The sequence below is a fragment of the Clytia hemisphaerica genome, unplaced genomic scaffold (genome assembly GCF_902728285.1).
Source record: "Clytia hemisphaerica strain Z4C2 unplaced genomic scaffold, Clytia hemisphaerica genome assembly, whole genome shotgun sequence".
In the NCBI taxonomy this organism is placed as follows: Eukaryota; Metazoa; Cnidaria; class Hydrozoa; order Leptothecata; family Clytiidae; genus Clytia; species Clytia hemisphaerica.
In genome coordinates, this window is record NW_027104390.1 from 1,174,261 (window position 1) to 1,305,131 (window position 130,871).

The following is a 130,871-nucleotide window of genomic DNA, read 5'->3' on the forward strand; positions in this document are numbered from 1 at the left end:
GCTCGCGGCACGATCGTTAAAATGTTTTTCGTTCGTATGCTACCACGATGGGTGGAGAAATTACTTGATTTCTTAACCATCCCTTATTACACTTACGGTAAATTGACCACTCAATATGTTTTGAGTGCTATGTTGGAGCATGGGTTTACTGAAGAAGAAGTATTGGCTCAAAAGGAATTACCGAAAGAACCGAAAATTGATTTACCGAATACCTGGAACCGAATGAAAGGTATAGATTTCTGGGTTGAATTTTTTTTTTGGTACACTGTGTTAACGTAGAAACCGTTTAGAAACGTTGTTTGTTATCAGGTGCCCAATAAACGGGTTTCAAATCAGGTTTGATTCTTGGTTTGCCGTCACCCGACCCTAGATTTTTAAGGTGGGTCGGTCGGTCGGAAAATCTTTTTATTTTGGTCATTCATGGAATTTTTGTCTACATTTTGTAATTTTTGTAGGAAAAAAATTCTCTTCGTTGAAATAGCAATAAACGTTTTTAGGTCGGTAAGTTAAGAGAAGAGTCGGTCGGCTGACGGCAAACCAATATTTTTTTTAAAGTCCAGCCTAAACGGGTAGGGGGAAACTGTATCTCTGTATGTACGCCACAAATAATGTAATTGAATTGAAGTCCGAGGGTTTGAAAAATTAACAAACAGGGGATGGAGCATTTAATATACACATAGGGTTAATTGAATTTAGAGTCAATTATTGCTCCGGCCTAGGAGCCTTAAATTCTCTCTCGTCCGACGGTCAAGACATTTTTTGTTTGTTTATCTAATCCGATGATCTATTCCGATTTAATAAAAACGGATTATCTGGATTCCGATAATATTGTGATTTGATTCGCCGAAAGTATTTAGAAAAAGATGGCTGCCGAAAAGCAAATCTTAGTGATCATTTTCATCATTATTCATGATGTTTTGGACATGATTTATGAGAAGTTTGATGCATACTGGCTCTCCAACAATGTGGAAAGACTTTGGAGAAATTTTGGCCATGAATCGTCAGCTGATCGAGTGCTTAAATCTTGCATATGGCTAAAACTTCTTCTAGACGTAAAAAACTCTGTAACTTGGAAATGAAACTTTCAAACACACAGCCATTGGAATTCAAACGAAAATACTAAAATCATAACATTACAGTGCAAATTTGAAAACGATCTGAGTAATTTTTATGGTGTTATGTGTATGGCTGAAAATGATCCTGTTTTATTGTATTCATCATTGTTGACTGACGACCGTTCCTTCTTTTGATTTTTCAAACCCGACACAGATTTTTTAAAAACATATTACTATGATAATTCAATAAAGGGTACTAAAACACAATTCCTGTGTAAATTTGAACAAGATTGGAGAAATCTTCACAGTGTTATGGCTGAAAATTATCGTTTTTGGACTTTGTCGTAATTTCATCGCGACTGGCGACCGTTCCTTTTGATTTTCCGAACCCGACACAGATTTTTTACAAACATATCACTATGAGAATTCAATAAAGGATACTAAAACACAATTCCTGTGTAAATTTGAACAAGATTGGAGAAATCTTCACAGTGTTATGGCTGAAAATTATCGTTTTTGGACTTTATCGTAATTTCATCGCGGCTGGGCCGTTCCTTTTGATTTTTCAAACCCGACACAGATTTTTTACAAACATATCACTATTAGAATTCAGTAAAGGATACTAAAACACAATTCCAGTGTAAATTTGAACAAGATTGGAGAAATTTTCACAGTGTTATGGCTGAAAATGAACGTTTTTGACTTTGTCGTAATTTTATCGCGGCTGGCGACCGTTACTTTTGATTTTTCAAACCCGACACAGATTTTTTGCAAACATATCACTATGGGAATTCAGTAAAGGATACTAAAACACAATTCCTGTGTAAATTTGAACAAGATCGGAGAAATTTTCACAGTGTTATAACTGAAAATAATATTTTTTGGACTTTGTCGTAATTTCATTGGCTGTGACGACCGTTCCTTTTGAAGAATTTTCAAATCCGAAACAGGTTTTTTCCAAATATACCACTATTTATTACATACACACTATTGTACCATTTTATTTGGTTTATCCTACTCTCCTCCAAGAATTATCCCAACAGAAAAAATAATGCTTAGCTAAAAGCCGTGGCCTCTAATTAGGCTATTTTTCTCCCCAAAATTTTATCCGGACAATCAAATTAACGGCACATCATGGCAAGTTTAGAAAAAAATAAATTTATAAGAACTTGAAGATATTAACTCCTAAATGTTTAGCTCCAATTTTGAACTTTTTAGTCGAGGATGAGTGGGGGTAGGGTGGGGTTGGTTCTTTAGGCAAGAAAGTGCATGTGTAATCACTTAGAAGAGCTAAACTTTCAGCTGTTTTTTTTATATTCGTTAAGATTATTTCTCATACTCGCTCTGCAATAGAATTATTACTTTGCTTTCTGATCTGTTCTGATGAGTAGTTTGTGGGCAACGTTCTAACTCAACAAACTCATCTTTCACATCTTTTAATCTCTTAAGCCGGAGCTTCCAGCGCAGCTGGTTTATTTTTTGTTTCATTTAGGTGTAATGGTGCATCCATTGGGAGATTACGCATGTCAACCGAGTGATTCGACTGTTGTTGCGCATGCGTTAACTGCTTGTTATTACATGAATGGTGCTGCCTACACTAGTGGCCAAACGCAAAGTATCTCAAACTCCTGTGCTAAGGTTCGGAATTCTCTATTGTCCTCTCCGCCAATGAAAGTCATACTCTGATATTAGACAATGTTAAAAGTTCCATCTCAGCAAAGTATATGAAAGAGAGGCTTTTCTGTCTTAAAGTTCTCCATAATTCAAAAGAAAATATCAAGAATATTTGTTAATTTGCTGTTATTTGCTGTTATTTGATGTTAAACTTATCTGAGAGCCATGTCAACTTAGTATCAAAAACCTTGAAAAGTACCAAACTTTTGCTAAAAAATCTTAAAAAACCACTTAAAAATAGCCTAAAAAGCTTGAAAATCCTGAAAAAAGACACCCTGTTTACCGTATCCAATTTAAAGCGGCTTGACATTTACTTGTATTCCCGCATATGCTATATATTCTCGTAAGAGAACTTTAAAGCGTGTAAATTACATTTTTCTCGTATCCACTTTAAATTGTAGGTCGTTTACGAACACGGTGGTGAATGTTTCGTGAACGCGCACGTCGAAGAAATCATCCTCAAAGAAGGAAAAGCCGTCGGTGTACGCGTGTGCAAAGCTACTTCAATGGAAGGACTCAAATCGGCCGATGAGCGTCCGGAAATGACAGAATTGTACGCGCCTATCATCATCAATGCTACTGGAATGCACACTTTGTATAATAAGTTGTTGTCACCGGAATTACCGCTTGTTAAGGAATACAAAACTACAAACAAGTGTATACCCTCCTTTGGACATAATTATCTTTTCGTAGCTATCAAAGGTAAGTTCTTTATAAACAAAAATATTCTAAAGGCTTATACGTCAACAGCTATGTCTCGAGAATTTCCAATTTGATGTTTCTACTTAGGGTGTTTAGCAGCGAAGATGTAAATCGCTCCAGTTCAGTTTCTAGTTTGTTTTTTTTGTCCCAATAATAACCCTTGAAATTGGAACTTCGTAAAACTAAGTCTATTATCGGATATTCCATCTGGATTAACTAGGAGAGTTAGTTGCAACATTAATTTTCGTTAATTTACTACCTTTAAAAAGAAAGTTTTCAATAGACAATATCGGATTTAGATAAATGCAATGCATTCTGGTTTCTAGGGACTCTCAAAGGAATTATAATAGATCAATTATAATAGATTATAATTCCTTTGAGAGTCCCTAGAAATCAGAATGCATTGCATTTATCTAAATCCGATATCGTCTATTACCCGAATGAATTTCATTCATTCATGATAATTAGTAACATTCATTCATTCGCCCATCTAATAATTAGCTATCATTCATTCATTCATTCACCCATTCTTTCCACAGGCGATGCAGATGAAGTAGGCATCCCAGTCACCAACACCTGGTATTTCAACGGATACGATACTGATAATTGTTTTGATAAATATTTCGAAAATCCCACCGAACACCGACCGCCAACTGTTTATCTCGGATTCCCTTGTACAAAGGTAAGGACATAGTTATATACCCGGGGTACTACCCTTGCTCACCGACGGGGGGTACACGCTGAGGTTCGAAAAATGTACCCTACGTGGGAATCGTTTCTTTTGAAGATTTTCCCAAAATTTCCGAAAAAAAGTGACACTGAATGGAACTGAAATTCCAAAATGTTCTCAAAATTTTGCACTTTTTTCCAATACCGCCAAAAAGGTACCCTGCGAGGGACTGATTTTTTTATTTTGTTGTTTTGCAACAAGGGGAGGGGTACTTGGGCAAAAAGGGGTCCCGCTGGTCAGGGTACCTTTTTAAGATCGCAATTGAATTGAATTGAATTGCGATCCTAAACCAGCGGGACCTCTTTTTGCCCAAGTACCCCTCTCCGCCAGGATTATATATTTTCAAATGGTTTTAATAAAACATCAAGTTTTACAGCCTAAAAGAGGAGTTTTCAACCTTTTTTTCCAAACAAAAATTAATTTAAATTTTAAGATGTGCGCCTTTGGTGGCAGTTTGAATCTAGGTGTTATTTTTTTTCGCGTGGTACACTATTTTCTTGCGATACATTTTTCTTTCAATCCGGTTTATGACTGAAAGACGATTTTGATGCAGTTCCAATCCAAAAGATTCATCTCTAGCCTTTAGGACTTTAAACTCAATGAAATTAAACCTTGTAGCCTGTACTACCCCCATCTGTCCCCCCTTGTTAGCCTATGGGCGTCACTTCTTTCCAAGGATTACTTCACTTACCGTTGACCAGAGGTTTTATCGGCGAGGCGCCAGGTATCATTTTTCTCGCAATCTTAAGCACATTAGTAGTTAAACCCTTGTTAAGGTGCATGCGCTATTATTCATTGAGTTAGAGGTTTTGTTTTTAAATAAGAGTGATAACGTTTGCTTACTCATCAATTTTAATTTACAAGCTTTTTCACATTGAATTGACACGGATGTGGAGCAAGATTAGTCAGAAAGAGGGAAAGAAAAACATTTTTTTTGCTTATATAATCATAATATAACAATAGCAAGACACTGTCCTGTTATGAAATATGTGTCTGATATGAAACGGAAACACTTATGTAAAAACAAAACCTTTAAAAGCCCATTTTTGAACTTATCTATCCTACAGGACCCAACATGGAAGAAACGTTTCCCAGGTATCTCCAACTGTATCTTGATTTCTGATGCAAAATACGAATGGTTCGAGAAATGGCAAGACATGAGAACTCACAAACGTGGCGATGAATATGACCAATACAAACAGAAATTCGCTGATAAATTATTAGAAGTTCTCTATGAAAAGGTTTGAGATGCTTCTATTCATGATATGCACCATTGCAATGACTTCTGACATTTAATCACAGACCCAATATCTGATTGGTTGTAAGTGACGTAAAATCAGTCAATACGTCACTTACAACCAATCAACTGTTGGTTCCATGATGTAATGTCAGATAAAAACTATGGCGCATATCATGAATTGTTTCCTTCAAAAACAGAATTTTGCTGATCAGTTATTAGATGTCCTCTATGAAAAGGTTTGGCTGGTTTTATTGTTTTGACACCTTTGTTTCTTATTTGGACTTCATTCATCAGTCACTGCCATTTTTAAAAGTCAAAAGTACATAAGACCTTTTTAGAACGGTCGATTTCTGTTCCTTTTTTATTCGATCTGAGAAACGGTAAAAATTCTTTAAGAAACTGCAGTTTCAAGTTTTTGCTATAATAATTGCTACAATATCTTCATTATCTTCCCTCATTTTTTACAAAAGCTATCGGAAATCTAAAACCGGGCTCTGTGCTAATGTAGTGATTTTTTTCACCGTCATTTTCCAGCAAATGTTTGAACAATGTATCGGCTATCATTCTGACATCGAGATAGAAATGCAGAGAAAAAGGCAACAGTCGGCCGTTCAAATCTGACCTCGTAGCCTAAATATTTCATACCCTTTCTGTTAACGCGACAATAGGTTCCTCAAGTCAAAGGCAAAGTATTATGGTACGAATGTGGTACACCTGTCTCCGATTCCAACTTTTTACAATCGTTCCGTGGTGGTTCTTACGGTACAAGGTGTAATTTGGAATTCGCTAACAAAGACAACTCACGTTGGGTCATGAGGTAAGCTTTAAAAAGTTTTTTTTTGTTATTCCTAGGACGTCAATTCTACATTGTAACACATTTATCAATCATAGTCGTAGTGATATGCTGGTTATCAAAGCCTGCAGCGTCTGGGAGGTCCAGATTTGACTTCCAGAAAACAAAAGTAAAACAAAAAAATACAGTATGTTTTTTTCTCGGCTGTTAAAAGTACAGCTCATTTTTATCTCAATAGTAATATATAATCACAAAAAAGGTTCTTTTACCGACCTTTCTCCAGGTGAGTTATTGTCTCAGACGGTCAGATCTTTGGCTAAAATTTTCAGATCTCTAAGCGCGTCTCTAAGTGGGCTAACAGCAACTCATCTATGATTTATCTCAGAAGAATGGAACGCCGGTGCCGGTGACCCAAAGGAAATTCCAAAGGATTTTTGGGTTGTGGTTTTGCTTTGATCTCCTTTCTGCTCAAGCAATTCTATTTCTTTTTCTACTTGCTCGAATCTCTTTTTCATTATCAATCCTTTCAATTTGTTTTTTGATTTCGGGCTGATGTTTTTCTCGAAAGTCACATTTCTTATGTTTCCTCCATCATCGGTACAAGTGCCATAGCTGCTTAATCGAGATGTCAAATTTTGTATACAGAGGTCAGCCGATTCTTGATGTTGCAGATGGTCAGCCAATTCTAATAGTTCCATTGTGTACTCGATTGTACACCCAGCCAAGGACTTGCTCATAGAGAGAACTTCGGCATCGACGATTCTTTCCAACGAGGAAATAATGTATTCATCACGTAATTTGGATAGATTCCTCAAACATTCGAAATGTTGTGATCGACCCTCTTCTAAAGAAATTAGAGGTGTTTAAATGATAGTTTTTTTTTACTTATCATTTTGAACGCAAAATACATTTGGATGGCTCTCCAGGTACTCTTGGGTACCTAATAAGCGGGGGAGGGGGGTTTGGAATAAGCGGGTTGGGTCGAAAAATACTCAAAATTTAATAAGCAGGGGGTGGAATAAAAATGTCTTGGGTGGAAATTTTTTGAAAAAGAGGCTACTTCAGCAGAATAAAAGCGAAAGGGAACTTTCAAAAAACTATTTCTCAAAAATTAATAAGCGGGGGGAGGGGTTGGTATAAGAATGTCCTAGGTGGGAAATTTTTGAAAAATAAATTAGCGGGGAAGACGCTTATTAGGTACTCGAGAGTATTACTTGGACTGAATCGACGAGAGAATTCGATACTACTTATTCGATTAAATTTTCACCTGAGCCGGCACATAACGTCATTACAGCGTCCATCTAAGGTCCCTAACGTTCATTTAACGTTAGATGAATATTATAACAACGTTGTGTGCCACTTGGGAAATGTATCTCGGTTAAAATGTAAACTGGTAAAATGAATTTAAATTCTGATACCTGATTTGAAAAAGTAATTCTTGCATTTTGGACATAATTCAGTTCCGGGGTTGACACATTTTGCACACAACGAGTTCAATCCTATTAATAACAAGAGCCGCAAAGATGCGGATAAATATTTCCTTTACAAATGTTAAAATAATAATTGATGTCCCCAAAAGATTTCAAAGTGCTTTAAATCTCAGATAACATCAAGCAACACAAGTCCCTAAGAATTTCAAAATTCCATTTATGTTATTGCAAGTATTTACAGGATTATTCATAAGATGACTGTAGGTTCAAAGCTACGGATCACGGAATATATCCAAGCTGAACCCGACTGAGAACAACAATGCAGTAATGAAATTGGCTGGAACTTTAATTTTCGTTTAGGTGGACTTTAAATGGATTTTAGTATTATACTAGTGGTCACCCGGCGTCGCACCGCCAAGTAGAGTGTTGTTGAACACATCAAAAGACATAATTATATAATCATTATTTTAAGCGCTGATTTCCAGAAATATTATATAGCCAAAAAGGGCAAATATTTAAAATGAAAGATAGACAAAAAGAAGAATATTTCACAGTAAGAAAACCAAAGAAAATTTTATATATTTTCAAAATGAGATGAAATATTTTGCATTATACTTTCATATATAAAATATTGTAAAAAATGTAAAAATTTAAAGTATATAACTTTTGGAGTTTTTTGAAATAATGAACGTGCTAAAAAGTAAAAATCTTTCAAAACAGGGAAACAATTTCATATTTTCCGACAGAATGCAAAAAAAAAAAAATCTCATTTTTATATACTGGGAAACATTTCATAATCTGAAATAGCTGGGGGACCCGTCTACTCTGTTCGTGTGGTTTCGAAGTAAAGCATTTAGTTAAAACGAATAATAAAGTAGAAATCTTGATAGAAATAACAGAGTGGCCGGGTATTTTTGCCAAATCTGTCCGCAGAATTCTATTGGCTGTTAAACAATTGTTGAAACCACGTGATATTATTGTTTTGATTGGAAGTGCACGAATCTAATTGGCTAACCTTATCAACGGCTTTTTTGGCACGAAATTCAAACCAAATGTAAACAAATTCAAACTGGGTCAAAAATACCATACTCTCAATGAGTAGCTTTTGATGGGATTTTTGCTTGTTTGAATAGAGTGTATGGATCTCCAGACTAAATCTGAAAGAATGTCGATAGGAAAAAATTCCCCTAACAGAAGCCATTTTAAGATTTCCAAGAGCATGCTGCAAGAGCAAAAAATGTCACATACTTGGAAACAATCAAAATTTCCAAAAAAATCTCAGAAAATAAAATAAATTGTCATGCCAGGAAATCACTTGAGTTTTCTTCATTTTTTAAATGCATGTGGAAGAAAATGTCAAGTTCACGACAAAAGTTTTCCACGTTTTGAATGCACGTGTAAGAAAATCTCCAAATTTATCACAAAATTTTCCACGTTTTAAATGTACATACCGTCAACTGCTTTAACTTGGGACGATTGGTCGAAACATGGGACTGGTTGATCTGGTCTGTATTTTCACTAACTTGTTAAATCTCTTTGACAACAAATTTGTTTTGATAACTCCACCAAGTTTATCAATCATACTTCCTTTCATAACATGTCACGATAACTTTCACTGATAGCGCCGATTGGAGAATTAGAGAACACCCGCTGCCTAACCACCTATCGCCCGATGGGATTAACAAAAAACGCGTGTGTAACTTGCCGCGCGAGTGACGTCAAACCCACCATCGTTTTCCCATTTTTTAATACGCCGTTCATTAAATCAAATCAAATGACTTTTGTGGTTCGGTGAAATGGTGGCCAAATTGCTGTCCCATGTTTTTTCAGATAGTCCCAAGTTGGAGCAGTTGACGGTAAAAAAATCTCCAAATCCACGACAAAAGTTTCCACGTTTAAAACACAAGTTACAAAAGATCTCTAAATTTACGACTAAAGTTTTCCACGTTTTAAAATGCACGCGGGAAGAAAATCTCCAAGTTCAAGAAAAATTTTAACTGTACATGTGAGGTGATTTCAAATCATTTACATCCATATTCAATGCAGTAAACCTTTTAACAAGTATAACATAACATTCTTCATATTGAGGCCGTGGTGTTCCGGATCCGGTTATCAGCTTTAAAATTTGAAATTTATAACTGCAACGAGTTTTCACTGTCACTAGCCCCAGCAGTTAATTCATTGTTGTAGATAAAAAAACCAAAGGAAATTCAATCATTAACCAGTCAATTTTGCTCCATGTTTAAATTTTTAGCTAAAATCAGTTCATCAACCATTCCCATTGTTGCATTGTCGGCATTGCATTCGTTGGGTGCAAACTTTTTTTTTTCATATTGATTGCAAGTATGTAATTTTTCAGGTATAACAGAAGTTAGTTTGTTGTGAAAGTTGATAAAATGTCCTGTTTTTCCAAGACAAAACAAAACTTATTACTAAAAAGTTGGAGATTTGATATTTCACAGAAAAGTGCTACCAAGGGGTATTTCGGGTCCCATATCTTCCGAAGGACTTTTCTGTTTGCCTTGAAATTTAACAAACTTCTTAACCTAAGGTTGAACTACCACTGATGTAAAAATGAACGTTATAGCATAAGTAGAAAAAAAGCTCAATTTTTGCAATCGCAAATTTAACCACTAAAAATTGCGAATTTTTTAACCAAAAATACATTCAAATATAGCGCTTTTGATTCTCTAAAACAAGCAAAAAATGTTTCCATAATTATATTTGACTATCAAAAGTTACAGGCATTCTTGTTTCCACTGCCAATTATATCTGGACAGACTTTAGTCACTTTCACCCAACTAAATTGTCCAAATGTAATGGTTTTCTTCACTAGCTCGAAAAAAGATCTTGTAATACGACGTTTAAAGCACTAATTTCGGTTAATAAAGGTGTAAAAAATTAAGATTTTAATTTTGGTTGGGTAAAAGTTTTGGTCGGGGATAAAAAAATTGGGTAAAAGTTTTGGTCGGGTGATTAAATATCGGGGAAAAAATTCGTCGGGGGAAAATTTTGTCACCCCCTCAAAATTTTCGTCACTTTCCCCCGACATTTTTTTCCCCGATAAGGTGTTTGCACTTTTGAGGACGGTAAAGTGACTGAAGCGATTTGGAAAAACCCGCAGTTCTGACCCACAAAATCGAGGACGGTAAAAGTGCTGATTTATCGTTGTCCTGAGCCTTACCGTTTCCGTCGCAGAAAAACACATACATAAACTCGGCGGAGTGACTGAAGCGATTTGGAATAACCTGCACTTCTGACCCACAAAATCGAGGACGGTAAAAGTGCTGATTTACTATCGTCCTTAGTTGATCAAGATTTAGTCAAATCAGAAACTAACCGTCTCCGTCGCAGAAAAACACGCATACATAAACTCGGTAATGCTTAAAAAAATCTTTTTGGAACAGGTCTCAAGGCTTAGTATGATAGTCGCGACCTTAATTTCACTTACCAATAGACGATATCGGATTTAGATAAATGCAATGCATTCTGGTTTCTAGGGACTCTCAAAGGAATTATAATCTATTATAATTGATCTGTTATAATTCCTTTGAGAGTCCCTAGAAACCAGAATGCATTGCATTTATCTAAATCCGATATCGTCTATTAAATACCACTATTCTCGTTAACTACAAATTTTTTAACGTTTTATCTTTTCAAGAATTGTTTCAAACATTTAGCTTAAAAGAAAAAAAGAATACTATCATACCTTCGGCTAATGTGCAATCTTCACATGATTGTATCTTTTTGTTGTTCGCCTCTGGGTAGCAACTATCACACAACTTCGTGTTAAATTCTGACATTGAAAATAATAAAGAAGTTAACCATGATGATTTTATTTTCATATACTAGTATAATCTATAGTTCTATTTTATCTGCGCGGGCGCGAGGCGGGGGGGGGCGTTAGACCTTGGGCCTTCTTTGTTTGCCAAAGCAACACAGCAATGTATCAATGAAGTAAATTTTTATTACAACCTTGAAGAATTGGCGTAGGAAGTGTCGAAGGTCAAAAGAATTTTTTCCGTCGGCGTGGACAATTTCTGGCTCCTTCTTAGTCTTAAAGCTGCTCTCTAAGTGGCGCTATGGCGCGTGCATTTTGATGCCTTAAGCGTTCTAGCTAAGTTACTTTTCGAGTGTTAAGCTTAAAGACATACTTAAAAATGTTCTTGTTTTCAGAATTTTCTGTAAACTCCTAAGATGTTGATTAAAATGTTCTCAACTTGTTCTTAACATTTTGACCATAAAAGCCTTTTTTACTTATATATTTTGCAAAAAAAGTCCACTGTTTTCTTCTTTTTAATAACACTAAATGAAAGTAAATTCATTACCAAATTCTGCATCCACATTTGGATAAATAATCTTCAACATTTGCTCAATCAAATCAAAAGATTTGCCTTTCAAAGTGACTCGTTTGCTTTGCGATTCTTTGAAATTTCCGTTGAACATTTTTTCGAAGTAAGGTGAAGCGATGGATAAAATTTTCGAATGAACGTGAAGTTCTTTTTCTTCCACAATCAAAACTGCGTCACTGTCCTGCCATGGTTTTGAAAATAATCCTTCGTAAGACAACATATCTTGTTCTTGACTTACTTCTTTCATAGACATTTTTACACTAAAAACGAAAATACAAATAAACGTTCAATTTCTTATTTTAAGCCCCTTTTAAAGTTTTTGTTTTTACATAGGAGTGATATCGTTTGCTTATTCATCAACTTTAATTCACAAGCTTTTCCACATTGGATTGACACGGATGTGGAGCAAGAAAGATAAAATATTCTGATATGAAACGGGAACACTTATGTAAAAATAAAACCTTTAATGCATGTATCAAATTAGGAGACTGAGTTTTGAGACGTCAAAATGTCATGTCTGAGGTCATTGCATCTAGACGTTCTCATAGACGAGCAAGTGCTGACACTTTTTTCTTGTAAATTCATTACCAGATCCCTCAAAGCCAACCGACGAGTTAAAGGGAACAACGCATGGTATATTTATGAAATGCTGATCTAGCATTGGCACAAACATCCATACGGAGGAGTATTTAGGAGTGCTGGATCATAACAAAAACCAAAAGTGACTTTATTCCAAAAAATATGTTCAAAAAAGTGAATATAATTTACCATAATGTTCAACAACAACACAAAAAGACTTCATAAAACTGAAAGAAAAAAAGAATGTCTTTTTCTTCTGAATGAAATCGAGTGTTTCTATTTTTAAATGAAGACATTCTATTGTGAATTTATTCGAAAACTTCTGCAATCTTTTTGTTTACATTTTGTCTTCATTCACTTTCGTTTACTGTTTAAAACATAACAAAGTTTTAGCTATACTCTTAAACTGCGTATAACTGTCGGTTAAGCCAATCAGCTTTCGGGCTGACATCAGCATGTATTTCAGAGTATACCATGGAAGTGCTACCAAATCCGACCCCTACTATAAGTATAGCGCTATAGCCTTTAAGAACATTTTAAAGCTTTGTGGACGCCAAAACACCCGATTTTTAATGAAAATAGACAAAAATACTCACAAAATAGTGAACATAAGAACATTTTAAGATAATTTTTAAGATAATCCTTAGAGAACATTGTTGTTTACTCTGATGAACATTTTATCCCCACTTAATAATTTTTGGGAAAATATTCCTGAAAATGTCCCAAACCTTTCTGAATAGTAAAATCTCCATAACTGTGGAACCTCAATAACTCGAACGTTTCGTAGACTCACACAAGATTCCCCTGGCTTGGTCTCTTCAAGAAGCAATCTTTATAAAAAAAGTCTCTCTTTACCTCCAACTAACCATAAATCGGATAGTTTGAATCGCAGACCTCTATACAAAACCTCAGGTTGCCTTGTTGTATAGGAATCCGTTAGCGGATGCCAGCACTCTGACAACTCCAATGTGTTTGCCTGACTTTTTCCACCTTTTCTACCTTTTTCTACCGAAAACTTTATTACATCAACCCCTACATCTTACAGTATTGATTTTTGAGATTACTACACCCACCCCGTTTATTTATTCCAATCCCCCGTCTATTATTATATACCTGGAAATATCCAATCCAAATTTTTTTTTCAATTTTTGAATTTTCTCAAACATATTCCTCGTACAACTTTCTCTCTTTCTTTCGTCGACTTTTTCTTACTTACACACCAATCGACACAATGATAAACAATAAACAATAAACAAATTGAAATTCTTGGAAATATGATTTATTCATATTTGTCTGTCATGAATTGAATTTGTGAAGTGATTGATGTTTTAAAAATAACCTTTTTTTTTTGTAAGAAAGGTATACCTCCTGAATATTATTCTTTAATTCTTGCGATTAGACTCAATTTATAACTACTATTAAGGCTCTAATAGGCAGAACATAAAAACGACTAGACATCCATTCATCCAATCCATTTAGCTAAGTAATTCAAGAAATAAAATTGTGACGGAATATGTCGGATTTTTTATACCAATTTTGATATACAGGCGGCAACGAAGCTCGCTTCAAAGACACAATAGAAGATAGACGTCCAGTTGTTTATATGTTCATGCTGATAGGCAGGGATTTGAATTTTTTTCAAAAACTAATTGCCGGGGGGTGGTTGGAATAAGAATGGAGAATTCTTGGAAATTGAATATTATTGTCTGGTTATAGAGACCAGAGAGTATAAATTTTGAATCTGAAAAGGATATCACTTTGGAATACGCCGGTAGAAAGCATAAGTACTTTTCGGTATTTGATTCCTGTTGTCTATTGAGAATATCTCAAAACTTAGAAGTTCTTTGTTTCCACTCAAGTATCGGTTTTATCTGTAGTCAAAAAATGTTATTTTTTCTTCTTTCGCAGAGCCGACACTGAGATCCCTAACTTATTCATGGCTGGACAAGATGCGTGGACGCCAGCGGTGGCAGGTGCTATGTATGGTGGCATGTTGGGCGCTATCAAGGTCAGCTATAGTTCTTTAGGGTTCCTTCTAGATTGGAGTTTTTATCGGCGATCCAAAAAATATCTGCAATCTGATTGGTTAAAAAGAGTACAATATATCTTGTATTTTACATGTACAAAATTGACGAAAAGATGTTGTTGCATTGTAGCGGTAGAAACAATCTAACGTCACTTTGCTACAAAAGTGTCCTCCGACACAAAAAGTGCATAAATCACCGATAAACCAGTTATCAGACATTTGCTCGTACAATATGGAAATATTTCACTCGTTCCAGATTTTCCGTATATTTTCCTAAATATTGTACGGAAAAATCTCGGAACTCGTAAAATATTTCTCATATTGTACTCGCAACTGTCCGATAACTATTACTTATAACGGGTGTTATGCAATAATATAGGTGTTATATGATAATGCGATAAATGTAACGTGATATTGTTAGTTTGTATTATTTATCAACCCTTTTTCTTGAATTTAGCATGCTAGACATAACTCCTTTTTTAATATCCTCGAAGGCTCTCTTGAGCGAACTTCTTGAGTTTTTACCTCGAAAGTACTTTGAAAAAGGTTAGAATAAGTTTGAAACTATCAGAATCTGATTTAATTTCGTTTTGTTCAATGGATATATTTCTTTTTTTTATTCACAGGTTCTTGGCTTCTTCAAAGGTGTCGGTCTTTTGATCACCATCATGCGACAACAGGCTAACGACATTCGAAAAGAGACAGGCTGGTCATCTGCATCATCATTCGCCAAAGCTGTCCAGTTGTTCTTTAGTGACACTCCTATGAACAGATGATGTTATCAATGATGCATAGCAACTTATGTCGCAAAAATAGTTTTTCTTTAAATTAGTTAGAATGTGCATCACAATGTACCCTCTCCCTGTCATCGCTACATAGTTAATTCAGCAAGTTAAGTATCGATAAATGTTTGCGACGACGAACGTGTTTCCACTAGCCTTCGTTTGCGCAATGGGAACTTCGTACAGGCTAGTCCAGGTTCGGCGGAAGCAGGGAGACTGGGGAGACTCCCGGGGTGGGGGTACTTAGGCAAAAATGGATGATGGGTATGTGCGGACGGTAAGGGTCGGTTTTTTCACCTTTCAAAGTCTCTGTAATGGTCGGAAAACTAAGAAAGTTTCAAATTAGTCTCTCTAAGGGTCGGAAAATTCAGGATTTTTAGGAAATTTTTTGATTTCCAGAGAAAAAATTGTAACAAAGTCTCTTTAAGGGTCACCTTTTCAGCAAAAATCCGTCTCTCTAAAGGTCGGTTTTTTGAGGTTTCGTCCGCACATATCCCTCATTCGCCAACCCTAGTACCCCCCCCCCACTTCAGCCTCACCACAAAATGAGATTTTTTTTTTCAAATTCCTATTGAATTTTATCCCATTTGAGCCTTCAGCCTCCCCACGGTTGTTCCGACGGGTATGTAGTCCGAAAGAAAGACAGACTTACTCCGTAAAATAATCAACGTTGCTTCTAGAACAAATATCCGCTTGATTTTTTGTATTAGAGAAAAAACGTTCGTCGTTCCAAAATATCTACCGATACTTAACTTCGCTAATGCCTTTTGTGTCAGGATAGCACATTGTCACTGTCCCGTTGATCTCGCCTTATAACCCAATTTGGGAATAACTCTACAAATGACAAAATGTGTGTGTGCAGAAATGTAGTGGTGTTCATGGATATTGAAGCCTTTGAGGGTCAGTGTGTGATAAATTTACATTTTATAAAAAATAGTAACGTGAAATTCGTAAAGAAAATTAACCAATTTTGTCCTTTTTATAGATATAGCGATATTGTCAATCTATTACATATGTGTTTTTTGTTATGTTTTACTACAATCCTGGACAGAACTGTTTGTCCACCCCCTCCCCCCAATATCAGTGTTGATGTTGAGTCTTGTAAAGGTGCAAAAATTCAACTTCAACATTGATTTTGGGGGGAGAGGGGGGACTTGTCGGTGGAAAAGTTTTGACCACGATTGTATTTATGATACTTCACTATTTTTCTATTTTCTACTCAATTTTACGTTAGGGGAATGATTCTTTCTTACTGTCCTTAATTAGTTACACATTTCTCGAAAATCTTTATAAAATGTTGTGAAAAGTATGTTGCAGCCAAACACATTATTATTATTGAAGTCAGAATGGCCCATAAGTCTGAAAGGGATGTGTACCTTGAGGGAACTGATTTTTATTACCATTGTATTAGAAAAACTCTGTTGAGGTCAAAACTCTGGGAGTTTCTAAACATCGACTAGAAATGGCGACCACGACCAGCGACCAGATAAATTTGGTTTATCGAGTTTTTTCCCTTTCTCCAACGTAGAGTGTCTTTTCTAATCATTTGACCATATTGAAGAGTAAGCTCACCTCTGTCTCATCTTTTTTGAGCCACGTGCCCAATGCGTAAAACAACCATTTCGACGCTCTTGGATCTTGATTATGGTGTCAATTTTTATCCTTTCTATCCTTTAACCATCTGCCGATGTTTACAAACTCCTCAAAATTCTTTCAAAATGTAGAGTGCTATTGTCATTCTTCAGTTTCCTGAGAGTTTCCCAGAGATGTAGCAACTACTTGATTCTTTAAATACACGCTTTTTTTATAAGATTGGTGTAAATCCATTTCATCATGGATATTCTTAACTTTTTTGGGAAATTCATCCTAAAATATTTTTAGGGTATTTTCTTTGGTTAGGTTCGAAATTCACCCAAAATTTAACATTTAGTACATACGTCTCAAGCATAAAATGGCATTTTTGTGAAAGGAGTGAGCCTTACTTGACAATTTATGATTGAAAATGCTTTAAAAATGGCCATTCTTAGCTTTAGTAGCAAAATTCCATGATGGTGATATTCTTAACTTATTCTTAATTTTTTGGCCATTTTCATCATGGACATTCATATAAAGTGTATTCTTATAAAAAAGTGTGTATGAAGAAGTGTGTAACAAACAACCCATTATTTTTTGTAATACATTATATATATTTATTGATACAATAATAATAATAGGGAAATAGTATTTTTTGATAAAATCTTTTTGTTGTTGTGTTGCCCTCCGCTTATATCGGGATTACTGAATTCTATTTGATGTTCCGGTCTTGAATCTTTAATTTTTACCCATGATCACATTCCTTGTTTTTTACTAAGATGTAATGATTTTTACTATATTAGGACGTATGCAGCATCATCAGTAAATTTCGAAAAGCAGATAATACGATTGGGTCCAGGCTGCTTTTTATATAAATCGTGTGGTAAATTTACAGACCCATTCCATCCATTCCATCCACCTGTCGACATTTTTTCAGAGTTTAGGGTTATCTATAAACTTATATTTTGTACTTCTTTCTACACCTTATTTTTTGTCCAAAGCACCTTTATTTACAAATATTTTATTCAGTTTTTTTTATTTACACATTTACAGTTTTGCATCTTTTTCTTTAATTACTAATTTGTATTTCTTTTGTTATGCCAATTAGACATGGAGTAATCTTTGAATTATGATACCGCAAAAAATATTTATCAGAAATCACAGAATAAGAATTTTTATTTGACCACGAAGTATTCCCGGTGATTTGTAATCTAGTAAAATCTACGGCTCAAAAGTAAGTGACACCATTCTAAATTATACCGCGAGAGTGGGTAACTTGCATCAGTGGAGGCTAACATGCATAGCCCTCCGGCCCTCAAATAAATGACCTGGCTGGTCATTAAAATATAAACTCTATTCAGCTCCGCTCGCAGCTCTACTCTACCATTTTTGTTTTGATTTAACTTTGCATTTTAATGACCAGCCAGGTCATTCATTTGAGGGCTATGCATGTTCCTCCACTGATGCAAGTTACCCACTCTCACGGTAGGTACCAATGAAGTATAAGCCCGAAGGGCTAGAAGTCAATCTCCTTGGTAGGATTTGAAGCCAACAAATCCTACCATAGTTGCATTTTACACAAATGACAGATTGAAACTAAAATTTACCGCTAAGAAAGGTTAAAGATTGAACTCTAGCCCTTCGGCCTTTAAACTCAATGGTAGGTACTCCAAATGGGATAAAATTTCGCAGGGATCAAATTTTGAGCATTTTTGCGGAATTTGGCATAAGTGCGCCGCTGCGATATCAAGTCCTAGTCGCCCTAGTCCCAATGCCAATGGATATCTGGAAAGACCTTATCCGCGAAATTATTTTTAAGGAAAAGCTCAGAAAAATGTTAAATAAACTACACTTTTCAAATGTTACATGATACGAAGATAATCAAGTACTACTTTATCGGTAGAAAACTCGTCGGCCCGAACTTCGGATTCTAGGGTATTGTATATGTTAAAAATTCGAGTAAGCTTGGGTACTTCAAGTGAAAGGTACGGGTGTGTGCCGCCCTTAAGGGTGCCTTTTTGGGACCTTAAAGTCTCTGTAATTGAATTTCAGTCCCACTGACTAAGGGCCGGAAACGTCGTAAAAATCGCAAAATGTTCTTATTTTTTCTCCTTGTTAATTCCGCTAAGGGTCCGAGGGTCGAAAGTCGGGCGGCACATACCCGTCAGCTTGCAACCTCCCCCTCTAGTTCGATTCTCGAACTATTCGAGTAATGGGGTCTGGATAAACTCGGTAATCACTTTTCGGACGAAAAGAAATTGAGCTCTCCACCGTAAAAACCTATCCTGTATGGTGGAGAGAAAATAAAATGGCAGCTTTTCACATTTGGTGGGAGTTAAAATCCAAAGTAAAAGCCCTAGAAAACTTAAATCGTGACGTTTTGTGTCTGATTTTGGTATTCAGGTTTTCTCCCAGGATAAAAAACCGTATTTCGGTGCGGGACCAAGCGAAAGTGCACTGTTTTCAGTCAGATTTTACTCGGGGAAGTCAGGCATTTGTTGGAACCATCATGGCACTTTCATTCTCACGAAGACTTTTAAAAGTTAACAATCTCCGTGCCATCCAAACTGTTGTACAATCTAGAAACTATGCTGAAGCATCTGGATCTGCTTTAAACCTTACTTTTGGCACTCCAACACAGGTATCAATTTTTTATAAACCAGCTTCAGATAACCAGACGATCTCAATCGAACAGAATCGATGATGGAACCAGTCTAACCAAATCGAACGCAATCGACCGATTGAAATTCGATTGTCGAACGCAATCAAATTTAGGACCCTGCCGACGCACCGGACTGTCCGGTGTATTTGTCCGGTGGCAAAAAGTATCCTTTCACTACACCGGACGCAATAAGTCCGGTGTCAGTCCGGTGTTGCATACAGGGAATTTTGGACGCCGGACATTTATGAAACAAAAAATTAAGAAACACCGGACGCACCGGACTGGTCATGTCCGGTGTTTTGATTGTCCGGTGGAAATAAATATCCTTCTCCGGCACCGGACATACGACTTCCTTAAGTCCGGTGTAGAGATTGTCCGGTGGTAAAAAGAATTCTCATTTTACACCGGACTTTCGCGTGTCCGGTGTTCGTTAAGTCCGGTGCGTCGGCAGGGTCCTTCAAATTTCAATCGAATATTACTGCAATTTTCAGATTCGATTGATATTCGATTGCGTTCGATTGATGTTCGATTGCATTCGATTGCGTTCGATCGTCGATACATTGACCCCCCCGGATTGTTCATTGCATAATTTCTACGGGAAATCGAAAGTAATTTCATTCAGCTTGTGATGTTTGAGAGCTTGGATGTTGGGGAGCTGCAAGAATAAAGCCAGACGATCTCAATCGAACGGAATCTACGAACGCACCAGTCAAACAACAATCGAACCAATCGAATATTACCCAGAATTTTGACGTTCGATTGAGATTCGATTGCGTTCGACAATCGAATTTCAATCGGTCGATTGTGTTCGATTTGGTTCGACTGGTTCGATCGCCGATCCCGTTCGATTGAGATCGTCTGGAGATAAGAAAAAATTATTTAAAAAGATTACCTAGGCGATGTTAATTGAATAATCGAACTAATCCAATGATAACTGTTTGATTAGCAAACCAAATCAAAATTGGGAAATTCGTTTGACTAGTTTGATTCATGTTCAACATGTTGGTTTTATGATATTTGCTTGTATCTTCCCATTATCGCAGCGCTTTTCTGTGGGCTTCTGCTAGTCCAATGGTAGCAGTTTGGTCATTTTTTCAAGCTACTTTAAAACTTTGTATAATGTTGACATGCCGTGAAATTGGGTACCAACTTGCATCACTGCACTGGGTCTGGGCAGGGTCTGGGAGGGAAACAAAGCGATGGGTGTTTAAAATTAATTTACTTGTCTGGTCATCAAATGGAAAATTAAAAAGAATAGACAGTCAATTTTGTCATCTAAGATTGAAGAAACTTTTAACAAAAAAATAAAGTTCCCAGTTTTCTTCCATTTTTCCCTTTTTCAGTTTGAAGTTCATTTTTATTCATTTTCACGTTTTTAGCCTGAGACGTCCTATCTCATTTACACTGGGTGACGAATACCCCATGCAAATGCTCACCCCGTTCATTTGCCAGGATGTGCCTGACTGAAAGTGAATCAGTGAAAATTCGAGGGACAAATATTGAGTACTTATTTAGAAATCTTTATAGTTTAGAGAGTCAGAAAAATTTACTCGGCGTGTTTAAAATTCTTTACCGGGCGTGTCCGAGAATAATTTATTAATTGATGACGTCACAAGCAAAAGTGAAAAATTGATGTTGCAAAATTTCAAAGTTTTACATACCATTCGAAGCGTTTTTTGATGTAGATTTCAAATCACATTAATATTAACAAGTAAAAATTTGAATATGAAAAGTTATTGAGGTCCCTAGCTCTTCTATGACGTCATTTTTGAAAAAATGCCTCATTTTGTAAGGAATTACGATCTCAATTTTCTCGAGTTAGGCTGAGAAATTGAATATACCCGTTTAATTGTCTTCTATATAGTTTTTGACAAGCTTTCGAATGGTGTAAATTGTTTTTCGATTTGATGACGTTAAAATTTGACATTTTTAGGGGGTGAGAGGGTCTTGATTGACCAAAATCACATGTCAAATTTAAGTCATAACTTTTGAAATCTAAATTTTTACCTATTGAGACTGATGTGATTTAGAATCTAGATCGAAAAATGCGTAGTATAAAAATGGTATATATATCATTATTATATGCTGAAATCAAATTTTCACTTTTGGTGGTGACGTCATCATTTGACAAATTACTACCGGACATGTCCGTTAAATAAATTTTCAGCCGCTAAGTAAAATTTTTACGATCAGTAGATATATGGGAACAAGAAAAATCAACTCGACGTTTGTCCCAAAGTTGTCCAGATTTTAGATGTCGTCAGCTGCCTGTCTAGAACATGTAATGAAGCGAGGAAAGATTATCATAATCCAGACAGGTCGTAATCAATAAAATTGATTAATGGGCCATCCCAGGAAATGTTTGTTACCCCACACAAGTGTTACGCGTAAGCCAAATCGCGTAAGCCAAATCGCGTAGTACGAACAACCTCTAAATTGCCAAGTACAGGAGAAAAAAAATCGAAATTCAAAATGGCGGCCAAGCCCATGCTGATAACTATCAAAAATCTTTGTTTTTCAATCAGCTGTTGCAGCTCAATAAATCAATGAAATAATTTGAAATAAAATATAAACAAACCTTGAACCTTTCAGGAATGGTCGTGGCTTCTTCACAAAGACAGATCTGGACTTATTTCGTACTTTCCAGTCTCTTGTTCGTAGTTTTTCTGACTTTCTGGTTCTTTGTGAGTTATTTTCTATGTTTTCTAACTTACTGAATGACTTACCGACAGATCTCCACCGGTGGGATTCGAACCCACTAAATGCAAATTTCCGATGATTTGAAACCCATTGCCTTATCCACTGCGCCACGGATTCATGCCAGGATAACGCTTCTGACGGCTATTTATATTGTACAAACTGCAGACCAGACTGTATTAAGAGAAAATCACAAAAGAGTGCTTGTTTTGAGCTCCAACCCTAACCCTAACTGATGATAACCCAATTCCTAGCCATTCTGATACGTAATCACACCCAAACCACACCCATACCCAATCCTACCAGGTTGCCTGCAGGTCCTGCCACTATTCCCGCATACCGGATCCGAAAAATATATACATGTCTTTCGTCTTTATGAAGAAGCCTTCACCTTCAGGAATCCAAATAAATAAAAGTATTCATCCAAAGTGAAGATTACATTTCAAAATAAAACGATTTCCAAACCAACCTAAAGTCAGTGTCTGCCAACTAAAAATTTCTCTGCGGGTCACTGGCAAGGAGTTATGACTTCCGACAAACTTCAAATTAAATTGTAATGATCTTGTTACTTAAAATATCACTTACTTACATAATAATTAATATATTTATGATATAACACCAATATGCCTTCTTACAGGTCATTAAAAATATAAATAAAAGTAATCACGGAAAAGGACGCGAAAAAAAAGACATAAGTGTGAGAACAGAGTAATCAAACTCGTTAGAAAAAGTACCATTAGAAGTCATAAAAAATCAACCTGAATAAATGCAATCGAAATTCCAGAGAACTTCATAATTCCCCAAACAACATTACATTACAACGAATGTAAATACACAGAGAGTACAAGCATATGTCAAACTTCCATCACATAAATTCATCACATAAATTTTACAATTACGTCAGAGTAGACTACGCTCGCCACCGAAGAGGTTTATTTGGAAAGGGTAATTATATTTTATTGTTCGCTTGTTTTTTAAAGATTTGCCGGGTTGGAAAAGTATGAATTTCTTTGTACATATTTTACCTACCCCAAATATTTAGGAGGCTGAGTTTTAAACGAATCGTCGAGTTGAAACGAACGATAAATGTATCAAGTTCTGTTTTATTTACCCCCTGGTGACTTAACAAAGAGACTTAACTCGATGTTACAATCCAATTATTGAAAGTTTGTCTCGGCCTCTTTATAATGAGCGAGACATACGTTCTCTGATTACGCAATTTTCATATTGACATTTTCAAGGCATTTACATGTAACTGGTTAAAGTCTTTTATGTTTGCCGCAAGAAGGGAGAAAAATTTAATTTAACCCCAGGTTTTTTCTCTCTTTTTCTAGCAATTTCCCACGTGTTAGTGTAGACACAACTTTAATCCGGGGAAATGAAGCGTTTTCATTGGTCTAAAATCACGGATGGTCACGTGACCAGAATTTTTATCCAGGGAAATGCCGTGGTTGCAATGTTTTGCTTTAGTGAGATTGACCATTTTGTTGTTTTGATTTGAGCAGGCAAAATTTCTGTACAAACCAAAATATAGCTTCGTTGGAATACCAGTTGAAACACTTGTGCCTAGGGTGGTGGGGTACAGAGGCAGGGTACTAACCCATAGGGTACTACAGGCATCGAAATAAGGGATAGAAAGTGCATCGCAATTTTTTGATAAGCATGATTTTGCATCCTAAAATGGATCAATTTTCAATTTTTAGCTTATAAGTAATCCAAAAACGCATCGCGTATCGCGAAATGCGATATGCTAATTCGATCCCTGTACTAACTTGATTTTTTACTAAAATTTTGTTTAGTACCACCCACCCATATTTAGTACCACCCACCCATATTTAGTACCACCCACCCATATTTAGTACCGGGTACTACTTCATTTTTGATGTAAAAAATAGGGACACCACCCCTAAAATCTTAAATTTTACAGTTTAGACCAAGAGAGGGGTACTATGTTAGTTTTTCAGACTGAGAATTGACAGGTAATTCAAGCAAACTATCAATGATGGAGTCAGAAGCTTTTGTCCTTTGATTTTCATCACACACTTCTTGACCATTTTGGAAATTTTGTCTTTAAAAAAATCAAAAAATTTCTCAAAAGAGTAAAAAAAATTTGTCGATTAAAAAGACTTCAAATCAAAAAAATTAATATTTGAAAAAAGTCAAAATATTACAACTAACTACTTTTTTTATTGAAAAACAGCAAAATTATGTGAATAAGTACCCAAATAGTATTAGTAGAGGGCATTTTGTAAAATCGCTCGAATGTTTTGATCAAAGCACTTGTTATACATTTTTGGAAAGCTAAGGGGTAGGGGAATCGAAATTATAATGTTTCCAATTTTTTTTCGGACACTTTGGTGTGATTTTCGGACAAATATGACGTTCTCAGGCAAAAATCATAGGGTTAAAATTAATGAAAATTTTAGCTCGAGAAAACGGAGACCTGTTGTATATTTTTGGAAAGCTCTCAAAAAATTAAGATTAGAGATATATTGCAAGTATAGGTGATTTCAGTACCTAACTCGAGATATTGAGCTTCAAAAAGCGCAAAAACTGGACAAAATAGCTGTTTCTGGCTGAAAACACGGTTTTCACCCTTTATTTGAACCCCTCCCCCCCCTCCTCCCCCCCGTTTATTTGGCACCTAAGAGTTTTAATCGATTGGTGTTTTGTATTGATATTACAGTATCAATATTAATCAATGGTTAATAAGAGCCAGTTTTTTAAGGGGCAGTTCCAATAGTTTGAAACATAGATTTTTTTCATTTTTGGATATTTTTTTTAAGTACAACGAACTGAGTAAAATCCCAAAATATTTTGGTCTGAAAACAGCTGAAAATTCATAATGCCGGATTTGTGCTAATTTGAAGTTTTTGACATTTTTGGGCATTGCACTTAAAAAGTTTTTTGATATAGAACCATGCTTTCTCAAATCAAAATGAGGATATGGTCTCGAAAAAGTACCAACTTTAGCCCAATTTTCTTAGAAATAACAACATTGTCTGGCCTCCAACTCTTCTGTTCCTGAAAGACAACTGCCTGGTCTCCTAGGATCAAAAGAAAAACCTATGTAACCTCCTACCTTTAATTTTAATCTTGATTTAAAAAAAATTTTAAATCGTTCAAAAAATGACTAAAATTTGGGATATTTTGGCCCATTGGCTAACTTCAAAGGGGTCTAGGTCACTGAATTTGTTATTATGTAAGGGCTATGATGAATCTTTTATATAAAAACAATAAAACTGAGTGAAAAAAGTTGTCAAATGTGCCAAATTTTTTGGGCCAAAAAGTCTTTTTCTTCAATTTTTTGACTAGAGCCCAAAATAAGTACCCATTGATACTTGATTCTTGATTTTATGAAATCATCCTATAGATAGTGTAAAAATTTATCAGAAGTTGTAACTTTTTTCGTTCGTTTAAAGATTAGGGCTAGCTCAAAGTCCGTCTTAACTTTATAATCCTAAAAATCTCAACAAATCTGCTCAAAATAACAATTTCTGGTCAAGATTGGACAGAAAATGAGCCCTCAAAAAGACAATGAATCTTAGTTTTTAGAAAGTTTCATGGGGATAGTACAAACTTTCATCAAGATCTTTACCTCCTGAACTACCATCATTTAAGGATCAAGTGTGTCAACTAAACTCTCAAATTTTAAAAGTGAACTTTACGAACTCCAAAAAACAATTTTGCCATTAACCTGCTTGCTCTTAAATGCAGTTAGATGAGCCCAAAGCTCAAATTATCCAAAAAGAAGGAAAGGTTTAGGAATGTCTTGTACTTTTGGATTTATCTCTAAGTATTTTTAAGGGTAGAAAGTTCAAGAAGATTCAATGTGTCGATTACGAAAATCAAGTCAATACTGTAAGTTGGTCTAATGTCCAAATCCCTCATCAAATTTCAACACCCTTCTTTTCAGAGATGGTAATAATAGTTCTAGTTCTATTGGCAGTCTACTTTAATGGGATAAACTTTCGCGGGGATTAAATTTCGCGAATTTCGCGAATTTCGTGGATTTGGGTGTCATCCGCGAAAATCCGCGAAATTAAGTTTCAATGGAATTTTGGAAGGGCCTGATCTGCAAAAATTTCTAAACAAAACTCAAAATATGTCAAATAAATACTTTTTGAATGGTTACTTGTATCAAAGAGGCGCAAATAATGTGTATTTCAACAACCAACATGTATGATTTGACAGTGAAAGTCAAAAATTGTGAAAATATAGACACCCAATAGTGCCACCCGCGAAATTAAGTCCCCGCGAAACTTTTAAATTTCGCGGATAGGCCCAACCGCAAAATTTAATCCCGCGGAAGTTTGTCCCATTAAAGTAGACCGAGCAATTTTTAACTCACTATTTTGTAAAAAAATGCCGTATGAACAAAAGAACATAGTCATAGATCAAAGAAATTTACTGTTACCCTCAATTGCAATTGATAGCAAGTTGTGGGGAGGCTTTGAAAGTTTGTAAATATGAGTGGTGGGTGTCCTATTTAAAAATGAAAAAGAAGGAATCGGTGGCTCCCAGGCTGGGGTCCCTCTAGATTAGAATCAAGATAATTCCAGATTTGCTTGCAATTGGTAGAAGTTTGAAATTTTGACAGAATGTAGTTTTTTATGCTCTTCAAAGCCAAAGGATAAAAGACAACAAAGCCATTTTAAAAAATTTGGTCACAAATCCCCATGCTTAAGTTTTGACCTTATCCTTTTTTTCAGAGCCACATTTTTTTCCCGACGTATCATGTTTTTTTGACAATCATTTATTTCCATTAAATCTCATGAAATTAACCTTCAGAACGTAAAAAATGTAGCTTTTCTGGTGATGCGAAAGATGGAGAAAAAAGTTTAGCCTGATGGTGTGATAAGTTTTTTGTGATAAAAAGAAATAATCAATGATGAATTTAACATCATACTTTTCTTTGAAATTAAATTATACATTATTCTGAATTTTCTTAATAATCATCCAGTAAACACTAAAAATTAAAAAAATTAAATAAAATCATGAAAAAAATAAAAATACAATTAAAACTACATTGTAGTTGCTAATATTTCTATTGATTGGGCAAAGTTTTATTTCCAATTTCTTATATTAAGAAACTTTTTGAGTTGGTTGAAAACCTGACATAAGGGGTTGGTTATATTTTATCGTTATAGAATTTCCTATTTTCATCTTCATGGGTTTGAATTATGCCCAACAAATATTTACTCTTGTTTCCTATGACAATATTTAAAACATTTTAAAATTAAAATATAAATTGCAAAAATAAATGGGAAGCACATGATAACCATTTCAAAAGCCAGTAGAAATTTCCCAAGCACAAATGATGCATCTTTTCCAATCAGATTTGAATCATTGCAGTATGCCCAGAACAAGTTGACCATTGCTAAGAGAATCAAAACTAACATTGATGTGATTTGCGTAAAGTTCAATTTCTTTTGGTTAAATGGCTTTGCAATATAATCATGGATTGTAAACAATACTAAAAGTAAACTGGTAACATAAAGTTTGGTCATTTGTGATATTATGAAGGTAGTGACAGCCGCTAAAACCAGTCTCCGTGCAATTAGAATAGGCTCCCACATAAGCTGAAAACCATCTTTATTCTCGTGGAAGGGTTCATTCAGGATGGATAACATATGTGCTGCATCATCCAGATTTTCTGGTTTTAAATCAATGTAATTTGACTGACATAAACAAGGCCGCATAACTAGATAGTAGACTGAAGATACTGGTATAGTTAACATAAACAGGAACTCATTGGGTGTAATTTTGTGTACACGAAGTTTGCGACATCCAAAATATAAAACAAGGGGAAACGGTATGATCCATAAGCAGATGATGCCAAGAATAGCTTTTTGCATGGGTTGAAAACATTTCACAGATGCTCGTGTGTATAGATAATTCTCTCCATCAATTTCAATGCAGTTGACAGTATGAAAACAAAATACTGCTATACTCATATATCCAAGTAGCAAAAGGTTAACATAGGCTCCTTTTAGACGTCTGTGAAAACTAGTACGGAATGGAGCGAAGAGGAGAAGTAACAATGCTACTTGTGAAATTAGGGGTAAACTAGATTTAATCAACTCGATTATAATTGGATTCGATGTATTGAGTGGGCATATGTTGAATTCACTAGCGTCACTTTTTATGTCAATTCTGATATTGAAGAATGATATGATTATGCTTATAAAATGTGGCATGTGGTAAGCTTCTTTTGCAGACGAAACAATTCTTAAAATGGATGCTGTCTGGTAGAAGAAAAACGTTATTTTGATAATGCCGGAAAAGGAACTAGATGTCTGCTGTTGTTGTAAAATTGCAGTGTTTTCATCTTGTAATAACAAGTATGGATGTTCGTTCTCAGTTGATGTTGTCTCTTCATTTTGGCTATTTTCTCTCCTTGTTTTTTTACGCGTTGCTAGATTTTTCAAAAACTTCCACAAATCAGTGTTGTAGAGCAGGAAAAGACATATGAGCAAAACACTAATACAATATCCCAGTATAAATAATCCTTGTGAATCGCATTGCCTAAATCTTACACATCTGTTTTGGCTGAATATTGAAATAGCGTGATTTTCCAAGCAATCTCCGCATAATCTGCCCTTACGTCCCTCCTGGCATGTATCAAAGGAGTGACATTTATTGAGATTAGGGCAGCAATAGTTTGGTGGGCAAAGGTAAAAATCTACATAACCTTCCAAGTTGGATTTTCCCCAATAGTTTCCATTGCTGCGGATACTACCATTACCAACACAATAAGCCTGATATGGGCATTTAAAGCATTCTACTTTGTGTGTTTTCGAAATATTCTTTGTGTCATCCCATAAGATTGAGGATTTATCAAGAGCATTGTATCTAGTTTCTCTACAGCTTTTGCAACTGATTTTTAGATAAGTGTCAAATGACCTTCTAGGTGACTCTAGAATTTCTAGATTTTGTCCTTTCTGACAAGTTATATTCATTTTCTGTAATGTTATGTTTGATGGAAATTGAAGAGGTACTACAATAACAGGGATATCTTCAATTGAATTCTGCCAATGTTCGCTGTATATCTCTGTTTTAATCATCTCAAAACCAAACTGCTCCATAGGACGAGCGTATATTGAACTCACTTGGTTACTGGATACTGAATTCCCACGAAAACTACAGTCTACAATATTAAGCTTACCAGCAAAAGATGTTACTCCAGCTGATATCTCCCTGATCATTGAATATATACCAGCCATCATCGTGTTGTTGTTGAATGTGGAGTTCGTTAAAAGAGCCTTGACTGAATTCAAATAAACACAGCCGGAATCTCCGTTCTTAAAAATACAATTTACTATCTCAACTTCGGAATCACGATTGTAGTTAGATACTATTTCAAGCATAAACTGATGAGTTGAGGACAATCCATAGGAACCTATAAATGAACTGTCCCAAATAAAAACAGTCATTTTATTATTGTTGAGATTGTTATTATTAATGTGTAATGCAGACTTAATTGAGAATGCTGCGTAGATCTCTACATTGAATCCATTAATTTCAAACTGTGTTCTGTTAAAAATTGTATATTTTATTGAAACAAGTGTTTTTCCCATAAACTCGCCACTGTTGATATTGATGTGAAGGTTATTGAAGGAACACGCGATAAAATGAATACCTGTTGATAATTCTTCACGGGCAATCAAGGGTGCTGAAATATGATAGCTGGTCTGTTGGGCTTGATTTCTGATGAAATATGTGTTGTCAAAGATAATAACAGGGTTATGTGGCGTACTTATTTTAAATAAAGTGTAATTTGTAGAGATTTCATCCAAATCATTTGTCGAATTAACGGTTATCTGACAAAACAAAGTCTGTAGAACCATTGTTCTATTGTGGATGTCAAAAATTGTTTTAAGTTTTGAATTGTAATTTTGGTGACTGAACGATATGTCTGTGAAAGATACATTATCATAAATTTCAACAAGGCTATCTAAGTCTCCGTCAAACTGGATCGTTGTAAAATGGTTGACGCGCTTCTTGTCTGGTCGATAGATATTCATTTGAAGAGCTTTTTGAATACACATTGCTTCATTCAAGACGTACTTGAATCTCGAATCCAATAGAATGTTATCTCCGTCCAAACAAAGTTGAAGAGCATATGGGATTGATTGACAAGGCTTTGATATATTACCGCAACCAGTAACATCCTGACTCGTTGAATCACGTGATATGTGGATATCTTTTTGAAGGGAACCTAAAAAAAAAAAAATTAACTCTATTAGTTTTTATTCAGATGCCACACCTTGTTTATTCAGATGCCACACCTAGTTTATTCAGATGCCACACCTAGTTTAAAGTGAGGTGTATGGTATGGTTCACCTCTCAGTACTTCAATTCAGTACAACGACATTTGGAATTCAGATCCAATATCGGATTTATCGAGAGTTTGTTTAAGGCTAAAAACAAGAAATTAGATTTTCTCTTACCCATTACACTGCAAATGATGTAGAAAATTACAAAAGCATTCTTCTCGTTCTTCATTCTCATCATCTAAAAGTAAGTTCAGAAAATATAAAATAAAACCAACAAGTATTTTTTGAAGCTTTGTCTTGTTATTTATTCAGTGATTCTGGAAAGCTTATCAGAGCAAATGCTAGATACCAAATCATCTAGTTCTACACTCCTCTATAATACTTATTTTTACCAAAATAACAAAATTTTGTTTTGATTTTCGTATTTGTTGTGTAAACATCTAACACAATGTTGTGTACAATTTTGCATCGATTCTTTTATTCATGCTGGAGCTGTAGATTTTTGGATTCTCGAATTACATTTAGTTTCGGGATTGTTTATACTTATTTAGATTGCCTGTTCATTCCTGTTCAAGCAAGTTTCGAAAGCGAATGATGTGTTTGTTTCCCTTATAGTCAAATATAGACTGGTATAGAAAGCTCTTAAATTATGAATATCAATGCGGATATGCTTCAAAGATATCTTTTTTTATTCAAATCTTGAAAAAACTAAAAAGCCTTTTAAAGCAATATTTACTGCATACTACAGGAGGTTCGTTACTAAAATCTCAGACATATATGAATACTAAAAGGGTTTTCAAGATTTTTTTGCATACCACCACCCCATTTTAGAGAAGTGGTATTTTAATAACCATGTACTACAATTTTTAGGGATATTTAGACACAGAGACCACCCAATTTTGGTCTTTTCAGGAGAAACATTGTCTTCTCGGGGCCATTTTTTTCAAGAGAGCTGATTTTTGCAACGTAATATTCATGTTTTGCAAAAATTGAATACTCTAAAAATTGAGTTTATGAATTGAGCAAACATTAAAGGCATTTGACTGAATGCAAAAGTAACTTCGGAAATTTTCTTTAAACGAGAACATTTTAAAATTTAGTTTGAAACATTGCAAAAATTCTGAAAATAATTCAAAAAGTGATGAAAATCACTGATTTTAGTCACTGCAGTTGTTTTCAATGCCCTGGTATTTGTGCTTTGTCTTGAGAGAGCTTTGACAAGTTTTCAGTGAATAAATTACAGGAGGTTAATTGTCGAGAAAGAATTGGTTCCATCCAAATACCCATTGAAAATCTGAAAGAAGGGGGGGGGGGTTCCTTCCTTTTCTAGTATCTTTTGTTGTATTTACTTTCAAAGGCGAAAATTTGTCTTTAGAAAAACAAGAAATCTCGGTTTGCTGATAAATTATTCTTTCTTTCTTTGTCAGGCTTACTTCAATGAAGAACCAGTCACGCAAGTCGATGTTCCATCAGGTTCCGGCAACTTCAGTATCTTAGCCCAACACGTGCCAATCATTGCTGCCCTTCGACCTGGTCTTATGACTGTTTTCAGTGAAGGTTAGTTTTCCTTTGTTTCAATCTTAGAATAGCATTCTTTCAAACGGGGTTAATACCCCACCCTCTAAAATTGGACCACACCCTTTGGCACCTACCCCGTCCTTAATCAAGAAATTCCTCTGAACCACGCCTTTTCAGAAAAACCCCAATTTAAAATCAACTAAAACCAAACTAAGGACAACTTTAATTGAATTAAATAAAATCTTCACTCTTTTTAAAACATACCCCACCTTTTCCCTCCTTAACTGTCCTTGCCCGAGAAATCCCTGTAAACCCCACCCTTTTCGACTTTTTTGAAAAATTGTTTACCCCGCCATCTACCTTAAGGGTGGGCGAAAAGTATGGTAACTTACTTACTGATTTGTCAGTAGTCATCTTTGTTTGGCCAAGCAAATAACAGCTACTACTTAAAGAAGATTGTGCCATTTAGACCCTTCTCTATGACCGATGCAATGGATACATGAACCATATTTAAAGCTTTTCATTTGCTATGTTCATTCGCTTTAAGTGTGCTCTCTTCTTTCTTACTATGTAGAAACCACTCTCAAGGGAATAAGCCTAATAACCCTGATATGGTTTCCGCATTACAGTAAATAAAGCGAATTTACGTTAGTTTCATCTTCCTAAAAGTTCCTATTTTGTGCCGACTTAATTGAATTAAAAACTCCTTTTTTAGGAAACGCACAAAAGTTTTTCGTCAGTAGCGGCACCATCACCGTCAACAGCGACTCCAGTGCACAAATCTTGGCTGAAGAAGCCCAACCCATCGAAAACTTTGACGCTGATGCCGCCCGACGAACCGCCGATGCCGCGCGGACTGCTTTGGCCAGTGCAGCGGACGAAGCTGGTAAAGCCGAAGCACAAATTCAACTAGATACTTGTGAAGCTTTACTAAACGCTTTAGAAGGAAAATAAATAAGGTATGTGCTGCCTTTCTATCTTTTTTTGTAATTTTCTCTCTGTTCAAATTGTGTTTTTAGACCTTCCGTTGCCATCCACATAGTACGTACGGGGTCTTCTCAAAAGCGTATGCTTGCGTACAGGGTGCGGGGAGGGCTCAAAGGAAAATGTACGTACGCAGAGAAAATTTTCATAGCCCTTTTTCGCTTGTTTTTTTTTGTCGACTTTTACGCTTCTTATACGCATCAAGGAAAAGAAAAAAGTTTCTTTATAAACATTGAGTTTCATGTATGAAATAAAGGTCCGAACCAAACGATTTGAATTCGAAATTTTCTTTAACCGAGGGGAGGGGGGTGAATGAAAAAGTATGTACTTACTAGGGGGGTATGGCCATTTGCGTACGCTTACGTACAAGGGGGACGGGGTACGTACTATGTGAACGGCCCCTATTATCAAAGCAGTCGTCAAAGAACAAAATTACTAAGGAGAAGATGGGACTGACAAGACTGAAACCTCTCTCCAGAAAAAGGGTATAACATATTTCATCTCTGCTCTGTCTATTTTTTTCAGCAGCAATGAATGATCCTTGGTGGAATGTTCTAGTTTAAAATATAAATTTTAATTTGTTTTTTGAAAAAAAAAATACAAAAGCATAATATCAAAATCAAACTGTCATCAAGCTTGAAGATTAATTTTCCCTTTTGAATTTTTGCATTTCCTTATTATCGACCCCTCTCACAGTGGGAGTAACATGATGTCCGAAGAACTATTATAATCCTGGTCGAAAGAAGAAAGTCTTTGGTGTATTTTAACGTTATTCAGAATTTAGAGTACGGGCGAGAACTGCGATTCTAGTACTTCTACTTTTTTCATTGGATATTTGATTTTGAACAGCTTCAGTGGCTATATTCCCAGCCTTACAGTATTGGAACAATTTTCAGTTTTTGAATCCTGAGATCCTAAGTTCCTAAGGCTCATATTAAAACTTAGACGATCCTATCGTCTACACAAGATCACTAAAAAAAGGAATAGTTTAGGAGATGCGTGATAAATTCGGGTGGAGTAAGCAGTGGCGGAGATGTTTACAGTGTTCCAAAACTCTACCGCCACTTTTTTCCCGTAAACCGCCCTAACTCTTTCTCGCGTTTACTGACCTTTAAACGGACGATAGCATCGTCTAATTAAAACTCAGTTATGAATATCAGTTCGTCCGTCTGTTATTAGCTTTTATCGAGATTGGCTCGTTATTTTTTTCTGATCTTTTGCGCAAAGGTGCGTATTAGCAATGCCCAAAACATGGCCGAGTCCGATTTTTGAGGAAAGTTTTTTTCCGGCCGAAAGTGCCGGAAATCACCGTTTTTGCAAATTTTCATTGGCATTTTTCCATATATTTCATTGTTTTTTCACACAAAAACATTATATTGATAACAATGCCCACCATCAAGCCTGCTTCAATTGTCAATAAAACTGATTATGAAGCCGGAACTTTCCAAAAATCGCCGGAAAAACAGGTTTTCTTGAATTTCTCGAGCTGTAATTTATATTTTTTATGAAATTTTGGACACTGATGCAAAATGGCAATACCTAAAATGTGACAGAGCCTGATTTTCAATAAACATACTTGGTATTTTCTCGAGATTTCACCATTAGTTTTCACCATATTTTTTGCACAAAGATGCGTATTTGCACGATTCATAAGCATATATCGTCGCTGTAAAATAAGAGTGCCTTATGTCCATTTTTGACATTTTGAGGAAATAGCATTTTAAGTACCTAAGGGAAATTATTTTAGCGAGCGGCGAAAATCTTAAAAAATTTTAATTTTGGCGGGAACTAATTTTGGCGAGTCAACGAAATTTTTAATTTTGGCGAATGACAGCGTAAATCTGTTCTGTTTTGCCTTATTTTGAGCAATTTTGATGAATTTCAGGGGTTATTTAGGCAAGGAAACAAAAAATTTAATTTTGGCGGGAACTTATTTTGGCGAGCAAAGAAATATTTAATTTTGGCGGGAACTAATTTTGGCGAATTTTGCCTAAATTCGCCAAATTCGCCAAAATTAGTTCCCGCCAAAATAAGTTCCCTTTAGGTATTCTCATGTTTGTAGTATTGGACATAAGGCACTCTTATATCGACTTCAGCGACGTCGCTGTAAAATAAGAGTGCCTTATTGTCCAATGTCCAATACTACAAACATGAGAATACTTAAAATGCTATTTCCTCGAAATATCAAAAATGTCAGCTTGAAATATTGTCAAGTTGTCATTTTTTATCTGTTTAAAAAGGTTTCGTAGAGGTTACGAAAGGCTTAAGCGTTTGCGTCTTAGAATTCATGATATTCATGACGTAATGTATCCTACGGAAAGACCCCGGTTTTCCGGGGTCTTCCCGTAGAAAACATTACATCATGAATATCATGAATTGTCAAAAAATGAACCATTTTTGTCCTCAATGCTCAGTACGAACTTCTTTCGGCAACTTTTCAATAAATTTTTTTACAAAAGACTTGATATGACTTGACTTTCTGGAAAAAGTAGCTATAATAGTCGTCTGACAGAAATCGTCAGAATTGGAAGTTTAAATAGATTAATATACTTCAGAGCAGCACAATCAATCCCAACCTATCAAAAGATCACTAAAAAACCTACCTTGAGAAGAAACTTTGGCAAATTAAGGGCTCTGACCATAGTGAATTTTTAATATTTTCCACGTACAAAATACAAATTTCTACTTGATGTAGCACACAAAACTATCTCAGGCAAATTAAGGCCTGTCCAGATTTTTCAAACTTACATAAATTTTTTATCACCGTTTCCACTTGTCATAGCATATTACTTCATACATCGAAAGAAGCGTATTGGAGTGTAGATCACTGGAATTGCTGTGCCATGATTAATTTTTTCACCCAAAAAAAGATATTAGGCAAAAACCAAAAAATGCTGACGTCAGCAAAACTTGTTTTTTGAATAACTCCAGTTTGGCTTATGGTAAAAAGATGAAATTTGGACCTAAGTTGCACACCACTAAAAGGATCATTTTGAAAAAAAAAATTTTTTTAATTTTGCTGACGTCAGCACTTTATTGCATAATTTCGTATTTTGCTGATTTCTGCTGACGTCAGCAAAATTTGCAAAAAAAATTATGCAAAAATGTTCCTATTATTGATATGCAACTTTTGTCCAAATTTCATGTTTATACCATAAGCCAAACTGGAGTTATTCAAAAAACAAGTTTTGCTGACGTCAGCATTTTTTGGTTTTTGTCTAATATCTTTTTTTGGGTGAAAAAATTGATTATGGCACAGCTATTCCAGTGATCTACACTCCAATAGGCTTCTTTCGATGTATGAAGTGATATGCTATGACAAGTGGAAACGGTGATAAAAATTTTTTTTTAAAGTTCATAACGTCATTTTTGCAATTAAATTCTTAGTTACTCTTCAGGAATTTGATTAAAAAGCATTTATAAAGGCAATTCTTTGTTAAAAGTGTTAAAGAACCTAAAACATAACTTTTATGTTCAAATACTAAAATCAATTTTTCGACTATGGTCAGAGCCCTGAAGAAATTTTTTAAATTCGGCGAAAATTAATTTTGGCAAATGACCCGTATTATTGTGTATGTAGAGGGTTTTAATTAAATTAGTACAGTATATGGCCCCCAAAACGGAGACGGCCCCTAAAACGGAGGTCGTCATTAAAATGAAGATTCTGACTTGTAGATTTATCAGAATTAAACGATTTTTGTTTATTTTGAAAGAAAGATGGTTATAAACTTAAAAATGAGCATGTTTTTGCTGGTTTGAGACAGATTCAAAATAACATATTTGCGTCTAAAGGAAATATTTTAACACCAAAATTAGATAAAAATTGCATATAACTCACTCTAGCTCCTTGTATATTGAAAATAAGTTATGAAAACGGGGTATAGGAAACTTTCTACACCTCTCAGGTAAGTTATGGCATGTCTCAAAAACTGAAAATTACCATAATTTTTAGATCGCATTAGTCGACAGAAAATGACCAAACAAATGACTGAACATGAAGGGTACTATAATGAAGTTTCTAACCTGATGTGTAACCTAATTGTTTTTTCGCTGATTTTCGTGAAAAACAGCAAAAACTGATTATGACGTCATAATCGATGACGTCATCAAAATTAAAAATTGAATTTCTCAAAAACGGTTTATCCAATTGTCTTCAAACTTTCACCAAAGATATATCTCACTAAAGTCGACCATTTAAAAAAGAAATTTTTTCGAAATTTTGATGACGTCAGCAGAAATTAGCAAAAAACAAAAAAATCATATTTTTTGCTGACATAATCAAAATTTCGAAAAAAATTTTTTTCAAATGATCGAATTTAGTGGGATACATCTTTGGTGAAAGTTTGAAGACATTTGGATAAACAATAATTGAGAAATTCAATTTTTAGTTTTGATGACGTCATCGACTATGACGTCATAATCAGTTTTTACGGTTTTTCGCGAAAATTAGCGAAAAAACAATTAGGTTACACATCGGGCTAGAAGCTACATCATAGTACCCTTCATATTCAGTCATTTGTTTGGTCGTTTTCTGTCGGCTAATGCGATCTAAAAATTATGGTAATATTAAGACATGCCATAACTTACCCGAGCTAATGCCGTTCAGAAAATGCAAATACATCTGTGACTTTAGAGGCTGGGTAAAAGATATAGCATCTTGAAGGTCAACCAGTATTTTGGAGCCCTAGAATCAGCATTGACAAAACCGAAAGTTTTAAATATGAGAAAAAGCAAAAAATCTTGGAATTCTATTCCTATCACCTTGAGTTAATAGTTTATAGCAAAAAATTGACATTATATGTAAAAATTTTCCCTGAATCAGCAAAAACGGCAAATTTGGTCATTTTTTTGCAAAATATAGGAGAAAAATATCTTTAAAGCTCAATATTTTCAGTTTCAATTAAGCTTTTTTTCTAAAATTTTCACAGCTTATTCCATACATGAATGTAACCATTTTCAAAAGAGATTTGTTTTCAAAAACTTGATTAAGACGTTGTTAAATCAAAATTGTCATTTTGAAAATTTCTAAATTTTCAGTTTGGACTTTGCAATATCGAAAATCTTGAAATATTTCATAAAAATCATAAATTTTACTTCCATCGGGTCGTAAATTTAAGGGAAAACACAAATATGCTCATAGTTTTTCCCCCTATTACCACTGGGCTTAATAATTTGATTTTAACTACACCTCCGTTTTGGGGGCCCCAAACCTGCATTTTGACAACCAGGGGTATACTGTAAAAATTTTATCAAATAAATTTATGCCCACAACCCTCTAAATCATATTTCAAAACTATGGTCAAAATTTTGTATTCATATTTTAAAGATATCTCGAGAAATCGCTAAAATTTCAAACCTCCGTTTTGGGGGCCATTAGAAAAAAGCTACCTATCTTTAAGCGATTGAAAAATATTGTTGAAATTGAAAATTTTGAAAAAGAACTTCCAGGAAATAAAGTAGAGATGTTAAAGGTTTTCATGCAGCAAAAATTTTTGTAAAATCTCTTTTCCTCTAGATTTGAGAGAAATTTCAAATTTGATCGCCGTTTTGGGGGCCACATACTGTATTCACTTTTAAAGTTTTCTCCTTTTGGAGTAAATTCCAAGCCATAAACTCAAGTGTAAATTCATTAGATTCGTTTTCGAACTGTTTCAAAGATTTTAAAACCTTGAATTTATCCAATAAAAATGTAAGCGTACAATCAGGGTCGAAATATATTGGGACTTTTGGTTAATTCCTCGTTTTCAGCAATTTAAAGTTCGGACGAAAAAATGCATTTTTTGCAAATTGATAAATTTATTCGAATATTTCAATTCGGGAGGGGTTTATACACTTCCAGGGGATATTTTGAGCCTTGGACCATTCTTGAACTTTTAGTTCATCCAGATCCTAAAAGTCTCAAGTCTAGCGTTAAAACTCAGAGTTAAATTTTACCCGTCCAATCTAATTCATGATATTCATGACGTAATGTTTTTTACGGAAAGACCCCGGTTTTTGCCAGTAGTGGTGCTTTTTATACAACTTTTGTCTAGTTTAAAGTTGCCACTACTGGCTAAAACCGGGGTCTTTCCGTAGAAAACATTACGTCATGAATATTATGAATTTAGAGCGCTTCCAAAATGTTTGTGGTTGTAAGATTTCGTGGGAATTTCCCTTTTTTCTCAATTATTATTACTTTGATTGTAGCTTAGCTTTTTCAAGAGAAATGTCAGGAACAAAACAACTTTAAGTATTAAAGAAAAGTGTATACTGTCTTTCTTTTTCAAAATATCTAAACTTGAGTATAAATTTCGTACAACAGTGAAGAAAGGAAACATTGGTTTTTGGTATACAAATAAAGTAGAAATATAATAATATTGTATAAAAAGTACCATCAACTCTCTCTAATTCAAACCTCTATTATTCGAAACTTTCTGTAATTCGAACTAAAATGTCTGTCCCTTCAGCTGAAAAGTGGTATATAATTTGAATTTTTCTCTAATTCGAAGGAAATTTCTGATCCAATGAAAATCGAATTAGAGAGAGTCGACAGTATAACATCGAATAATAGGATAAATGCATGGTTCGTATATAAATACATACATATACAAAAGAAGAAAGTCTGTTTCTCTAGAATATTCATCTATCAAACCTAAAGCCTTCAGGAGAACTGGGATCCAATGAACCTCTATCAAAAGCAGTTGAATATTATACCGAGGTAAACCTTGAGTTTTCCCAAAACAATAGGATTGATAGGTGACTTTTTATACAAAATCTTGGGCTAGATTTTATAAATAGTGAACTCGGGCAGGAATCAATGAAGGATATTCCGCCCTTCGAAGACTATAGAGACTACTAAAGACCACAAGTTGGTCTAAAGTCGACACCCCTCTTCTAAATTCGACATCCTTCTTTAGAGATAGGAATAACGGGAAGGTCAGAATCACTGATTGAAACTATTTTTCTTTGCTTAGCGCTTAGAGAGGAATATCAGTGATTCTGACCTTCCTATTATTCCTATCTCTAAAACTGGGTGTCGGATTTAGAAGAGGGATGTCGACATTAGACCAACTCTTGAAATCAGTGTCAAGTTTGAAAAGTTACGTACATGATATGGGTATGAGAGTGAAAAATATATATTACTATCTAGTTGTTCTAACCCATTATTAAAAAACTTGATACAAAATAAACGGAATAGTTATGAAAAAATGTCAATTTAGTTCTCCTTTTTTCATTCTTGGTTCATAGTGAGCATGTTTCATTTGGGTTGGTTTTGCATTTGTAATCGCATTGCTTCCAACATTTGTTGCATGCGTTGGAGCTAGAAAGCGAATAAAAGATAAAACAAATCGTAATAAAATACAGACGCCTCCACATAGAACAGTCCGTTCTTGGCAACAACACCCCTGTCTCACGGACCCGGTGAAACTTTTCCCCACAGCGGGGATAAACATTGAAATCCGAATGGGGATAACTATTATATTGTTCCGAGATTAAAAAATCCAGTGGGATGGTTTTGCAGTGCAATTTTTAATCATTGAATTTCGAATAGGGTGAAATTAAAGTCAATTTCCCACCGGGGAAGAACATTTTGCTAAAATTTCCAGTGGGGCTGGGGTCCCAGCGGGACTGTGACACAGGGGTGTGTAATAGCTTTACAGTGTGTGTTTTTAAAAACGGTGGACAAATTTTTATATAATGCAAAATCTTCAACACTCATTATCTAAACTGGGCTTAGAATAATTGAAAATCCTCTGTTCGGTGGATAGATATTCAATTCCCAAGATGACTGAATAGGTTTTTTAGATCGAAATATTATGTATACAAGTCATTAAATTTCGCATAAATCATGAGAATTTTACTTTATTATATAAAAATGTCTGCTTTTTAGGACACACACCCTATACCTTACTATACCGTAAATATCGGTCGGCATAACAAAGCACGCCCACGCTTGCGATGTAATCAAATTTTCTTAGATAGCTTCGAGTAAGACTTAGAGTGTGAATAACAGCAGCAGAGAGACGCAAAGGTAGAAAGGAAAGAGTAGTAACCTCGGCTTCTTTTTCTCTTAACATCTTCGATTTTTCGTCTTCACCCGAAGCACCATCCGTCTGAGAAAGGCTTTGGTTCGATCTAAAGAAAGAAATGAAAAGTAGACAGTCTTCTAATGTTAGTGATGAATTAAATTAATTAATTTTGGCAATATTTGACGAAATAATGTCAAATCTTCGTCAATATTTTGCTTTAAGCATCAATTATTTTAGTTTCCCGATAGCACGATCACGTTTCGGCCTTATTTCAATGTTTAAGTATCTCTTAGGAAGGAGAGTATAAAAATCATTATCGTATTCGAAAAACTCTCAAAATTCGTTTGCTATAATTTTATACCTTTTTCGGTCACTTTTAGGTGAACCTCCTGGCGGTGTCTTCAAACGTTGAGCTCGGTAATTTTCGTAATGAAAGTCTTGTGTCACTTCTTTCAAATCTTGCATGTACGTTCTAAGGATGTACAATGATTTAGGTACAATTCATTAGGTGTCAGTCGGGGGTCAATTAAACTCTTTTGTATAAGAGCATCCAAAATTTTTGAAGCCTTTGAATGTTCTTAAATTTTTAGGTTTCGAGCCTGAGAAAGTTCTTAAAAATGTTCTAATTTCAATCATTTTGTGAGTATTTTTGTGCAATTTATAAAAAAACGTGTAAACTATTTTATCAAAAATATTACATACAGCATCAACGATTAGAACCTCTAGAGCTCGAACAGGTAATCTAGTTCCCTCAGTGATCGATATAATTCCTGGTAAACTTGTCGCCATAACTCGAAACCCCCATATCTGCAACTAATATGCGGCCCTCTGTACCCGTTCGAGATAAAGAGACTCCATTGCATCAGAGCGAACTCGATAATGGTGTTCTGGGAAATTTACTGGTAGCTTATCCAATGGACTCGCTAATTTGAGCTTCTATTATTCGAATTTTTCTATAATTCGAATTTTTCTCAGTCCCCCGTGGAAGGAAAATCTTCGTAAAACGTTTCTAAAATTCTACTCTTTGTAATTATCGAACAAATTAGATTCACTTTCAAGTGCGAATCGGCTTTTCAACTGTATTTCAACTTGCACTTCCTGCATAAAAATTAAAAGGATGAACACACAAAACATCAAATACAGTCAACTCTCGCTAATTCGAACTCAAACGGGGAGTCTGATTTGTTCGAATTACAGAAATATTCAAATTACAGAAAGCATTTTGCCTTTGACGGGAAGTGAGAATTAGGTCAAATTATAGCAAGATTCAAATAACAGAAGTTCGAATTAGCGAGAGTTCACTGTATAATAAAATTTCTTTAAAAAACTTTTTTTTTTTTGGTTCATTTCTGAACTATAAAATTCCACCTACATCAACATCGTTCGTAGCTTGATAAAGTCACAATGATTTGGATTTTCGACTAGAAAATGAAACAGAAAAAGAAATTTGAAGACATGAAACACGAGATAGTTTGAAAAGGGACGGTTCGCCTACAATCAATTAAAAATCAGTGAAAATTGGCCTTTTCATAAATTATTTCGAATGCAACGATTGCCTCGTTTTGAAACCGATACCAAGGTGATTAAATCCCTCGAGTCTTCGAGTGTTACTTTAATAAATAAATAGAGTAAGGGTATCTTCACACTGTTGCTTGAAAGTTGCTTGAAATATTGGAACAAAGAATAGCACGATCTTCTCCTTTGTCTCTTATTATCTAACTTTGCATGATCGCGTGATCGTATCTCAAGCAAAATTCAAACCAAAACCATTAAGGACCTTGTTTTAATGCAATGGTAAAATCTACGCCAAAGAAATAAAGGCAATGATTACTATCGTTTGAACGTTTCACGTACATCAGCAAGAAGTAGTATAAATTATTTTCTTTTTTAGACTTTCTTCGTTTTTCAACAAAACATTTTTATGATCTAAACATGTTAAGGCCATTAGCTTGAAACTTTCAGTGTGAATACACCCTAACTTCTTATGAACTCCTCTGGTAATCAATTACCATACAGTAGCAATATTTTGAAAACGAGGTAAGTGTTGCTCGCAACGTAATTTATGAAAAAAGTCTAATGGGTCAACAAGATCGGGACGCGTGTGAACAAAGTGATGGTACGTACAGCACTTGTAGGATTTTTAATATTCTTGCCACTTACTTTCAACGATTCCCCATGGATACTGTCGACCGCGTACTTTTTTACCACGAATATCGATGGTCGTATTACTTCCGATGACTGCATACGGTACAGCCGCCTGAAAAAAGAAAAAGAAAAGATGTGTTTATGGATAGATGCAAATGCAACATTAAAAACTGTACCAAAAGAATTTCATCTTTTTCACATTTTATGGATTTAGGCTGAAACTCCGAATTTCACGCAAAAAATAAATTAGTTGCTGCCTTGCCAGAATCAGTTCTCAAAGTTATAATCTTTATCCGCTTAAATAAGGTCATACCAAAATTTTTTGTACAATACACAAAAAGACTAAAAGAAATTGATTTAATCTGCCATTCGCCAAAATAAGTTCTCGCCAAGTATAAAAAAATTGCGTTACTCGCCTAAATAAGTTCTCGAATACTTGTGATAATGAAATGCCGTTTGACGTTAATTCATAACAGTTTTGCGGGTTTCACTTTAAAAAACACCGATCAAAATGACAAATATAACTTAGTCCAGGGTTTAATAAAGGTCAGTGAAAGGTTTTATTTTTAAATAAGAGTGATATCGTTTGCTTACTCATCAATTTTAATTTACAAGCTTTTTGATAATGAATTGACACGGTTGTGGCGCAAGATTGGTCAGAAAGAGGAAAAGAAAAACATTTTTTGCTTATATCAGCATAATATAACAATAGGCAGACACTGCCCCAATATGAAATAAGCGTCTGATATAAAACGAGAACAAATAAATGTAAAAAAATAAAACCTTGAATAGATCTTACTTTGAGTTCTTTGGTGAGTAGTTTAAATTCTTCATCTTCATCTTCATCGCAGTCTGGGAAATCATAAATCTTGATGTTGTTTTTGTGAACTTCCTCTAACACCTTGTTGAAAGAAAGAAGGAGGAAGCGTTTTACTAATTGAAGTTTTTCATGTACCGTATTAATTCGAATACCGTATTACTTTGCAATCCTAATCAAAACTTGTATCAAAGTATTTAAGTCACAAGTTTCTAATTAACGCCCCTCCCCTAAAAGAATACTTCGAAGAAGGGGGCGTTTATTTGAGGGGGATTTGTTAAATAATTTTCCTTTTAGGAGGGGCGTTTATTCCAGAGGGCGTTTGTTCGAAGTAATACGATATGTAAGATTTGACGTAGGAACCATGTGAGAATCCATTTTCAGAAATTTCAGCTTTGGAGGTTTACGCATGTTATGTTGAACAGTTAAACTCTTTGGCTTCTACAAAATCAAAACAGAATTGAAAAATCTTCATTTGTTCAACTTCAATTGCAATTTTTGTGGAGGATACTTTTTCCACTAGTTGAAAGCCTCCGACGGGTCTGAACACATTGAAACTGAAAACATGAATTCCTTCCCGCGAAAAATTTATCGTAATTGTAGGGTTACAAAAAGAGAGATCTTATATACAATAAGTTGTGGCCTTACTTTTCGTTTGATTTTTTGTAGTTCTTTCTTGGTTAGGGTGTCTGCCTTGCCAATAACAGGAACAATGTTTACTCTTTCGTGTAAAAGCTGCATGAATTTGACGTCAATCGGTTTCAACCTAAGAAGAACGGAAGAGCGAATAGGAACTAAAACTAAAGGTTCTCAATAAAGTAATCATAAATTATTATTAATAATCGTCCTATTTTAAGCATTGGCGTAGTGGTATAGTGGTTATCATTATTGACTCCCGCCTGGGAGGCCAGAGTTCGATACCCACCGTGTCTCTACGATTCATTTGGCAAGTGAATATACCTTCTTCCGGGTCAACCCATGCCATGTGAGGAAAATTGGGTACCATGATTCTGGTACAAGAGTGTGGGAAGATTAGAAAGACATTGTGACGTGCCGTGGCACTCATAAAGTTCGGCCTCGCGTGAGCATCGCTTTCCCAGTGTCGTTCGAGTGTCATGGTATGCGCTATGGTATACGCTATGGTTTGGAAGCTCACGTCCGTCAAGTCGCAGTATCTGTCAGCGCCGTGATTCCTACTCCTTCGTGCATTTAGAGGGCTCATATCTATCTATCTTTTTAGCATTTTATAAGACTTTCCTAATTTATAGCTTGTTCTGGAATTTGCATAGCTTAAATTCTTGGCCTTTCAGCCTATGTTATAATCTTGGTAATAAGAAAAAGTGTATTCGTGTAGTCAAGCTTTGCGTTGGTGGTAAAAAATTGTTAACCTAAACAAATTTTTAAACTAAGCCAAAGAAACCGTTGCTTACCCATGGCCAACAGGGTTGATGAAATAAAAACAGCAATGAACACGGTTATCAGTGATATTTCTTCGGTTCAATCCTGATTCATCTCGTAAGTAATTCTCAAATTGTTGTTCAATGTATTTCACTATTGGTTCAAAGCTGGAAAAGAGAAAGGAAAAAGAATTATCAAGCATTTAAATAACTTTGGGTCTATCGACCCAGTGATGTAGCAATTGGGAGTTTGTTGTGGCTCGAATTAAAAAATTCACGTTTCGAAAGATGATTCTCTCATCATTGAGTACACGCACATTAGAAAATTTGACTGAAAATCAATATGAAAATTGACGCAACTGCCCCAACGCAATACATAATTATAAACATCAATGTTAAGAATAAAAAGATATGTATTCGCTTGAGTAGCCTCAGAAAAATCTAGACAGCAGGTGAATGTCATTCTGAAGTCAATAGGCCTAAAATTAAATCCTCATTCACTAAAGTGAGTTCTTTTTGTTAAAACAGTTACCCATTGGAGCAGTCTAGGCTGTCACCGTATCCAGGAGTATCAACAACAGTCAATTTCAACCTGACACCTCTCTCTTCAATTTCCACTGATGAGGTATCGATATTCAAAGTGCTCTTGATGCGTTCTAAAAATTAAAACAAGCTAATGAAGCAATTTAACACAAAGTCCAAAAAAACAAATTCTTAGGGAGTTTTTGGCCCAAATTTGTCCAAAAGATTTTTTTTTTGAAAGTCAGGGTTCCGTCACATATTGTAGTATTGCTATTTTGGTTTTGCACCATTATGCAAACAATCAGAAACAATCAAAATAAACTAATCAACCAATCCCATAAAGAGATGGTAACAGACGAACGGTTGGACGGACGAACGAACGAACGAACATGGGTTAATTTAGAGAACCTCCGAGGCAGGTCCAAAAAATCTCTGAATTGTAAGAATTAAGCCTCGATAAAATAGATCTTTAAGGAGTACTTAGAAAAGCTTTGATACCAACTACTGAAAAAAGATTATAAGAAACTACGACTAATAGGAACTTGATCTCAGGCACCCAATACCACTTTGCACCAAAATTCTATAATCTGAAATTTATAACGGCCCTGAAGATTACCAAAACGAAAACCAGGAAGTTTGTGTTGTGCTCTCTTTTTTTTTGTCAGAATTTTAGATTCTCATATGGTGAAGAAGGTTAAATGGTTTAAAAATTTTACGAACAAAAATTAGGCTAAAATAGTTGAATTCGAAGCAGGTGAAGGGTCAAGGTAATAAAAATAAAGGCTCAAAATGTCATAGAATAAGAACAAGCTAAGGACAATGCTGAGCCTGAAATGATTAATTTTAAGCAAGTGAACCAACTTAAATGTATGCATCTTCTGCTAGACTGAATCTGAAAACTGCCCAACAGCAGCTAATGTTTTGGGGCCGAAAGACAAGGGCTTAAAAATGGAAATGGAAAAGACCTTTTTTTAGTTTAAAAGAGGGGTGTTTTCAATTGAGTGGTAAAATTTCAAATGACTACACTATGCTTGTAGAAGACTAAATAGCAGCCCAAACAAGCATGAATTTTAAAACAACGATAAAATAAAAGTAAAGGATGAGTACATGATATATAAGAAAAACTCTAAAAGGCTGACAAAAATATAAATAAAAATAGAAAAAACTCAGTCAAAAATTACTGATTCTTAAAAAAGGGGCATAGGAAAATTTATGGATGCTTATGAAAAAAATAAAAGTGGGTTGTCACTGGGAAACAGTGGGTTGTTTATCTTGTATAAAAAGATAGAAACAAATTTCAAAGGTTTTGAAAGAAGAGGGTTCCTCACGTCATTTTATCATGTAATTAATTCACCACTAAATCATAATGAATTCAAAAAAGGTCATGACAATGTGGTTTAGTTTTGTTATAGTTCAAATACATATGTTTTTAAGTAAAATCTTTCATTATTTGTTGTGTAATTTGAGACTTTCTTTTTGTGATTCAGAAAACTTTTTATTAAACATGACAAAATAAATAGATCATTGTGAAAGTAGTTAATAAATTATAAAATAATTTTCACCAATATGAAGTAACTCTTTCTTGAATTTCATACTCCTCCTTTTTTATAAAAAACCAGTACATTTTGTATGAGACTCAACTGTTCTTCTTTTTTGGAAAAGTTCTAATCCTATTCTAATTTCTGGAGAAAACCCGAGGTAGGCTTGATACCGCACTTTTACTAATTGACCCTTAATTAAGTTGTTGCTTGAGCTTCATAGCTCTTATAAAACCCTTCTCAAAGTGCGCACTTACAAAAGGATTGAAAAATAAAGAATTAGTCAAACCTTTGGCAGTAGAGAAATTTCTTCCAGCATATAAATCTGTCAGGAAAAGACTGTTGATAAGTGTAGACTTTCCAAGACCTGATTCACCTGAAACATAAAAAAAAATGATACGATTTTATATACTTAACAATTTTTATCTAATCAACTTTATCTATTATCTTGTTATCAAGTGTTGCAGCTACCTAAATTTGATGTATGAATTCTTCAAAATAAGACTACCAGTGACCACTAGAACAGAGATCCTAAGAAGAAGTATAAAAGGATAGATTTATTTCTACTTGTATATAGATTTGTCATAATTAATGGCCTTTAAATTAACACACTCGTTTTAATTAAAGGGGTTTTAATTAAGAAGAAATTGCTTAATTCATGTTAATTACATGTCTACTTATTTTATAAAACTATATTTTCATAAATAAAGCACAAATATAATTGACAGCAATTTTTAATCTTAATTCTCTCGTCGAAATACTTTTTTTTACCAAAGATTTCACCAAATGTTTCTTTTGACTCAATAAACTGCAATAAATGCTATGGTTGAAGGATAAAACAATCATCTCTTACCTACAACCATAAGTGTAAACTCGAAACCTCTCTTCACAGTCTTTCTATGGACCTGGTTAGGAAGATTTGCGAAACCAACATATGATGACATTTTATCTAAAACAAAGACAAAAAACATTTAAAAAATTAAAAAAAAGGAATCTTATTAATGGCCTTGCCATTGGCTGTTCTTAGTAATTTCAAAACAAATCATTTCAAAAAAGCATCCTTTATTTTCCATTTGCGTAAAGTAAAAAGTTAAATATCAAATAAGAAAAATGATCTGGTAAAAATAAGTTATAGATTTTCCAATCTTTCTAAGTTTCAAGTCTTTCAATTAATGTTCCACAAAACCCAAAGTTATCTTAAAACCAGCAAATCTTTCATGCCTCATAAAATAAATTATATCATGAATGGATCAGAGGGTTTTTATAAAAATTTTAAAGCTTGAAATTTAACTTTACACAGCTTTACAATCTCTTTTTTTTTTTAATTTTTCCTCATATTGACCACAGATGAAGTATATACTGCAACTTTGTGTAATGCTGACATACCTTGTCTGATTCAGTCATGTCTTTATCACCCTTTTAGTATACTGTAATTACTTATTTCGACAACAAGAGTTTTGATACACATTTTTGCACCTTTTTGGTACACTTTTACTAACTTACTACCTTTATCAGTATTTATTACATTATACACTGTACTGATTTTCCTCACCCTGCAGAGTTTTTACACCACCCTTTTAAAACACAGTACTGACTGTTTCTTGACCAAATAAGTTTGGACTTCACCCTGTTAGTTCAGTGCTCTAACTTTTTCTTTAGCTGTCACATGACATGACTATCAATATAGTCTGTAGAATTAGTTTTTTACCTTGAAAAGCAGCTAAAATTTGGCACACAGGCCCTTGTGGGTCTTTTAACAGCACGTACCCAAAGATAAGGAAATCATTCTTTTTGATTTTCATAATCTGAAAAGTACTCTTTAAAACTACACCAAAGACTCAAAATAACTTTTGGTTGAATGCATGAATGGAAATCAGTCTGTGAAACAGTTATGCTCTTTTCAAAATGGATGCAAAAAGCCGTTTATTGTGGCAGAACAATAGTTGTTTGGGAGAGTATAGTATGACTACATATTGACTCAGTCAGTTCCACATATCTAATTACTCAATCCATCTGGGTCAGAAATTATCTGCTCTGCATTACGGAAAAAAAATCCCTAATACTCGAGCTAATACTTTATAAGAGTCGCATGGGAAGATTTGTAGCGTTATCGCTTGCTTATTCCAGAGAATGTTAGAGTGCCAATTTGAACAAAATTTATCAACCAATCAATACACTGTTAAAAGTGTCGACTGCGCACGCGTATGAACAATTTTCCATTGTTTTGATTTTGGCAACCACGGGAAACTTCACTCTCCCCTGTAAAAAATGGTAGGTAAACATCCAGTTTTCATAAGAAAACCCAGCAGAGAAATGGTAGGTAAAGAACTCCTTTTATTCATAACTTCTTTTCCTCTAGATGAATTTTTGAGAAATTTTCAGGAGAGATACATAAAATTGTCATTAATATCATGTTCAAATATCTAAAACATTCTCTTTAAAGGAAAGATTTCTCTAACCTTCCACAGTACTAAAGTGAGCATTTTTACCTACCGCCTCTACGGTGGAGATGGCGAGACTGTTAAACGGTGTATTAGTAATATCTAATATCCTGTTGCCTTACTTGCATCTACTGAAGTGTGGAGTAATTTAGTTATGCAATAGATAGACCGTCGCATATTTTTTGAGTGCCATTTTAGCTTCCCAATCAAAAAATCCAAAAGAGTTTGATTTTCATTTTTCTTTGGACTAAAGTACTTTTAGAGGATATATATATATACTTTATTTATCTTTTGCTTATCTGGATATCACAGGGACGACCGCGGTACCGGGGCATTGGCCCGACCACGCACCACATTTTTTCAAAGTAAAAAGAAAATTTTCCAATCAAGCCAAATTTTGTTTAATATATATAATAACGTTGAAACAAACCCTGTTTTACTTTAGGCGATCTACAGTACAAGGGCTAAAATTCAAAAATTTTGCGTCAGTATTCTTGATATGCGTAAGTCATTTTTCTAGCAGAAACATCCTAAATATGCCGGGATTTGACCTCTCTTTGTTACGAAAATTAGAAACACAGAGGTCAAAAACCGGCTTTTTTGGGTGCTTCCGTTAAAAAATATGACGTCATCTTGACTTACACATATCAAGAGTATCATGGCCCTATCACTTTCTAAGTGGAGCGACGGCCCCTGTATCATATTTAAAAATACTGGTATTGGGGTATATTTGGGAGTTTGCTGGATAGTATATTGCAGTTTTTGTACTATAGGGGTGGGGTGGTGTCTAAAATCGAAATATTCTACAAGGTACTGATACATGTCGTTGTTTTGTACATAGACCCCCCCCCCCTTGCTCAACCCACCCCAATTATACACAAAAAGATTGGAAGTTTCTTTCAATATCAATAATAGCTAAATGGTGATTTTTTATGGTCTCAAAACCAACCAAAATTGGCCGGTTGTTTGCACTTCATTTTTTGGGCTTTTCACTTCAGGAAAAGCAAACACTTTCAATTCATGACTTCAATGCTTTAAAAAATATATTATTGGGCAGCACTCGAATCTGATTGGCTAGCTAAAACCTTATCAACTGCTTTTTGGCACGAAATCCAAACCAAATGTAAACATATTCAAACTGGATCATAAAAACCATACTCTCACTGAGTAGCTTCTGATAGGATTTTTGCTTATGTGGTGTAAGTTTGAATCTCCAGACTAAAGTTGACTTTCTGATGATGGAAAAAAACTTGAAACTATAAACACTGATCTGATAGCTGCTCTTTTCTTCTTTCATTCAGAACAAATTTCGATCCAATTACAGAACCATATTTTATATTGACAATTAGAACAAACAAAGTCAAAACTTACATATGTAAAAACTGGGAACAGAACGTGGTAAAAGGTGAGGTTTGTATGTGTTTGTGATGAATAGTGCGTATGTTTTCGTTTAAATTTCCGTCTTGTCAAATCAAACTTTCCCCTCCTTTTTGTCAATGTTTACCAAAAGTAAGTAAAGTATAGTAAGGAACCCGGAACACGGGATCCTTGCTCACACGATAAAACTATTTTTTAGAGTAAGCTGTTCTATAGAAATGAACTGGAATCTGACCACAGTACGTAAACAAAGAGACAAAAAAGTCTAGAAAAAATCGAAAAACATGGCAGGTTTTGGTGCGATGTTCAGTTCCAGTGTTCCAGTTCAGATGCCTTTTGACAAAGACTATCAGAACATTGAGCGTCTAGGACGAGTTTGACTACAGACTAGGTATATCAGGAAATTTACTTTTTAATCTATTTGTTACAATCAACTCCCATATTTATTTTAAACTCAGTCTCTGATTCTTGGCAATTTGGTGTGAGACATTTGTTTTCATCCTGTTTTATCCTATCTATCCTTGTCTTTGATTTGTTTTTCTGTGTTTCTTTTTCCTTTTTTTTAATTTTTCAATTTTTACTTTGCATTTTCTTAGACATACTGGTACCTGGTACCCCCATCCCAGCCGGGGCTAGCCTGCACAAGTCTGAGTTTTTCACTCCTTGACAAACACAATGAACCAGACGTAATTAATCGAATGAACCAATCGAACGGTATTTTTAATCAAACTTTGTCGAACTTAATCAAACTTTGTTGGCCGATTAATGTTCGACTAAGTTCGGTTGTCGAACTTTAATCGAATACTCACAAATTTCTAAAATCGACCTTAATCAAACTTTTTTTAAAGAGACCTCGACAGTTCGATTAGTTCGATTACATTAATCGAACTAAACTAACCAGTCGGGTGTTTAAGATAAAAACTGCAATTATTGCTCTTTTCGGAAATTATTGCCGAAAACGGCAATTTCTTTAACGATGAAATGCTGAATCAGCAAAATGTGTTGTCCTTTTAAGGGCAAAGATGTCAGAGGTGTTTGAAAATAGTAAAATTGCATCGAGAAAAAGGTTTCTCGGATTTTTAAAAGTGATTTTTTCAATTTTTCGTTGCTCAATAACATGAAAAGTTCTAAAATAATAAGTTAAAAGATCCTGCATCGATGCCGAAACACAGCCAGAAAGAGATAACAAAACCCCCGTTGTAAATTTGTTTACATATGACTCGATTTTGCTTCCTGCATTTCCAACAAAAACCAGTTGAAAACAAAACTAAACAAGGCACAGTGGGCCTATTTATCACGAGGGTGTCAAATACCACGTGTTCAATAATAAAATCAACTTTTATTTGCAAAAACGGCAATAATTGCCGAAAACGGCAATTTTCATTTATTTACTTTTTTATTTTTCTGCTGATTCAGCATTTCATCGTTAAAAAAATTACCGTTTTCGGCAATAATTTCCGAAAAGAGCAATAATTGCAGTATTTATCTTAAACACCCGACTGCTAACTTAATCGAACTTTGTCAAGTTTAACCAAACAAAAATTTGAGAAAACCCAAGCAAATGAAGGCCGCTCCACTTGCGCGTCCTAATTCGATCGCACTTTTTGCCGGCCTTTGACGACACTTTGAGGAACTTTGAAGCACCCCCGCTAGTGCAGGCATGTACCCTCACATCCCCCCTGACCAGTGGGCACCAATCAAACTCCCTGGAAGCCCGACCAGGACCCCCAGGGGCCGTCCACGGTGGTACCCAAATGAGGTCATTTTTCCCAATTTTGACCAATTTTCCAATTATTGCTGGCTTTTGACGACGCTTTGAGGAACTTTGAAGGACCCCCAATGGTGCAGACGTGTACCCTCACATCCCCCTGACTAGTGGGCACCAATCGGACCCCCCGGGACCTCGGCCGGGACCTCAAGCAGCCGTGCACGGTAGTACCCAAAGGAGGTCATTTTTTGTTGTCGAACTTTTTCGAACGGAGTCTTTTGTCGAATTTGTCGAACCTTTCTTGTTGTCGAACTTTATCGAACAGAGTTTTTTGTCGAATTTGTCGAACATTTCTCGTTGTCAAACTTTGTCGAACTTACTATATTTTGTCGAACTTAATCGAATACTCACAATTTTAGCGACTTTTGAAAAGTTTGATTAAAGAATTTAATCAAACTTTTGTCGTTTGATTAAGTTTGACAAAGTTCGATTAGTTCGGTAATCGAACTGTTCGATTAATTATGTCTGGAATGAATGAGAGAACAACAACCATTTTTGGCAGTTACATCAATATGCCAAAACATTTTGTTCAACCACCTTCACTTCAAGATAGGCCACCATACAATGAACTTCCTTTCATAGGATGAACCATATTCATGTGGCTTTCAACCTTGCACTCCATCACAGAGCCTATTTGAGATTACTAACTAGCCCAGAGAAAAATTTTAAACCTTTATAATTTGAATGCATGCCTTTTTAAAAAATACTCAAATATAAAAAAATTAAAAATTTTTAACTTGGTCATTAGTCAAAAAAGTCATTAAAATTGATTAGCCTCTGTGATGGAGTGCAAGGCTGAAAACCACATAAATATGGTTCATCCTATAAAAGGAAGTTCATTGTATGGTGGCCTATCTTGAAATGAAGGTGGTTGAACAAAATGTTTTTGGCATATTGATGTAACTGTTTGGTGGAAATTTTGGCTAGCCCCGGGTTTTGGCTAGCCCCAAATAATAATGTTTTGTTACCGTAGGACAGAAAGTATAGTATATATATTGATTTTCGCAGGTCAAACACTAGGGTACTTGATACTTGATGTAGAGCCAAAATTTTTATTGAAATTGTATTGTATCTTATATTTCATGTCAATAACATGGCCTTGGAATCGACCTTGTTGAATAATTATGTACTCCAGTATAAAAACAATGATACAGCCATGCATAATTTTTAAAATATGCATGATATAGTAATTATGCATCAAGCTGTATTATTGTTTTTATGCTGGAGTACATAATTATACAACATGGCTGCCTCTTTAAAAAAAGGTCTATTAAAAAATTGATTAAAGTTAAATATCTAATACCTTACTGCAAAAACGCCTAATAACCCAATACCTAACTAACTTATTTTTTTATAGGTGACAGGGTCCAAGAGCTTGTTACAGCTTGTCAAGTTTCTTTTAGAGAGCCTTTAATATTAAATTTTGAAAAATAAGATCCAACAACAGTATCATTATTTAGGAGTCTGCTAAATTACGTGGGTTACGTGCGTGTCGTGGGTTCGTGGGTTCGTGCCATCGTGGGTGTTCGTGGGTTAAAATGTCTCGTGGGTTCGTGGGTCAAAATATCTCGTGGGTCCGTGGGTCCAAAAAAAAATCACGTGGGTTGAGATTACTCGTGCGTTCGTGGGTTCGTGGGTCCAAAAAAATCACGTGGGTCAAAAAATTCCAATAATTTTCCAAAAATAAAAAATAAAAATTCATATGGGTCATCGGGTATTTTTTAGAGTAGTCGAAAACACTATCTACGACCTATAGTAAAGCAAAAATTGTAAAAGTTTAAAATTGAAAAACTTCCTCATTGTTTTTCGTTCTTCTCACCCTTCTCAATAGTTTTTATGAGAAGAAAGAGCGAAATGGAAAATGTCAAAAAAACATTTCCAGCTGATCTGATTTTAATATTAATATTTCTACCGCTGACCTTAAAAACGACTTCCATCGAAAGCTTTATAATATATATAGCCCAATTAACGTCACTATGAGGAATCTTATTTTTATCTCCCTTTACGGTTTACCATGTTCCTCCTACCACACAATTAATACAAGAGGTCACAGTCTTTTAAAAGAATCGTTTAATTTATAATTATTAAAATAAAAACATTTCCTGGGTATTTATAAAAAGTCATGTCTATTGGTTATAACATTAACAATTTTATTAACTTAGCTGAAATACGGTCCTTCGGACGGTAAAATTGCGCAAGGGTTTCAAATATTGAAACACGCGAATCGCAATCAAATTTGCAAAAGAAATAATTGAATCATTATTAAGTGTTTTAGGGTTTTAGAAGAAGATGATTTACAGTTCTCGCTGCTTAAAATATCATATCTTATACGATCTTACAGTATTGGGATTTTTGGAACATTTCGGACCAACGGAAAATTTTGGACCCACGGGAAAATTTGGACCGACGAGCGATTTTGACCCACGAACCCACGAACCCACGAGCAATTTCAACCCACGGGATTTTTTTTTGGACCCACGAACCCACGAACCCACGAGATATTTTGACCCACGAACCCACGAACCCACGAGACATTTTAACCCACGAGGGCACGGACCCACGAACCCACGAACCCACGACACGCACGTAACCCACGTAATTTAGCACACTCATTATCTAGTTGACAATATATATATTCCGATCAATTTGATCATCATCAGGTCTAAAATCAAAAATAAAAAGTAAGAATTAAAATCCGTTACAGGTTAAAAAAAATTTTCACATATCTACAATACATACAACTTTTCTTTAATATTAAAGGTTTTGTTTTTAAATAAGAGTGATATCGTTTGCTTACTCATAAATTTAATTCGCAATCTTTTTCATATTGAATTGACACGGATTTAGAGCAAGATTGGTCAGAAAAAGGAAAAGAAAAACAATTTTTAGTTTATACAGCACAATATAACAATAGGGAGACATTGTCCTGATTCCTGATATGAAACAGGAACACGTATATGTAAAAATAAAATATTTTTATATTTTTATCCAAGTTTTTTATTTTAACATTCACCGGTTTTGAATTGCATTTCTAACTAAGTCTCTGATTTGTGTAATAATGTATGCATGCCTCCTTCCTCATAACTGTATTTTTAAAAAAATTGGAAAATATTTTCTACAAATAAAAGATATGGGTACAATGCCTGTCTTTCATCTTTTGAGCCTGTACACTTTATAGTTTCTGTTCCATCTGAAGTTTCAATCTCAAAGAATCTCAAGTATTTAAGCTGTTGAATGGAGCATCACTTTGAGGAAGTCAATACTTTTAATGAGCAGTAGCAAGAGATATCCAGAGTGTTGATATAACCAGTTAGTATGTCTTATATGTACATTTCATCTATGAGCTGTTAGATTTGACTTAACTTTAGATTTAGATGTGTTAACTGTACCTCATACAGTTAAATTCACCCTAATTCGAACCTCTGCAATTCGAATCTTTCTGTAATCTGAACCCTCTTGTAATCTGACTTAAAGATATTGGTCTCTTCAGCTGGAAAGTATTGTAAAATACTCTCTATAATTCGAATCCTTCTCTAAATTGAAGAAAAGTTCAAAAAGGAGAGATGTGTAATCTACATTGAGTGACATTATAATGGTCTTTGACTTGATTTATAGTTTAATTTGATTATGATATGATAATCAGGAAAGTGAATATATAGAGTTTGCTGTCAGTTATTCAGTTTTCCTATACCACAGCAATACTGAGTGAAAGTCCTGAATCATCATCAGAAACAGGACCAAACTTCTTGGAGAAACAGCCTTGGAGAACCCTGGAGCTAACATTTTCATTATTGGATAGCAGGTTATTGATGTTCTGTTTTGGATCCCCCTGATAAGAATGGTTTTATCCCATATCCATAGTTTTAGAACAATGCACCAGAACTGCAACACGACCATAATTTTAGGGAACCCATGAAGTCTCACCATAATTCTCCAAATTTGCCGAAATTTGCTCCTTCTTACAATGTTTACAAAATAAGAGAGAAAAGGCAAGGAAAATTGGATGTGATTTTTATTACCATGACTGTCTTTAAAAAAACGAATTCCATGTAAACAAAATGATATTTCTATTTCCTGTTTTCCTTTATTTAGTTACTGTCATAATGTAATAAAAAGTAAAGAAGGAAAATAATCTTGTAGTTTTTACAAGAAGCTTGGGAGACAATGTCAAATCCCTTGGTTGGCTCCACCACAATTGATCCTGATGAATATTTCAAAACTGATCCTGGAATCCCATTCCATCTTCTTCGACGAAAGAAAGGTTATTGGTTGTTTTTCTTAGTTGTTTTTTGAACTGATAGTATCTTTTTCTTTCATGTACTTTCACCCACACACGCTCCGATGTTCATAACCTTTTGAAATTCAAGCTTTAAAATGTTCTTAACCTTTTTAGTTTCAAGCCTTAAAATGTTCTTAACATGTTCTCATAAGTAAATCAAAGTTATAACTTTTGTTGTTGTTAAAGAAAATAAAGAAAATTTTTAATTATATGTAACAAGGTACTTATTCATTTCATATTTTTATATCATCATGTCTACAAAATTGGATTGTGAGGTTTTAAATATTCTTGTAGGATCTTTTTTATAAGACTATTTTGAGAAATAAACGTAACTAAAACGCGACTATATTCATTTTGATTTTACTTGATAAAAGTAAAATAATAATCCCTTTTAACGAAACTAGCACTAGTTGAATTTTACATAAAATCTCTTGCTTGAGGGTAGAAATGTCAGGGTTAGGTCTGTTCTGGAGATAACTGACATTCTTTAACTCTTCTAGTACCCTCTTAGACTTTTTCCAAAATGGGTATCTGGATGATGTCTAAAGGGGATTACATTTTTAGAATCGTGTTTTTAAAGTTTGATAATAATGTATGTAAGGTTTTTGGGTTGAATCGAAGCTTTTTCTATATCCTTTCAGCGGCTCAGCCACCTAGCCTTCTTTCGATGAGTACCAATTTACAAGGCTTGGATGAAGCATTTGCCAAATTCTCCAAACAAAACATCAAAGATGGATTAAGCAGTTTTCTACCAGACCTACCAGGTAATTTAATTGTTTATGCTGCAACGATGTAAATCAATATCTTACAAGTCTAAAGGCTTTAACTAGCCTGACTAATATCAAGAAAAATTTTTATCGAGTAGAATATTTTTTTTTACATCTCGGTCCCTTTCCGTTTTGGCTCATTTTAGCTTTAATAAGTAGACGCGGATGTGGTTCTGCGCGCTTTCTTCCTTGCCGCATACACTTTTTTATAAGAACCAGTAAAATGTTCCTGAGGCTCGGCTGTTCTTATTTTATTTGGCACTTCGAGTCTCAAATTGTTCTTATCCGGTTCTTATTTACAGGATGTAATTTAAGGTATTTTAGGTGTTTATACCTAATCTTTTGCAATTTGAACCTCATTGTTCTTATAAAAAAGTGTATTTGACTGATGATAGGCATTTTATTCATATAAATGAAATGGTTGAATAATTTGAAGTTGACGGAGATGGTAATACAGAATTGTTTCGGCAACATGGTACACTACACTATGTTTTTTTAGGTGTCTGGTTTTTTAAGTTTAAAAATGAGAAGAAAAAAAATCCAAGGGGGTCCTGAAAAATTGAAGAAAAATCTAGGGGATCACATTTTCAAAAAAGACCTTCTAAACATAGGGGGTACAAATTTTTTTCTGGAATAGCAGTACAAATGTAAGAGCCCAGCTGGCACACAACGTTGTTTCAACGTTTATCTAACGTTCACAACATTCATATAACGTTATATTAACGTTGAAACAACGGCACACACAGCTGGGAGGTTGACTTACGTCCAAATGTGAAGTCTTGACTTATCGTCCGTTGTTTTCTGTCCGCTTTTCGATCCATTATGTTCAATCCAAAAAAAACAAGATCTTCTCGACTAATTTAAAATTTCAACCAATCTAAAAATTACAAAAACCAGTCGACTCTTTTAAATGTTGAAATTTTAAGTTAGAAACATTGAAATTCTAGAAAACTTTAACTTTTGAATCTTTAACTCAAAGCTCAAATTCTATGATAAAAAATATTGGTCATGCCCTAAATGAAATCAATAATGTTCGTTGATAGCTAACTTTTAATTATCATATACCAAAATACTTTGTTCAACCTTGGAAATTTGAAAATCATTTGTCATCAGGAAATTTTTTTAATTTTGTGATCAGGAAGGAGAAAAGGGGTTATCCAAAGGTCTCGTTTTTGATATTTATCTAATAAACAAGTTAAAAGTTTTTAACGATGTTATGATGTTATATATTTGGCCCAATAATATTTTGATAATGGGAGAGCTTTTTTTAAAAACAACTAAAAACTCCAGTGTGAAAGCTTTTGTTGATTTTATACGTTTAAACGTCTAAGCTAAGTGTCGATGTTAATGTCCAATTTAAGAAAAATTTCCCATTTTTTTATAAGAACATCCAAAATTGTTGAAGACTTTGGATGTTCTTAACTTTTGATTTTTAAGCCTGAAAATGTTCTTAACATGTTCTTATTTTTACCACTTTTTGAGTATTTTTACCATTCTCCTAAGAAATCAGGTGTTTTAAGAGTCTGCAAAGCCTTGAAATGTTATTGTTCTTAATATTTTGGCCATCGAAGCCTTTATGTATGTTCTTATATAGTTTGTTCTTATGAAAAAACGTGTAGTTAACTTAGCCTTCATCTTCAAAAAGTATTATGTATTCGAACTGAAAAATGAACAAAATATTATCTTACCGAATCCAATCTCAAAAATTTTACATCTCAATTATATAACTCAAAATTATGTAAATTCCATTTGATGAAAATTTTTCAAAAAAAGTTTATTCCGCAAAATTTCCGGAAATACAAATAGGTCTATAGTAACTCTCGGAAAGATTCTTGACAGTTTTACTGATACGCAAATGAATGAGATTTGAATGATTTTCGCTTAACATGAAAAAGAACTTTTTTTCTATTTTGCAGGTTATGTCGATGCTCCCGGCACCCCTCAGGACAGGTATAAAGAATTGTTGTTTATAATTTTTTAGTTTTCTGAATCATTGGTTGTGTTCTAAAGATTTTGTCGGGAATTGTGAGGGTAAAGATACAAAACTTTCAGTGATCGACCCTAAAACAAATTTAACCTCTCATTTTAATCTCCTCAGACAAGAAAGTCCTGGACTACACTAGGAAAATTTATACTGTTATCTGCTACCTCTTGATAATATTACCCCCGATGTAAAACCTTTTTCTACAAAGGCCAAAGTTCTAGCAAGGTCCTACCATCGTTTTGCTTGAATTTCCCATTCCCGCAAGAAGATTCCGCTGTCACTTTTTTACCGGAAAATGACCAGGGCTCCGGGTACGTAAAAAATGAGCTTCGGAAAGTTAGGCTATGTCGTAAGTAAACACAAAAATTTTCTGTAGAAGTAAACTTTTTCTAATCTCATACTGGGTATCCCGGGGAAAATAGCGGAAAATTCTTCGAAAAGTCAGGAAGTCTTAGTGCATGAAAAGGAATCTTATGCAAAACGACGGTAAAAGTTAAAAGAAAATTTATGTTATAGAAGCTAGTTTTTTGTTAGCCTTCTTCATATGGATATCATTCTCTCTCAGCTCTAAGACAATGTTCAGACGTTACGGCTCCGTTTCAAAATGAAACGGTTCCGACACAAGTGTGAACGTCAAAAAAAGAAGACGTTACAAAGCAAAACAGATCGAAACGGTTTCGCTCCCCTTCTGTCATCGGAACGGAACTGCTCCGTTTACTTGCTCCGAAACGTTCGGAAACCAATATGAACCCACTCGTTCCATAAAGAAAGTCATACCGGAGTAAAACGGAACAGTAACGTGTGAACATGGTCTAAAAGCTTTTTCACGACTTTCATATTTTTTCTAGTTTACAATCACTTATTGATAAGCCGCCCATTGGTGGGCGTGAAATATTACCACTCAATGACTCCGCCTTACAAGGATTCCGTCTTATGCCTGGTTCTGTAAGTGCTTTATACGTTGACCAACAACTACTGATAATTCTAAAAATAGAGGCTATTTAGCTCGAACAAGTATTATGATCCTTCAGTTAAAAGTTATATTTTTACATAAGTGTTCCCGTGTCATATTAGACACATATTTCATATCAGGACAGTGTCTGCCTATTGTTATATTATGCTGATATAAACAAAAAAAAAATGCTTTTTGGACCTACCCCGGTGTGGTGGAGGTCCTATAAATTCACCTCTGTCCGTCCGTCCGTCCGTTCGTTACCAGCTTTTCTCGAGATTGAATCATAGAAATCATTTGATTTTTGGTACAAAGGTGCAAAACGGTGTCGGCCAAAATGTGACGGAGCCCGATTTTCGAAAACAAATTTTTTTGGGCAAATTTGGGCCAAAAAACGGCTAAAAAACGGGTTTTTTGGACTTTGTGAAAAATTGGATCATTAATTTTTTCTGATTTTTTGCATGAAAGTAGGGTACCATCATAGGTAAAAGATGGCTCAAGCAGACTTTTGCAAAAAAATTTATTTGGCTTAAAAAACGCATGTTTATCTATAAGAATCACTATTAATAAGCATTCATCAATGTTCTTAGCCAAATTACTCAATTTCTTTATGAGATAGATGTTTTTTTGCTCATGAGGGCTTACTTTTGAAGAATATGTGTGTTTAGACATGAAATTTTGGTTGCTTGGCGTGTTTTTATAGAAAAACTGGCCAAGTTCAATATTTTTTTATAAGCACATTATCAATTACTTAGGTATTAGCTTTTCTCGAGATTGGCTCTTTCATTCTTTAAGACTTTTTGCACAAAGATACATAACTATAAACCCTCGAATGTGACGGAGCCCAATTTTCGAAAAAAAAAAAATGTTTTTGGGCAAATTTGGGCTAAAAAGCGGGTTTTTTGGACTTTGTGAAAAATTGGATCATTGGTTTTTTCTGATTTTTTGCATGGAAGTAGGGTACAATCATAGGTAAAAGATGGCTCAGGGAGATTTTTGCAAAAAAAAATTGTTGGCTCAAGAAACGCATGTTTATCTATAAGAATCACTATTAATAAGCATACATTAATGTTCTTAGTCAAATTACTCAATTTTTTTATGAGATAGATGTTTTTTTTGCTCACGAGGGCTTACTTTTGAAGCATATGTATGTTTAGACCTGAAATTTTGGTTGCTTGGCGTGTTTTTATAGAAAAACTGGCCAAATTCTATATTCTATAAGCACATTATCAATTACTTAGGTATTAGCTTTTCTCGAGATTGGCTCTTTCATTCTTTATGATTTTTTGCACAAAGATGCATAACTATAAACCCTCGAATGTGACTGAGCCCGATTTTCGAAAAAAAAATGATTTTTTGCATGAAAGTAGGTAAAAGATGGGTCAAGCAGATTTTTGTAAAAAAACTTTTCAGCTCAAAAAACGCATCTTTATCTATAAGAATCACTATTAATAAGCATACATCAATGTTCTTAGCCAAATTACTCAATTTTTTGATGAGATAGATGTCTTTTTATGCTCACGAAGTCTTGAATATGAAAGAATATTTCAAGAGCATGAAATTTTGGTTTCTAAACGTTTTTTTAATTAGAAACAAACGACTAATTTTAATAAATCGTCACTATTTGTGTTCTGAATGATTGTTTAACGTTCATGCTCACGTAGATATCAATTATATATGGGTTAAAGGCATAACCAGGTAGGTCCATAAAAGTATCACTTGTTATTTCTTTTTTCTGACCAATCTTGCTTCACATCAGTGTCAATCCAATGTGAAAAAGCTTGTGAATTAAAATTGATGAGTGAGCAAACGATATCACTCATTTAAAAACAAAACCTTTAACAATGCCTCATAAACGTTACTCCATAAATCGAAATTGTCTTAAATTGAACAAACTGTGGTTCCGGTGGGTTTTTCGAGTTATGGAGACTTCACTGTGTTACATTCAATTGGATAGGACTAACATCGATCAATGTGTTATTATTACGTTGAAAACTTTACGTTACCGAAAGTTACTCAAACTATATTACAACCCCTTCTCACAAACCCGGTGGGGAAAAAAATAACGGACTGAAACTCGATGGGGATTGATGTTCCCACATTTTTTATGGCTGGGGATTTCAATTCTTTTGTTTTCAAGTTAGAAAATTCAGTGGGGATGGGAAAAAAGCATCATATTTTGCAGTTAGGATAGGTTTATTTGATTATTTTCCGTGGGGACAAAAATTGGAGGATAATTTTCTACCGCATTGGGGACAATATTTTGGAAAATTTCTCCAATGGGAAGGGTTCCCAGTGGTTCTGTGAGAAGGGGTTTTATATTCAGAGTAATAGTACATTATTAGCACTCACTTCACTATTTACTCTATTTCTTTGCGAAATTATCGATTGGGTCATCTTACTGTGCGTCATTATACGTGTATGTGTATTGTAGCCTTAGGATTAGTTCGATTGTTCGATTGGTTCGACAAGCTCGATTGATCGGGTTTGTCTGAAAGTTATAGTTTTCTGGCTGAGAATTTGAACATCTCTTGGGCCTCGAAAATCGATATCTTTAGTACATTTTCTTAGCATCAGCTGATCTAACCCACCCACCCTATAGTGTCGGAATGACGCTAAGTGTCGGAAAAATCGATATGTGAGTGGCCCCTTATAAGATATCAAAATAAAATAAAGATGATAGATACGTCTGATTAAGCATGGAGCTATGATTCTTAAAAATTTGTCTTCCTTTATCTAACCCTAAACCATCGATTTTGGGATGGAGTTTTTAGAAGCTCTCATCTGATTTGGTTGGTTGTTAACCAGTAATAAAACAATTTTGTTACTTTTTTCTAAAGCAGAAGACGTCATTTTTATTACTTCAAATGGCCAATTATTAAAGTATCTTATAAAATCCCCTGAACGTCATTTTCTGATTACTTTAGGTTCCAGACCACTTGAAGTTCATGAACAAACCCCCTGAACGTCGTTTTTTGACTACTTTAGGTTCCAGACCACTTGAAGTTCATGAACAAACCCCCTGAACGTAAAAAGAAGAAGAAACATAAACACCATGACCATGACCACGATGAACCATTCAATAATGACCCCAATAACCCTAATAATGGTAATTACCATTCTTATCTATCTGCTATAATTCTGTTGTATTTTGGTTAAGACTTTTCAATGATTATTCAAAGCTCTAATAAACCGCTTTAAAGATCGAAGGGGCTAGAGAGGAATCTTCAACCTTTTTCAAGCAAGAAAAAGTGAAACCATAAGATTTGTGTCACTTTTAGAATGACAGATTTGTGTGAGACCCACGCAGGTTACTAAGTAATTTCATTCCCCATCTGGCTTTGAACTGAATCGAGTTAACACACTTAAAACTGATTTGCTAGAGATTATTTTTCATTAAACAAGAATAGCTCCATAAGAATATAATCGCTCTAATAAAGATTCCTTCGATCAGAAATCCAGAGTATTTTTTTCTCTTTTAACCCGTCCGATAAAGAAATTTACTAGAATTCACTTTCTGAGGTTCCCGTTCAGACATACATAATTATTCACTTCTATCTTTTTAGATTCGACCCAAGATAGAAAACATAAAAAGGTGATTATAAAGCTTCTTTCATCAAATTCTCTGTTTCTCTGTTTATGTGATGCCTCAGTCTACTTTCGGCGTAAAAACGTCCACGAACTTTCGAAAATCATTGGTGAAAGATGCAAATTACGGGTATTCGTAATAAATACCTCTAGAGTCCGATTTAAATGGTTTAGCTTTTGGCTATTACGGCTTAAATCATACTGGAACTTTATTTATTATGGTTTTTTGCAGTACAGTAGACTCTCGCTAATTCGAACTCTAATTTAAAGAAAATATTTCAACTGGGTTTCTTCTTGACTGGGGATGGGGAAACGCTGAATTTTATAAAGATTCGAAATATAGAAGTTCGAATAAGCTAAAGTCTACTGTATTAAACACCTTGAGCTTTTTTCAAGTGCATGAAATGGCACGAATTATTATTTCTGTTCACAAAAGTTTCTACGCCTAAAGTTTTTTGTATTTTTATGGGCTTAGAATTCTTAAATTATTCTTACTGTTACACCAGAAAATGGGCAAAACTCAGAATTTGTGAAATTTGCACTTCATGTTCTCTTTCAAATTTTATAATTCAAAGATCCCGGTCTTGAGCAAATTCCGAAAATCGAAAATGTGTATTTGATAATACTGCCTCTAGGAGCGTATAAACGACAGGGATAGGTAGTAGGTTATGCGACTGCAATCGGAGGTGACCCAAAGGTGCCTCTTTCGATACCTATCTACCCGAAGGTAGGGGAGGGTGCCACTCCTTCTCATTGAATTATTCCACTTACCCCCGATCCTTCTCTTTAATTGGTAAGTATCAAGCAGAGAGGCATCAAGAACCATTGAGGTAACTCTTGGTATGACCCGGTCAGGGATTGAACACACTACCTTGGGCACCGTAGCCGAATGTTCTACCTTCACAGTTTGCCAAGAATCAAATTCCTAACACTTACTTTCTTACTGTTCCATAGAAAAAGAAAGACGAGAATGGTGAAAAGAAGAAGAAAGAAAAAAAGAAAAAGAAAAAGAAAGATCGGGTAAAAACTTGTTCGTTCGTTCGTTCGTTCGTTAGGCTATTATCAACGCTATTTCTTTCGCTTTAGTATATTATGATAACGCCCTAGTTACACAAGAAGTAGGTGGGTGACAAAGTCTGCAAAAGTTTGTAAAAGATTGTTTGATTGACAGGTTTTTATGACAGGTTTTTATTGGCCGATTTATATGAACTGTCAAAAACAAGTCTCTCAAAGTCACAATACTATTTTTTAACCCATGTGAGTTTGGAGCTTTGTGAACATTTAACAAGAGCTCTCAGACTTTTTATACCGATACAGTGGTCTGATAAAGCCACATATTTTTTTATAAGCATTGCATTTATAAGCATATCAAGGCTCATATGGCAACAATTTTTAAGCATTACTTTAAAGCCTACGAAAAATGTATTTTCCTGATTTTGCCTGTTCTTGGCCTGGATTTATTGGGTTTTAGGAATTTCCCTAAAAGTTTGTTTGGGATTTAAGCATCCTTATAGGCATTTTTCAGCCTTGTCAAGCCCTCGACCCAAGTATCTCTGAGCCTGTTTTCAAATCTTTGTATGCTTATTAAAAAACATGTAACCAATACACCTTTTCGACCGTAGCTGCCAATTGCCTCGCGGGCATTTTTTTGTCCGTCTTACCACCCTAAAACCGTACCAGTCTTTTTCGCACCTAGAGACAATAGGAAAAAAGTGTACAAAAGGATTGGATCGAGTTTAGGGTGGTAGATTGAATAATAAAGTGGCACGCGCCTGACCTCTACAGTCGACTACGGTCCAAAAGGTGTATTATTTTTCTCAAGAATATTTACTATCTATTTCTCGTTATCTCTCGTATAACTGAACGTAGTACACGCAATGAATTATGGGTTTGTTTGCAGACAACACATTTATGAAAACTTACCTGAACTTTTTGATTTTAGAAAGGAGAACAAGACGATTGAAGATAAGCCCTGACATCAGGTATCCTACAAATTATTGGGTTTTTTAAAAACAACAACTTTTTTTTATTTTAATGTCTTTTTCATTGTACATATTTGCTATATATTATTGAAATTACTTTTTTTTAATATACAATACAACAACATGATGTTGTTCATATAAAATGATCAGTCTATATATCATGGAGTCGTTGAGGTCTCTGTTTGTAGCCTGTAACCCTTGAAAACAACGCTGATAAGATGAACTAATTGATGAACTGTCAAAATTCTTTAAGAACAAATTAGAAAAACTAGAGAAATAATAATAACAATAGTGATATGCTCCGAAAAATTCAAAAGCTTTTAGGCAGCTGGAGAATTGTTTCCATGAAGGGCCACTAAAACCACTAAATTACCTCGAATTTTTCCCTAAAAAAAGAACGAGATGAGAACAATTTGACTCTCAAAGTCCCAAAAACAAAGAATTGCCGAGCCTCATTGTAAAGTTCCTGGTTCTTATAAAAAAGAGAGAATATATCTGTATTTGGTTTCTTATAATCTGCGAAGAGGAGGGGCATTTTGAACAAACAAAGTAGTCTGTTTTTAAGCTTAACACATGTTATTTTAATAAGAACAAACTATATAAAGTCTTATGTTCTTATAATATGAAATAAGAACATAAAACATTGTGGACTCTAAAACACCCGACTTCTTAGGAAAATGAACTATAAAATGATGTATGAAAATAAAATAATTAAGATTATTAAGATAATTAAAAATGGCGAAAATAAAAACATGTCAAGATCATATTTAGGCTTAAAGCTCATAAAATTAAGAACATCCAAATGCTTCAAAAAATTTGAATGTTCTTATAAAAGAAAAACGTGTATCACTTCTTTAAAAGAAGCTAAAAATTTGTCAGCTAATATCACATGGTTTATGTCAATGACATCTTTTGATGTGCAATTTTAAAATATATTTTTTTGGTTGCAAAGATTTTGAAAGACGTTGAAATTTCATATTTTACCGACTTTTATGTCTGGCGGTTTCTGGATTATTGCTCAAAATATGTCGAACTTGACTGAGAAAAGATAAAGTATCATGCTACTATTTTTAAAGTGGAGTCTTCATAACTCGAAGCTTTATAACTCGAAGCTTTATAACTCGAACAAGTATTCTGGGCCCTTCAGTTAACAATGTCTTGTAAACCAATCGCCATAACAACTCGAAATTTCCATAATTCGAACGAATTTGTGTTCTCCTTGCTTGTTCGAGTTATGGAGACTCCACTTTATTTTCATTTTAGATTTTTTTTATTATTACATAATGTTAAGGGTGGAGATTTTAGCGATTCTTGTCTTGTTTGTATTTGTGGTGAATGGGAAGAACAATGGCTCATTAACAAGATGGATACCTATTGTGCGGAAAGGACAAGGTGTAAGTTTTGATTTGTTACTTAAAGGTATGGGCAGCTTTTATTGATTTTCGTTATGAGTGTGCCTAATTCTTATACGCTATAATTTCGTGAAATGTCATGATCAAAAATTGTTGTCGAAATGATGAATAACGAGGAGAATTCACTTATATTCACCCTGAAAAATATATCCATTTAAATTTCGACTTTTAGCTCCAACTTTGGACATAAAATATTTAGACTTGATGATAACTCAGTGTACTATCTATCTAGCTTAGCTTGACTTACAAACTTGTTTTTGCATGGCATTTGCTTTCTTATGATAAGTATTTACAACATTTTCTCAACGGACTTTTAATGTAAAACTTTTTAGCTCAAATCTTAGCCATAGAATTAATACCAAGGTACACCCATATAAAACTTAAGTGGAATTCGATCATTTGACCTCAGAAACCACAGCAAATTCCCCTACTGTCATTTTTTACCATATAGAAACCAAATTGGGGTTCGCTTAGTGTAATAAAGTGATCTATTGATTATACGCCAGGCCCAGGTAGCTTTAGCGTAGTGGGCCTTTCATTATCATTCTGCAAAAAAAAAGTTGTTTTTACATTTCTCTATCATGTGAACAGTTCAGTGAACAGTTCAGTTGTTCACGTGCTAGGAACAAAACAAAATTGAAAAATTGATTTATTTCTCATTGTTGCTAATAAGAGATAGGCGAGTTTAGGTTCAAATCCTCTCTGTTACTTAAGTCTTGTTCAGTTCATATTTTTATTCGCTGGGCCTTCATGCCCTCTGGGCTTCTTGTCTTCTTGGTTAAAGTCAAATTGGCCCATTCTCTATTTCGTTCCTTTGGAGCAAGTTAGAAAAAGCTTTGCACCTCATTTTTACGTTAATATTTTTCACATACATAGCTCAGTTCCGAGAGAAAATGCTTTTCTTTTAGGATAAAAAGTCCTGGAAAAGTTTAAAAACATCCTGGAAAAGTCCTTGAAAAGTCCTGGAATTTGACTTGTTTTTTTGAGTGGCCACCCTGTGTAATGACTCATTCTTGATATTCATGACGTAATCTTTTATACGGAAACACCCGAAAAAGACCGGGTGTTTGCCACCAGTTTTGAATTTAAACAATGAAACGGATGGCAAAGGGGTGTTTTCGTATAAAAGATTGCGTCATGAATATCAAGAATTGTTTATCGCCCTACCTTATCGGCCCTTATTGGCGTTATTTTTAGGCTCTTGGCGTAATAAGGGCCGGCGTTAAAAGGACCGGTGTTAAAAGGGCCAAAATTTTTACTTAAAAGTGGCGTTAACTTTTGACCATTTTCTCTATTTAAAGGATTTTAGGTACAATTCGAAGATAAAAAATCATCCATTGTTTTACTCCATATTCTAAAACTTCGCAAAAATAAGTGATTTCCAATGGAATTTTCAACAATTTACTACTGAAAAATGATATTTTAATGTAAATTGAAGCATAAATAGCCATTCTAACAAATTTTGGCGTTATTTACGGCCCTAATTGGCGTAAGCCCAAAATCAGGCTGCGGCGTAATAAGGGCCGGCGTTAAATTAGGGCCGGCGTAAAAAGGGCCGATAAGGTATATGAATAATAATCTATACTTTCGTTTTCAGAATGTAACTAGATATCGAGTTACTTGGGCAATCAAAAGAAATCCTAAGAGGCTAAAATGTCCAAACAAAACGTCTTTTGTCAAACTTGGAACCACCCTCATTCGAGATAAAACTCGAAATATCTCAAAACCACTCATTTTCAAAGTCTCGCAAAGTTGTTATGGAGAATCTTCAAAAGCTTTAAATCAAAAATCCCTGGTTGATTTCACTAAGAATAATCTACCATGGTCTGAGGTCAAACTTACAAAGATTCAGAAAGGAAGATACAATCGACCACCTGTTGTTGCTAATGGTTACGAAGTAGTTGTTATGGAAGGTTGTAGGGAAACTGTAAAAATACCAGGTACACTATATTTAATAATTTTGGGCAGCCATAGCTGTAGCTGTGTTAGTATGTTTAGATCAAAATTACTAAAGAATAGTAAGGTATCTCTAATTTTCAAGTTTTCTCCTGAGATAGAACTTTTTACCAGAACATGGAAGTATAAAGAAAAACAGGAGTTGAATTTGTTGGTAATTGGTCGTTAAAGTCTTTTGATTTCTTTTATATCATATAATAATAATAATAATAAAAATATACAAGTTCAAGGCACACGAGGGCCTCTGAGAACCGGATCTTGATTACATTTGTCTTGTCTCGAATCTTTTCGGATGTTTTTTCCAAGCTTCGTTGAGTCTTTCTTTAAAGATTTTGACAGTCTTTGCCTCTACAACGTATCTTGGTAATCTATTCCAGTTTGGTATACTCCTGTAAAAGAACGAGTTGGTTTGTGCGCCTCGGAATCCATCTTTACCAAAATTTGGTATCAGCTCATCTTTGTGTCTCCTGTTCGGACGTGTTCGAGTCGATAATTTACTTGGAAGAGTATTTTTATCGTAGTAGTGGAGATGTTTGTATACTTGGACCATATCACAAAAGAGTCTCCTGAATTCAAGCGTGGGGAGGTCAAGTATGCGCAAGCGTTCTTCATAGGACATATCTTTGCAGATAGGCACGAGTTTTGTGGCGCGTCTTTGTACACCCTCGATCAAATTAACATATTTTTGAAGTTTAGGTGACCATACCGACTGAGCATACTCCAAGTGCGGACGGACAAACGAAGTATATAGTACTAGGAAGATGGATGGATTCAGATGTTCAAAGCTCCTGTTAATCACTCCTAGTATTGAATTTGCCTTCTTTTACCTGCTTTGCAATATGCTCCTCGAATGTAAGTTCTGAGTCGATCACAATCCCAAGATCTTTCTCTTCAAAAACATGTTCAAGCTGATTTCCATCCAAACAATATGGATAGGCATGTTTGATGTCAGAGAATTTGCCAATAGTTAGTACGTGACATTTGTCGAGATGGAACTTTAATAACCATTCTTTCGACCACTTAACTAGCGCGTCTATATCCTGTTGGATGGAAATAGAGTCTTCGATAGTGTTGGCCTCTTGGAAGATTTTGGTGTCATCAGCAAAAAGGAGTATAAATGATGATATCACTCTTTCAGGAAGATCGTTGATGTAAAGAACGAACAATAACGGTCCAAGGACACTACCCTGTGGGATACCACTAACCACGTGATCCGTTGTCGAAAATGATTTATTTACTTTCACTGATTGGGTTCGTCCATTTAAAAATGATTTTACCCAAGACATTATCGGACCATCTATGCCGTATGCTAATAGTTTCTTGCATAAACGACGATGAGGTACAGTGTCAAAGGCCTTTGCGAAATCAAAATAGATATTATCAATCACTTTTCCCTCCGATGTACTTTCACAGCAAGTATCCAAGTAATACAACAGTTGCGTAACGGTGGATCGATTTTTGATAAAACCATATTGCTTGTTCGATAAAAGATGTTGATCAAGAAGATGCTCCATAATATGCTTTCTCACTATTGACTCCATCAGTTTGCATACTATTGATGTCAAGCTTACAGGTCGATAATTTACTGCAAGATTTTGAGCACCTTTGTTCTTATATATGGAGATTACGTGAGCTTCTTTCCAATCCTTTGGTACACCCCTGTATCAGTGCCCCGGTGGCCTGATTTCAGTACATGATTTTTTTCAGTACATGGTTTCAGTACATGATTTTTTCCTACGTCACTGCAGTAATCAAATTTTATTGCACTCATTTGTAATCATCCTAAATGGCTTGGGAATTCAAGAACTGTTTTTTATTGTCGCTGTCTTTATTCAATTTATATCTCAATTCACAAATGAGTGCAATAAAAATTTGATTACTGCAGTGACGTAGGAAAAAATCATGTACTGAAATCAGGCCACCGGGGCACTGAGACAGGGGTGTTTTGGTAGAGACCCTTCCTTTAATAATGTGTTCATTATTACTGCAAGAGGTTCAGAGACGTAGTCAGATAACGACAGTAGCATCTTAGGATGTATTCCATCAGGACCAAATGATTTATTTTGATTTAGATGTTTTATTTCGATCTGGATCATTTCTTTTGTTATATGGATTTCATCGATTACGGACTCAGTTCTTTTCTCGAAGTCCGGTAGCTCCCCCTCCCCTCTCATATCAAGAAATAGAGTTCATTTTGAAGAAACCATTGATCGAAAAATCTTGTCATTTGATGAAGGATTGACAAGTTTACAGGCCTTTTTCAAGTCCAAATATTTTCTTACACTGATGTCAGAAACAATGAATCTCGGCTCATCTAATTTCTATAACACATAACGAGCCAATGAGATTTCACCTATCGACAAAAAAGCTCATCAAAAATGCACGATATTTAAGATTTGAGCATGCATACCTCATAACTATTTTAATCGTAAGGCGAAGGTGGTTACAATAACATATATCTCCTGTTTTTCTTTATACCTCCATGCTTAGAACCTGGAAGCTGTAACCAATAGAATTTAAAATCTCTAACTATAGAGGCTTTTATCCTTATTGGCATTTAGCTTCGTTGTTTCATCATTAGTAAACATCTTTACTTTTAGTGTTTGACCCAGATGGAGATGAGACCAAGTGTAAATTATGGAAATCAACATTTGGATGTCAGTCAAAAGATGATTGTAATCAATCGCGGTACTTTATTCTTGACGAGGTATTCATTTAAGTTTTTAGTAAAGGTATTGTTCTGAAATATTTTGGGTTTTTTTCATTGATTGTCGGCTCGATCTGTTTTTTACTACACCATTTACTCAACCAGTATTTATTTCCAAAATGTATTTACACTAACTAGTTTGTCAGTTTTAAGTTTGTTTTTTTTTCCGCGAAGGGCAGCCAGAAAAAAAATTGTTCCAAAACACGGTAAGAGAACGTCAAAACGTTAAAAACGACGACGTAACAAAGTAAGACCATATGTTCAAACATAGAGTTCCGTATCGCTCCGATGTGGTGCTTGCTACGGAAAGGAAGTGCTCATAGTGGAGCGTAACTGTTTCGGTCTGTTTTGCTTTAATCTGTCTTCTTTTTTTACCTTTCTAATTTTGACTTTCACATAATGTTCCGGAACCTGAATACTTCTAGCCTATACTAGACGTCACCCGCGTTTTTTTACGCAATTAACGTCTATTCCACTTTGAGACTTTTTCGAATGTTTAAAGCCCGGGTTTTCGGGCTCTAAACATTCGATTTTTTTTTGATGTCACTACTTTAAAATTTTGAAGCCCTTGCAGTTGCAGTAGGGAAAATCGAATTTGCGTCAGGACACTTGAAAGATTTTGTTTTTCAGAAAACCATCAAAGTGGAACTCACTATAAAAAACAAGATGAAAAATCGTTTCCGATTTGAAACGAAAACGATATCAGAGCGATGCGGTACCGTAACATCTAAAAATGGTCTTATTGTAGAGAAATAAACTTTTTTTCATTTCAGGTCAACTGTTTGTTGACATTCACTGGAACTGTACCAGAGCTATCGAACCAATCACATCACACAATAACAATGAATATTGAAGATTTTGACCAATCAGTAACCAGAAATAAAAACTCCAGCCAATCATTGAGTCGCGTTCATTTTGTCATCAACGTGAAATTTCTGACAAGAAACAACAAAATTGACAATGTTTGTACAGCTACACCAAAACTTATTGACTCAATTTTGGAGACTCAATGTCGATCTGTGAAAATTGGAGAAAGATTGAAGTTAAAGTTTGGTGTCAAAGGACATGCAGATGATCCTATGTAGGTACTAATCAACTATAGTGTTACTCGCTCAGGTCCTTTGAAAATACCATTGTTTTGGCAAGTTTTGGCAAAAGCTTTCGCCAAATTAAAACACTAGAAAATGGACAAAATTAGCTTTTCTAGAACGCTTATTTCTAGGTATGGTTCATAGGGTTTTGATAGCCAGAACACAAGATATTTGGTGTTTGCTGACACAGCTAAAATATCGTAAAATTAGATCAGCAAGAATGGTTCATTTTAGAAAAGGAAAAGAGAATAAACGATTCATATCTCATCCGAGTATAGAATAATTCAAAATAAGATGGAATTTTTTGTTCGTCAAGTAGATATTTGATTCCCAAAGGTAATAAGCATTATTAAAAAAAAAGCAATTTAGTAATTAGTAAAATCCATTTAAAGTATGAGGATTTCAACTTATGTCAATTCTGTTCCGCTTTTTTTCCGGAACACACTGTAGAATAGCCATCAATATCATCGGATACACTTTACCATCCAAAAGGGTCACGATTTCAAACCTTCTCCAAACATCCGATGGAGCTTCTTACAAAACCTTCGAATGGAAGACCAAGGACAAAGGCTATCAATTCATTTGTTATTATGGCATCTCACAGGCTGGGTAAGACAATCGCCAAAGTATACATTGAGGCTCTAAAAGCTGAAATCATAAATAAGATGTCGAGATGTGTCATTTTTGCATTTTTTTAGGGTCAAAAAGTCACTCAATACACATACCTAGTACGGTAACCTTTTTGTAAATTTTAAATCAAAGATATTTTTACAAATTATAGGCTTTCTTTGACCGTAAATTATTTTAAAAGCAATAGTATTCTTGCCCGTTTATTGCAATTTCTTTTATTTTTCAGGAGAACAAGTGATAATGTGTGCCTATTAATTAGTGTGGGAGGTTTGTTCAATGTATCTTTGTTTCTTACTATTTTTGTGCCTGTTTGCGTTATTGGGCTTTTCCAAAAAAAAGATTTACCCCCATTGTTGAGGATATTGATTTTTCGAAGTATCAAACCCCTGGATATCCTTCTTTATTAGTAAAGACCCCCTGAATATCCACCCTTAAAAATATGCTCAACCCCCTGGATATCCTCTCTTATAATGATGCTTACCCCTGGATATCGTATTTTTTACTTGAAAAGACACTTTACCCCCTGGATATCCGGTCCCTTGTAGATATTTAACCTCCATATATATCCACTTTTGAACGGAAATCACTCAACCCCCTGGATATCCGATATCCACGGCACGGACTATTTCTAGAAAAGCCCATTATAAGTGTCAAATAAACAGCCCCCTCTGCTTATTAATTTTTCGATTTTTCTAATCCCTGGACCTTATTAGGATCTCCCGTATATTTTCAGCTGTCAAAAGAAATTATTCTGCTCTAAATTGCCTGGTTTAAGGCTATAATTATCTTAACTTTGGAGGTACTTGGTAAAGTATCTAGCTACCCCCGGTATTTAGCTTCCCCGTTTATTCAAACTATCGATTTTTATACACCTGAGAGTATCCAGTAAAGCAAACGATACTTTTAATAAAATTGTGATCATGCAAGAATGCCAAAATGATTGAAAAAAATTAATATATTTACTTGCGTCATTTAGATAGATTGCAAAAGAGCAGATTGGGAATGCGATCATCTATATCACGTGACCAAGCTCAGCCAATCACATTGCGCGAAATCCTCCTTACTTTCAATCTGCCAGTAAGCACAAACCAAATTGTTTTTATTTTTCTCAGAGTCAGAACAAGAAACATAGGAGAAATAAGGAAAAATTTCTAAAGTTGATCTTAACTGCTTCAAGAGGTCCGAAAATTGGACTATGTGTTATTTATTCTCAACTTCAGTTGAGCTACAATCTGACAATGTCTGTCTGTCTGTCTGTCTGTCACAAAAACTTTAGGGCAGCCTGGAGACTTCAAAAATGCTTGGATTTGACTGAAATTTGGCACACTTGTTCCTTGGTTGAATATCTGGGGGCGGTTTTTTCATTTTTTAAAAATTTTGATTTTTTGGGCCTGGGGACGAGTTTTCGCCAAAACGAGGCTAAAACTTTGGGGCAGCCTGGAGACTTCAAAAATTGTTCGATTTGGCTGAAATTTTGCACACTTGTTCCTTGGGTGAATATCTGGCGGCGACTTTTTCATTTTTCGAAAATTTTGATTTTTGGGGCCTGGAGACGAGTTTTTCGTCAAAACGAGGCCAAAACTTTGGGGCAGCCTGGAGACTTCAAAAATGGTCGGATTTGGCTGAAATTTGGCACACTTGTTCCTTGGGTGAATATCTGGAGGACTTTTTTTCATTTTTTAAAAATTTTGATTTTTTGGGCCTGGGGACGAGTTTTTCGCCAAAACGAGGCCAAAACTTTGGGGCAGCCTGGAGACTTCAAAAATGGTCGGATTTGGCTGAAAATTTGCACACTTGTTCCTTGGGTGAATATCTGGCGGCGGTTTTTTCATTTTTTAAAAATTTTGATTTTTGGGGCCTGGGACGAGTTTTTCTCCAAAACGAGGCTAAAAATTTGGGGCAACCTGGAGACTTCAAAAATTGTTCGATTTGGCTGAAATTTTGCACACTTGTTCCTTGGGTGATTATCTGAGGACGTATTTCTTTTATTTTTCAAAAGTTTTGATTTTTGGGGCCTGGGGACGAGTTTTCGCCAAAACGAGGCTAAAACTTTGAGGCAGCCTGGAGACTTCAAAAATTGTTCGATTTGGCTGAATTTTGCACACTTGTTCCTTGGGTGAATATCTGGGGTTCTAAAATTGGACCTATGAATAGTTTGAAAGCACTGAAGTTGAGCCCAGTGCGTTGCGCACGTTCGACTATTCTGTACTAAACTTGGTAAAAAAGTGTTCCTAGAACGTTCTCCTTTTGTATCCATGTTTTTTTTACAATTTTGGAAAAGCATAACTTGTAAACGGACTTTTTTAACCCACTAAGCTCACTGACATCATGGATCGCTCGATATTTTTGGTCCTGTACCGATATGTCTTGACCTTGGAGCACCACGCCGCCCTGTATTTTCACCTTGTTCGAGATAAGAATCTTATATTTAGTTGCAGTTTGTACGTTCATTTGAAATCAAAAAATATAGGGACTTCGAGGAGGGATGAGCTGGAGTTTTTACAAGATACTTCACTAATTGGTCATTTAAAGTGATAGAGATGACGCATTCTTTAGAAAAAGTAATAAGATTCTTTTATTACATCCTAACGACCAACCAAATCAAATAAGAGCTTGTAAAAACTCTAAAAACTCCAGCTTGGCCCTTCGAGGAGCCATACAGCCCTATTTGTTTTCCTAAACAAAAACCAAGAAAATATAATCTATCATTCTCTTTTTGGACCTACCGCGGGAGGTCCTTTAATTTGACCGTTGTCCGTTCGTCTGTTACAAGCTTTTCTCGGGATTGGCTCATTATTTTTTTTTAATTTTTTGCATAATGATACAAAATAGCAATGCCTGAAAAGTGACGGAGCCCGATTTTTGAAAAAAAATTTTGGGGAACAAATTTGGGCCAAAAACTACCTAAAAATAAGGTTTTTTGGACTTTGTGCAAAATTGCTTCATTAGTTTTTCCTGATTTTTGGCAGAAAGATAGAGTACAAGGTACCCTAAAATGTGGCTGAAGTAATTTTTCTCGGAAAATTTTTTTTCGTTTTCAAATACGGATTTTCGAAAAATTTGGGCCAAAAACTACCTAAAAATAAGGTTTTTTGGACTTTGTGCAAAATTGCTTCATTAGTTTTTCCTGATTTTTGGCAGAAAGATAGAGTGCAAGGTACCCTAAAATGTGGCTGAAGTAATTTTTCTCGGAAATTTTTTTTCGTCGTAAAATACGGATCTTCGCAAGATTAGGCCAAAAACTACCTAAAAATAAGTTTTTTTGGACTTGGTGCAATATTGCTTCATTAGTTTTTCCTGATTTTTTGGACAAAGATGAAGGGCAAGGTTCTCTAAAACGTGACTGAAGTAGTTTTTTTCGGAAAATTTATTTTGGTCGTAAAAATCGGATTTTCTTATTTGGGGAAATTCCCTTTTGTCATATTTAGGGAAAATGAGCATTTCTCGAGATTGGCTTGGTATTTGTTTCTTATTTTTTGTATAGTGATATAAAATGGTAATATTTAATGGTAATTTGGGTAGAAAAGTGCCTAATGTTTGTTTTTTTTGACTTTTTTGACTAATTCGAGCTCTGATACCTACGGTAATCTATTCAAGCTGCTCACTACACTTTCTTATTCCCTTGCTATTTGTCCTATTTTTTTCTGATTTTGATCAACAGGTAGGTCCATTCAGCATGTTGCTTGTTTATCTAGATTCTCTTGAAGATGGGAAAGTCATCTATCGGAGAGATTTCAAACAGTAAAAACCATTCCATTTTGAATTTACAAGCTGGAAAGAATGTTCACCAACTTAATGCTACCTCCATTAAAATCGATTTATCTGCCGTGCCAAGGATAAGATACTCTATATATAAAGGTTGGTAAACGTGATCGAATCTTCAGATGTTCAAATTTTGGTACACCTCCAGTCATATATACAGTCAGTTTGACTCATCATAATTTCAAATTATTCTACTGGTGACCTGGGGGTGGGGGGGGGGCAGCTGGACAAAATGACCGACGGGTATGTGCGGGCCCTAAAGGGTACCTTTTCCAAGATGTTTAAAATGCACTGTAAGGGTCGGAAAAACTAGAGATGGTAGAACTGTAGAAATTTCAGATAATTCTAGTAAGGGTGCAATTTTTTAAGCCAATTTTTTGCCCGCACATACCATTAGTCCGCAAACCCAGTGCCCCCCCCCCCGTGACTGGTGAGAATCTTTAAGGTCGCTTCAAACATTACACATAAATTTCACAACAATTTCGTTTTCTTTCATCTTTTTCAATACATATTATTGTTCAATGACTGAACACGAATAGTGTTCAAATGTCTATTTAAATTAGAGGCTAATAGTCTATTCTAGTTTATCAGTCTCAATATTATGCCTCATTTAGAACTATAGTATTCACTTTTTTTCAATTTTAGCTGAAGAGAATTTCACAATTAAATTAAACGAAGATTTTGTCTCAAACAAACAACATTGTACCTCACTTAGAAAGAAAGATATAACCATTCCTTTTCTGCTAAAATTCCCTGGTAAGTGAAACTCCAACTTCTCTACATTTGATTACCATACTTGGATTGAATTTATGCATTTTCCATAGCTTTTTGAACTGTTTTTTAACATTTGATATAAAGGTGTGTGTCCTAATACTTGAATTGAAATTGTATTCCCCTTTATGCCTTTTCCATAGCTTTTTCTGTACTCTTTTCTTACACCCCTGTCTAAGTGACACAGGATACGCCGGAATTGAATAAAGGTGTGTTCTAATCAATGATTTTTGACCGGGGTAGAGAATTTCAAGAGAATTTAGTCGGGATTACTCGTTATCACACCAGCTTAAAATTAGGCCTTTTCTGGACAATTTTTTTCACCAGGTTAGGGGTGTTTCTAGGTTGATGTGAAAGGATGTACTATTTTCTGGCGCGTATATGGCTGTTGTTTTAGTATTTGCCTTTTTGATTCATCTGGCTTCAGATGAACAGGGGTGTTAAAATGCACGTTTTTTATAAGAATGCCCAAAATTTCAAAGCGTTTGGATGTTCAATTTTACAGTTTCTAGCCTAAAATTGATCTCAAAATGCTCTGATTTTCAACATTTTGTGAGTATTAGTTGTAGGTTTGATTGGATGTCCGCAAAGCCTTAGAATGTTCTTAACTTGCTCTTAACATTTTACCCATGGAAGCCTTATGTTCTTATATAGTTTGTTCTCAAATTAAAAAAAAGACTTTGATTTATTGTTTAGAACTTAAAGTTTCATGCCGCCCGTATGGACGACAATCATCAGCTAATAAAAATCGTTTGAAAAATATTCATATACAATGGCTTCTTCGTCTGAAATTCTAACGTCAATTTTTAGGTGACGCCGAAGTTCATGAGTAAATTTTTATTTCTGTGTCAACATTTTGTGACAATTTCAGTTCGTTTATTCAATAAGTTTTTGCCTGGGTAATTGGCGAATTCAAATTTCTCGCACAAACAAAGTTGACAGTTTTTTGCTTCAGGTGAGTATGCTTTCGCGTGTCTCACAACTCTCCAAGTTACCGATGGCGTACCGTTTAGTGTGTGAAAGAAGTTTTATGTGTCGAGTGTCTATAGTTTGTTCTCATAAGAAATATACATCACTATAATTTTGTTTGCTTTTAGAATCTGCATTCGGGAATGTGACTGGTTCGTTAACAAAATGGAAACCAATCATTATGAGAAAGGGGAAAACTGTAAGTGTGTTCGGTTCGGTTCGGTTCATTGAGGAAACACGTTTTTATAAGAGAAGTTAAATTTGGATAGCCTTCGGCTGTTCTTAACATTTTTAGTTCAAGCCTAAAAAGGTTCTTAACCTGTTCTTATTTTCAGTATTTTGTGAGTATTCTTGTGCAATTTACTTAAACTGAGTGTTCTAGAGTCCGCAAAGCTTTAATATGGTCTTAACTTATCATTACCATTTATTGTTAGGCGGTTAATTAATACAATAATGACCAGTTTTTTACGGTCTTTACTTGCCCTCACTAACCGTTCATTATTGTATTAAAGTCAAACGCTTTTTTTGCCATCATTGTTTTATCACAGATTTATAAAATGTATAAATTTTCAACTGAGGATTGTTTGAATAAGACACATGAAACTGACAGTATTGAAACAATAATTTTCATTACTTCAACTATATGATAAAATTTATAAATATATATTGTTGCTATTGTTTTAAATGCAAAGCTTCTGATTGGTCAAGCGCTGAAATTCTATTGTAATGTGACGTGACCTAGGTAGGATTTCCTTACTAGATACGGCACACTTTTCAGCCAAAGCACGACATCTAGCCTATCGGGCTTTATAAATCTGTGGTTTTATCTAATACCTGTATTCATTTCTTTCGCCAGAAGGTCAACAGATATCGAGTTACTTGGGCAATCAAAAGAAATCCCAAGAGAATAAAATGTCCAAACAAAACGTCTTTTGTCAAACTTGGAACCACTCTCATTCGAGATAAAACTCGAAATATATCAAGACCCTTGATGTTCAAAGTCACATATAGCTGCAAGAAGAAATCCTCAATAGATTTAGGTGAATTGTCGGAAAAGAAGACATCCTTGGTTGATTTCACTAAAAATAATCTACCATGGGCTGAGGTCAAACTGACGAAAATTCAAAAAGGAAGATACAATCGACCACCTGTGGTTGCTAATGGTTACGAAGTAGTTGTTATTGAAGGTTGTAGAGGAACTGTGAAAATACCAGGTAATTCTACAATCACCTGCAAAAATTATGAGACATTTTGGCTCATTTGGGTTCCCGCGCCCCCAATCAATGTTGCCTTGGTGGGACGTAATTTTGACTACGGAAAATACTTGGATTCAACCAACATTACCTTAGGGGGGAGGGGAACTCACCAGTCTCATGAATTTTTGCAGAAGATTGTAGGTAAATAGTCTGACAAAGTCTCTTTGTACTATTTGTACTACACATTCTTATACAAGCAACCAGGTTGCTAAGTAACTAAGGCTCAATTTTGCCAATTCCTTTTCACTATCTTCGTTAATTAAAAGCTTTTTAGACAATCTAACCATGGTTGTTATGGCAACCCTTGCCCAATAAGCATAAATATAATATAATATCAAGGGGTGTTCAAATATTTCAGAAAATGAACGCTAAGCAACCTAGAGACTGACCTGAAAATTGGAGTTGGTTATAAAGAAATATGTGTACCCTCCATTCTACAGTTTTCCTACTGTCTTAACCCTTAGAAGGCGAAAGGCGTATATATACGTCTTGAAAAGGTCATTTTACCGATACACAATCTTTTGGTCATAACTCCTGACCACTTGAGATTCAGAGAAAAAAAATCTGCTATTTTTTGTAGCTGAGAAAAAGAGCTTTCCAACGATACCAAAGCTGATACCTGAATCATTTGTCCTGGTCAAGAAATTGCCTTTGAAAGAATAAATTTCCCGAAAAAAATGATGAACTTTTTGGCCTTTTTCAAAAAAGTTAGCGGCTTGGAAAGGTCAAGATTGATCTTCTTCCATCTCATCTTCTCATTCCTTATAAGGAATAACCAAACAAATCATCTCAAAATAAATATCAAGCCTTCGTTTTCACTTTAATTTTTAGTATTTGACCCAGATGGAAACGAGATCAAGTGTAAATTATTGAAAACAACTTTTGAATGTCGGTCAAAAGATTGTAATCAGCTATCATACTTTATTGTGGATGAGGTAATCAATAATTTTGTTCTTTGAAGTCATGATATCGAATTTCAAGTACATTTAGTCTTTTTCACCTTGAAGTTAAAATACAACCGTTTTTAACGAATTCAAGGAAATTCGATTTGTCACCTTTAATCCAATTTTCGTTTGAACACTTTTATACGATTTCCTCAAATTCGCGAAAGAAAAAAAATTGTAAACTTCGTGATTTCTCGACCTCGAAATTGTGATTTGAAACTCAATCATTCTGTAATTCGAACAAAAAACAATTAGCTTACCATAACTCGAATCCGTCTATCATTTTATAATTGAAAAAAAAGAAAATCTTGGTTCATTAAAGTTTGAAAAGTAACAGTCTTTGGACATTTTAGATAAACTGCATGATAACATTTACTGGTGCTAAACCAAATGCATCGACCAATCACCATACAATGTCAATGCATATTGAAGATTTTGACCAATCAGAAAGCAGTATCACTGGCCTCAGCCAATCATTAAGCCGCGTTCGTTTCGACATGAAAATCAAATTTTTATCGAGGAAAACTACAGAATGCGGGAATAGGCCGAAGCTCATTCGGACTCCCTTTGAAAACTGTCGATCTGTGAAAATTGGAGAAAGATTAAAGTTAAAGTTTGGTGCAAAAGAAAATGCAGATGATTCAATGTAAGTGAGTCTGTAGATGACAACCAAAAATATTAAAAGACTGGTCGGGGTAGGGAGGCACTCAAGGTATATGACATGCCACACGTGCGGCCATCAAGGGTACTTTTCCAAGCTTCCAACTGTAAGGGTTGAAAAGAGCAAAGGTGAGAAAAGTTGTACTCTAAGGGTGTAAAATTTAGAAAATCTGCGCAGATTTTGACTGAAAATGGTCAAAAATATTGAAAACAATGCACCGTAAGGATCGATCTCAAATTTTCTCTGTACTGTAAGGGTCCGATTTCAAAGCCTAATTTTGGGCCGCACGTATGGTTGTTTTTGAATCGAGTGCCCCCCCCCCCCCCGGGTACTGGCTAATGTAAGTTAAGAAACGTTATTCTCTAAAGCAATGTAAGAATTTCTTGAAAGTAAAAGATAGAATTATCAAACCGATTCATTTAACATATCTTGTGTGAGAAAAACATCATCAGACAAGTAAAATCAAACAAAATGCTTATTGTACCTTTATAACGACACGATATTTTTAAGTTGTGAATACCTTAACAATATTTCTCAGAGAAGAGCTACTACTAAGATTGAAAAAAACTGCTTATAAACCCTTTTTGTACCCTAAACAATGGAAATTTGGAATGAAAACCTGCAGTCGATTGATTCTAAAGCTTTCGAACTCTATTTTGGGGTAATTTATGGATGACTTTGATTTTCCGTACCAACCCCTACAAACAAGATTTTCAAGAAGAGTTTTTCTAAACATACTCAGAATATTGGATGTTTTTTAATCGTCACCACGCTTTTCATAGAATAGACATCAATATCATCGGACACACGATACCATCCAAAAGGATCACGATTTCAAACCTTCTCCAAACATCCGATGGAGCTTCATACAAACCTTCGAATGGAAAACAAGGGACAAAGGCTATCAATTCATTTGTTATTATGGCGCCTCACAGTCTGGGTAAGTAATCTATAAAGAGGTTATTTTCTAAATCAGATATTCACGATATGTCTTGATCGCTTCCGACTTGGGTTGCAGACTTATTAGACGATCCTATCGTCTACACAAGATCACTAAAAAAGGGAATAGTCTAGGAGAGGCGTGATAAATTCGGGTGGAGTAATCAGTGGCGGAGATGTTTACAGTGTTCCAAAACTCTACCGCCACTTTTTTCCCGTAAACCGCCCTGTTGCCCTAACTATTTCCCGCGTTTACTGACTGTTTATTGTTTTCTCTCAGGATAACAAGTGCTACTTGGTGTTTGCTGATCAGTGTAGGAGGTTTGTGATGCTCTTTTATTTCATTTCATTTTGCTTAAAAAGCTAGCGAGTGCCTCACCAAAAACTAAATGACCCAGGGGGATGTCGGATATGTGCAAACCAGACCTATGAAAAGCGACCCAAAGAGAAATAAATTTTTGCAAAAAAATTGAACCTTAGAGAGACGATTTTCGAAAAGTTTCCTAACCTTAGAGAGATTTGAATTTTCATGGATTTAATACACAGATACGCAAATACACAGCACCTATTTAAGTCAGGGCTTAACGAAAATAAAAAGTATATCAAAAGAATTCTACTCAACTCACCATAATTTGATTATATTTGTCTTTTAGAGCAATTGCAAAACAAAAGATTGGAAATGCGAACATCCATATCACGTGACAAAACTCAGCCAATCACATTGCAGGAAATCCTCCTTACTTTCAATCTGCCAGTAAGGAAATATGGATCATTTCTTGAACCAATCAAATGTGGATACATTTTAATATACATATTTTTATTTTTGCTGAAAGAAAAATAACAAAAAAAAATTTCCTTTTTAAGGATTAATTTTCGCGAAATTCTAAATTGCGTTATTTTGCTTCAGCCAGGGACGGGAGAAGCTCCATTTAGTGTTTGATATAAGGATTTGTTGGTTGACTTTTGATTGATTCTCATGGATGATATTTACATCTGTTAGAAATATTATTTAGGTACGTTTGAACATGGATGAAATTTCTCTCGGTCACATTACAAACAGTCGTGGTCAAAAGGTGGTGCATCTATATGTGGGGCGAAATATTGAACAACTAAATACGACTTCAGTTATGATCGACCTGACTACAATGCCAAGGATAAGACAATCACCAACGAAAGGTACACTCGTTATGAACGTGTCATTTTTAGGTTTTTCAAACTGTCCGCAAGGAATTGAATAGTTTAAAATTGATGTATCAAAAGTTATGACTGTTTTTATACGAAAAATTGGAATGAAGAATTGGTAAAAAAGCTATATTTTTAAGATTTTGAGAGAAATAAGCTTTTAGAAAAAATTTCCCAAAATCTATTTTTAGTTTGGTGAAAGATACACCATCTACTACCCCTAATGTTTTTTCATCGCCGAAAATAAACTTTTAAAACTGAAAATACTTTTCTTCGCAAAAGTCTTTATTTTCTTCTTCATCAAATTTTTTCATTGCGATTTTTAAATTTTCAGTCTCAAAGATAGTTGGCCTAACAGAAAATGTATAACATGCCAAAGTTTTGTGGGCTACATCAGGCAGAAATTTGTATTTTGTATATGGCACTAAATATTAAAAATTCACTATGGTCAGAGCCCTTAAGAGAACTAATTTTTGTGAACAGCTAATTTGCTTAAAAATTAACTTTGGGAAGGGAAAAATTTTCGTGAGGCAGCTTTTTTTTCTCTTTTTGTCCTGAAAATGAATGTTAGGGTTTTTATATTGGTAACAAAGAAATTCCATCAATCAAAAGCCACCTCCCAATATAAACTAATTTTTCTATTTTAGCCGAAGAAAGTTTCACAATCAAATTAATCGAAGATTTCATCTCGAACAAACAACATTGTACCTCACTACACAATAATGATTTCAAGATCCATTTCAAATTAAAATTCATAGAGAAGAAAGGTATTTCAAATCATTTGCTTTCTGCAGGATCAATAAATTCTCACTGTCATTTTTTATATAAACTCACAAACAAGTTATACAGTGTGTTTAGAAGAAAAAAAGTGTAAGGAAATAATATAAATAGATATTCTTATAATGTATGCAAATTGTGTCGAAGTGTGCCATGTCATATGGATTAAAAAATAACAAAAAACTCATGAAACGATTTTTTATTTTTCTCGAAGCTGTTTGATTAAATCTTGTTTCTATTATCTAGTCCGATAACGCAGATTATCTGGATTGCTTTGCAACCGCATTTTTTCCCGAACACGCTGTAAAATCTTTTTTCTCTAGGAAGTCTCGCAACAACGTGTACAAAACAAAGACTTAACCTCGCAATTCAAAGGAGGATTTTTATTGGCTACAAACTCGTGTCTGTTCACATGAAATCACCAGATTGCTCCACCACAGTGTTCAATAAAACGCATGTGTTAATATCGGGAAAACATATCTCATGTGGTTCCTCGATTGTCCGAAATACGACCCACGTGCAATATCAGAATGTCGCCATTATGAAATATACATCGATGAGTCATCCGAGAGGTTATATTGTTGACCAAAAACTGCTGACGTGTGCACATTTACGGCACCTGAAGAAAGAAAATGTGTTAATGAATGTACCAGCCTCTGTTATCTTCCATGGACGTAAGTTTTTAGTGGCGGGGAGGGTGGGAGTAAAGCTCACCAGGCTGGGTATTAAAGAGCCAACATAAATACAGTTGACGTTCTCTAATTCGATAATATTTAAAGTCACCGTCAACAAGAAATTCTCATAAATGACGCTCTTACTATTCGATACGCTCCCTTATTCGATAATATTGAAAGTCACCGTCAACAAGAAACTCTCATAAACGACGCTCTACTATTTGATAAGCTCCCTTTTTTGATTAAAATTCAATTCCCCTTGAAAATCGAATTTGAGAGCGTCAACTGTAATGCATTTTGTAGATCTCTTTTTGCAGAATGTAGAATTAAGTTAAGAATAACTCCAAATTTCACTCCAAAGTCAGAAAGATGTCACATGGGGTTGATACGTTAAAAAAGATATTAAAGAAGAACATTTTAAGAACTAAAATTCAGAAGAGTCGATTCTTATTAATGTTTTAGAAAGAAAGCGTGAAAATTTTTATAACATTTTCGTAACTTTCTTCTCTTTTCTCTCATACATAGATAGAATGGGACTATTATTTCTGACATTCGCAAAATACTTGGACGCAACGTATACATCTAGATATTACGCGCGTGAATATCCCCTATTCTTAAAGGGCACATCGTTTATATTTTTCGGAATCGATTTGTTTACACGAAAGAAGAGGTTGAAAGTCGTTCTGCAAGATTGTTACTTTATACCCAAAGGAATGACACAGAAATTCTACTTTGTGAAAAACAGGTACGTAAAACAAAACTTTTCTTCGTCTTTTTTTTTGTAACAACAGATAAAAAGAGAATAGATTTTGGCAAGGAATAAATTTGATGGACCAAATCCTCGGCTATTGATATGCTTAGATCAATAATATTCTCAAATTAATTTTCATTCAGACCCTAAGCAAACAGATAGTCTGACGGCATTGAGTTTAAAGCCCCTAAGGGGCTAGACAGGAAACTCTTGAATGAGAAATGAAGCGAGGGATTGAAATTAAAATCTAACGCCGGGTTTGGAAAAGTGCATCGTGTGAAAACAAAGCTCAGTTTCGGGCTAGGGCGCGAAATTACGGTTAGTGGCGGTAGACAGGAGAACGCCCTCGGCACCAGTAGTCCCGCCTGACCGCGCTATTAGGACCCAGTCTTCCATGCCTCTTCCTTCCTCGTTCACGACTACACAGTGAAGTGTTCTTTTGAACCTCGTGTTTTTTAAAGTTTTTCGAAAGATGGGTTCAATCTGTCATCCTAAAATAAGCGCAAATCTCAAGGCTTCACTTTTTTGGACCTACCCCGGTGGGGTGGAGGTCCTATAAATTAACCTTTGTCCGTTCGTCCGTTCGTTATTAGCTTTCCTCGAGATTGCCTCTTTGATTCTTTATGATTTTTTGCACAAAGATGCATAACTATAAACCCTCGAATGAGACGGAGCCTGACTTTCAAAAAAAAAAATTTTGGGGCAAATTTGGGCCAAAAACGGCTAAAGAACGGGTTTTTTGGACTTTGTGAAAAATTGAATCATTAACTTTTTGCATGAAAGTAGTAGTAGAGGCCACTATGTCTTCCCGTGTGCAGCAGCTTGTGCAAAGGGATTTTATGATTGAATATTGTTCCTTGAATGTAGAAGATCAAAATTTGAGAGGTGGGGCCGGGTGTGACTATCCGTTGCCTTGGAAACTGACGTCATTGGTTACTATGGCAACAAAAATAAAAAGTCGTCAAAATTGAAATTTTTTTGCTTCAATCGAAAGAGCATGAAAAACTGATAAAGAAAAAGATCACAACCTGTATCTGAAAATGAATATATTAGGAGATATAAAAGAAATAAGGCAAAATGACGTCATAAAAACGATGACGTCATCGAAAAATAAAAATTTGGCAAAATTTGAAAATTTTTGGTTTTTTGAAAAGAAGACCCTCCAGTGAACATAAAATATTATTACGAAAACGTTTGAAAATTCGTTAAAAAAAGTCTATTGGTCAAAATTGACAATTTCATTTTTTGCCTGTCGAAGGTTGGAGCTTGCCCAAGCACATTACAGGCAAAATTTAAAAATATCAATTTTTGGTCATAGAACTCTTAAAAAGGATTTTCAGACTTTTTCGTAATAATATTTTTTGTTTACTGGAAAGTATTCTTTCCAAAAAAACAAAATTTTTTGAATTTTGGTAAATTTTTATTTTTCGATGACGTCATCGTTTTATGACGTCATTTTGCCTTATTTCCTTAATATCTCCTGATATATTCATTTTCAGATACACGTTCCTGCACACGGGAACTATAGGGTACCATCATAGGTAAAAGATGGCTCAAGTAGACTTTTTCAAAAAAATTTTGTTGGCTCAAAAAACGCATGTTTATCTATAAGAATCACTATTGATAAGCATACATCAATGTTCTTAGCCAAATTACTCAATTTTTTGATGAGATAGATGTTTTTTTGCTCAAAAAGTCTTGAATATGAAGAATATTTCAAGATCATGAAATTTTGGTTTTGAAACGTTTTTTTATAAGAAACAAACGACTAATTTTAATAGATCGTCACTATTTGTGTTCTGAATGATTGTTTAATGGTCACGCTCACGTAGATATCAATTATATATGTGTTAAATGCATAACTAGGTAGGTCCATAAAAGTATCCTCTCTAGTCTTCGGCTTTTAGCTCAACGTCTACACGCTTTTTTATAAGAATACAATTTATAAGAATGTCTATGATGAAAATGGCCAAAAAACTAAGAATATGCTAAGAATATTACCATCATGGAATTTTGCTACTAAAGCTAAGAATGCCATTTTAAGAGCATTTTCAATTATAAATTACCAATTATCCCCAAGTTAGGCTCACTGCTTTTACAAAAGTGCCATTTTATGCTTGAGACGTATGTACTAAATGTTAAATCTATTATGAATTAGGATCCTAACCCAAGAATGTGCTGTAAGAATATTTTAGGATGATTTTCCCAAAAACGTTAAGAATATTTATGATGAAATGAATTTACACCATTTTTATAAAAAAAATCGTGTATGGGATGAAAAACTAATGTGACTATTATTTTAATCTCTGTCACCTTCAGATGTGGATCCAAGGATTTCTTCATGCATATCAAACAACGAAAGAAGCTAAGATTCGCTTTCAACGCAAAACCACATCAACACCTGATATTCGACGGAGCTTTCTTTCGATGTCACACCACGATATGTGATACGCGGTCTAAAAAAGAACAATGTCGTTTTGGTTGCCGTAAACCTGAATTACGGTTATGAGCGAAAAGGTAGTCTATTTACGAGATGGAATGAATGTTTTACGACACTATGACACTGGTTTCGATAAGTATTGAAAGGAGCTGGAAGGAGTATGATATTCATTAACATTGTGTACGTGAAAAAGTGAAGAACAGAATTCATAGTGCAATAGAAAGATGTCCCATATTTTGAATGAAAATGATTATCAAAACATTAAATCAATGATTTGGAATGAATTGACACTGGGATCTTTACTTGATATAAAAATGGTTGGTAGATATGTTGTACTTTTACAACAAGACAACAAACACAGGAAAAGTTATTGATTCCTGGCCTATTTCAAATGTGGATTAATTAATTATTCGAATTACTTAAACTAATATCGAGAAGGTAAAGAGAAATTCTCCTATTCTGGAAGTTTATTACAAAAGTGTAAAAAGTGGAAAATTTTCTAGATTTTAATAAACGGGGGGGGGGGGGACCTAATTGCCGGGGGTTGGAAATTGTACTTCTGAAACCCAAAAATAAGGTAAAAATAGGCTAAAATCAGGCTATTTACAGATTTAGAGCAAAATAAGGGGCCTTCTCTTTGACAGCTCAAAATATTCTTAGAGATTAATAAACGGGGGGGGGGGGGGGTCCTAATAAGGTCCGGGGAGGTTGGAAAATTTTCGAAAAATTTACAAGCGGGGGGGGCGCTTATTTGGAGCCTAAGAGTACTTGTACAGTTGACTCTCGCTAATTCGAACTTAAACGGGAATTTTATTTTGTTCGAATTATGAAGAGATTTGAATTTTTGAAAATCTTCTAAAGGCATTTTTCCCTGACGGAGATTAGGAATGTTACCTACCTTGAGTTACCTTGAACTTGTTGCGTAATATCTTCACGCATCCATCCTGTGAGGACCGATGTAAATTTTCATATTGATGATGCTGTTTGTTTCAGCTCGTCTCATCATAGTGTAGCCAGTCACGAGTGGCTCGTCGGGAACTGTAAAAAGATATTTATCCAGCTCAGTTTTGAATTTCAATTTCTTGCACCCAGTGAGATCCCTCAGACGTTTTGGCAGCGAGTTGAAAAGCCTTGGTCCTTGGACTTTAAAACTTGAGTATATGACTTTTTGCCAGGGCCCCCTTTTCACTAGTGGTATGTGACATTTTCTTCCTTGTCTGGGATTGGCATAGAACGTGATTGTCCCAGGATTTGGGACAAGCTTCTCAATAATACACCAAGTGTATATGATAATATATCTTTCACGCCTTCTCTGCAGTGAAAACAGTTTTAATGTTTGTAGTCTTTCCCAATAGTTTTGGTTGTGTAGGTTTTTAATCCTCCTTGTGAATGATTTTTGGAGATCTTCGATCTGCTGGATCAGATTAACTTCATTGGGTGACCATAGTTGAGAACAGTTGTCGATGTGTGGTATGACTAAAGACTTCCAAAGAGTGAGCATGACATCATGTTCTCTTGAGCTGAATGTTCTCAGAATCCAACCAATGAGTATCTGTACTTTTTCTACAATGGTTAGAATATGTTGGTTGAATTTCGCATCGTCTGACATGGTAACACCAAGATCCCTTGTTGAAGATTTGGTTTGGATTATCTTTCCTTCACCTGTGAAATAACTGGTGGCTGGTCCGTTTCCATAATGGAGATGCTCGAACTTTTTTCCATTTAACATCATTTTGTTTATGGTCGACCATTGATAAACATTGTTAAGGTCGTTTTGTAGGTGAAACTGGTCAATGATGTTTTGGATTCCTTTCTTTACTCGTGTGTCATCAGCAAAACTTGCAAGTTCTGCTTTGGTTGTCCCTTCATCAATGTCTGATATCATGATGATGAAGAATAATGGCCCAAGAACCGATCCTTGAGGTACTCCTGATTGAATTTTTGCCTGGTACGACTTGTGACCGTCTACAAATACTACTTGGTTTCTGTCTTGAAGAAATGACTTAATCCATTTAAGTAGTTTGTCTGTTATTCCAATAGATTTCAGTTTTGATAGCAGTATCCTGTGGTCGACTTTATCAAATGCTTTTGAAAAATCGAGATATACAACATCTACATCCAATCCTTCTTCTAGTTTTGATAGGATACTGTCATAGTGGCTGAGTAATTGACTAAGGCATGATCGCCCTTCCCGGAAACCATGCTGTGTTGGGTTGAACAAGTCATTGTTGTTGATAAATTCGACTATCTTCTTTCGAACTATTTTTTCAAACACCTTGGTGAGATGGGACGTAAGTGATACTGGCCTGTAGTTAGATGGCTCTCCTTGATCTCCACCCTTTGATATTGGTGTGATATGATTTCTTTTGTGAATCTCCTCTGTTACTCCATGGTTCAGACAGTTCCTCCAGAATATTGCGAGTGGCTTAGCAAGTTCTTCTTTGCAATTTTTCAGCAAAATCGCAGGAAATCCATCAGGACCTGGAGCAGAGTTTGGTGACAATGTTGAGATTGCTTCAATGAAATCTTTTTCGTCAAAGTCTATGTCTTTTAGCACGTTTGGACATATTGTTGGATGAGTGACGTCATTTTCCGATGGTACACTGAAAACCGATGTGTATTGGTCTTGGAGTATATTAGCAATACGGTCAGCATCATATATCAAAGAATTATTTTTGTCACGCAGTGGTCCAACTTTGGATTTTGATTTACTATGCTTTTTTGCATATGCATAAAAAAATTTAGGATTGTTTTTTATTGATTCTGTTGCCTTCCTTTCCTGGCTTTTCTTCTCTGATTCGTAGGATAGCTTTAGTTTAGTTTCAATGTCTATTAATTTTTGTTTGGATTTTGCATTTTTCATTGGGTTTGGAAATTTTCTAAAAATGTTTTTTCTTTTTCTGAATAAAATCTTTCGCTCGCGTGGTATCTTCTGAAATTTTTTAGTGTTTGGTTTTCGTTTTTGGTACATATTTCTTAATTATGTCTATGATCCAGTCTGTGATTGTTGACAATTGGTCAGCTGTCGGTTGATCATGAAGGTCTGTCCACAATTTATCCTTCATTTTTTCCTTGATTGATACCCAGTTTATTGTTTTTGAATGAAAATTGTACTCATCAAATACATTACGCACAACAAAGGGATCCTCCTTTTGGAAACTTGAGTGTAAATCAAAGTGAATTTTAACATTGATCATTGAGTGATGGGATATGTAATCTGGTGATGGGGCTGATTCATAGCTGTGTATTAGTAGAGGGTTATTTGTGAGCATTAAATCCAGTGTATTTCCTGCTTTGTGTGTGGCTCCTCTAATGTGTTGAATCAGATTATGGTCATTCATAAGAGTGAATATTTCACTAGTCATTCTTTGTTCCTCTGTAGATGCCCCAGGGTTTGAGCACTTGCTGTCCCAATTTGCGTGTGGCAGGTTAAAATCACCTGCTATGAAGATGTCTGGTGTTTTTCCTTCAGTTTTGTCTAGTTCTGATTTAATTAACTCTATAACTGGTTTGAATTGTTCATTCTTAGATGGATTCCCGTTTGATGAGTCGTCTGGCTGTCGGTATATTCCCCATATTTGGATATCCAATGTAGTCGAACTCAGACAGATGACTTCGATAACGCCATTTGAGTGTGTAACGGTCTGTTTGAAGTGTGATGAAATATCTTCTCTCATGTATATAGCGACACCACCACTACATCTTCCAAATCGTGACTTTGGTCTTTTTCTGTCGGACCGAAATATTTCATAGCCTTCTATGTGTAACTCCGCATCATTATGGTCTTTGAGCCAAGTTTCTGTTAAAATCATAAATAAAAAGTTATTCTCAATCGACTTGTCTTTGATATATGGTACTGTTGATTGAACTGTTTGTGGTTTAAGTCCTTGAACGTTTAAAATTGAAAATGAATTTAGCGAGACGGGTTGATCATTGACGGGTTTATTCCCCAGTTGGTGTTCTGAGGGGACATCATTCGTTGAGGATACTGGTATTGTAGTGGTATTTCCTTCCTCACTTGTTTGTCCATCAGTGTGGATATTTTCTGATCGATCTCCAGCATTAAGTCTTTTTTGAATTTTTGAAAAATAGCTAAAAAATCCATTTCTTTGTTTGTATTCTGGTTATTCCTTTGATGGGTTTCTTGAGATCCATACTCCCTGTTGTCATGCTGATAGTGTTGTTCCTTAAAATCATTTTGGTACTGATTTTCTTTGACATCCCATTTGTTTTGATATTCTCTCTCTCTCTGTGGGTAGGTTTCGGCATTTCTTTTTGTTCCTTTTACATGTGTTAGCTGACACATATTATTGAAACATTCTCCTTTCCTCAGTGAATCAAAGCACATTTTTGGGTGAAAAAAGAGACAGTTTCTACCTTTTTGACAGCCAACTCTGGCTCTGGTTCCGTGCTTCATGAATTTTCGACATGCTTTTGGATGGTCGAACTTGCAGTTTCTTCCCTTTATTCCGTACTTGCATTTTCCTTTTACATAGTGCGCACAGGTTTTGGATATCTGTCGATTTTGGTCCGTCAAATTGTCACTTATTTTCTCAATTGTCTCATTTGACTCTGAGTTGTCTTTATCACTCAGGATTGGATCACTCATATTGTCATCCTCATCTTGTTTGCCTGCCATTGGTATTGGCTTGACAAGGTTATTAAGGTCTCTCTGTCTTTTGTTTTTCTTCTTTCCTGCTTCGCTCTTTGGGAGGTTCTCATTAGCACAGTGATCACAAAGGTAGTAGAGGTTTTTGATGTTATGTGGATTAATGATAGACAAGAGACTATCACTGTCCATATTTGGGTCAACAGCACCGAGTTGAAGAAGAAAACATTGCCTATGAACATCCTGTCCACACATGACGCATTGAAGAAGGGGATTATCCTCCAACCTTACACAATAAGATTCATTACAGATGGCGCATCTCTCTGGAAGCAAGTTCTGGATCCTACATATAAGGTTATGTATGTTTGAAGGTTTCAGATAGTCTTTTTGCTCAGGTACTTGTAGAAAAGACAAGGTATCTTCTAAAATAGATTTGGTAAATCCGTTGAAATCCTTCCTCAAACGATCAAGGTCCTTTCCATATTGGTAGGTTTTGATACATCTCTTGATGTCGTCGGTAGGAGCTAGTAGGCAGAGCTCACCAATTACTGAGTTAACATCTTCTTGTTTGGAAGTTTTGTTGCACTCATTATTTGCCATCCCAGACTTAGAAGATCAAACAAGACTGAGGGAGGGGTGTATCCGAAGAATGCTCGCACAACGTGTAGATCAAGATGATGCAGATAAAATAAAGGATTGGTACCTGCTCAGCTACGCATGGGAACCCAGGTGTTCTCTTGTCATGCGTAGCTGTTCCAGGGTCAAAAGCTGTGAAATCAATCCTTCTTGTCAAATGGTACAGTACTTCCACAATGACAAACCAGTTTTTCCACTTCTTGTTTTATTTTCTGTTTCTCTTTTTTATTTTCACTAAAAAAGAGAGGCTTCTCCCACGACACAGGTTCAGCCTTATTCACTAATTCTTAATGGAGTGAATTTTTTTATCTGTCGTTTATGAGTTCGAATTATAGAAAGATTCGAATAAGAGTGTGCAATAAGAGTGTATTGTATTAAGAATGAGCTCGATAGCAATACACAGGAAAAAATTTTCGAGTTCCAAGGTTGGAAATTTCAAGTTTTCTTAGTTGGAAAAAAGATAAAATCCAATGGAAAATCCAACCTGAAAATGTGAGACATTGTCCAATGTTGGAAATGTTGCATTTTCCATGGCTTGGAATTTTCGAACGGTTGAAAAAAGCCAAAATCCAAATTAACAAGGTTGGAATTTTTTAAAATTCAGTTGGAAAAAAGCCAAAATCCAAGCTTAAACAAGGTTGGAATTTTTTAAAATTCAGCTGGAATAAAGCCAAAATCCAAGCTTAAACAAGGTTGGAATTTTTTCGAAAATTCAGTTGGAAAAAAGCCAAAATCCAAGCTTAAAGAAGGTTGGAACTTTCCAAAATCGAGGTTGAAAAAAGCCAAAATCCAACTTTAACAAGGTTGGAATTTTTTAAAATTCAGTTGGAAAAAAGCCAAAATCCAAGCTAAACAAGGTTGGGAATTTCGAAAATTCAGGTTGAAAAAAGCCAAAATCCCAAAAGTGATGGCAGAGATGTGGAAAACAGATCTTAAACAAGGTTTTGTTTTTGTGAACAGTCACTCGCTCCTAGGCTCGATGGCTCCCGGTCAATCTCTCGTTATTGTTCACACCACAGATATCTAAGCCCGAAGGGCTAGATTTGCAGCTTTAAGCTTTCTCCAGCAAAAAAAAGTGAAGCTAAAATTTGACTTTTTAAATTTCGTGCCGATGGATAGGATCTAGCATTTTGATTGTTTTCGGAGCGCGATATCAAAAAAATTAGGTGGCAAACGCTATTTCACATCTCTCAAACCGGTGAAATTGCATATTTTAGTCACGTGACTCTGGTAGGAAATCCTTCCAAAGATGAGCTTCACTTTTTGAACAAAGCTGCAAATCTAGCCCTTCGGGCTTTACAGATATCTGTGGTTCACACAGCTCAGCAGGGCACTATTTGAAGCTATGACACAAGTACCCTATTTGCTTCACTGTGCGAACTCACTGCGATTGACCGAGGCTGCTCCGAAGGGACGCCTCATCTGACGGAAACTTACAGCTTGACTGCTCACATTATAGCCTAATATCTAGGTTAGCTATACATCAAAACAGTTTTGAGCGAAAAATCGCTTGTGGTTTTCCCACGGACATGCGCAGAAAATGGTTAGAAAAACGTAATTTCCACATGGATTTTTAACGTTTTCCAAACTGTTTGGAGAAACACAAATTTCCAACCCAAAAAGTCTAGTTTTCCAATCGAAAGAGTTTCAATTTCATAAAAATGTAATTTCCACATGGATTTTTAACGTTTTCCAAACTGTTTGGAGAAACACAAATTTCCAACCCAAAAAGTCTAGTTTTCCAATCGAAAGAGTTTCAATTTCATAAAAATGTAATTTCCACATGGATTTTTAACGTTTTCCAATCTGTTTGGAGAAACACAAATTTCCAACCCAAAAAGTCTAGTTTTCCAATCGAAAGAGTTTCAATTTCATAAAAATGTAATTTCCACATGGATTTTTAACGTTTTCCAATCTGTTTGGAGAAACACAAATTTCCAACCCAAAAAGTCTAGTTTTCCAATCGGAAGAGTTTCAATTTCACAAAAATGTAATTTCCACATGGATTTTTAACGTTTTTCAAACTGTTTGGAGAAACACAAATTTCCAACCCAAAAGGTCTAGTTTTCCAAGAAAAAGTCTCCATTTCACAAAAGTGTAACTTCCACATGGATTTTTAACGTTTTCCAAACTGTTTGGAGAAACACAAATTTCCAACCCAAAAGGTCTAGTTTTTCAATCGAAAGAGTTTCAATTTCACAAAAATGTAATTTCCACATGGATTTTTAACGTTTTTCAAACTGTTTGGAGAAACACAAATTTCCAACCCAAAAAGTCTAGTTTTCCAAGAAAAAGTCTCCATTTCACAAAAGTGTAATTTCCACATGGATTTTTAACGTTTTCCAAACTGTTTGGAGAAACAAAAATTTCCAACCCCAAAAGTCTATTTTTGCAAGGAGGAGTCTCAATTAAAAAAAAAATCCAACATCCACATGGATTTTTAACGTTTTCCAAACTGTTTGGAGAAACACAAATATCCAACCCAAAAGGACTATTTTTCCAAGGAGGAGTCTCAATTTCACAAAAATGTAATATTCACATGGATTTTTAACGTTTTCCAAACTGTTTGGGAGAAACACAAATATCCAACCCAAAAGGACTAGTTTTCCAAGGAGGAGTCTCCATTTCACAAAAATGTAATATTCACATGGATTTTTAACGTTTTCCAAACTGTTTGGAGAAACACAAATTTCCAACCCAAAAGGTCTAGTTTTCCAAGGAGGAGTCTCAATTTCACAAAAATGTAACATCCACATGGATTTTTAACGTTTTCCAAACTGCTTGAGAGAAACACAAATTTTCAACCCAAAAAGTCTAGTTTTTCAACCCTAGGTATCAAATTTACAAAAATATGTATTTTCCCATCGATTTTTGACCTTTTTTCTCAATTCCTAAACTGTTTGGAAAATAAAAATTCCCCACCCAAAAAGTCATGTTTTCCAACCAGCCTTGGAAAATTGTCACTTCTACATTGGTTTTTTTTCACTTGATTTTTCAAGCGCATTGGTACATTCTACAAAACCTATGGGTAATTTACGTTTTCCAAATCAGCTTAAAGTAATCGCTCAAATTTCCAACTTCAATTATAAAACCAAAATTTCCAACCCAAAAATATCGAATTTCCAACCTTGGAAATCGAAAATTTTTTTCCTGTGATATGTGATCCTCGCGGTATCTTAAAACTACTTTTGAAAATGTATACCGTTGTAATTTTGAAATACAGTCAACTCTCTCTAATTCGAACCTCCATTATTCAAATCTTTCTCTAATTCGAACTAAAATATTGGTCCCCTCAGCTGAAAGGTCGTTAAACAACTTTCTGTAATTCGAATCTTTCTCTAATTCAAAGAAATTTTTGGTCTCTTGAAGATCGAATTAGAGAGAGTCAACTGTACCTTTTAATGTTGATGATATGAAAAACGCTTTTATCTTCTAATTATAAGAATTTGAATGGCAATATGGGCTGGAGTCAAGTAAAAATCAGATTCGATTAATAGAAGGTCGAATAAGCGAGAGTATATTGTAGTTTCACACACGAGATCACATTGGGAAATCAGAAGTTCGAATCGTTTTACTTTCATAATTTAGCATAATTTAGCTTAATTTAACTTAATGTTTTTATGTGTTATAAATCGAATTCAGATGTACTGTAAACCAAGTTGCACACAAATTTTTTTTGTAATAAAATAAAATTTGCCGAGACGACCCTAATATTTTTAGAAAATAATAAGCGATTTAAAAAGGTTTTAAAATGTAGATATGCTGTAAACTTCTTAGTGCTTTTATACCGGGGTACAAATTTTACGACCCTTAGCGGGACTAATTTGAATTTAGACCAAATTTCGATCTTTCTCTCCCCGATTAAATCAAAGGTATAAAGAACTCAAGGTATAAAGAAGATAGCTAGGTAGAAGTTAAATGTAATAGGGTAGAGCCGTAGGCTAGAGTTAAATCTCCTATAAGTAGGATTTGAAGCCATTTATTTCCTACATAAGTGGCACGACCCTTGTGGTTTTCATTAAGAACGCTGGATTGGAAATAACATTTCCCATCAAAATTAAAAACAAAGAAATTGCTAGATTCAATCCGTCATCTTTTTTGTCCGTTTTACCACCCTAAAAACGTCCCAGTCTTTTTTTCGACAAGACAATAGAAAAAAGTGTAAAAAAGGATCGGGTCGAGTTTAGGATGGTAAATTAAACAATAAAGCGGCACGCGCCTGACCGTGCGACTACTCTTAGGTGCCAAATAAACGGGGGGGTTGGAAAATTTTTGAAATTTCAATAAACGGGGGGGACCTAATTGCCAGGGGGGTTGGAAATTGTACTTATGAAAACCCCAAAATAAGGTAAATATAGGCTAAAATCAGGCTTTTTGGAGCAAAATAAGGGGACTTCTTTTAGCCAACTGAAAATATTCTTTAAAATTAATAAACGGGGGGGGGGGGGGGTCCTAATAAGGTCCGGGGGGGTTGGAAAATTTTCGAAAAATTAACAAGCGGGGGGGACCGTTTATTTGGCACCTAAGAGTAGGGTCGAAAAGGTGTATTATTTTAGGAAGATTCAGGTAGAAGTCAAATAGTTACAGTCGACTCTCGCTAATTCGAGCTCCGACGGGGAATTTTATTTGTTCGAATAATAGAAAAGTTCGAATTATAGAGAGAATTTAAGAGGGTTTCTCGCTGACAGGAACTGTGAATTTGTGAGTTCGAAATATAGAAAGATTCGAATAATATAAGTTCCAACCGGGGGGGGGGGGGTACTTAGGCAAAAATGGGTGCTGGGTATGTGCTGACGGTAAGGGTCGGTTTTTCACCTTTCAAAGTCTCTCTAAGGATCGGAAAATTAGAAAGTTTTAAATTAGTCTCTCTAAGGGTTGGAAAATTCACAATTTTTTGGAATTTTCTTGGTTTTGAGAGGAAAAAGTTGTAAAAAAGTCTCTCTAAGGGTCGGTTTTCGGAGGTCCCGTCCGGACATACCCCTCATCCGCTAACCCTAGTACCCCCCCCCGGAGTTCCAATGAGCGAGAGTCGACTGTAAAAGCATTTTCTAGAAACCTAGATATTACTTAATAATATATTATTTCGTAGTGAAATAGTTATTAGCATGTTTTAGAAACCTAGGTCGTCGTGAAGTGGTTCTTAGCATGAAAACAGCGTGAAGTGCGAGACAAAATGACTCAACGGTTTTCAAGTACATCGCCTCCAGAAACAGCATGAAATTAGCTTCTACCTACGTGAACTAATGCAAACAGTTATACTACTCTCAAATCAATTTTACGGACATTTCACGCAAATTTGTAGGTGGGAAGGGAATCCTTATACGCCTTAAAAATATAAATGAAGCTGTCTAGACCCTTTTCTTGATATTTGAATATGTTATTTTGATAAATTAATGTTAGAGCGATTTTTATAACGTTTTTTGAAATTATTTTGCAATTATGCACGACGCGCTCGCAACGCAAGATAAACTGTATTGTAGCCACCTGTAAAACCTCATAAGTGTAACCTTAACTTTATAAAATGACAAAATCCGAGAAGATCCCTAAATAAGATAAATTTGGGAAAAGTTCCAAAAACGGTCCAAAAGCTCCAAAATTACATGTTTTTTATAAGCAAGTATACCGGTATGCCCCTTAGTCAGGCTCGTGTATGCTTAAGTTCTCAAAGCATCCAGGCATAGATTATGTTTATTATATGCTTATGAATCATGCTTATAATTCACCCGAGCCAAGTTTTAATAAAATTTTAGAAATTTTGTAAAAATTTGTTCAGATTTGGGAGCAGTGATAGCCGTGGAATGTCTTTTTTTTACTTGACCTCAACCAAACCATTTTAAACTGATAAAAAATGACAACTTGAAAAATATTTCAGGCTGACACATAATGCTTATATGTTATGCTTAGGAATTCTACAAATCTGAGCCTTCATATGCTTATAAAAAAAAACATATATCGGCTTTTTTCTTCAATTTTCATTTCGTCAAAAATTTCATAAATGATTTTCAAAAACTGAGCGAGATCTACCCGTAAGTGCCCAACGGGACATCGCCAGTAAGTATTTTCTACAATTTTTATGACGTGATTACATCATAGTATAAGAAAGCCGCGGCTGGAATGATAACATCTGATATTCAGTTGTTCGATCTCTGTCGTATTTGATGACTATTTGTTGATCAAGAAATCAGTAATGTACCATCTTTAATGGTAAATTTTATTGGTTTTTCGTTACTAGTACTTACTTCTCAGTGCGTTTTAGACATTAATGATATGCCCTTGATAACACACTTGCATTATAGAATCATTGTGCAGGAAAGATCAACAATAAGAAATTTAAACAAGCACAAGATGGCTGGGCTGAAAGAACTCAAAAATTAATGAAGTGCCTCGAAATGCCTTCACAATATTTCAGTGAAATCTTTTTAGAAATCAATGAAATAGTACATCAAGATAATTCTGTGAAAAATTCAAGCCAGCTCCTTCAAAATTTATCATTCAAACTGACAGGAAAGTTGTTATCTTGAATATAGTTCTTATAATTTTAATTTTGGCGAAAAACTATCGTTTCCACAAAATAACCCAAAAATATGTCCAAAATTAGTTCAAATGTTCTATTGGGTACAGATTCAAAGATATCTAGCAATAAAAAAACTTTTTGTGAAGATAAATAAGAAAGAAATTTCAAAAACTATCTACCAATAATAAACTGACAATCGATCTTGATGTTCTTATAAAGCTCGGAGACAGAGATAGAACAGCAATTAACTGAAAAAAACAATCCGGTACATATTCCAGCCGCGGCTTTCTTATACTTTAATCGGATTAATTTTCGCGAGATTAAATTTCGCGATTTCGCAAATTTTTCCCATTTTCGCGAAATTAAAACTCGCGAACACGCGTGAGATTCCTGATTCGCGAAATTAAATCCACCACAAAACTTTTAAAATTGTATTTTTGGCGAAGGAACTAGTTCCAAGTCTCCATTTATGGCAAAAAATGGCTATTTTCAGCTGTTTTCTGGCTTATTCGCAAAATTAAATCCACGCGAAATATTTCAAAACTCTGACTCGCGAAATTAAATCCAAAAAAATTCGCGATTTTTTTAGCTCGCGAAATTTAATCTCGCGAAATTTAATCCGGTTAAAGTACTATGATTACATGATGGTATTTCGGCCGGTGCATATCTAAGTAATGCAATGAACTAATTCATACAAAGAGATTCTTCCCGAAACGAGGTTCTGAATCCGGGTTTCTCGGGCATTTTTTGCGCTGTGAACGTGGTAGACACTCTAATTTCACAAAAATTAGTGTCCTTCAGATAATGATATGTAATATGGTTACACAACCAAAGATTGCAAAGTTTAGAAAAGTAAGCGATTTCGCATACCTATCCAATTACTTGCTTGACATAATAAATGATATATTTAGAAAATTAAAATTAATTCTCGTTCAAGCCGAGATAAATATCCAACTCGAATTAATTCAAGATTCGATAGATACATGCTGAGGGCCTGACTATTATTTTATGTAAGGTCGCCCACATTTCATATTTGTAGATCCGATTCAAATTGGTTTGTGCGTTGGATTATCAAATTTTGAATTCTAAACAAAGTGCAACAACAGTGAATTGAAATCATTGTCATTATTAGGGCTCAGCTTATATGAAACTTGTATGCATTTTAAGGTATTGAAAAACACAGTATGTCTGAGACATGATAATGATGTTAACGAAACTCTTTAAAAAAGGGAATGAAATCTCTGTGGCGGAGAGTTTGTATCTCACTTTTGAGATAAGGAAGAATGTTAAAAGCTCTCCACCAAGGAGACTGAGCCCCTGTCTGAAAAACGTATCCCCTTTGTAAGAGCAAAATATATAAGAACAATAGGCTTCGATGTCCAAAATATCAAGAACAAGTTAAGGACCTTTTACGGCTTTGCGGGCTCTGAAACACCGGATTTCTTAAGAAAATGGACAAAATTGCTCTGAAAATGGTGAAAATAAGAACATGTTAAGAACATTTTTAGGCTTAAAACTCAAAAAGATAAGACTATCCGAAGGCTTCAAAAACTTTGGATGTTCTTATAAAAAACGTGTATTTTGAATAGAGAGGCATTTTGTGAGGGCGTTCTTTGACTTATACACATAAAGTATTGCAAGAATAATTTTTACTTTCATAAAATGGGAATAAAAGTAATAATCTTTTTGAAAGTAACACACACTCAAGCCAGTTAATCTTCTCGCATAAGAAGCTGGTATGTTTAAGCTTTTCAATATTTGTTCGTATGGTCTTGCTGTTTTTGCAAAAGTTGGAAAATAAGATTGAGATTGCACAGAAAGACAATATCAATGTGATGTTTTTGAATAACCTGACCGTTAAGAAATTCAATACGTTATCAAAAGTTTTAATTTAGTCCAGTCAAAGAGTAGAATTTTTCTGTGGCGAGATTTAATTTGAGTGAATGATGGGTTTTTTTGTGAAACAGCACGAAAATCTTTTGAGTTAGTTCGCAAGAGTCAGTAAATTTCTTTCCCCTTGAAGCTTGCTAAATACAGAGGAAACCAGACTTTTTGAATAAGAAAATTCCAACAAAGAGAGCTAAAGATTTAATAAGGCTAATTTATCCCAGTCTCTAGATATAAGTAGTTGGGGGGGGGGCTTATTATACCTTATCGGGGGAAAAAATGTCGGGGTTTTACTTAGTCGGGTTTTTTTTTCGTCGGGGAAAAATTTCGTCACCTAGAGGCATTTTCGTCACTTTCTCCGACGAAAATTTCAAATTCGTCACTTTTCCCCGACGAAATTTACAATTTAGTCACTTTCACCCAACTAAATTGTCCAAATGAAATTCCTTCACTAGCTCGAAAAAAGATCTTGTAATTCAACGTTTAAAGTACTAATTTCGGTTAATAAAGGCGTAAAAAATTTAGATTTTAATTTTGGTTGGGGTTTAAAAAATCGGGTAAAGGTTTTGGTCGGGGATAAAAAAATCGGGTAAAAGTTTTGGTCGGGTGATAAAATATCGGGGGAAAAATTCGTCGGGGGAAAATTTCGTCACCCCTTCAAAATTTTCGTCACTTTCCCCCGATATTTTTTTCCCCGATAAGGTGAATACACCTTTTCGACCGTAGTCGTGCGGTCAGACACGTGCCACTTTATTATTCAATTTACCACCCTAAACTCGATCCAATCCTTTTTCACACTTTTTTCTATTGTCTTTAGGTGCCAAAAAATACTGGGACGGTTTTAGGGGGGTAAAACGGACAACAAAATGCCCGCGCGGCAATTGACAGCTACGGTCGAAAAGGTGTAAACCCAATGAGTACAATTAACTTTATTTTTTCTAATAAGCGGTAAAAAAATAAAGACGTGTAAAACATCACTGGACACTTTCTTTCGTGCAAAGGAAACTAAAAGTTTGAATGAGAGAATGAGGCGAGGTTTGATAGGCGTTTAAGAAGTATGTTTTAGACAGTATTTTAGGGAACTCAATAAAACGACTAAGTCATTATAAGCGCTTAAAGCCTTCGTAGTTTTGACATCTGTTTATCAATTTAAACATCAAAATTGTCAAATGGTTATGTAGGTAAAGCAAAAATTTGTAAGGTATTGTTTTAGGTATTTTATTTCCGTTTTATTAAACCTCAGGAAGTGGCATATGTAAACTATATGTGTACACGTTCTTTTTTATATAAGAACAAACTATACAAGAACATAAGGCTTCGATAGTCTAAATGTTAAGAACAAATTAAGAACATTTTAAGGCTTTGTGGACTCAAAAACACCCGTTTTCATAGGAAAATGGGTAAAAATGGTCACAAAATGGTGAAAATAAGAACATTATAAGAACATTTTTAGGCTTGAAACCCAAAAAGTTAAGAACATCCCAAGGCTTCAAAATTTTGTTCTTATAAAAAAAAACGTGTATGATAAAATGCGTGTAAAGTAAAAAGGGTAAACCATTATGGTATGGTTAGGTATGTTATGGTTTGCGTGAGGTTTTTAATAGATTTTTTTTTAAATTTGATCAATATGCTGTATTTTCACATGATACTTGCAAATTTTTTGAAAGTTTGAAAAGATCAAAGTCAGTTGTGATGATTTTAGTACGGTGCAGAATGAGATTGTAACAAAAGTCGAGAATTATGGTGAAGGAAGAAGGAATTTAACCTTCACATTTTCTCCACATGTTTTTTTATCAATAATAACATCCAAAAATTTTTAAGACCTTGATGTCCTTAACTATAATTTTGAGTTTTAATCAGTAGTGAGAGTTATTAGGTGTTCTTCTTGAGGAAAAAAAAGGTGTAAAGTATGCGCAGCGCATGAATTTAGAAAGAAAATTGCGGGAGTGCATGAGTTCTGGGACAGCTAGAGAACCTCTTTTCTAAGTGACTGTTTTGATACATACTTTGCAATTTAAGCCAGTTTATATTGGTCAAAATCAAATTTTACCCCTACTGCTGAGGATATTGATTTTTTGAAATATCGAACCCCCTGGATAACCTACTTTCTTAGTAAAGACCCCCTGAATATCCGCTCCCTTGTAGATATTTAACCCGCTGGATATCCACTTTTGAACAAAAATCGTTAACCCCCTGGATATCCAATATCCTCAACAGGGGGGCACGGTGAAAACTAGTTTCAATCAGCAATTCCGCCCCTTCATTTTTTTCGTTCTTTCTAGTCCGTGGTAATTTTCCGGGGGTCAGGATTCGATTATTGTCAGTTAGTTAGGGTCAGGGTTGCTAGTAACGGCTTGTCACTGTGCCGGGTGCATACTCGGCGCCTTGGGCCCCGCAGGGTTGCTAGTAACGGCTCGAATTTCAGTCAGGTTTAAAAAAGGGGTACTTTTACCCATATTATAATAACATTACCCCCGTCTTTTGCCAGTTCGGTATAATATGTTATGAAATGCGTCATTTTGCTGTGCGACGATAGTGCAAGTGGTAAGGCGTCGGGTTTGGAAACCAAGGTTGCTTGCATTTGGTGGTTCGAACCGAGGTGTGGGAGTATAGTTTCAGAATTAGCAATATAGCTTCAAATAGTCAAATTCAGAAAAACTAAGTCCAGAAATCAGAAAAAACAGAGTAAGAGATAGGAAATAGAGAAAAAGAGGAGAAGGGCGGAATTGGTGATTGAAACTAGATCTTTCCGGGGGCACGGACTATTTCTGGAAAAGCCCATTGTCATACGATTTCATGGTAGGACAAACACTTTATCAAGTTATTATCTAATTTAATCGACTTAGATTTTGAGATTTTTAGGATAAGTATTCTAATTGAAATTATGTCACCTTTTATCTTATTTGCCTCTCATTCAAAAAGAAAACTCTGAGACAAAGTTAAATTGGATTTAAAAAGAAATTTGACAACAAAGATTGGTTTTGTTATGTCACCCGCTAAATTTGGCGTCTCTATTTTATATACTTTTATTTATAAGAATAATTTCATAACAGAGCACCGAAATATAAGAACAATTTCAGAACATAGCTGTGTCTGAAATTGCCGAATTTCAAGCAGTTTATTAGTCAAAGTAGTAAAAATTGAGTATAACGCCTATAATATACATACATATCAAAGTTTTTACACGAATGAAATTTATCATATTTTTATAATCAGGGAAAAAATAAATCAATATGTTACGAATTACTCTATTAGCATTATCATGTCTGGCATGTTGTGTACGCGCAACGAGCACTTACGGAGACGGAAGTGTGAATGCAGGTAAGAAATAGCCAAGGCTTATCTTTCTACACAGCAACAAGATAAGAAATCCTTGTTTTCTGTGAGGTACTCAGAGGGAAAACTCAACATCCATGCGATTTTAAAATCCTCTCTTTATGAGGATTTATTAAAAGAGAATTTCATAATACCTTATCGGCCAAAACTTAGTCGGCCTTAATTATTAGTCGGCCCTAATGAGTCACCTCGTCAAAATTTAGTCACTAAAGGCCGACTAATATATAATGAATAATGGCGGACGAAATAATCAACTGTAGTAATGATGTGGTATTCAAAAAAGTTGGTTAAGGAAAGCTTAATTATAATTAAAATTATAATTATTTTTAGTCGGGCAAAATTTTAGTCGGGCCAAATTTTTAGTCAGCCCTAATTTTAGTCAACAAGCCAAAAAAATCTAGTCAGTTAGGGCCGACTAAGTTTTGGCCGATAAGGTAAGTCCCATACTCTATTCTGCTCTAATATACATTCCATGACTTGGCGTGGGCAATCGGAAATGATTCGCGAAAATTCACAACCTAAGAAAATTCTATCAAGAGGGAAAAAATTGTTTTTCGCATTTGTTTCAACCCCAGGACCTTATTAGTACCCCATGTTTATTAATTTCGTTTCGAGCTTAAAAGCCTGAAGCTGTCTATTGTGAAAAATAATATTCTAGTAATGTTGTTATTTCATTATTCAGCATTTGAGGTAGCTTGCGACGATACCACTATGACAATATCTTTCAATAAAACAGAACTAGACGCCCGCTCGGTCAGTGGCGTCAGCGAGCGGCCGTACACGATCACATTCGCCGGTACAACAACAGCTAATTGTACGACGGACAAAGACGGGACCGTAATCGGGGACAATCTAATCTTATCGGCGAACTACCCAGATGATTGTGGTCTCGTTCAAACACAAGAAACGGAATATATTCAATACAGTACAGTGATAACTATAGCTTACGGCCGCGTGAGCGCTAACCCATCGATTAGCCGAATGGAGTATGATAATTATACAGTTTCATGCAAATTGAATCGTACGTTGGATACGAAATTGAGCGGTGATTTTTATAATGTGACACACAGACTAGATGGCAGTGATAGTGGAGGTATGTATAAAATTTGAAATCTCCTTCCTTTCCTCTGATTGACTGATTAACAAACAAGAATCGACAGTTCTGACTGTAAAGATTTGAGGGAAATATCGTTTGTTTTAATGAGAAAAGTAGAGAAAATGTAGCTTTTAGTAAAATTATTTCTAACCAAATGAAAACAAAAAAGTAAATCTTTCATTTTTGGTCTAATTCTTCAAATATATAAGTTCTTTAGGGAATTATTGTTTAATTTCAAAATGTTTCAATATTTCTTTTCAGAGAGCGAGGGTACATTCAATTTGACGTTGAATCATTATGCCAAAGGAACCGGTCTAAGACAAGACGTTTACAAGGTCGGTGATTTAATCACTTTCCAGCAAGACTTTTATGGTCCCGACGTGCTCAAAGCTGTCATACAAAAATGCAAAGCAACTTCTGATGGAGCGAGTGCACATGAATATTTACTGATTGATGATAAGTAAGTCTTTGTTTTTCCTTTTTTCATGATATAGAAAAGAGGCGCTTATATGCTGTCAAAGCAGAATTAACAAAGTAATTTCACAGCACGTGAGGGGGGGGGGAAGTTGTTCTTTCATTTGTGAAGATGAAATTCGGCAATTCCAGGCTCTACTTTGTTCTCATTTCTTTGACATTGTTCATCCCCATTGTTCTTATAAAGTTGTTGCTCTTATAAAAAGAAGAGTGTAATTTTTGTTCTAGGTGTTCTGCTGACCCTGGAACATCCGTTTCATCAAACACGAGAAATCAAATAAAATTCGACGTGGAAGCGTTCCGGTTTTTATCACCCGATAAAAATCAAGTGTACATCGAATGTAGTTCAGAAATTTGTTTAGTTGGTGACGTCTCAGGCGCATGCGCGTCTTGTAACCCGTTCGGACGCCGTAAACGTCGCGCGGTCGCCGAGGAGGAGAGTCAAGTGCCATCTCAGAGGAAAAGGATTGTTCGATCGTCAATGTTTACCGTTGAAAGGAACTCAGGTAAAGTTACTTCATCAAGGATCAGTTTGTTTGTGTTTATCTGATGTTCCGATGGCGGATTGGCGGCCGCTCACGCTAAAGCTCTCAATGAGCAGGCTATTTTCCCATTTGAGAGGAATGATAGTCGGCCTTTGATGGCCGCATCCCCAGTCAGGTTCAATTACCCTTGCACGTTAACCTAAAAATATTTCGGTTGGACCCGCCAATCCTCGAATAAGAAGGGCTGGGTTACGGGACAAGCTGGAGTTTTTACAAGCTCTTATTTGATTTGGTTGGTCGTTAACCAGTAATAAAACAATTTTGTTACTTTTTCTAAAGAACGCGTCATCTCTATTACTTCAAATGACCAATAAGTGAAGTATCTTATAAAAACTCTAGCTCATCCCTGGGTTACCAGGCCTCCCGTAAAATCATTGACGCGGTCTTGCAAAATCCCGTGATCTAAACCTTCCAGATGTTGAAAATTTTCCCAACCTTCTGAGCTTTAGCGTGTCGGATAAAAATTTCTGCATCTTGTGCCAGATAAGTTGTTTGTTATCTGATCGACCCTACCTCGAAACCTGCCGACTCAAAAAAATTTACTGACATATTAAAGAAGAATTTTTTCTTCAAATCAGAATCTCTATTTTTGTCTATCTCATTCTTTTAGAACTCATTTCTAGCTCTTCCGTTTTCATTTCAAAAATAACCAAATGTAAACTGACCTTTTATAAATCGTCAAAATAAAAAACTTTCGACCGACTTCCAAAATCTAGAGTCGGGTGACAGTCCTGCCTCAATCAACAATGATTTGGTACAATAGTTTTTTAGTAATCTTTCCACCCCCCCCCCTTTTGATAACATCAAAAATGATCATTGATAATTAGATTATCATAAAACGAACATCTTAATAACGATATTTGAAGCAAAAAATTTTCGAGAAAGATTTTAAAGAAAAGCCGAGTTGCAGCCAAAATTAACTGGCCCTCCTAAAAAAAGCGTATACTCTTATCTCAGAAAATCTTGAACCCTCTTTTGACTTGATTTCTTAGAAGAAACAGCGATCAATGATGTCAAAAGCAACAAAGATGGTAGCCATCATGACGTCATCATTACATCATGGCAAGGCATATTGATCATCGCTTTACTGACAGTCATCGTGGTGGTCAAATTTGTTGAGATTATCACGCGGAAATATCGAAAGACAAAAGAAAGCGGAATCGAATATGAAAGAGTTACGGAGAATGAAACTGTATGAGAGCATGAAGATTGAAGCGAATTTATAATATTCATCTTGTAATGTTACCTACGGAATCACCCCGGTTTTTGACAGTAGTGGCAAATTTTAAATACACGTTTTTTTTTAAAGAAACACACTTTTAAGAAACATGAGGCTCAGAATGCTTAAAAACTAAGAAAGATACTGAGAATGAGAAAATAACATTTTTTAATTCGGTTCCAATCCAGCCTGCCACGAGGCTGATTATGTCAAAAAGTTTAGAAACATGTAAGAAACATTTAAGGCTCAAAAGGCCAGCTTGGTAAAACTAGTTTCTTAAAAAAAGTGTATTCTCTAGCTTATATTACTATGGAAAAAACAGGGTGATTTCGTAGCTAACATTACTAAATGAATGTTATAAATAAAGACTCTGCGTTTTAAATATTACCGAGAGCTGTTCATGTATAAGTCGATCATATTCTAAATGTACATATTATTGTGTTATACGATGTTCTATACGATCTCGAATTAAAGTCTTTGCTGGCAGCCCTGATCCGTTTAGAGTAAAACTAGCCTGTGTTTTACATATTCATTATATAAATGACGTTAATATTTTTTTTAAAGGAAGAACCCCAAAATAACCAGGGCGCTTGTCATAAGTTTTGTTTAAAATTTAAAATTAGTGGCAAACACGCTGTCTTTTTTGGGTGTTTCCATATAAAACATTACGGCATGTATATCATGAATTTCTTCCACGAATGTATAAATTTATTAAGTTCTAAATGTACATATTATTGTGTTAAACGATGTTTTGTAGCTTTCTATCCCTTATAATACGATCTGAATCTGGTCATTAATTTATACGCTTTATTATGGTATATGGGATCTTTTTTGTTTTTGTTGTAATTTTGTAGTGAAATCAAACACTATGTAATTATGAGATGTTTAACCTAAAGAAATTTATGAAAAGACACACAAACAATAGTCCCAATTATCTCTGATATTTTGACTAAAACAACAGAGTTCCAAGCCCGAAGGGCTGTAGGCGAGACTCCTGGATGGGAAATGAAACCACTTATTTCCCATCCAGAACGCCCGCGCATAGTTTTTACATAAACGCCGGATTGAAACTAAAATCTATCGCTAGATTTCAAAAAATGTAGTCCTCCAAAACAAAAGAACCGCTAGATACAATCCGTCGTCATGATTACGGCGCGTTCTATGCGCGTTTTGGATGGGAAATAAGTAGCTTCAATTTCTCTTGCCTAAGAAGGGTTAAAGTTTCGCCTCCTTCGGGCTTGAAACTCAATGGCAGACACACAACTAGCCTGAGTAAATTTGGACAGATCTTAGCATACACAGCTGAATTTCCATAACTCGAACAAGATTCTTAGTTCTTCCCAGTTAGAAAAACCTTTGAAACAAGTCTCTTATAACTCAAATTTTCCACAACAAATTTCAATTTCCCTTGCGTGTTCGAAGTTTACTCAACGGTATAACTTAAAAGATAAAATGTTATTTTTTTCTTTTATATAGCACAGTCACTTTAAACTCAAATGTCTTTTTATCTCAAACAAGTTTTCTCGTCCCTTCAATTAACAATGCCTGATAAACCTTACTCTATAACTCAAAATTTTCTTGAACAAATTTGTGTTCCCGTGCGGGTTCGAGTTATAGACTCCACTGTATAAAAGCGCGCATTTAAAGCAGAAAAATCGACTAACCTTTTTGAACAGCTTAAGCATCACCAACAACTTCTCTCTTACAACGGGCTTATTTGAACACCGTGAAGTTTATTTTTCAAATGCAAAAACAATTGATGAAACTGTTCTCGATCTCCCTCCAAACATAACATAGAAAGGGCGGGTATACGACCACCCGTGGCGTGCAGTTGCTTCGCTGTGCTAGCCGTGCATGAAAATGTAAATAAAGGACACTCAACGATATTCGTCTCCAACATAGTTAATTCAGTGGAAATTTTTTCCATTTTCAGTTCATTAGTGTTCGTTTCATGCTCCTTGTTCGTGTATTTGTTAACTGAGTCTTCATCGTCCATTTTAAGCTTCTTGGGATTACGTATTTCTGATTCGTTTTCAAAAGAAATGGAATCTAAAGTTCGTTTCCCATAGCTTTGGGTACCATCTTGATTTGGGTGGTTTGAATTATTAGCGAAAGAAGCCGAGGCTTGATTTAAACTTGATATAGAGTTTCCGTCTTGATTGTTTGGTTTAATTTCACAGCTAGTGGTACCATCTTGAGTTTCACAGCTATTGGTACCATCTTGAGTTTCACAGATAGTGGTACCATCTTGAACCAGTTCCAACCGCTTTTCTTTCCTTCGTTTTTGTCGTGAATGTATCCAGGTGTTGGCGAAGGCTTTACCAGTGAGTTCATACGCACCGCTGTTCATCAGTTCGATGTGTTCTGGAGCATCCAAAGAAATCTGGAACGGAAATTTGAAACATGACCTTGATGAGAACTGTTATTATTATCCTCCTTGTGGAATCCAATTCTCTTAAAACTGTTCCTAAAATTATTCGCACACTTTTAAACATATAAAGATATAAAAATTATCGAAAATTAAGATGAAAATACAGTTGACTCTCGCTAATTCGAACTCGAACGTGGAATCTTATTTGTTCGAATTACAGAGACATTCGAATCATAGAAATTATTTTAAGTGATTTTCTCCTTGACAAGGACTTGGAACAAGTTCGAAGTTAACAAGTTAATAATAGAAGTTCAAATAAACGAGAGTCTACTGTGTAAAAAGAAGAGATAAATGAAATTCTACTCGGCCAAAAATATTTATCGAATATTTAGTTATCTGACTACGAAACATACTTGAAGATCCAACAGTTCTTTCTCCACAACTTTCACAATATCCCATACGACAGCATCTATTTCAGTTGATTTCGCTGTCGACTTGATGTTCAAAATTTCCGTTTCTACAAAGAAATCCCTTGTGAAAGACATGATAAAGGGCTTCGCTTTCTTCTTCTTTTTCGATGGTTTTTCGAGTAGCTAGAATAAGAAAAGTTTGTAACAGCTTTACTTAGTTAGATGACTTCCGTGTATGTCTCTGGGGATTAACTTGGGCAAAATAGGAGGTTGCCGGGTATGTGCAGCCTTTTAGGCGGTTACCAAGTATCTCGAATCTCTAAGAGTCAGAAAATTCAAGATTTTTAGGTAAGAGTCTAGCATTTTGAAAAAGCTTTCCTACGTACAAAGGGTTGGTCTTTTACACCAAGTGTCTCATAGGGCAAGGACACCTTGAAGGGACATAAAAGTACTGACGATATTTGTAAACAAACCCGTATCCCGTACAAAATCAAAACAAATAGCACATGCCAAAATCAAAAATCAAAACAAATATGGCTGATCTTGATTGTTTTTATTGTTTTACAAGTTTTTTTTCACGTGATTTTAATTGTTCTCTTTAATGACACGTGGTCCGCGCAATGTTTACATTTCACTACTTTTATGTCTCTTTAAATCAGGATAAGGGAATCTAGTTTCTACTCACTTTGCTTGGTGGCCGGTTATCAGAGAAAGACCATGCTAAACCCCATCGTGTTGTACGACCCTGACTGAACTCTGTAGTCGTGTAGTTGGTGATCTGAAGAATGGAAAAACACAGTATTTTCACGATTAATATGGCATTGCATTCTATTGTTTTCGAAAATCCGCGAAGCTTCTGATTGGTCAAGCGCTGAAATTTCATTCTAATGTCACGTGACCTAGGTAGGATTTCCTACCTAACCACGGCACACTTTTCGGCCAAAGCACGACATCTAGCCCTTCGGGCTTTATAAATCTGGCCAGACTGGCTTATAAATCTGGCTTATAATGATAACCTACTTTTTCTTAAAGAATGAGAGCTCTTCCACAAAGTCTATTTGCACGAGACATAGCTGTCAAAAGTCATTTATTTTGAAAAAAAGAGAATATCTACCTCTGCATCTTTGAGGCGTTGAATGAGCGGTTTCATACTTGATTTCTTGCCAAGCATTGTTGTGTACCATCTGGGAAAAAAAAGAAAAGTTAGTACTTTTAAAATTTCAAATCTACTACTGTAAAGCTTTAATAAATAAGCATATACCTTATTACACGAATATTACTAGTCATTTTATTAACACGAATTGAAAAATTTCGTGTTAATAAAACCCCCTTAATTAAAACCAGTCCTTGAAAAAGCAAATAAAATTCGTGTTAATTTTTTGCGTGTTAATTTCAAGGCCGTTGAATACTTGCCTAGTAATATTCGTGTAATAAGGTATTAAGGTATTGGACGTAGGATCGAGACAAAAATACCATTAGAAGCTAGAAATTTCCAACATGCTTTAAACTAAATAAGCATATAAAAAGAAGCATAACCCAAAAATAAACATTTCCTTGGATTTTTAAATAAAAAACAACAAGAAAATAGAGTCGATGTTGTAGGAATATTTCGACGATCTTTATGTCATCATTTTCAACCATATACTAAAAACATTTCAAATGCTACAATTTATTCTAAAAATCAGTACAGCGGGTAATAAAAATCGTAATTAAAAACATTAATGAGATTAAATAAAACTATGCACAAGGGAATGAAATGATAAAATTGATATAAAAGAATAACGGCTTAAAAGAAACAAAGAGAGTAATCGATTGTCAGGGGCCTATCCAAACAATTGAAGCTCTTTTGAAGCTTTTAAACCGTCATTAATTTTAGGCCGAAATTTCTTGATATAAAATGCCTCTAAAAAAGATAATTGTGACCAATTATCATTCATGTCTAAAATTTTACAGTTATTCAATACTGCATTAATCATATGTTCTTTATGGTCGATCCCGTCGGAATTATCAAACAACCGAGTGAGAGCAAAAAAGTTTGTAACGTCATGGAATTTATCACAAAGTTTTAAGTGTTGATGCATTGGTTGATCTGCCCTTCTCCCATGCTCAAGCATTCGGGTTCTAAAACATCTATCCGTTTTACCGATATACTTCTCTCCACAGCCTGGGCAATTAATTTCATAAATAACATTTGCTTTATGCTCACCCAAGACCTTATCCTTAGTCGGACAAAACATAGATAACTTCTTTGATTGGTAACGAACTATCAATTTTACATCATTTTTGACGTATCTTTTCAACTTGCGTATAAGATTTTTGACCAGATTTTCACCGTCGTTTCCCAGGTAAGGAATTTTCAAAAAGATTTTGGTCGAGTCGGTTTCATCATTATCATTCTTCTCAAACGGTGGAAGATTCAATTTGTCAACTTGACGTTTTATTAGGCGACTACTGACATGTGAGGGGTAGCCGTTCCAAGAAAGATATTTTTGGATTATTTTGATTTGGTTTTTGAAACCAAAAACCAAAACTAACCTAAACTAAATCTCGACATCAAAAGAAACTTGACGCATTGATTATCAACAAACGTGTACTTGATGGTATTGCTCCAAACCCTAATAGCATCATTACAAATCTCACTGACTTCGAACTAACTGAAACCGAAATCGAAGTTTTACGTCTTGGATTGAAACATGGTGTTTTATTGCGACCTAAAGAATCTGAAATGATTGTTATTGCAGAAGACATATGGTATCAAATTAACCGTAAGAATGCTTTACAAGATAAGTACTTTTCTAAACATCGTGTCCAAACTGCTCTAAAGTCATTTACTTATAATTACCTTGACCTCGATTCGCACATTTTTCACTCCGATCAAACCCGTATTAAAACTGTCCGTGAACTTCGCAAGAAATGTCTTATCTTAAAACCAGACAAAGGTCAAGGTATCGTTCTTATAAACAAAAATGATTATTATGATTCTTTGAATGGCATTTTCAATGACACTACTAAATTCAAATGCATTAATGATGACCCTACCTTCAGAAACTTACGTACTGTTCAACGTTATCTTAATACGCTTCTTTCGAGAGGTGAAATCGATGAAGAAGAAAAATCTGCCATGAGACCAAAGTCAGCAAGATTGGGACGCGCTCATGGCTTACCTAAAACTCACAAAAATTTCGAACGCCTTCCAAAATTCAGACCGATCGTCGATACAACCGGAACACCCCACTACGGAATTGGTAAATATCTATCTTCTTTACTCAATCCTTTAACACAAAATGAATTTACATTAAAAGATTCGTTTGATGCATCCTCTCGAATTAATCAAATTCCAAAAGAACTTTTCGATGAAGGCTTCCAGTACGTTTCATTTGACGTTGTCTCATTGTTTACTAATGTCCCTTTAAAGAAAACAATCGATATTATTCTTAAGCGTGTATATGATCAAGAACTCATTACAACCAAGTTACAGAAACGCACTTTGAAAAAAGCTTTTGAATGACTCCTGCAAGAAAACTGCTTTCACCTTTAATGAAAAACTTTTTGAACAGATAGACGGTGTGTCAATGGGATCGTCTCTTGGGCCTGTTTTAGCCAACATCATTATGACCCAGTTTGAAATCAAAATTGTCAATGAATTAATTGAGAAAAACTACATCAAACATTACATGAGATTTGTTGATGATACTCTTCTGCTGATCAAACCAAACGATATACCTTATGTTTTGAATAAATTTAATTCCTTTGACAAAAACTTACAATTCACAGTTGATACTTTTGACGATAAAAATGTTCACTTTTTAGACATTAAAATTAATGGCACTGAAACTGATATTTTCTACAAACCAACGCATACCGGTCAGTACAGTGATTTTTCCAGTCAGACACCCTGGAATTTCAAAATTTCGTGGGTTAGGTCTTTGATTGTCAGAGCCCATAAAATTTGTTCCAATCAAGAACTTTTCAAAAACCAAATCAAAATAATCCAAAAATATCTTTCTTGGAACGGCTACCCCTCACATGTCAGTAGTCGCCTAATAAAACGTCAAGTTGACAAATTGAATCTTCCACCGTTTGAGAAGAATGATAATGATGAAACCGACTCGACCAAAATCTTTTTGAAAATTCCTTACCTGGGAAACGACGGTGAAAATCTGGTCAAAAATCTTATACGCAAGTTGAAAAGATACGTCAAAAATGATGTAAAATTGATAGTTCGTTACCAATCAAAGAAGTTATCTATGTTTTGTCCGACTAAGGATAAGGTCTTGGGTGAGCATAAAGCAAATGTTATTTATGAAATTAATTGCCCAGGCTGTGGAGAGAAGTATATCGGTAAAACGGATAGATGTTTTAGAACCCGAATGCTTGAGCATGGGAGAAGGGCAGATCAACCAATGCATCAACACTTAAAACTTTGTGATAAATTCCATGACGTTACAAACTTTTTTGCTCTCACTCGGTTGTTTGATAATTCCGACGGGATCGACCATAAAGAACATATGATTAATGCAGTATTGAATAACTGTAAAATTTTAGACATGAATGATAATTGGTCACAATTATCTTTTTTAGAGGCATTTTATATTAAGAAATTTCGGCCTAAAATTAATGACGGTTTAAAAGCTTCAAAAGAGCTTCAATTGTTTGGATAGGCCCCTGACAATCGATTACTCTCTTTGTTTCTTTTAAGCCGTTATTCTTTTATATCAATTTTATCATTTCATTCCCTTGTGCATAGTTTTATTTAATCTCATTAATGTTTTTAATTACGATTTTTATTACCCGCTGTACTGATTTTTAGAATAAATTGTAGCATTTGAAATGTTTTTAGTATATGGTTGAAAATGATGACATAAAGATCGTCGAAATATTCCTACAACATCGACTCTATTTTCTTGTTGTTTTTTATTTAAAAATCCAAGGAAATGTTTATTTTTGGGTTATGCTTCTTTTTATACTTTTTGAAATTGTCTGGCACTGTTGGATTTTAAATAAGCATATAGTAGCATTATAGCAGCTGGATTAATTTTTTAGGTTTTCGGGACAACCGCTATAATATCTTGTTAACCGGTTACTTTTTCGAAGCGGGCTACATGGCTTTTTGCGCAATGCAATTGGTTCTTTTCGCATGACGACGGGCCTACATTGTCCAGAGTTGCCCGTCGTTAGGAAAATTCATTGTGAGGTCACTTTTTCAAAGGAAAATGAACAATGCGTTGACATCATTTCTCTCATTTTTTATTTTTGACGTCAGAAATTATAGCAATTTTTTATCTCTTCTCGCTTGTTTTTTCTGCTTTATTTCGCTATTTTTCCTGGATAAAGCGCTAAAAATCAATCAAAGTTGAAGGAAACGGTTAACAAATACAATAATGACCGGTTTTTTTCGGGCTGTACTGAAAATATTGCCCTCGGTCAACGCAACAACCTCGCAAGCTCGGTCGTTACTTGACCTCGGGCAATATTTCTCAGTACAGCCCTCACTAACCGGTCATTATTGTATTAATATAACATTAATATCAAACACCAAGTCTCCATTCTAATGAATACTATCATGATAAACCAGTGAACTGAGTAGAATGGAAGCCTACCTCGTCCCCGTGTATACCAGGCCCTATTTACGTTAAGCATCGAAAAAACGATAATATGCAGGTAACGAATGTTTAGTAGAGAGGATAATCCGATTAGATCAAATACTGAAATACTTTGTACCATCCCAAATATCTATTAAAAAATCTTGCTACCTGTCATCTCATTTCCGAGAAAAAGACTTTGATCCAAATGAAAAAAGCTTTGTCAACACTGTGGTGAATCAGTGAATCAACAAACCTTATTGCATTTTTAGTTCTCAAACTTTCATCAATCATACGCTCAACAAAGGAGACCTCGCCACCCTCTGTTGCTCTTTCACTCTCCGTCGCAGTTGATGTTGAGGCTGGAGAAGGCCTGCGATTGGTCCGATTGTAGGTCACATGACCGTCATACACCTCTGCGAAGAAAGGTGGGTTGCACATGGTGAAATGGAAGAGTTTCGTCTGTGATTGGGGGTGTTGAGATAGTACGCTTTCGAAAAATGATTCGTTTTCTCGTTTGTGTTGAACTAAGAATGAAATAAAGGCCAGAATATATGTAGCAAAACCAAATTAATCAATTTTTCATAATCAACCAGGATTTTTAAAAAAGAGAGAAAGGTGTCTCTCGAGAAAAGCTGGTAACAGACGGACGAACAAACGGACGGACGTAAAGGTTAATTTATAGGACCTCCATCGGGTAGGTTCAAAAAACTTAATAAGGCTTAGATGACCAAAACATTAAGAACAAGTTTAGAACATTTTCAGGCTTTGAGGATTCTTAAAATACCCGATTTTTAAAGAAAGCTGGACAAAAATACTAACAAAATATTGAACATAAGTACATGTTACGATCATTTTTAGGCCTAAAACTCAAAAAATTAAAAACATTCGAAGGCTCCAAAAATTTTTGGATGCTTTTATAAAAAAACGTGCACAGTAGGGTACAAATTTTTGTTCTTACTAGTAATCTGGTGCTGCATGTGATTTTGTTCAACATTTTGTTGTGCATATTTACAAGACGTTTCATCAACATCAGTGGCAATGAATTTCCATTGGTTCATTTTGTTACCAAGCAACCCATAAATGCACGATGCACCACATCCTATAAATCAAGTGCATTATTAGATCAATAGTTTCATCATAGCTAATAGAGATAGTTGACTACTCAATTTGATCAATCAATCAATCAATCAATCAATCAATCAATCAGCTCGTGAGAATTTTTAAACAGTAGATAATTATCGAAGGCAAAAAGGAATTTTCGGAAAATTACACATTTGAGGGGCTCAACGTTCGAGTTTGGCTGTACTTTTTAATGTTTTCTTCAAAACAATATCAAACATAAACATTTTTATACCAACATCAATGCCGAGGAATTCATCACCACATTCTTCAGTCTCATTCAAATTCAACAAGTCCTCGATCCAATGAAGATAATTCAAGCGTAACGGTATGGTAGGTATAAGACGATCCAATGGGATTTCAAGATTCAAGTCAAAATATTTCTTTAGTAAAACCACTGATAGTGCTCTTAAAGCAGCTGGATCTTTAAAATTAACATAAGGTTTACCAGAGCTGCCTTTATGTAAATAAGGAGTAAACTCTGGATATTCTTGTGCAAGTTGCTCAAAGTTAGGTTTATCATTTTTGAAAATGTTTCTTTCGTGCATCTAAATAAAATATAAATTTGTAATTTTGAAAAGTGATTAAAATGATGATTAGCACAGATGACTCATAATTAGCAAAGTAAGTGAGTCTTATTTCAAAATTATCTGTAGGAATACACCTGTAAAAAGAACAGTTTCAAAAATTGTGTGACATTTTTTAGAACACAAAAAATGGACAAAAATCTTTAAAGTTGAATAAAATCTACTCAAATTAATTACAAGCCTTGAAATTTTGACAGGTAACAGGAAATTTTATCAGCTTTTCAAGAATTATATTTATGAAGTCATTCTTTGTGACAATAAATGACTTACTAAATGAATTACCCTGTTATGTTCAAAGTATGTCACTCTCTGTCACAATCAACTATTGAAAATAATTTAAACATAAATCCGTGTTTATATACCTCCTATATCATCCAGTAGTTAAATATGAAAAACTGTCGGTGTTGATTATGCCAATAAATGACTTACTTTATGGGTAAAAAAACTGAAATATGTCATCCTTAAAGTAAGTCATTTTTTGTCACATTTTACTTCTGGGTATAACTTGAGAAAGTAAGTCAATTTAGGTAAAAAATAATGCATTATTTAGGGGATATATCTGGCTTAATCATATCAAAAATATAGACATCATGCACAATGTGCTCTGTTTCTATGAGGAGACAGTTTTGTGTGAGCCTTCAAAAATGCCACACACCCAGTACTGAATTTTTTAAACTGTTCAAAATTACAACTCAAGAGTTTTATTATGCCCATTTCTAAAGAAAATTTAAAGAACTAATTTTTTTTCAAATTTGAAACATTAACAAGATTTCAAAACTGTTCTCATCAATAAACAATACCCAGACATTTAGAAATAAAATAAGAATTTAGTGTGGGATTACATATTAGGATTATGGATTATAGTATTATGGTCATAATTACAAGATTAGGAAATACCATATTCCTATATTGGATGTAAAACTTCTAATTTCCATTATTTTTCTTTTAGAAAATTGTTTATTTTACATGAAGTCATCTTCATCAATTGGATTATCAATATTAGAAGTCATATTATCTTCAGTCATTAGTGACGTGTAATTTTTCAAATCCTCCTGTTCTCTCTTAAATTGTTCTTGTTTTTTCTGCTCAACCTTTTGTTCTTGTAATTTCTTCTTATCTTTTCTGCGTTCAATTGCATCTCTCTCTTCACGTAAAGCACGAAAATCAGGCTCTTCTTCTCTCTTTGTTTTGTTTAATCGATTAGTGATTTCATTTATTTTCTTTTCAATCATTATGTTTCGGACTTCCTTATTTTTATGAAATCCAACTTGGCCCACATCCATATCCCCGGTCTTTTTTAAATTCTCCCAAAGTGTGTAAACAATATTTACATTGTTTGATTTACACCCTTGTATACTATTAGCCTTGGTTAGATGAGCGCAATCTAAGATGACTTCTTGTGGGATAGTATCGATGGTCATACCAGGAGGTAACCGTAAATAGACGTGGGCTGATGACATTTGATCAACATGGAACCAAATGTCTTCTGGCCAACCCCATCTGATGAGTTCTTCATTCTCATGTTTATCACGTCCCATGTACAACAAAACAGGCGGATCAATTAGTGTGGACTCAAAATAAAACACCATTTCTACTATTGTTTTTGTTTAATTTTTCCCCTGAAATTTAAAATAAAATTAAAAACAAGTTGTTCAATACAATCGAAGAGAGAGAATTAAAAGGTGAGTTGATAATGTGATCATTAATGTGATATACTTATCTTATTGCAAAGATAAACTCGAATAAATGTTTTGTTCCAATGACTTTTTTCAAAAAACTCATAATTTTTCAGAAGTCTGTAAAATTTGTGCTGTTTTAAAAATTGATTGTCTAAGTCAAACAAAAATAAAGAAGAAACGACAAAAGATACTTTTCTTATTTAAATGAAACTAAATGCCATAGAAATAATACTTTTATAAACTGTACAAAGATTTTCTGTTGTTCAATAATAGTAAACGGGAACCAAAATGTGAATTTCAGGGAGCTAATAAATAAAATACACAAGATCAGAAATTCTCAAAGCTTTTTATTTTTTATTTTAGAACGGACAAAATTCATTATGAAAATATCTTGAAAATTTTTCATAATGAAACTACAAAAACAGTGATGTTGCAAATTTTTTTAAAGGATTTTTTTCAACTATCAAAAAAACAAAATTTTTGATAAGAAACAAGGTTAGCCCCTTATAATGGTTAGCTTAGCCCTTTAGTGACCTGCTGGGTTAAAGGATTAAAACCAGTCAAAACAGCTAAACTAAAGTTTATAGAACCTTCTCTCTCCAAAATGTTTCGAAAGAATGTCTAACATTATAACTTACTTATTATCGAGACTTATTCTAAACCCAAAGAATTTAAGGTAATTCAATTCTATTTTACAAATTTTGTGCAATAAAAACAAAAACGTTTTGTTTGTTTCAACAGTAAGAATAATTATATTGAAATAATAAACCTAGAAAATAGAAAACCAAGCCATCAATTTTCCAAAAAGGAAACATAATCTGTCAACCGATGCAAGGATTGCGTTAAAGTAGAGCTATCCAGTTTATCTTGTGTATTGGCAGTAGTAGTGTTGGATTCATCACGTTGACAATCAACTTTAACTAATTTTGTATCAGAGTGTAAAACCCACTTTCTGTTATTGATAAAGTCTAACAATTGTTGCTCTTCGCTAATTCCCAAGGCTTGACTCAAATCTTCAACTTTGACTAGTGAATAAGCGTTTTCTATAAGACACGTCATCCTATTTTGCAAGATTGAATAAAGCTTCAGTAAAGGTTCTTTAAACGCTTCAGACCATTCGTGTGATTTTATTATTTCATACACTGCTGGGAATTCACGTCTCCATAAGCATTGACCAATTTTCCAAATTGTGGTCAGCTCGTTATCAAGTTTCACGGTAAGTGGTATCCTTTTCCAGAGGAATTTTGCGTTGATTAAGTCAAACTCCATGAGATACAAAAGTAACAACTCTTTATAAACCTCCAATGAAGCTCCACCATTTTGGGCTGTTAGTTCTTGCAGTTCCAATGCCTCAATTCGTTCAGAATATTCACTCTTATTTGATTCCATTTATACAAGATGAATGTTTTTTGTAGTTTTATTTCCACACTAAAATGATTTAAAAATCTGAAAATACAATGATGTTGTTAAAATTAACCATCCAGGTCAAGCTAGAATAGAAAATAAAATCAGAAAAAAACTTTTGAACAGTCCAAACTTTTTTGGCCAATAAATATTAAAAAAGGGGAAGTCAATGAGGGTACATGCTTAAACATCACACCAAATTTTAAAAGGTAGGACTGTATCCAGTGCTGCAAATAAGAAGATTTCAGATGGCTACTAATTTTTTGAGCGCAACAAAAATAATTTGAGCAGGGGGTCTGGCAGAACTTTGGCTCTGGTCAAATTTTAACGGGACAAAATGAAAGATTGAGCATCAGAATGGCGATAAACTACAAAATGACCGGTAATTACCAGTTACCGGCCGTTATTTGCAGCACTGGTATCTGCTAAAGAAACCGGGTGCACCACAAAAAAGTTTCTCTTTTTGAACAAAATTTTCTCAAGTTCTATAAATTTTAAAAGAATGAATCTGTTTCCATTGGAAAGAAAAAAGATAAACTTAAATTTTAAGGGGTCACTCATCAAATTTGGTTCATTAGATCAAAAGTTATGCTAATTGAAATAAAAAGTTTACTTTCAGAAAGTAAACAACCTCTAAATTGCGGAGTACAGGAGAAAAAAAATCGAAATTCAAAATGGCGGCCAAGGCCACGCTGATAACTATCAAAAATCTTTGTTTTTCAATCAGCTATTGCAGCTCAATAAATCAATGAAATAATTTGAAATAAAAAGTAAACAAACCTTGAACCTTTCAGGAATCCAAATAAATAAAAGTATTCATCTAAAGTGAAGATTACATTTCAAAATAGAACGATTTCCAAACCAACCTAAGGGGTCACTGGCAAGGAGTTACGACTTCAGACTTTAGATTCCAATTCTTGTATAGGCTGCAACTACACTGCCAAATGATCTGTATTACAAAGACTTCCAAATGGGTCCATAAGTTAAGAAAATGAGATTATCATCTAGCACGGGACTTTTGTTTTTAAAAACAAACTTCAAAATGAAATTGTTAATGAACTTGTTACTTAAAATATCACTTACTTACATAATTTATTTATGATATAACATCCCTTTCTTAAATAAATGGCCTCTTAAAGTCTTTTATGTTTGCCGCAAGAAGGGAGAAAAATTTAATTTCACCCCCGTTTTTTTCTCTCTTTTTCTAGCCATTTCCCGCGTGTTAGTGTAGACACAACTTTAATCCGGGGAAATAAAGCGTTTTCATTGGTCTAAAATCACGGATGGTCACGTTACCAGAATTTTTATCCAGGGAAATACCGTGGCCGCAATGTTTTGCTTTAGTGAGATTGACCATTTTGTTCATGATGATTTGAGCGGGCAAAATTTCTGTACAAACCAAAATATGGCTTCGTTGGAATACCGGTTGAAACACTTGTGCACATTGTGCCTTCTTGTCAGTTACATCAATATGCCTTCTTACCTGTCTTTAAAAATATAAATAAAAGTAATCACGGAAAAGGACGCGAAAAAAAAAGACATAAGTGTGAGAACAGAGTAATCAAACTCGTTAGAAAAAGTACCATTAGAAGTCATAAAAAATCAACCTGAATAAATTCAATCGAAATTCCAGAGAACTTCATAATTCCCCAAACAACATTACATTACTATCTCAAACTCCCATGACATAAATTTTACAATTACGTCAGAGTAGAATACGCTCGCCACCGAAGAGGTTTATTTGGAAAGGGTAATTATATTTTATTGTTCGCTTCTTTTTTAAAGATTCGCCGGGTTGGAAAAGCATGAATTTCTTTGTACATTTTTTTCCTACCCCAAATATTTAGGAGGCTGAGTTTTAAACAAATCGTCAAGTTGAAACGAACGATAAATGTATCAAGGTCTGTTTTATTTACCCCCTGGTGACTTAACAAAAGAGACTTAACTCGATGTTACAATCCAATTATTGCGAAGCTAATTTATGAGCGAAGCAGTTTTGCTATATTGTGTGCACGTACCTTTAACTTCTATCCCAAGGGAAAATTGGCCCAAAATTTGCCATATAAATCACATCTTCAAACCGATGATTTTGTCAAAATGACCTTGAATGGTTTGGCTTGAAGCCACGAAAATTTTCTCGGTTTGGTAGCTAGGACTGCAAAAAATGCCGTTTTAAAATGGTGTACCCTAGCAGTGAACAGCGAAAAATTACCGGAAGCCGAAACACGGACTTAGAATCTGAAGTTGATCAAATTGCTGCGCGGGCGGCACGCATATAAGCAATATAAGCAGTGGTTCTTCGGTTTTAAATGTTTATTTTGATGTTAAATGGAAAAAAATTAGTTTGAAAGGTGACAGAAAGGATCTTCATCATTCCTTGACTTTTAAAAGTAACTATTAATTAAGTATCAAATAGGGTCAATAAATGAGAAGTTTTCGCAGCTTGGTGGGCGGGAGGGGTGCTCTTTTAAGTGAACTAAACTTACCTTGCAAAACCAAGTGAATATTCAATGATAAAGAGGTACGGAGGTAATCAAATTTGTCGAATTTGTCAAGAAAACAAATCAAAACTGGCCAAGAACCAACAACAAGCCATCTTTTGTAGATTTTTGCTTTTGTTTACTTTTGATGATTTTGACAGACGATTCGAATAAAAAAATGTTCGAACGTTCAACGAATATTGTTCGATTTTTTAAGGCACCATTTACATTAGAAGAACTAACACGTGCGTTTGGTTTGGGAACACGAAACACGAACGCAAACTACCCATGTCTAAACTTTTCAATATATCTCCAGAACTAACAGATTTTTTGAAATTATTTAAAAAGGTCTAAGTTCCTGAATAGTTTTACTATGTACTATGAAAAAATCATAAGCATCAGTCAAATACTCGTTCATCTATTTAAGATTGAAGACAAAAATTTGCGAAGAAAAATAAACCTTGAGCACAAAAAATGCTTTTTTAAACACTTTTTTCCACCGAAAAACAAATAACTTTTACAGACTTACCTTCCCCAAACATTTACTAATTAAAGTAAATGAGATAAGATAAGATAAAACCTTAAAATCAACCAGAATTTACAACCTTTCGTCCAAAGCAAAAGACGTGCTTTTCTCGCCGCCATTTTGTTTTGGAATGAGAATTCTAGAGAATTCCATTTTGTTTACAGCTCCCGCGGTCTTTTTTCATCCAATCAGATCGTGCGATTTCACTTTCGCTTTCTCTAGTCCAATAAGACTGCGGGATTTGAGTCATGTGACATCTCTATTAAAAAACCCGCGCGAAATACAGGGAGTCACAAATAGAAATACAGGGGGTCACACTACTGGCTACAGGAACTGAAAGCAAGCAATTAAGGCCAATATTTTTGGTTTTTCTGAAGGACAAAAGGTATAGGAAGCTTTACTGAAAGAGGGATAAGGCTGGGACAATCTATTTAAAAGATATGGCCATAAAAAAGGCACTTTTTTGGGTGATAATTAAGATTTTACTTAGAAACTTTAATTCTCTTACCCCGTTCTCGGGCCCCCCCTGATATGAGCAAGGGAACCATGATGGCCACCCGCCCTACTGAAAATTTCAGATCAAAACAAACAAGGAATTAATTCCTGTAACTCGAAGAAAATTGGAAAAAGCTGGTTTTTGACTGTTTCTGATCCTAAAGTGCTATTTTTTGGTAAAAGCTATGCAATTTATGTTTGGATTTCTAGAAAGCTTACCAATTCATTGTTAATACATTTTTTATTTGAAAGTAATCTCTTCATGGAATAAAAAGATATAGTCAAATCTTGTAGGGTCATTTTTCAATATTTTTTTTTGCCAAATTCGATTTTCGCATTTCGCCATTTTACCCTACGCAAACGCACGTGCTAAGAGAAGAAAAGAAAGAGAGTTTCGCGGGGAGGCGGGTGTTGTGCTGCCGTGTTTTTTTATGGTGTGTTTGGGGTATTGGGCCATTCCAGAATTTGTCTGTAACAGGGGGGCGGACGACACAGGATTTCAGAGGGCAAATGTTTTCACCAAAATGCGAAATTTCCAAGGCGAGAGAAGAAAATGTATGAATTTCCAAGGCAATTTAATTAAAAAAGGAAAAGAAAGTGGAATTTCGGATGCATTTTGCAAAAGTACATGAATTTTTATCGGAATTTCTGATCACCACTGGAAAAGAAAAATTATTTCTGTTATGTTCAGAAACAAGAGTAAAAGCATGTGTTTTCATGACGCCATCTTGGAATATTCTAGCTCCTTCGATATACTATATACAATCCTATACGCGTACGCTACTAAATATAATACCGTTCGCGTACATAACAAATAGATATAACATCTCTCCCCCACTACAAATAGCAAGTAGATAGAGGTCAAAAATAAAGTTAAAGCTTAAGATAAACATTTCAATCTCTCCTCTAATTGGAAAAAGTTCATAAATCATAAATCATGACAGCTTCAACAAATGTCAACACTTTGAAGTTCGTAAATTGTTCTGTAAATATCAAAACACTTCAAGTTTTTTTTTTTTTTTTTTTTTAATGTTCATGTAAGTTCGTAATTGGATAACCACTTTGGAGCTTGTTTTACACGTTGTGGTCTTGGAATAAAAAGAGGTTCTGGGTCATTGTCCTCTTCATTATATGGGATTGTTGCATCAGATGATGTTGAGTCGTTAACTGCAACATTCTCGTTTTCGTTGGGATTTTCTGCTGTCGGTTGAACATCAACTGTACCGGAAAAGTAGTCATCATCAGAGGAACTACAACTGTTAGTAGTAGTTGTTTTGGATTTAAGATGAGTTTGCAATACTGGACGTTTGTATTGCTTCGATTGGTTGGCTGAGCGCATGATTTGCTTTGCGCCTTGCTGAATGATTAAACTGTTGCCTTTAACTTTAACAACGGTTCCTGGATTAGTATTCCATTTAGGTGTGGTTTTATTTCTCTTGCTAGTAACATTCGTTGTGAGAACTTCATTCCCAACTTTAAATTCGTGCGGCTTTGCTTTGTGTTTGAGGTCATAGTGATGTCTGACAAGAATCTTTTTGTTTTGATCCCGTTGACAGACCAATTTGCTGGATGCGGACGGTTTCGATTTCTTGTTGTTTGGGATTTTGTCGCGAATTACTCGTCCAAACATAAGCTCGGCTGGAGTTTTGCCGGTTGCGGCATGTGGCGTGGTGCGGTAGGACAGGAGGAAGTTATCAAGTGCTTGTCTCCAGTTCTGTCCTTCTGCGATTGATGCTTGAATCGTTTTCTTAAGGTTTCGGTTGAATCGTTCAACTTCCCCGTTGGCCATCGGATGATAGGGTGTGACTTTGCGATGCTTAACATTAAATTCTTTCAATAGTTTCCGAAATTCAGTGTGTTTCCGAAATTGAGGACCGTTGTCGGTAACAATACAATCCGGTGCACCATATCTACAAAACAATTTTCTTAATTTCGTAGCAATGGACTTTGACGAAACGTTGTGAAGTAATTCCACTTCTGGGTATTTTGAATAATAATCTACACAAACGAGAAGGTTTTCACCTGTTGGAAACGGTCCAACAAGATCACATCCAAGCAGTAACCACGATTCATCTGGAATTTTTGTTGTTGCCAGCGGAGTTGGTTGGGTAGCGGTCCAACTACTTGGCATCCATGGCATGATTTGATAAATTCTTCAACATCAGGACCCATTCCTGGCCACCATGTCTTAACACGCAATCTTTGCTTGGTACGAACGATACCCTGGTGGCCCTCGTGAGCGATTTGAATGATGTGTTGCCTTAACGATTTTGGAATGAAGATTCTGTCATTGAACATGACAACGTTGTTGACAATGGAGAAACTGTGACGCATAGTGAAGTACTGGCATTTTGGTGACATTTTATCGTTAGTGATGAAATCTATGATACTCTTGATGTCTGGGTCCCTGTGTTGCTCGTGAGCAATGGTTTCAGCTGAAACAGATTGTGGTAAGGTATGTTCATACACATAATTAACAAAATCCTCTGTCACATTACGTTTAACAGTTATATGTTTATCATGATTAGATCGGGATAAATAATCAGCTCCATTGAATTTACCCGGCTGATATACCATTTTGAAATTGTATGGCATGGCTTTGATGACAAGATTTTCAATGCGGGGTGTGATTGATTTCATTGGGGATGAGAAAATGGGTACCAGTGGTTTGTGATCAGTTTTAATAGTAAAATAAAGTCCGTAGAGGTATAATCGAAAACGTTCGAGGGCATAAGTGACTGCAAGACACTCACGTTCTAGTGGGCTATATCTTCTCTCCACTGGTGATAATGATCTACTTGCATAGCTGACTGGTCTCCATGTCCCATTCTTCTGTTTCTGCATGAGGACTGCACCAAGACCAACACAAGAAGCATCAGTTGATATTTCTGTCTCTGCATTCACATCAAAGTAAGCAAGTGTTTCACTGTCAAGTAAAAGTTCCTTCAAACTGTCGAATGTACTTTGATGAACGGAGGTCCATTCCCATGGAACGTCCTTTTTAGTAGATTTCTCAATGGCTCGGTGACGGTAGCAAAATTTGGGAGAAATTTGGAACAGTACGTAATCATCCCCAAGAAACTTCGAAGTTCTTTTATATTTGTTGGAGGTAGGAGGTTAACGATGGATCGAACTTTTTCTTCATCTGGTGATACACCAAATTGGGATAATTTGTGTCCCATGTAAAGCAGTTCTGTTTTTAGAAAGTTACACTTTTTTGGGTTAACTGTAAGATTTTTGGTGCGCAGTCTTTCAAATACTGCCTCTGTTCTTGAAATTAGCTCTTCTTCAGTTCTGCCGCCAATAATAATGTCATCTGAAATGTTTTTAACTCCTGGGAGACCAGTGAGTGCTAATTCAATTTCACGTTGGTAGATCTCTGCTGCAGATGACATTCCGAAAAGAAGGCGAGTGTACCGAAATATACCACGATGAGTAGCAAATGCTGTAAGCTCTCTGCTCGCTTTATCTAGTTCGATTTGATGATAACCTTTGTTTAGATCAAGTTTGGTGAACAGTTTACAGCCATTGAATTCGTGCAATAATTCATCAAGAGTTGGGATTTGATACGGTTCCCGTATGATAGCAGTGTTAGCAGCTCTCATGTCCACACACAAACGTATATTGCTAGAGTTCGGCTTTGGGACAGGTACGATTGGATTGACCCATGATGGTGGATCTGATACTGGTTCAATTACACCTAACTCGAGAAGACGGTCTAGTTCTGTGTCCACTTCCTTTCGCATTAATATTGGAAGCCGTCGAGGTTTCTGTGCAACTGGTTGAATAGATGGGTCAGTCTTAATGTTCAATGAAACACCTTTTAATTTACCCAAGCCTTGAAATCGATCACTATATTCGGTAATAATGTCATTCATCTTTGAAGAATTAGCAGTAATGTTATTAACTCTTTCTGTAGTGGTAGTTGTTGCAACTGGATCAGGTCCGACACGAAGTAGGTTCAATTCAATTGACGAGTCATATCCAAGGATAGTAACGGATGGGTGAGGATTGATGATAAATCGGGCATTTGTTTCAGAGTTCCCTGCCCTGATTTTTACATAACAACATTCTTTGAATGGAATTGGAGCATTAAACGATTTAGCTTGCCCCTTGTATGGAAAACGTTTGGGTTCAAAGTTCATTTTGGTTAGAGTTTCTTGACTGATAATGTTTAAATCGCTTCCACTATCAATCAACATTTCAACTGTAATGTTATTCATTTTGATTGGAAAGATACGATGACGTTTATTTGCGGAATGCGATGGGTTGTCAATTGCTAATACGAATTCATCATCAGAGGATGAATCTTCAACTGTGATGTAACGTATCGTTG

At 35.0% G+C, this 130,871-nt stretch overlaps 10 protein-coding genes across 13 annotated transcripts in view; 5 read left to right on the forward strand and 5 right to left on the reverse strand.

Annotated features, from left to right (window-relative positions):
* The window catches only part of LOC136819859 (all-trans-retinol 13,14-reductase-like), a 133,700-nt gene extending 117,172 nt beyond the window's left edge, over window positions 1-16,528 (forward strand). The window contains exons 5-12 of the mRNA XM_067076108.1: window positions 1-229; window positions 2,548-2,693; window positions 3,131-3,431; window positions 3,971-4,113; window positions 5,229-5,402; window positions 6,070-6,218; window positions 14,464-14,563; window positions 15,208-16,528. The exon at window positions 1-229 is cut by the window's left edge and continues 144 nt beyond it. Coding sequence (XP_066932209.1) covers window positions 1-229; window positions 2,548-2,693; window positions 3,131-3,431; window positions 3,971-4,113; window positions 5,229-5,402; window positions 6,070-6,218; window positions 14,464-14,563; window positions 15,208-15,357 — 1,392 coding nt within the window. The 3' untranslated portion in view covers window positions 15,358-16,528. The remainder of the gene's footprint in view (window positions 230-2,547; window positions 2,694-3,130; window positions 3,432-3,970; window positions 4,114-5,228; window positions 5,403-6,069; window positions 6,219-14,463; window positions 14,564-15,207) is intronic.
* LOC136819856 (kelch-like protein 3) lies at window positions 6,378-12,232 on the reverse strand. The gene is made up of 4 exons (XM_067076105.1): window positions 11,953-12,232; window positions 11,334-11,420; window positions 7,613-7,693; window positions 6,378-7,038 (listed from the first exon to the last, which is right to left on the reverse strand). Exons 1-4 carry the CDS (start codon window positions 12,227-12,229, stop codon window positions 6,560-6,562), a joined length of 924 nt encoding a protein of 307 aa, XP_066932206.1. The 5' UTR covers window positions 12,230-12,232; the 3' UTR covers window positions 6,378-6,559.
* Window positions 16,529-19,359: 2,831 nt separating the features above from the next.
* On the forward strand, window positions 19,360-33,699 carry LOC136819733 (ATP synthase subunit delta, mitochondrial-like). Of its 2 annotated transcripts, none has more exons than XM_067075979.1 (4): window positions 19,360-19,576; window positions 32,001-32,130; window positions 32,807-33,050; window positions 33,601-33,699. In XM_067075979.1, the coding sequence occupies exons 1-3, from the start codon at window positions 19,445-19,447 to the stop codon at window positions 33,043-33,045; spliced, it is 501 nt and encodes a 166-aa protein (XP_066932080.1). In that variant the 5' UTR covers window positions 19,360-19,444; the 3' UTR covers window positions 33,046-33,050; window positions 33,601-33,699. The 2 variants fall into 2 exon arrangements, with proteins under 2 accessions (XP_066932080.1, XP_066932081.1); XM_067075980.1 differs by having other exon boundaries at window positions 33,604-33,699.
* Window positions 33,700-40,172: 6,473 nt separating this feature from the next.
* On the reverse strand, window positions 40,173-58,967 carry LOC136819855 (septin-1-like). 2 transcript variants are annotated; one of them, XM_067076103.1, is made up of 12 exons: window positions 58,899-58,967; window positions 48,357-48,452; window positions 47,793-47,879; window positions 45,976-46,099; window positions 45,477-45,611; window positions 44,695-44,812; window positions 44,029-44,130; window positions 43,245-43,341; window positions 42,457-42,505; window positions 41,446-41,556; window positions 41,109-41,190; window positions 40,173-40,375 (listed from the first exon to the last, which is right to left on the reverse strand). In XM_067076103.1, the coding sequence occupies exons 1-12, from the start codon at window positions 58,954-58,956 to the stop codon at window positions 40,313-40,315; spliced, it is 1,122 nt and encodes a 373-aa protein (XP_066932204.1). In that variant the 5' UTR covers window positions 58,957-58,967; the 3' UTR covers window positions 40,173-40,312. The 2 variants fall into 2 exon arrangements, with proteins under 2 accessions (XP_066932204.1, XP_066932205.1); XM_067076104.1 differs by lacking the exon at window positions 58,899-58,967 and adding an exon at window positions 51,316-51,439.
* A 1,496-nt stretch (window positions 58,968-60,463) lies between these two features.
* On the forward strand, window positions 60,464-66,622 carry LOC136819809 (mediator of RNA polymerase II transcription subunit 19-B-like). Its single transcript, XM_067076050.1, has 6 exons — window positions 60,464-60,468; window positions 60,968-61,064; window positions 64,060-64,180; window positions 64,638-64,666; window positions 65,614-65,679; window positions 66,602-66,622. Exons 1-6 carry the CDS (start codon window positions 60,464-60,466, stop codon window positions 66,620-66,622), a joined length of 339 nt encoding a protein of 112 aa, XP_066932151.1.
* A 1,008-nt stretch (window positions 66,623-67,630) lies between these two features.
* On the forward strand, window positions 67,631-90,028 carry LOC136819862 (uncharacterized). The gene is made up of 21 exons (XM_067076109.1): window positions 67,631-68,035; window positions 69,651-69,993; window positions 72,610-72,716; window positions 73,490-73,797; window positions 74,258-74,416; window positions 74,664-74,704; window positions 75,414-75,514; window positions 78,133-78,295; window positions 78,845-78,955; window positions 80,068-80,138; window positions 80,796-81,153; window positions 82,027-82,130; window positions 82,493-82,785; window positions 83,583-83,740; window positions 84,020-84,060; window positions 84,393-84,493; window positions 84,753-84,915; window positions 85,569-85,688; window positions 86,022-86,372; window positions 86,898-87,117; window positions 89,443-90,028. The coding sequence occupies exons 1-15, from the start codon at window positions 67,925-67,927 to the stop codon at window positions 84,022-84,024; spliced, it is 2,433 nt and encodes an 810-aa protein (XP_066932210.1). The 5' UTR covers window positions 67,631-67,924; the 3' UTR covers window positions 84,025-84,060; window positions 84,393-84,493; window positions 84,753-84,915; window positions 85,569-85,688; window positions 86,022-86,372; window positions 86,898-87,117; window positions 89,443-90,028.
* LOC136819863 (RNA N6-adenosine-methyltransferase mettl16-like) lies at window positions 86,230-119,912 on the reverse strand. Of its 2 annotated transcripts, none has more exons than XM_067076110.1 (8): window positions 119,600-119,912; window positions 119,204-119,344; window positions 118,499-118,769; window positions 113,775-113,844; window positions 113,346-113,438; window positions 112,664-112,843; window positions 111,544-112,262; window positions 86,230-86,317 (listed from the first exon to the last, which is right to left on the reverse strand). In XM_067076110.1, exons 1-7 carry the CDS (start codon window positions 119,910-119,912, stop codon window positions 111,582-111,584), a joined length of 1,749 nt encoding a protein of 582 aa, XP_066932211.1. In that variant the 3' UTR covers window positions 86,230-86,317; window positions 111,544-111,581. The 2 variants fall into 2 exon arrangements, with proteins under 2 accessions (XP_066932211.1, XP_066932213.1); XM_067076112.1 differs by lacking the exon at window positions 86,230-86,317 and adding an exon at window positions 89,499-89,579.
* Window positions 106,397-110,016, forward strand: LOC136819728 (uncharacterized). Its single transcript, XM_067075974.1, has 5 exons — window positions 106,397-106,530; window positions 107,228-107,638; window positions 107,903-108,101; window positions 108,344-108,621; window positions 109,653-110,016. The coding sequence occupies exons 1-5, from the start codon at window positions 106,443-106,445 to the stop codon at window positions 109,856-109,858; spliced, it is 1,182 nt and encodes a 393-aa protein (XP_066932075.1). The 5' UTR covers window positions 106,397-106,442; the 3' UTR covers window positions 109,859-110,016.
* An 865-nt stretch (window positions 119,913-120,777) lies between the features above and the next one.
* Window positions 120,778-121,576, reverse strand: LOC136819758 (coiled-coil domain-containing protein 25-like). Its single transcript, XM_067076000.1, has one exon. The coding sequence runs from the start codon at window positions 121,538-121,540 to the stop codon at window positions 120,914-120,916; it is 627 nt and encodes a 208-aa protein (XP_066932101.1). The 5' UTR covers window positions 121,541-121,576; the 3' UTR covers window positions 120,778-120,913.
* An 846-nt stretch (window positions 121,577-122,422) lies between these two features.
* LOC136819811 (COP9 signalosome complex subunit 8-like) lies at window positions 122,423-123,019 on the reverse strand. Its single transcript, XM_067076051.1, has one exon. It carries the CDS (start codon window positions 123,017-123,019, stop codon window positions 122,423-122,425), a length of 597 nt encoding a protein of 198 aa, XP_066932152.1.
* Between the last annotated feature and the right edge of the window lie 7,852 nt (window positions 123,020-130,871).

Coding starts and splice junctions, on each gene's coding strand:
- LOC136819733 (XM_067075979.1), top strand. CDS start 19,445: ATGGCACTTTCATTCTCACGAAGACTTTTAAAAGTTAACAATCTCCGT. Junction 19,577..32,000: donor CTTTTGGCACTCCAACACAG/GTATCAATTTTT, acceptor TTTCTTTGTCAG/GCTTACTTCAATGAAGAACC. Junction 32,131..32,806: donor TATGACTGTTTTCAGTGAAG/GTTAGTTTTCCT, acceptor CTCCTTTTTTAG/GAAACGCACAAAAGTTTTTC.
- LOC136819855 (XM_067076103.1), bottom strand. CDS start 58,956: ATGGATCGAAAAGCGGACAGAAAACAACGGACGATAAGTCAAGACTTC. Junction 46,100..47,792: donor AAATTTCTCTACTGCCAAAG/GTTTGACTAATT, acceptor TTTAATTTTTAG/AACGCATCAAGAGCACTTTG. Junction 42,506..43,244: donor TCCATGGGGAATCGTTGAAA/GTAAGTGGCAAG, acceptor TTCATTTTCTAG/TCGAAAATCCAAATCATTGT.
- LOC136819862 (XM_067076109.1), top strand. CDS start 67,925: ATGTTAAGGGTGGAGATTTTAGCGATTCTTGTCTTGTTTGTATTTGTG. Junction 78,956..80,067: donor TTTTCTGCTAAAATTCCCTG/GTAAGTGAAACT, acceptor GTTTGCTTTTAG/AATCTGCATTCGGGAATGTG. Junction 82,131..82,492: donor CATACTTTATTGTGGATGAG/GTAATCAATAAT, acceptor TGGACATTTTAG/ATAAACTGCATGATAACATT.
- LOC136819809 (XM_067076050.1), top strand. Junction 61,065..64,059: donor TCCGTCTTATGCCTGGTTCT/GTAAGTGCTTTA, acceptor TGACTACTTTAG/GTTCCAGACCACTTGAAGTT. Junction 65,680..66,601: donor AAAAGAAAAAGAAAGATCGG/GTAAAAACTTGT, acceptor TTTTGATTTTAG/AAAGGAGAACAAGACGATTG.
- LOC136819728 (XM_067075974.1), top strand. CDS start 106,443: ATGTTACGAATTACTCTATTAGCATTATCATGTCTGGCATGTTGTGTA. Junction 108,102..108,343: donor TATTTACTGATTGATGATAA/GTAAGTCTTTGT, acceptor TTTTTGTTCTAG/GTGTTCTGCTGACCCTGGAA. Junction 108,622..109,652: donor TACCGTTGAAAGGAACTCAG/GTAAAGTTACTT, acceptor TTGATTTCTTAG/AAGAAACAGCGATCAATGAT.
- LOC136819811 (XM_067076051.1), bottom strand. CDS start 123,019: ATGGAATCAAATAAGAGTGAATATTCTGAACGAATTGAGGCATTGGAA.
- LOC136819856 (XM_067076105.1), bottom strand. CDS start 12,229: ATGTCTATGAAAGAAGTAAGTCAAGAACAAGATATGTTGTCTTACGAA. Junction 11,421..11,952: donor AAATGTGGATGCAGAATTTG/GTAATGAATTTA, acceptor TTTCAATGTCAG/AATTTAACACGAAGTTGTGT. Junction 7,694..11,333: donor AGATTGCACATTAGCCGAAG/GTATGATAGTAT, acceptor TGTTATTAATAG/GATTGAACTCGTTGTGTGCA.
- LOC136819863 (XM_067076110.1), bottom strand. CDS start 119,912: ATGCACGAAAGAAACATTTTCAAAAATGATAAACCTAACTTTGAGCAA. Junction 118,770..119,203: donor CATGCAGCACCAGATTACTA/GTAAGAACAAAA, acceptor TTTCATTCTTAG/TTCAACACAAACGAGAAAAC. Junction 113,845..118,498: donor AGAACTAAAAATGCAATAAG/GTTTGTTGATTC, acceptor TTTTTTTCCCAG/ATGGTACACAACAATGCTTG.
- LOC136819758 (XM_067076000.1), bottom strand. CDS start 121,540: ATGGTGTTTTATTTTGAGTCCACACTAATTGATCCGCCTGTTTTGTTG.